At 43.0% G+C, this 144,179-nt stretch overlaps 1 protein-coding gene across 2 annotated transcripts; it reads right to left on the bottom strand.

Annotated features, from left to right (window-relative positions):
• Positions 1–26,724: 26,724 nt before the first annotated feature.
• Positions 26,725–119,053, bottom strand: LOC148481887 (solute carrier organic anion transporter family member 3A1). 2 transcript variants are annotated; one of them, XM_088452855.1, is made up of 9 exons: positions 118,971–119,053; positions 112,905–113,003; positions 111,789–112,052; positions 73,684–73,848; positions 69,065–69,263; positions 57,820–57,958; positions 45,013–45,188; positions 32,106–32,170; positions 26,725–27,188 (listed from the first exon to the last, which is right to left on the bottom strand). In XM_088452855.1, the coding sequence occupies exons 1-9, from the start codon at positions 118,972–118,974 to the stop codon at positions 26,809–26,811; spliced, it is 1,491 nt and encodes a 496-aa protein (XP_088308981.1). In that variant the 5' UTR covers positions 118,975–119,053; the 3' UTR covers positions 26,725–26,808. The 2 variants fall into 2 exon arrangements, with proteins under 2 accessions (XP_088308981.1, XP_088308982.1); XM_088452856.1 differs by lacking the exon at positions 118,971–119,053 and having other exon boundaries at positions 111,789–111,936; positions 112,014–112,052; positions 112,905–112,987.
• Between the last annotated feature and the right edge of the window lie 25,126 nt (positions 119,054–144,179).

Below are 144,179 nucleotides of genomic sequence, written 5' to 3'. Positions count from 1 at the left end.
AGTGTTTGTAATTGACATTTCATTGACAATCCAATGTTATTGTTTCAAACATGTTTAAATTCAGTATGGTACCGCGAAGCGCATGAAAAAAAATGTAGCTTTTGGGAATCAGTCCTTCAGCTCAACAAAATATCTTCCACCCACAATACACTCCCATCACTCCAACAGCTAGGGAAAACATATAATAGTAAACAATAAGACTATTTAACATTGGAAACATTTGGATGTCTACATTAACTTTGAATAAGAAATGGAGCAATATTTGATAATTGGGGGTCTATTTACTAAGCTATGTTAGGGGATAAAGTGAACAGTGATAAAGTACCAGCCAATCAGCTCCTAACTGCCATTTTTCAAACACAGTCTGTGACATGGCAGTTAGGAGTTGATTGGCTGGTACCTTATCACCGTTCACTTTATCGCCTAACACTGCTTAGTAAATAGACCCCTAAGGGGTCTATTTACTAAGCTGTGTTAGGAGACAGAGTGAAAAGTGATAAGGAAGTGATAAGGTGCCAGCCAATCAACTCCTAACTGCCATGTCACAGGCTGTGTTTGAAAAATGGCAGTTAGGAGCTGATTGGCTGCTACCTTATCACTTTCTTATCACTTTTCACTCTGTCTCCTAACACTGCTTAGTAAATAGACCCCTTAATCTTTGCACTTTCAGGTTAGTTAGTTGAGGTCTTGTTATAGGTTTTCCATGGGATCAAGGTCAGTCCTTCAACCTCACTCAGTGACATCTATTTTCTTAAGTTTAAGCAACTCATGTATTAAGTTTAAGCAACAATCCTAAAGCAGGACACACATGTAAAGATTATTATTCCAACCAGCCAACTAGTTGACTGGTTGGAATGAGATCCAGTAATGTATGGGAGGAAACATTAATCGTCCTTTTGTTCCCAAATGCCGGAAAATGAAAACTGTTCTTTAGACAAGTTGGTTAAATCAAACAGATTTGTACGTTTTCCACCAATTGGGAGCAAAAGGATGATAGACAGTCACTCCTATACATAACCAGATTTCTTTCCACACAATGAATTGTCTTGTGGTGCTTTTAATTAGTTCTGAGCTGCCACAGGTATTAATTCTGCATCACTTCAAGAATACTTGTCTATTATTGCATTGCCTCAAGTGTACCCTACTGTACCTACTATTGCATTGTCTAAGTTTTATAGTGAATATATGTGTAGAGACTGTACCTGTTATTAGCCTGCTCTGTGCCTGCATTGGCTAAAGTTGTCTGATGTACATTGCTGTATCTGTCTTACCGAGAATATTCAGAGACTTTATCTATTTATGCAATTTTCACCTCCTGTGTGACATCAATAAAATAAAGTACCTTACTTTTAATTAGGGGTGAGCGGGTTCGGATTTCTGAAATCCGAGCCCCCCCGATCCGAGTCCGATCCGAGTCAGGCTCGACTTTTCCCGCCTGACTCGGATCTGAAATCGAGGCAAAACGTCATCATCCCGCCATCCGAGTCTCGCGGGTTTTGGATCCTATATAAGGTACCCGCGTCGGCGCCATTTTCTCACTCGGCTGTGGACAGTGAAGAGGGAGGGTGGGAGTTAGGGCTGTGTAGTGTAGTGTAGTGTAGTGTAGTGCTGCTGTTGTCCACTACTTCAAAGTCCATAGGGGCTGGCTGTGTTGTGCTGTGCTGCTGTTGTTAATAGGGGCTGTGTCCACTACTTCAAAGTCCATAGGGGCTGGCTGGACTGTGTTGTGCAGTCAGTTCTCCATAGGGGCTGTGTCCACTCCAAAGTCCTGTGTAGTGTCCCAGTCCTAAAGGGGTGCTGTAGTGTTGTCCAGGGGGTGCTCTGTCCATCAGGGGTGCACCCCCCCAAGTGCTAAAAAAATAATATATTTTCTGTGTTTGTGAATTGTGTGCGCAGTAGCCGCACGTGCATCAACAAAGTAGTGGCAAGCGTGCGCCTGTGTCATAAGTAAAGGGCCGGCTGGCTTGACCGTTAAGGGTGCTGTAACCCCCGAAAGTACACTCCAGTCCAAACCAAAAAAAAAATAATTTTCTGTGTTTGTGAATTGTGTGCGCAGTAGCTGCACATGCATCAACAAAGTAGTGCCAAGCGTGCGCCTGTGTCATAAGTAAAGGGCCGGCTGGCTTGACCGTTAAGGGTGCTGTAACCCCCGAAAGTACACTCCAGTCCAAACCAAAAAAAAAATTATTTTCTGTGTTTGTGAATTGTGTGCGCAGTAGCCGCACGTGCATCAACAAAGTAGTGCCAAGCGTGCGCCTGTGTCATAAGTAAAGGGCCGGCTGGCTTGACCGTTAAAGGGTGCTGTAACCCCCAAAGTACACTCCAGTACAAACCAAAAAAAAAAATATTTTCTGTGTTTGTGAATTGTGTGCGCAGTAGCCGCACGTGCATCAACAAAGTAGTGCCAAGCGTGCGCCTGTGTCATAAGTAAAGGGCCGGCTGGCTTGACCGTTAAAGGGTGCTGTAACCACCGAAAGTACACTCCAGTCCAAACCAAAAAAAAAATTATTTTCTGTGTTTGTGAATTGTGTGCGCAGTAGCCGCACGTGCATCAACAAAGTAGTGCCAAGCGTGCGCCTGTGTCATAAGTAAAGGGCCGGCTGGCTTGACCGTTAAAGGGTGCTGTAACCCCCAAAGTACACTCCAGTCCAAACCAAAAAAAAAATTATTTTCTGTGTTTGTGAATTGTGTGCGCAGTAGCCGCACGTGCATCAACAAAGTAGTGCCAAGCGTGCGCCTGTGTCATAAGTAAAGGGCCGGCTGACTTGACCGTTAAAGGGTGCTGTAACCCCCGAAAGTACACTCCAGTCCAAACCAAAAAAAAAATTATTTTCTGTGTTTGTGAATTGTGTGCGCAGTAGCCGCACGTGCATCAACAAAGTAGTGCCAAGCGTGCGCCTGTGTCATAAGTAAAGGGCCGGCTGGCTTGACCGTTAAAGGGTGCTGTAACCCCCAAAGTACACTCCAGTCCAAACCAAAAAAAAAATTTTTTTCGGTGTTTGTGAATTGTGTGCGCAGTAGCCGCACGTGCATCAACAAAGTAGTGCCAAGCGTGCGCCTGTGTCATAAGTAAAGGGCCGGCTGGCTTGACCGTTAAGGGTGCTGTAACCCCCAAAAGTACACTCCAGTCCAAACCAAAAAAAAATTATTTTCTGTGTTTGTGAATTGTGTGCGCAGTAGCCGCACGTGCATCAACAAAGTAGTGCCAAGCGTGCGCCTGTGTCATAAGTAAAGGGCCAGCTGGCTTGACCGTTAAAGGGTGCTGTAACCCCCAAAGTACACTCCAAACCAAAAAAATATATATTTTCTGTGTTTGTGACTTGTGTGCACTGTGGCTGCACGTGCATCAACAAAGGAGCAGCGCCAAGCGTGCGCCTATGTCCCATAAGTAAAGAGCCGGCTGGCTCATTTCTTAAAGGGTGGTGTAACCCACAAAGTGCACTACTCTCCAGCAAAAATAAAAAAATATTTTCTGTGTTTGTGTGCGCTTTAGCCGCACGTATATATCAATATAACATAAATGGAGGACCAAACTTTCTCCGATAAAAATAAAATAGGGAAACATCAAGAACCACTTCCTCCTAGTGCTATTGCTGCTGCTGGGAGTTGTTCATCATCCCAGAGAGGAAGTAGGAACATCACTACTTTTACTAAACAATTGACCCTCCAACAGTCCCTAGCGATGAGGATGAAGTACGACAGCAGTCATCCTGAAGCAAAACGTATAACTGAGGCCTTGACTGCTATGTTGGTGTTAGACGTGCGTCTGGTATCCGCCATTAGTGCAGTGGGATTTAGACAATTGATGGAGGTAGTGTGTCCCCGGTTCCAAATCCCATCTAGATTCCACCTGCATCCTCAAAGCAGCAGCGACAAGCGTGCGTCTGTCTGTTAAAGGGTGGTGACACCCTCAAAGTGTGCTACACAAACAATAAAAATATTGTTCTTTTTTTTTTCGGTCTTTGTGAAATGTGTGGGCTGTAGCCGCACCTGCACCCTTAAAGCAGCAGCGACAAGCGTGCGTCTGTCTGTTAAAGGGTGGTGACACCCTCAAAGTGTGCTACACAACAATAAAAATATTGTTCTTTTTTTTTCTGTCTTTGTGAATTGTGTGGGCTGTAGCCACACTTGCATCCTCAAAGCAGCAGCGACAAGCGTGCGTCTGTCTGTTAAAGGGTGGTGTAACCCTCAAAGTGCTCCAAAAAATAAAAAACTATTTTTTTAATGTGTTTGTGACTTGTGTGCGATGTAGCCGCACGTGCATCAACATAGTAGCAGCGCCAAGCGTGCGCCTGTGTCATAAGTCAAGGGCTGGTTTGGACATCTGGTCCGGACTGAAGGACGTGCCAACAATTTCTGACAAGTCTACTGTCACTGCATATGATACTGTCCTCAAAGCAGCAGCGACAAGCGTGCGTCTGTCTGTTAAGGGTGGTGACACCCTCAAAGTGTGCTACACAAACAATAAAAATATTGTTCTTTTTTTTTCAGTCTTTGTGAAATGTGTGGGCTGTAGCCGCACCTGCATCCTTAAAGCAGCAGCGACAAGCGTGTGTCTGTCTGTTAAAGGGTGGTGACACCCTCAAAGTGTGCTACACAAACAATAAAAATATTGTTCTTTTTTTTCTGTCTTTGTGAATTGTGTGGGCTGTAGCCGCACTTGCATCCTCAAAGCAGCAGCGACAAGCGTGCGTCTGTCTGTTAAAGGGTGGTGTAACTCTCAAAGTGCTCCAAAAAATAAAAAAACTATTTTTTTAATGTGTTTGTGACTTGTGTGCGATGTAGCCGCACTTGCATCCTCAAAGCAGCAGCGACAAGCGTGCGTCTGTCTGTTAAAGGGTGGTGACACCCTCAAAGTGTGCTACACAAACAATAAAAATATTCTTCTTCTTTTTTCTGTCTTTGTGAATTGTGTGGGCTGTAGCCGCACCTGCATCCTTAAAGCAGCAGCGACAAGCATGCGTCTGTCCGTTAAAGGGTGGTGACACCCTCAAAGTGTGCTACACAAACAATTAAAATATTGTTCTTTTTTTTTCGGTCTTTGTGAAATGTGTGGGCTGTAGCCGCACCTGCATCCTTAAAGCAGCAGCGACAAGTGTGCGTCTGTCTGTTAAAGGGTGGTGACACCCTCAAAGTGTGCTACACAAACAATAAAAATATTCTTCTTCTTTTTTCTGTCTTTGTGAATTGTGTGGGCTGTAGCCGCACTTGCATCCTCAAAGCAGCAGCGACAAGCGTGCGTCTGTCTGTTAAAGGGTGGTGTAACCCTCAAAGTACGCTCCACAAACAATAAAAATATTCTTTTTTTTTTTCTGTCTTTGTGAATTGTGTGGGCTGTAGCCGCACTTGCATCCTCAAAGCAGCAGCGATAAGCGTGCATCTGTCTGTTAAAGGATTACATCGGTGACAGCATCCAAGTAGGCATGTCAGACAGTCCGTACCTGTACTGGCAGGAAAAAGAAGCAATTTGGAGGTCCCTGTACAAACTGGCTCTATTTTACCTGAGTTGCCCCCCCTCCAGTGTGTACTCCGAAAGAGTGTTTAGTGCAGCCGGGAACCTTGTCTGCGAAAGGCGTAGGAGGTTGCTTCCACAAAATGTGGAGAAGATGATGTTCATAAAATGAATTATCAACTCTTCCAGGGAGACCAGCCTCCAGAACGTACAGAGGGACCTGTGGTTCCAGCGGGGACGAATTAATACTCTGTGAGGATGAGGATGTACACACTGAAGAGGGTGAGGAATCGGTGGATGAGGAGGATGAGGATGACATCTTGCCTCCGTAGAGCCAGTTTGTGCAGGGACAGATTAATTGCCAGCTTGTTTTGTGGGGGCCCAAACGAACCAATCATTTCAGCCACAGTTGTGTGGCAGACCCTGGCGCTGAAATGATTGGTTTGTTAAAGTGTGCATGTCCTGTTTATACAACATAAGGGTGGGTGGGAGGGCCCAAGGACAATTCCATCTTGCACCTCTTTTTTTTCTTTGCATTATGTACTGTTTGGGGCCTAGTTTTTCAAACTGCCATCCTGTCTGCCACTGCAGTTTCACGCCTAGATGGGTCACGTGTTTGTGCCGCCCACTCGTGTCGCTTAGCATAGTCATCCAGCTACCTCGGTGCAACCTTTTGGACATAAAAACACTATTGTGAGGTGTGAGGTGTTCAGAATAGACTGGAAATGAGTGGAAATTAAGGTTATTGAGGTTAATAATAGCATAGGAGCAGAAAAACCTACAAATTCTGTGATTTTAGCTGTTTTTATGCTTTTTTTCAAAAAAATACAGATCCAAAACACAAAACCCAGAACCCAAAACACGCAAGGGCGGTTTTGGCAAAACCAATCCAGATCCAAAACACGAAGAAAGATCCAGATCCAAAACCAAAACACAAAACACGAAAAGTGGCCGGTGCACACCCCTACTTTTAATACAAGCTTGTTACTCTTCAGGCTATCAGGAATGTTGCCACCTGGTTCGTTTATTACTGTTAGCATTCTGTGTCGGCCTCCTCTCTGAAAATTACTTCACTGGCTCCCGATCCATCACAGAATTCAGTTTAAACTACTCACTTTCACTTATAAAGCCCTCAATTACTCCAGTGTCTCCTACATTTCTGACCTTTCTGTCCAGACTCCCTCCTGCAATCTGCGCTTCTCCACTGACTTCTGCCTCACCTCCTCTCACTCCCATATCCAATATTTCTCCCGTGCTGCCCCTTTGCTCTGAAACTCACTCCCTCGCTTAATTAGACTCTCAGACAACCTTTACACATTTAAACAAGTCCTGAAGACTCACTTCTTCACACGAACCAATCAGTAATTATAAGTCTCTACTCAGTACCCTAGTCTGTACACCTATCCACTCACCAGTTCACCCTCCTGGTTACTCTCCTCCGTATTAGGCTGTAAGCTCTCACATGCAGTGCCTTATTCCCTTGTTCTCTCCTGCCAGTGCTAACCCTGTTACCTAGTGCAAATCTGTTCCCATCTCCATTCTTCCCTCCACTTATGTGATATTGTCTGTCTGACTGCTAGTAGGTACAGGCTCAATTGTTGCTTGCTCCCTACCCCCCCCCCCCTTTCTGTGACCCATTACTACTTGCTTCAGGCCTTAGTGAGTCTCTCTATCTTCCCCTCTACCCAAACCATTGTTTGTTTATTTTTATAATTTTATTATGGCAAACCTTTGGCAATGTAAACAAAATTAGATAAAGACTGGACATTGAACACCTTTTGGCACCCTATGAATAAAAGTTAATAAAAAATAATAATAATAATATTCTATCCATGAATCCATAACATGAAGGCTTTCTCCCACATCTCTTTAGTATCTTCATAATGGTAAATCTTTGCAGTTCAAGTTTTGTTTTTTCAACATTGGCTTTTTCTGTGTAACCTCTCCATAAAGGATTTTATTTTGTGAACTGTTTTGGATATTGCTAACCCATCTTCCATTGCAGCCACTGTCAGTGTTGCTTCAGTTTCATACTTCTTCCATTTCTGTACAATGCACTGCATTGGGCAGCAAGCCGCACTATATCCATATCTATCAGTTGTTTGGAATGTTCTTTAATTATCAGGACAAAGTTTTTTGTTTGGGAAGGGGGGTGGCATATTTACCAATACTCAGCGGCAGGGGTCTGAGCACCCTGTGCAGATCCGGTATGTAGCACCCTGCAATCAAATTCGGGGGCATGGCCTCATCACCATAGGCCACGCTCCCTACGTGACATTATTTGGAGGCGTGCCCACATGGCACACCTCCAAGTAACGTCAGGCTGGGGCTACAGCCCAGCCCTCCATCACTGGCTGGGCTTCCCCCAGGCATCCATTCACACTCCAGGGGTCCGGCACCGCCACACAGCTGTGGTGGTGGGGATCCCCAACCTCCCGATTTGACCACCTGCAGGCCACTTCGGCACATGGGTGGAACAGCTGAAATCGGGATGTTGGGGAGGGGCGTGCCATCTATGGGCCTAGAGCCGGCCCTGGTAACACCCGGTGCAGGGAGGGACGGGTAGGCATGTAGTGTGAGCGGCGAAGCCACTCATCAGCAAAAAAAGATGGCGTGGCCTCATGGGTAAGGGTGTGGCCTCGTGGCCGAACCCTTGTTTTAGTCAATTCGGGGGTACCTAAGATGCGGACTGCCCCCAGGGACCAGTCTGTTTGCAGTGCCATCTCCTTCACTGTGTCAGGAGTCAAGAGCTGCACGTAATGCTACGGTGCAGCACCCGGCTTCTGTCACTGAGAAGTCGGCAGTTTGGTGTCACCCCTCGGCGGGTGACACCCGGGTGCGGCCTGCACCCCCCTTGTGATGCCACTGCCAATTTTCATAATTTTGTCCCATTAGGTGTCAGTTGTTATGCTGCATATTGCGGCAATAAGAAATTATAAAAATGTGGTATTTACCAAATGACTCATGTAGGGACACAAGATCCTATCCCGGAGAAGAATTAGTAGTAAATGATAGATCATTTTATTTCCGGATACGGACCTAGCAACCTAATGCACATACACAGCTGTTGGGATGCACATGTGCCAGTATAGGACAACAGGGAGGGATCTGAGGATTCATTTCCAAAGAAAAATTAGGTACAGTAGCCCAAATGCTACTAGGGGTTAACACCATCTGTAGTTTTGTATTCTGGAGCTTGGTAACATTCACAACAATTCAGCAGCCCCTATAGGGGGTACTTTTATTATAAAAAAAAACAAGGGAACCGCAGCAGATATCTCCAATATCTGCTACAGTACCACCTACATGCATTCTGGGGGTACTAAATATTTGCTGTAAAATGATTTTGATAAATATGCCCCAAATGTGTGAAGAGTTTTTTGTATGTAATCTTGTCTCCATTATTACTGCTACATATTACATCTACCACTAATGAACTGGCACCACAGAACCTACGCCCTTCTTCATCTCATAATTAGAGCAGTTGGTGGCCTTGGCTGAGCAGCAACATCTACTGTACACAGTCCCAGGGGTTGGGTATGAAATACCCATGCCGGGCTGTCAGTGTCGGCATTCCGGCCGCCGGCATCCTGACTACATCCCCAGTCCCAGATGTACCAGTGCTCGCACACTTTACACATATGCTGTTATCACTATGATAGTTCTATTTAATCCCTTCTTACTGCCTGTAGTAGGTTTTATATTCTTCCCTGATACACACATTCATTAAATCAGTCTGTGCTAATTATCTCTCTAAATCAATACTGCATCTTATTTTTAATTATTACTTCTTTCTAGATTGTGCACTCAGTATACAATATGTAACTTTAATTAGACTTGCTTAGTACATAAATTAAATTAGCATTAACTCACACCAAATGTATATAAATATTTCGTATATGGTAGATGTTAATTATATATAATGATGCACAGTGTGACAGTAACTCTTGCTAAACCTTTGATATGTGTTTAAGTTTACTACCTATAAACTATTTGCACAAGGTACTTTATATTTTTCTTGCAGCTAATCTGAAATTTAAAGGATTAGGATACATAATTATGCTGACTCCAGCAATATCTACTTTTACTGTATGTATTGAAATTGCACATGTACAAACGTACATTTCTTGCGCTGGTATACCGAGAAATCAGGAAAAAAAACATCACACAATGGTACAGCAAGCCTTTTAATATTGCATACATTTTTCTACTTTGTCAGCAAAAATATTTTATTTACTCTACACAGGTATGACAAACCTTTTTATCTACTGGGCATAACAAATTATGGAAGGGCATGTCTGGAAATCGGAAGGAAAATTATTTCATCTTATGGTGCATGAAGGGAGCAGTAAAGACATTTTTTTTAGATCAGTACAACAAACAAGACTATGGAAATCAGTGCTAATTCATGCTATGCTGATATTGCAACCAGCGTGCCATTTTGAAGAGAAGGGAGAATCCTGGTGGATGTATTTATTTATTTTAAACAGAACTAATAACTAGCTATGTATATTAGCATCTAGAAAGCAATGACATACTATTTTTTTATGTCTACTAACCCTGGGATGACAATTGTGATACTTACAGTACCATGTGTTTTTATAACAGCTGAATATCATGGTGCTTTTACTACAGTATGTGCGCTATTTGATTTCAGGGGAGAATTCCATTTCTGTGGCTGTGCAGTCAGCACCATGGACAGTTACACAATGACTGCAGATTATCTTCAAACTACTGGCAGCTGCCAGTCAGATAGAATTGACCATTACAGAAGCCATGGAAGTATGATGCCCTGCTGGACTCTGTAGGTCATGGATATAGGAGGTCACAGAAGAGTCATTTGGTAACTCTTGCTCCTAGAGTTCTCCTCTTTAGTGCTTTTATATTTTTTTTGTTTAGATTTTTATTGTTACCGTTAGCTTACCTTTGCTGTCAAATTCTTTTGTGTATATATACACCAAATAGGTCATTTTTATTTTACAGTTGTACTTTCTTGAACTGTTGGCTAATATTGTAGATGTAATCTTAAAGCATGAAAGGATTGGAAGTTGCAACAATGGGATTTGTATATATTTTCCTGAATTTACAGGAGGTTTAACAGCAGGAAGTGAAAGGATCAGAAGTTGCAACAATGCTTTTTTTATATTTTCTGGAGTTACAGTAGGTGGATCAGCAGGAAAAGGATAGATAATCTCCTGTATACTAAATTAAGCACTTTATTCACTGCTGGCACAGAAAAGTGCATGTTTGATTTCTTTACAAACATACCTGTGTGTGGCTAAGGCACATTTTTGTTTTCATATTGTTTCCAGTAATGAATGTTATTACAAATGAAACCTTATTACCGGATTAAAAAGATTCAGATCTTTCCACATAGAGGATTTAGCATCAATACCAGTAAGTTTCGTATTTGTTTTGTTATTGGGTCAGATGAACAATTGGACACATGGCTATTTACAGGATAAAGATGGTCCAAGCATTTACCGCTATCTCCTTCCAGATATAGCTACAGTAATGCTGCTCATTTCCATAATGTTCCACGCTATTATGACAACCTCATTAAACAGCCTCTCCAGCCTTATTAGTTTTATTATTAAACGCACACATGAAGGCTGCACAGTGGGGCCAAGGCCTATTATCTCAATCCAGCAATGCATTGCTATATTATGAAGAAATCATTTTCTATTAAAAATGTTCTCATGGGCAATAAAATGAAACGCAGCTTACTACAACAAAGGTAATTCATGCTTTTTAATTGGTGTATTTGTTTTAAAAGCTGAACCATAGATGAATAGAATAGGCTAATTTGCTGGGCCCACTGTGCACTGGGTAGGGTAAGCCCATCGTAGACATGGGGGGGATTTATTACTTGTCCTGGCAACAGCTGCTGCAGTGGGAACAGCACTAAACTCCAGTGGCATGGAACATGTCATGGTAGTAGTCCTGCCTGTTTCTTAGCAGATGTTCGTGGTGTATTATTCTGATTTGCAATAACATTATTTAAACTCACCTTGACCGAGGGTGATGGATATATTGTATTTATATTTTTTAGTGTAAGAACACCATTAAAATTTTTACTGCGTATCTAATGTAGTAGTCTATATAACCTACTGCTTTGTGAATGTACCTTCTGCTGTTGAGTGTTGACTGGGAGTTGTTTCTGTAATACATCATATTAGATACTTTGTTGCTCATTCAGAATTGGATGTAAGTCAACTTTTAATTTTTCATAAGTCCATATTGCACAAACAAACCAAGGAGATGTATCAAACCACCTAGTAAGAAAAAGTGAATAAGTTTCCCACACCAACCAATCAACTTCTAATTACTATTTATGGAAAGTGCTACATAAATGATAGCAAGAAGCTGATTGGTTGTCATAGGTAACATAGCTTTGATACATCTCCCCCAAAACTGGGTATATGTATGCTTATATATAGCTTTAGGAGAATTATCGACTTGCATCTCTTTACATCTGGCAAGGCAAACACGGGAGGACAAGAAAAGGCTGAGTACATTAAGGGTGAGTTTAGTATTAGTTGAGTGGACACACCCACTGATATATATTTTAGGGGGTATATAAATTGTGCATTCCACAATGCTGGTGAAATGATAAGCAATGCTGATGAGGACTTTTAGCAGCTCTTACTAGCAGCTTCCGATTGGCTGATTATGTATGGAGCCCTCAAGTATTTAAATAATTAGCGTTACATCTATATTATATCAATCTGCAGCTGCCAATTCACATTGCTTAATGCACGTTTCCATTTCTTCTATTGCAGGGAATAACATTTCCATTTGATTTTCAAAGCAGAAAACCCAAAGGAGTAGTTTATAATACATTTATTTAAAATTATATTTTAAATTTAACTTTTGCATTTATTAATAACCATCAATATACTTGGGGAGATGACTAAAGCCTTGGAGAGTGATATGTGGAGATTGATAAAGTACCAACCAGTCTGCTCCTGTCAGTTTACAGGCTGTGTTTGAAAAATGACCGCAAGGAGCTCATTGGTTGGTACTTAATCTCCATCCACTTTATCACTCTCCAAGGTTTAGTACATCTCCCCCACTATTATGTATGGCATATATGAAATGTCATTACAATTTTATATTCTATACAAACAGGGTAATGTGACTTTAGCATTTATGCTATATCGGTGCAAAAGTACAGTAAGCAACACTTCTGCTGAAAGACTGGTGCAAATGTCACTATTATTGTTTATGATCCTTACATATGTTCGGACTTTCAATGAATCCACCTCTAAATGAGCCCATTTACTGTATGTTTGTAATAATTCCCTTAAGCATTAGTTTATTGATATTACATTAAAAACCAGGGATAATATATTTTTTATATTTTAGAATACTGTTTGGAGGTGTTCCCCTCCCCCCAGGAACTATGATTTGCACAATATTTATTAATGTTAGGTAATGATATGTTTTAGAGAATTATTTTGGACCAATGACTGTTTTATACATTAATATAAAGAAATAATTCAAAAACAAAATACAGAAAATTATCAGTCAGGCAAGTGTCAAATAATTTTGGAAAAATACGTGGCTAGTACAAATGTGGAATATTCACAGCTTCACTTTAAAAGGAAGAAAACACTCACTTAGTTTTTTTGATTATAATTAGAGAGTGTTATTCTAAGATTAAATATCTTCACTGATAGCAGTTTAGCCTGACACTTTATAAAAAAAACGATTAGCCTAAATACCAGATGGAGGAATACCATAAATACACCAAGGGTCAGGGGCGTAACTAGGCATATGAGGCCCCATAGCAAAAGTTTGTAAAGGCCCCTATGTACCACCCAATGGTGAAAAATGTATATCACATGTAAATTTGACATGAAAGATGGGGCCCCCCTAAGCTCTGGACCCCATAGCAGCTGCACCACTTGCACCTATGGTAGTTACGCCCATGCCATGGGTCTTATTTATCAAATAATATTTGCTGGCTATACCCGAAAAAACAACATGGCCTCATATGGTAGGAATGGTCAAATTATCAGTGGATGGGGCCAAATCAAGAGAAGGTGGCGTGGAGTCTGCCACACAACCATAAATCATATAGACTAGTGCCTCTCACATTATACTGTTATCCATTAACCCCTCCACATTACAGCAATACTACCCACAACTCCACTCTTTACACTACACCACCCCACACCCCCTACCCCCACAGCAAACCACTATTAAAACCAGCCATTCCCCCACAGAATACATCATTACCACTGCCACCCCTCTCCCCAATATTGTACCATTATCACCCGTTATCCCTCACTCCAAACACTGCATCAATACTAACTCGTCCTTCTGCCCACACATTACACCGCTGCCAACCATCCCCTCTGTATTCCTTGGACCACTACTCACCACAAATCTCTCCCCTCACATTGATCCACACCATCACACATCTCTCCTCTCGCAATGATCAGTTACCATCATACCTATCTTCCTCACACACTACTCCACCCCCACATTGCACCACTACCACCTCCCCATTATACTATAAGTACCCATATCACTGTTCCCACACTTCACACCACAGGCTATCATCTCCAGATAAAATGTTATTATAAAAACTGTATTAATTGGTTCAATGGCATCATGGGAGCTACCATCCTACTGGGAAAATGTGCGAGCCTTAGTAAATAGAATGTGCTCATGAATGATCACTATTCTGTCTAAGCTCAGCAATCTGAAAATTAAAGTGTTAAAAGTCAGCTTCCTAGGAGACATCCAACAGATGCAAATGCAGCTCTTCAGAGTAGGGGTCTCCTTAGGCAGACTATGTTAGCTGTTCCCTTTCTGGCTTATGAAACCCAAATTAATTGACTTTTCGGTTACTCCAGTGTTTCTCAAATCCAATCCATAGGTTGAAACTCACCATGCATGTTTTCAAGGTCTCCTCAAGAATTAGAAATCTAATAATGTGAACCACCTGTGTTCCAACTAGATAATATGGAAGACATGCACTAGGGTTAGGGTTCTGCGAGCACCACAATTGGGAAACATATGTATCACACCTCAGCTGCCCAGGTGCAAGTCAGAACATTTAACATTCATTTAATTGAGAATGTCTTAGGATATTCAAATTAATATTATTTTTTTTGTCCTTCATAAATTAATGCTCTTTTTATGGGTTTATGATTACTTTACCAATAGCTGCAAGGATTTGTCTGCCAATAAATTCACAGGTACAGAGCTACAGATGTGTTCTCTTGCATCCTTGCCGCTCGTGCTGCCAATGTGCGCATGCATCACGCCATGCGATTTGTGGTGGCTGCATGCACCACGGTAAACCATGCCATGCACTGTGCTCGCACCACGCAATCCTATGGGTGCGAATGCAGCGTACCCGTTTGTGGGGGCATGCGTCTCGGATTTGCCGAACAAGCCCCAAAGATGCAAGTGGAGATATCTGTTTGAAGAACCAACTCAAATGTACTGTGGTTGATTTCTGAAAGCTGATACACACAATTCTAACATTATACATGGATTTTTATTTATATGTGAAGACAATACAGCCATACTTAAACAAGAACTCATCCAACCCTCACACAATTCACATCCATAAAAAGAAAAGTTAAAATACATTTTTCAGCAGATATAAAAACACAAATCAGTCCAATTGGATTTCTTATTTATTGCTTTATAACAAAGCATGTTAAGCTTTTCTGTTGTTTCATTCACTTACAGTAGCTTTGTACAGAGGGGGTAACAAATTGACACCATAATTCCTGTAAAGCTTGATGGCACAAAGTGGGATGTTTGGCTCCTCTTGTAACAAAATGACACAACTATATAGGTATAAGTTGAAAGCTGTTACATTTCCCATAGACATTTTATCCATAATAATAATAATTCTAGGTACAGAACTACTGACTTTCCTGTTGCATCTTATCTTTTCATTTCCTTTGAGAAAAAAGAAATTCTCATAAAAATAATCTTACAGATCAGTAGCAGAAGATGAACAGGAATCTATGCTTTTCTGATTAGAAACTCAATATGAATGTATATCGTTTGACGGTCAAGAGATACAGAATGTATTTTCAGACATGAGAAGAAACCAAATGATGGGAGTAAGCTTTCAATTCTCCATAATTGAGAATTGCACAATTATTCCTCACTCTTATGTTTAACTGCTCTGTTTTTAATTAAAATGCATTAGTTTGTGGATGCTATTTTCCAGAGCTCAGCTAATAGAATATTCAAGTGTTATGTCTTACAAATCATTACTTATCAGAAAATAACAAGGCTGTTTGTACCTTCCTTCCTCTTCTGAGTTAGAATTGCTAATAGCCGCAACCTGGGTACAAAGTACAAAAAAAGATTAAGATCTAACTTATTAAAATTTGGCACAAGGCTGTTCGTCTATTAATCACCTGCACATTTAATGTACTGGCATAATGATTTTCTACTTAAGAAGGGGTCGAAGTATGTAACACTAGTGATTTAAAGGAGCAATCCTCTCAAGGGTGTAAATTTACTAAGGGTCGATTTTAATCAATTAAAAATCGTTCAACATTGTTTTTTTGTGTTTCAGGGGCTAAATCACACATTTACTAATATACAATTTTTTAATATTGATTTTTAATTTACCCCAAAGAATCAAAATCTTAAATTGAGATGTCCTTTTAGTTTTTAATAATATACTACATACTGTATCACCGTGGTTAACTGTATGGAGTTGTTCATTTTTCCTTAGCGCACAAGTGGAAAATATGCCCTGAGCAACTAATTAGCTTCTACTTTCCCTGTTTTATAGAATGTACTGAAATAAGTGCTACATAAAAGCTGATGGTTTGCTATGGGCAACTTCTCCTTTCTTTAGAAGGCTTGGTAATCTCCCTCTAAGCTGTGTTTAAGTGTCGTGTGATCACTGTAGAAAATACAGTCCTATGAGGTACTGAGAAGAAAGGGATTTCTCTACCATCATGTGACCGCCAAGAAGCTTCCTGATTGGCTCAGGAGAGATGCTTTGGTGCACTGGCAGCAGCCCTATGAATCTTTCCTAAAGAGTGATTTTCCAAAACTAACATTGAGTTATAAGAAAATATCTGCTTCATGTTAGAGATGCAGAAAACTTGATTTTTCAATAAACAAAAGATACATGGGACTGTACCTTTAAATGGTAAACAGGATAAATTACCTTGAGGAAACGTGACTGACTGGATGAATCATGTAATTTTAATAGCTCAGAGCCTTACCTTTTCAACACAATCACTGCATAAAAGCTACCGGCACTCGTAATATATATTTTCAATTTAGTACAGTATGCAGCTGCAGGAAGAAACCTTTTTGCCTTAGAGCAGAGATGAAGGTCCTTGATTTGTGAATCACAAAATGTTCCCAAATGGTCAAATTTGATCAGATGGAATAGTGCACAGTAGAAAATAAGATGACCCCATCAGCAAATTATATTAACTGATCTGGAACGGGTAAGAGGCATCTTTATATTGCAACCTGGCTACTTGGAACCACATCTGAATTACTGTTTTTTTTTATTGCTCTCCATGTGTGTGGCTATACTGCTCATAGATACACGTGTCTTCATACATGCTTGCTGCATTCACACCAAACAGTCTTTCTCTGCGCGGCAGGTCCTGTGCGACTCTGCTAGCGCCGAGCCTCTTTTTCACCCGAAAATGTCTCTGTTGCAATGTGATGTGATTAGGACGCACCAGGAGACTGAGTCTGAATCTGTATATGAAGTGCTATGATGTAGCTGCCGCAGCTTTTTTCCATTCAAAAGTTCAGCTGTGCTTCATATACAGACTCACTCGCACACAGATATAGAAGTGTCACTTATCAAATTAATCAGCACAGTCTCCTGGTGTGTCCCAGCAGATCGCATTGTGACTAAGATGGGTTTTTGGGGTGAAAAGTTACGTGGGACTTGGCAGCTCACTCGTGCCAGACATCTTGCACCACATGGTGTAACCAGGCTATATATATAAGGACATATCTGTATGGGAATTGTTCATTAGGCTGAACGGGTATATTCAAATGTGTATCCTGAATAATTGACAAAATAGATTAAACTTAATGTTTGTTTTGTCAGGTTATTTCTTTTAAGTTTGTGTATTAGTTACTCAGTGTGCAGCTTAATTATGTTTGTTTTTTATAATGATCTGCACTTGTCTTCACTTCAGACTCTGGCCCTGATTCAGAGCCGGATGCTCTGACAGAGCGAGTGGCCAAAATGATGGTCGCGATGGTCAAAACCATCGCGACCATCGGGCTTGCGACGAGACCCTTGCGGTAGGGCCTCGCTGCCGCAAGCCCTGGAGTGCTTTTGGCTCTATCAGAGCCAAAAGCACTCGCACTGACATCACTAGTGATGTCAGTGGGGCCGGCCCCAGACGGTAGGCGTTCACATGGGAACGCCTCCGTCTGGGCAGCTACGCCCCCGGCACGCCCACCAAAGGGGGCGTGCTGTCAATCACCATCGACAGCACGCCCCCCTTGGTGCAAGACCCTTAATGACGGCTTGGCCGTCGTTATTCGGGTCTCGCACATGCGCACTTGGGCAACATCGACCCGCTTGCGAGCGCTCAGCGCTCGCGAGCGGGTCTGAATCAGGCCCTCTGTTTCACCAAAGGAAAGGTAAAAATCACTAAAGAGTATTACATTTGAATTTAAGAGCAACGTGGTTGGTGCAGTGGTTAGCATTACTGCCTCACAGCACTGAAGTCTTGGGTTTGATCCCTAAGTGTGTGGGGTTTGTATATTCCTCACATGTTTGCTGAGTGTCTGTTTTCCACCCACACTTCAATTTGTCAATTTAATTCTGACAAAAGTGTATACTGTGGATTATGTTTGCACAAATTCCATCAGCGGATGCCCGACACTAGGAGATCCTGACTGGGGTAGGTAAGTATACTAACCCTCCCCTGTCCCCCCCAACCCTCCCTTAGTAGTGCCTAACCCTAACCTCCCCCCTTAGTGCCTAACCCTAACCTCCCCCCCAGGGATGCCTAAACCCAACACCCCCTCCCCGCAACCTATACCTAGCCCTCCCGGGGGTGGTGCCTAAACCTAACCTCTCCCTGGTGGTGTCTAACCCTCCCTCCTAGGGGTGCCTAACCCTATTCTCACCCCCCCCCGAAACCTAACGCTAAACCCTCTAGACTCCCTAATACTAACCCTCCCCCCCGCAGCTAACGCTAAGGGCATCCCGGACTTAACTTCGTTTGGGCTGGCGTCCTCAGCGTTCTGGCATCGGGATTAACAGAGGCATCGGTATTTCGATACCTATGTTACATCCCTTGCCGGGATTCCGCTGTTGGCATTGAGAGGCCGCCGGTCTCATCACTACATTCCATTTGGGAGAGGTTGGGGTTATAGAGAAGTGAAATATTGCTTAGTACATGAATACACATGTGATAGGCACAACTGCAAAATCATAGGTACTCTCTCAGACACATTAAATAAAAGTAAAATATTTCAAGGACTTCAATAAAAACTATTTTCATTTGGTACCCAAAGAGCAAACATTTGCTTAATACATGAATATGCAATACAAGTTTGCAATATTGAATTTTCTGTCTATTCTCAGAAACTAGAAAAAAAGATTTGTAGGAGAGTCTGAGAATTGGATATGTAATACAGTTTCAAATATAAAATATACAACCGTTTTCCAAAATTTTGTGCTATGTATTTTAGTGAATTAAATTTTTTGTCTTATTACCTTTAAATAAATTGTTTTCGTAGGTTTGTTTGTGAATCTTAATGAACTTGAGGGATTTAAATTGCTGTTTGTTCTATTACAAATGTAACCTTAAAAATAGTCCACAAAGTGTTTGGAGGTTGCTCATCAAAATTGATTTATAGGTAGTTTTGTAGGTGTTGAATAATATGATGTGTATAGTTTATATCCCGTTTATCTCACTAGAGACAGTGGTGATCTTAAACATGTGGTTTCCTCTTATCCAATTAATCAAAGTGACACTTTTTCTAAGTTTAAGGCTACACACCACAAAACAGTCAATTAATTTCTTATATGCTCATCTGAGCTACAGTAGTTTATTTTATTTTACCTTGACAAGTGGAAATAACAAGCTGTAAAACATATAGTGAGCCCCCCCCCTCCCCCACACACTTATACAGGTACAACAAAATATGTCAATGGTAACATAGATAAAATAGACTGACTCATATGATTGAACATATATTAAATGTATTTGCTGCTTTGTGGTATGTAACCTTAGGGAGAGAAAGTAATTTCATGAGAGTTTGCTGAAAATTTTATTGATAGCAACCAATTAGAAGCTCTCATTTTTATATACAGTTAAGAATATGTAAGTACATATTTTATTGTTTGCAGAAGGCAACACCATCTATTCCATACAGTTATCTGCAAACAGTTTCAAAAAAACACTCTTTTAAATATCTGTTCCCATTAGGGCATAACATAATCCTACCTTAAGCTAAAAATAACCTTATTAACTAAAACTATTATTATACATGAAGAGGTTATCAAGAAACATTTCTAACAGTTTGAATTAAAAACCTACAACCAAATACTTTGGTTATTCTATGTTCTACTTCCTTCAGGCAATAACTAGTATTTTTCTCTGTCTGGATATTTTATAGGGTAGTTCTGCACGTGAGGAAAGGCATGGGGTGACGGGAAGGATGTTGCTCTGTTGGCCATTCTTAATTTTAAAGATGAAATCTGGAATGGAGAGATTTATGGCAGTGGCGGAGCAGGGTGGCATTGTGCCCTGTGCTGGCCCCACCCCTGAACATGTGACATCATGATGTCATACCAAGATGGTGGGACCACCAGCATCTGGAAGTACAGCACTGGCAGGAGCATCCTCAGGATGCTCCAGGCACTCTGCAAGTAAACTGCAGGGGCTGTGGGGCAGTGGCGGTGTCGCCCCTAGGACCCAGCTCACACACCCTTAGTTAAGGACCTGATGTGGTAGCCACAATTATCCTGCAGGATGGCAAAATTGCTAGGCCACAATGGCCTTACATTTCTGTATGTACCTCCGACATTCCCAAATTATCTTTTAGTCAATGAGCACAAACTACACCACACCATGGTCCTAAATTGAGCAAGACCTTCCCTTAATTACAAACTTTCACTCTTTTTAACTGTGGACATTGGGATTGTACTACCTAACACTGACCATTCAGACCCCTTTGGAACCATCATTTTAAATCAAAAAGTTCTTCACACTATTAAGAAGCTCTTATTGGCTGCAGAAATGTTAACCATCCAACCTGAATTATACCTATTGGTGGTACTGATGTATTTCCCATCCCTTCTCTGTACAGCAGTATCATTTAGTTACCTGTACAAAACAAAATTTACCTTAAAATGTGTTTAATAGTTTAGTTTAAGGTTAATCCATTCAAAAGTCTATATAAAATGGAAAGTCTTGTACTGTATTTGCTAAATGTTCTGCTACTCCGTATCTGGATGAAAGGTTACCAATGGATAGGTCAACAGTCAACATTTCGACAACAGATGGTCAACATGCAATAGGTGGACAGGGTTAAAAGTTCATATGGTTGACACAAAGCTGGACGACCCATGTTTTTTTCAACATTTCTAAGGTTAGGGGTTAGGGCGAGTGTTAGGCACTTGGGGGAGGGTTAGGTGTAGGCACAGGGGGAGGATTAGGTTTATGCACCTGGAATAGGGTTAGGCACTAGGGGGAGGGTTAGATTAAAAGAAATGTATCAACCATTCTCTGTTGACTTTTATCTGTCTATCTTTTATACCACACCCCTGCAACACTATAACTTTCTTTATAAGTTATACCACACAATTACATGCACACATACTTCCCTTTCTAAATCAATGTCAATTCAGCCTCTTTTTACATTGCAGAATGAGCTAGGACAGCATAGTTACAGTATTACTGCATGAAAGATGCAGGGGAGGGATTTACAGTACACAATATTTGTAAATGTTATGAATAAAGTGCACTTCTAAGCAAGTAGTAGGTAGGCTACACAGGGACAAAGCCATTAACCCTGAGTTAGATGCTTTGTGCATTCATATATAGTCCACAACTCACCAGCTGAACCTCATCTCCCAGCAACAGGTTGGTGGCAGATGTTGTTGGCAGAAGTTCAGCATCAGCTGGGGAGCTACACATTGCCTATCCCTGCCTTTTAAAGTGTCCATAATATTGCTTTCCAAAAGAAAAGTAACATAATTGCACATATTACAGATTTTTTTTTTTAAGTTATAATTCCTTTATACACTAGATTAACTATAGTGATCTCTTCGGACTCTGAGCCTCCTCATCTATTATACCAGAATGTATGGAAATTATTATTATAATTTTATTAAAACAATTTTTTTTTTCTAAGGTCTATAGTTTTTTACCACTGAGTTCTGTGAAATTTTGCAATTATATAATATAGTGTGGCATTACTCTTCCAGTTTGCACAAGTATGGAGATTATTCTTGTTTATTCTGCTATGAAACTGTAGTAGTCACATAAAATGTGTCTTTTAGACGTGACAGAAGGCTTCCTATATATAATTATACTGAACTAATTTGAAGCGTCTGCCTTGGGATGGGCGATGCAGACAGCGGTGCCAGTACAGAACGCGTAGGGCAGAGATCTCCAAAGCTATAAACTCAGCTGAGACCTTGTCTCAGATTTTTATGAGGCTGTTACTTCATTTAAGCTGCAACTGTGTCTTCACAGAATGTTTTAAATTTAAGGATATATTCTGTTTCATGACATCTATTTAGCTAATGGTTCAATACTCTAGAAATGAGAAATGTTATTATATTCAAAGGCCAAATTATCAGCAGCTTCTTTAGAAACTCCACAGAAGTATGACATGATGTCTTTTTTTATATACATTGCGTCTAATGGGCCCCATAAATCAGCAATGGATTTTCGCAATTCCCCGATATCCAGATGCCAGAGTCGAGGCATCGGTGAAATCCAATATGTTGGATTTCCCTGATTTGCTGATTTCAATCAAAATATAATCGGGATCAGTAAATCAGGGATTTTTAACATGAAGAATTTCCCAGATTCCCCAACGTACCAGCAATCACTGATGGACGCCAATCGGCACTTCTGACCAGCGGATCGGCGGTTCTGGGAGGATTGGGGAATCGGCCTCCTGATGTATAGATCCCTTAACATGTCTATATAACCAAAGTGTCGATGGCCAGGCCTCTAAAGTGGAAAACACTAGGCATTACAAGGTGGCTGTCCAACTTTCATTGCACTAAAAGTCCAAGCAAGCCCATGGTGACTATGGGGCATATCCAATTCTGTGCGAGATTACCAGAAATCTCACACCCGCAGGGCTTTTCCCGCAGATGCAAAATTTTTGCTATTTAATTGGGTTTTAATTTTATTTTTGTTTGAGAGCTCCAGTTTATTTTGGAGCGCCTCCAAGGCAGGTCTAATTTTTTAGTGTGAGTACTGAAAGTTGTACTTGTACCAATTTGAGACAGGAAAAATGTATTACATGATATATAGTCCATTCCCTAGATTTGGTTCTAATAGATATTTTGAACAAAATATTTTAAACCCAACTTCAATCTACACTATAATAGAATAATTAGTAGCTTTTTTACTAGCATGTTTAAGCACGTTTTGTGAGAGTAAGAATCACCCAGTGTGCTTCTCTTTGATCCTTCTGGCTGGATGCATGTACTCAAGCAAGCAACACCAATTTATGGGATAGATTATGCCAATGGTTCAACAATGGAATGTGTAACAGTCAGTTGGAGCAAAACACACCTATGAGAATCACTCCCTTAGAATCTATGCTTTTTTTCAATTGCATTATTAAATAATGCAAAGTATACAATTTAAAAATAATGACAGAAAGTTCCTGTATTGCTTTTTACACCTATGATTCTCTTATTTAGGAATCTGCAAGAAAATATTTGCTCTTTTGGATGAAGCCATGTGAAATGAATACAAAATAAATAATTATGATGTTTTTATAATATATATAAAAATGTGCAAATAAAATTGTCAAGTTAAACAATAAATAAACAACATAAGCAGTGTTTGTTTGTTTTTTTCTTTTTTTGGGGTGGGGGAGAGTATTTAACAATGACAAAGTATAACTTGTTATACCAGTGAGCCAGATCCCTATATTTTTGGGGTGCTGTCTATAGTCTCTTAAAAATTCCAGGTTTTCAAGATACTAGAGAGACTAAAAACCTGAGTTTAAACTTCAGAGCAGCGTTTTCAACCACTGTGCCATGGCACACTAGTGTGCAGCGAGCGGTTGTCAAGTGTTCCGCGGCGGTCAGCTCAGCGAACTTGTACAGTAGTGTGTTTTTGTCCTGAGGAGGCCAATGTAGTGTGTTTTATTCCTGTGGAATCCAATGTAGTGTGTTTTATTCCTGTGGGGACCAATGTGTGTGTATTTTTTTTACGTGGGAGCCAATATGTTTTTTCATTGGTCACGCATGCCGCATCGCTGGATAGTGTGCCTTGGCAATTCTAAAATCTTGTGTAGCGTGCCTCGAGTTCAGAAAGGTTGAAAATCACTGCTCTAGAGGAACGTTCTGTTCACACAGAAATGTGCCAACCACTTACATCATGAAACGGTTACAATTACATTTGATTTTTTTGTATATAAATAGATAATCTCAGGGTGTATTAATTGTGATTTGAATCAGTCAATTTGCAAAAACAAAAGACAAAACAAAAAAAAACTAGCAAGCACCCAATGAACATCTGAGAACAAAAATATATATCAATTATTGCTGTTTTCACATAAAAATCTCTTTCTGAGTTCATTCATTTAAAATACATAACATTTGCGAATTTGAATATTCTGCTAAAATAACTCTGTCCATGGCTAACCAATCAAATTCTTTCTGAATTTACCAAGTGCGTGGAGGATCACTGGGAAAATTGAAACGCGAACAAAACTTTTTTTTTTTAATCTTTCTCATTATTACTGTATTATATTTTCTGTTTCCTTATGGTGAAAATAAAGGGGACAGCAAAGCTGTTTTTACAGCTTTTTACTGTTTTTCTACTGATAAGACAGTGGCCTGGTTAGTTCCACTGACATATTCTAGTCACCATGGGCAGAGCCCAGGACAATAAGCTATTACGGTTAGAAATATAATTTCTCATACCACCAATGCCATTCTTTCTTGATTCATAATTTTTGTTAGTTATGGAAGTAAAGCTTACAAGATGAGCCATTTCACTTCATTCAGATATGAATTAAAGGTAGTTTTGATAAATGTGTCTCTTTCATCCCCATATCTTTAAAACCATACTGAAATCAAACTGTAGAGGATGGTTACAAAGCTGCAAACATACAGATGAGCAGATGTACATGACGACTAGCTACATACCAAGGAACCCACTGTCTGCTTCTGGAAGTGTCTTGTTGGAAATGCTATGCATGATGAGGATGTGATCGGAATGCAAACTTTAAATGTATTCATACTATTATTTTCTATGCTTTTATTAATTGCAGCCTCATTCGTCTCTAAAGTCATGCGTCTAAGGAATCATTGTGACTTTATTTACTTGTCTACATAGTGATTTGTATCTTGCCTCGAGCTGTCATTTTGTGATCCCCACATTGGCCAACATGTTACTATATACAATCCCATGGAATCTGACACAGTAAATTAAAAATAGGTGCAAAATAATGCATGATGCAGGGGTTTGATACATGGAACCTCTGTGTTTCGGTAGCTACTTACCGTGAATACTGTTTTCTTCTGATAACATAAGGCTGGAGAAATTAGGACATAGACTACTGTATATTAAATGATTGCCAATGCAGTTAACTGAACAAGCCCCAGTTGTAGTTTCTAAATCAGAAGTACGGAGACTGTTCTAGCAAAGAACAAGTGGGAAATATATAAATGAAAAGAGGTGTTTAAACCACATTATCTTGACCGAGTTACATAGTTAAGTAAGATGGCTGCAATCCTTTGTTCTATTTTGTTGCTTTTCCTATTAAGGTATACTTGCCAACTTGTTACACTGCCCACTGCCGGAGAGGACGGCTAGATGGAAGGTACTGTATGTGTGGCCATGAACCGTGTTATTGCGACCCTGCAGGGAGCTGTGTTGCTACAATTATACAATTCACTGTGAAACACATCATCAAACCCTCAGACCACCCACTTTGTAAAAAAGGGGCGGAACTGGGAGGCTGGTTTACTCTCTCCAGAGTCCCCCAAAGTCTCGCAGACATTTTGGGAGACTTGGCAAATATGCACTAAGGAGTGCATATTTGTGCTTAGAAAGCAATGGTGGAAGGAGAAAATAAATATTTCTAAGTACACAGTTTCCCAGTCCCAACACTGTGAATAGATTAGAGATAGCTTATGGCTATAACCCACAGCAACCAATCAGATGTTTGCGTTCATTTTCTAAACTGCACTAGAAAAATTGATGGTTAGAATCTTATTAGTTTTATAAATGTCCCACATCTTTGTCATTAGAGGATCAGTTGTCAGTCAAATGCCATAGAGACGGAAAATACATATGAAAATTAAATATAACCCTAAGTAACTAAATAGGAAAAAGTGCTTTGATGTACAGAACATCAAATAGTTGTGTGTAGGTTCTGTGAGCATCAGCTCAAAAAAATGTACATTCATACAGAATATTAAAGGTAACTCCTAAGTCAGGCTTGAAGCTGTCTCCTTTGTTGGGAAGATTTCCTCTATATTAATTATACTTTAGAAAGTCTCAAATCTTCCAGGATACAGGGAGGTCAATATCACACTCTATTGAAAAGAGAGCCATGAACCGTTACCAAGATTAATAATGGGATACGAGCCTTAATGACAGTACAGGGCTACATTTCAATCAAGGGTCTGGCAAAAAAAAGGAAATTAAAGAAAGGGTAAACTGGATCTGTCCATGTCTTGAAAGCCATTATGTTGATTAGGATTTATTAAAGCCTAGATCTTTCTGCCATTCACAGCGATAGGAGGGCTGATTTTGAAGTGCATTTATAGTGTGCTGTCAGCCATTACCCAGCAAATGGGTTGAGCTTGTATCAATCAAAACATAGCATTGCGTGGTTTCACTAAATTCTGCGCTGGTATCTTGCCAGCTCTGTTTAGCATCTTAGCCACTGTTGTGAGTCTGTAGTGCTCTACAATAAAAACAAGCCGTGCAGCTTGCTGCAGTATCCATTCTGCTGGAAGATCAGATCATGCCTGAGAATGAACAGCTGCATTTCTTTCATTCCTTCCAAAGACCATCCCATAGTTCAGTAAACCAAGTACTGTCCAGGGTCCGACTGAAAGAAACAAAATTATATATATTTTTTTCCCGTTTAAAAAATAAATAATATCTCTTGTGGACAAAAGATAGAGTCAGGCCACCCATCTTTTACTATAAAACGGATTCCATATTTTCACACCATTCATGGTCTTCAAGGTTATAGATGAATTTTGTCCTGTTAGGTTTATTTTGAGAAATAGAATCTCGGCCGAGGTTATCTAAGGTCAATGTTGAGGCAAAATATTCACTTGTACTGAGCCCTCCCTCGTGGTTTTTTATGTATCTTTTATAGTTTTTCCTCAGGCATTGCCATGTTGTGGTGTAAAGGATAAATGCTAAAGACTTCAGAGTTATAGCAATGCTGACATAAAGGTATCTGTAGGCAACATTATCATACAGTGCACAGGCTCCCTGCTCCCCGCAAAAGGTGCTCCAGAACAAACAGGTGGAATCGATCCCAGCTCCAAATATCAACGGTGGAGGGATAAAGCCTGGAAGAAAACAAAAAGTTAATTTACGGTATCTGTTCCTGGCTTTTTTTGTAGAATAATGCAACATTTTCACTGCTTTGCAGGCTCGCACCCGGGATGAAGTTCACGCACCCATCCCGGGAGCAACCCGGCTGAGACCCCTGTCAGACAGACGACCCCAAGCTATCACTAATGCTGGGTCGATGATGCCATTGGCGTTCCGTGATGAGCTGGCGCTTGGAGATGATCTCATCTCTAATAACCGACTCTTCTTATGCAGAGAACGGGACCCGGGTCGGTTACCCGTTCACACTGCTTCACTCGACCAGCTTATTTCAACCCTGCCCTTTCACTCTTATGTGCAAAATCCCGGGTTATTGCTGGCAATGGAAAAGGGGTATAACCAGTAGCGTGTTGCATGTGCAGAACGGGTCCTGCGTGATCGCTAGTAGTCCCCACTTAGCTGCAGCATAATTGACATGCTACAGTGTATGAGGGGCGGTGCTGGGGGCGCTGCTCAGGACCGTCATTCAAAACGAGGGGGGGTGTCACCCCTATTTTGTAGACATGCCAAGCCCAGAGTATTTCCTAAAGACACCTCCTGCTGCATTTGTGTTTTACTTGTTTGGTATTACACAGCCGTTTCCTTGCGGCTGTGCAGTACCGTCCACATCGTAATCTGGCCCATTGCACGGTCGAATCCAATGTATCATCAAGTATAATCATCATATATAAAGATGACGCTTTAAACTAAAGGGGATTGTTCTCATAGCTAATATACTCTCTGAAATAGAAAACATGTTTCCATTTATTTGTAAACAGAACAAATGTTGCCTTTAGCGTTGAAACAATATATATTACTTTGCCAGCTATTCGGCATATAACACCGATAAGCACTGGGAGCTACGTACTGTGTAAGTAAGGTATTTGAGGCTAAGAAAAACTGATTGAATTTCTTTGGTCATGAAGGAACTAAATTCAGTTCATAATCTACTAAACATCGGAGAATCCCCAGAGTACATTTGTGAAGCTGGAAGTAGGTGACCCAGTTGTCATAACTGCCAGATACGGTAGCTAGTCGTGGTGTCCTGCCTGCCAAGTCTCATTATTATTCAGCAAGTCTTTGTGATTTACATTCAGTCTCACTAATTTCTACCTTCAGCATTCATACTGAGATTGCATATTAAATGCGGCACTTTCTCACTATGATGCACCGAACTGAAAAATCTCACACAGTTGTTATTTTGGAAACATGAAACGGTATGTGAAAGTCTCTCTCATTCTTCAATGACTTAAGTAATATCTGGATAAGAACACAGATCTATGGTGTCTCTCTAAGGTTCCCTTATCAAAAGGCTTGATGACTACAACCTGTTGGGTTGGAAAAAAACTTACAGTATACAGTAGATGAAGCTTATCAGAACTGTAGACATCTGAGCTAAAGTTAGGATTGTGGGGGTTTAATTTTCCCTACACACAGCAGAATTAATTGATTTACTTTGTATATATAGATGAATGATTCTATACTTAGTTTAAGCAAAATAATATTTAAAGGATTATTTCCCCTTCTGAGAATGAAATCATCCATGCTGAGATGACAACGATAAGCGGATTGCAGTGGTACTACAGTACATGTACTGCCATAATCCTCCTAGAATAAGGTTCCTCATGCTAATCATGGGGAAGCCATTGCTGGAGGTAGCTGGCCAATGCTTTGAGGCTTCTTAAATAGGGAATAATCCTATCTCAAGTGAAGATACCATTCCTATAATAAACAGACTTCCAAGTTACTCTTAAGGTAATTTAAAAAAAATTGTTCTACAGAAAATGTTATGTTCTCAAAGATCACATTAGATGCACTTTACTCAAATATGGAAAACAATTAATATGGAATTTCTGTAAGAGAGTTAGTGATGTCATACCTCCCTCTTAATGTAAACCCCATCCCTTCTCATATCCGCAAGTTGGGACTGTCCCATCAAAACAGAATCTTAGAACACAGACAAATCGGAGCCAACTTTGCAGAATGCTGGAGAGCTGCGCTTACACGATTCTAGTTTCTAATGGTCACTTTTGCTGACAGTTTAGGTACCTTTACATATAATTATTGCCCAGCAACAAAATGAGTTGACGTGTAACTGTATATTTACATCGCAAGGAGTCATTAGTGTAATTGTAATGGGTAATAACGGAATGAACAATAATTTACTTTCAATCCTGCTGTTGAAAAGTAATATTAAAAGGTTTGAAGCTTGTACAACTATTACGGTTTATCATTATGTTTTCCTATTTGCTCTCGGTAACACATGTAAAATTATTGCTCAATTATTATAATTGCGAACATCACCCACAGTGTAGCAAAGATGACTTCTAAATCATAAATTAAACCTTGTGATCTCGTAATGGCCTCAATGTTATTTTTGTGTTGTTTTTTTATAGCTAAATCTAATCTGCTTTGGGATGCATGGGAAAACACTACTCTATAAATTCAGCTCAGTATTTAACATGCCAGATCTGTTAAGTTACAGTACATTGTACTGAGGAAAAACATATTTCTTGTTGAGAAAAGCAAGCTTGTCGTGTTTGAAACAGCTGAATATTATAATGAGTCCATTTAGTGGCCCTATTTTATTTTATTTCTAAAATTTGCTTTTGCTACCTAAATTATAATAAATGTATGACTTTAAAAAGGACAAAAGTATATGAGGCTGGGCTTTTGTTTTAATTGCCAGATACTTTATTTTTTTTCATTATATATTTTATGATTTTGTGTATTTGCCAATTATTGTATTTTTATGTACATTATATTGGTTATTGTACGATTTCTGTATTATTTTTATTTGCTCCTTTCTGAATAAAAATAAGTAAAAAAAAAAAAGTGTATTTTGCTGCCAGCAGTAACATAGCAAGAGAGGACGATGGTACAACCACTCCATTGCTTTGTTTAATTTGTATTACCATTTAGCGTTGGTGAATCGGAAGATACAGATACTGTAGATATGCCCCAGTGCAGGAAGACGAAGAAGGCACTGAGTGGTTCAAAAGTCCTCACCATACCTCCCAACTGTCCCATTCCTGATTTGTGGATATCGAATGAGACAGAGATTCCATCACTGGTGGAAGTATCTGGGGCTGTTTGGGCTGATGGAGCTGGGCTTATTTTCTCCTGATCACTCATATCTCACTAAACGATGTGTACTGAGCGCAATATCGAGCGCAATGGGACCCGGTGGGGATGCCGGCATAGGCAAGTGCATACACACTTGCCGATGCCGACAGCGACGGAACCGTTGACGATATCGCCCGCTGGACCTACATGCAGGCCCGACGGGCTATGTCGCTGACGATGCGCATGAGCGACATAGCCAGTACACACTGGTCGTTGTGGGCGATATGTGGACGACATATCGACTAGTGTATACCCAGCTTAAACGTTAGCAGGTAAGTTTTTAAAGTCCATGAAATGTGATTAAAATAATTTTTAACATTCAAAGTATGAAAATGCTTACCTTTCTTTAATTTCTTAATCATGGTGGTACAACAGTTAGCTTTGCTGCCTCACAGCAATGTGGTTATGGGTTCAATGCCAACCAGGGCCCTACATAAGTGGAGTTTGTAAGTCCTCACATGTTTGTATGGGTTTCTTCCAAGTGCTCCAATTTTTTCCCATAATCCAAAAGCATGCTGGTAGGTTTATTGGTGTCTGACAAGGAGTAACCCTAGTGTGTATGTGTGTCCATGTGGTAGGGAATATGGACTGTAAGCTTCACTGGGACAAGCGTTGTATAATATATGCCCTATACAGTATAAATATTTATAGATAAAATAAATCTGGAAATGTGCAGGGCATTGCAGTAACAGTAATTTGTCTGTAGGGCAAATTCTTAGAATTATGGGTACACAAGGTACAAGTACAGAAAACTGCGATATTCTCAATAATACAACTGACAGTTTGCGAAAATGCCTGGGAAAGCTGTGTCTCTCCAGGAGATATGATACTACGGCATGCTCTACCAGATAACTGACAGGTGGGACTTGTAGTTTCACAGAATCTAGACAGCCACAGGCTGTCTAGGTCTTGCCTAGAGGGTTACTCATTCTTGAAATTAAGAAAAACATATTTCTTGTTGGGAAAAGAAAGCTTGTTGTATCTGAATCTTATAAGTAGTCTATTTGGTAGCCATTCATTTTTTTTATTTATTTTTAACAGTAATTTTTCCTACGCTAACCACATCATAATAAAACTATGAATATACTAGTGACTAAAATATATTAGGCTTGCCTGCTTCAACATAGAGAGGGCCATGGTACAACCGCTCCATTGATTTAATAGATATACCCTAGTGAATATTCTGTATACTGTATGATAGAGGGAGAGAGAGACTGATTTATGGGTGGACACTAATTGTGTCGCTGTTGTGTCTTCGTACGCAGCAGGTCTGAGCAGACGTGCCATCGTCTTTTGTACAGAGACGCCCACTGCCGGCTTCTCAGATCCGCCGCTTGCTTACAAAGACGCACCATCTTATGAACATCGGCTGCACCATCAGACCTCTAAGCATCCCTATGCTCAGAATGTCCATCGCAACTACTCTGCTGGGCCAGGACAGCTGCGTACAAGGACACAGTCACTGGCTACGATACGCTGCCGAAACGCTCCCGACACATCTGCGTTTTTTAAGCCATCCCGCCATTGCCTCCCATAAAAAAACACTGTCTGTCAATCGCTCTGTATCCTAATCCACACTATGATCGCATATCTCTCATCTGTCCCTATATTGACGGGTCAGTCCCAACTTGCGCAGAGGGAGGAAAGGAGAGAGAGGCAGAGCGAATGAGAGAGGGAGGGAGAGAGAGCAGGAAAGAGTGATTTGTTTCAAAATGCTCTAAGCTTACAATCTGTACTATATGTAAATTACATTCTTTTCTGAGACTTACCAATCAAACGCAGCAGAAGGAACAGAACTCCCAGAGCATATGACTTGAGTTCCGGACTTACAGCCCTGCACAGGGGAAAGAAGAGCAAGGGTGAATTATTATTATCATTAATCAATATACAGTGCCAACTTCTTATACATCGCTTTATAGTGAAGCAAACATTAATGTTAACCTAATAGCATGTTTTTAGACTACTGGCGTAAACCAGAACACCTGCAGGTAACACATGCAAACACCCCAACTCCACACACGAGTATAGTGCAGTGGTAGGAACAGACCCATTAACCACAGAAATGTGTGGACATGAATAAAAGAGTGATGTAATGTAACCTATGAAAAAATGGATAAATCAGAATTAAAAACAGGAGAGTATCTCCGGCGCTGAGAGGGGTGCTTTGTATATCAAAATGTTGTTGTGACACGTTTGCAATGTAAAACTAGCCCCCATAAATGGTAGTCAAGCAATATAGAACTGTTTAAGATAGTGTAAGTACTTAAGATATATTTTGTCAAACCACCTCTTACCCAAACAAGAAATCTGGGCTGCCATTAGCATGTAAGGTATGACCCAACAAAAATTGATAATCAAATAATTTTAGTTATCTTTATTTTTTTAGATTAATGACATCTTACTACAACTCACTATTGTCATCGATAAATGACAACTCAGTGAGCTATCATTCAGGAAGTACCGTCCTTAGAGGATTGGCGTTTTTTTGTTTTAAGAAGATGTGGATGCCTACATGGACAAGAGGATGTGTCCAGGGATTGTAGGTGAGTATGTCAGAGTGTAATAAAGTTATAATTTCATGGTGTGTGTCTCTTGTGAGTGGCCAGTCCAGGATCAACACAGTGTCCTGGGATCGCAAGCCGGCCAGTCTGAATAAGATGAGGCTTACTCAGCTAGCCGGATGTCCAACACCGTCCACCATTGCGACCATCGACCACCAATGGTTGCGATGGTGATCCCAGCCTGCAACCTCTATCGCACTGCTGAGATCGCAAATGCAGCAGAGGGTGTCATACACCTCCTGCTGCATTTGCATAATAACAAGGATCGCAATTGCAAAGCTGCCAGTGGTCATACCTTCCCTCTCTCCGTGCATACTTCTACTCCTCCACAACTACAGCCATTTTGTTCTTGAAACATAGACTCTCCAAAGAAATTCATTATGTGGTTTAGTTGAGGTAGGACTCAAAGTTCCATATGGAACAAAATGACAGGGGGAATTCAGTGATAAACACAAAACTTTAATTTTTGTGGCACATTTTTGAGAAAATAATTTGTCTCTACCATTTATCTTCATATCTATGTGTCTACACTGCTGGCTCTGCCATTAGGCAGCTTTAAGCAGCTGCCTAGGGTGCATGGATCTTGGGGTGACGCCACTTAAGTCTGCATATCTCAAAATTAAGGATTTCCCTGCAGAGGTGCAGTGTCTAGCCATGGCGCCCAAGAGCATGTGTATTCTATGGCATCCCTTTCCCTTGTCCTGAAGTGTGCCAGGAAGCGGGCATGTCCAGCATGTGGGGGGAATTTAAAAGGAAATATAAGTAAACAATAGGGTTTAGTATTAGATTAGGTATTATACTTGTTCGCCCTCTTTCCCCAACACCCTCCCGTGTGTGTAGGGCCATAACTAGGGATGTGCGATCAGTGCCATCACACAGAGGGCAGGGCTCTGGGGGCGGGAGAGTAGCTGCCCCACATTCCTTTCTTCTGGCTAGCAGGGTGCCTGAAACAACACATTGCAGCCAAGATCGCTACTGCAGTGCCACCAGGAGCGCACTTTGGACGCTTCAGGCAGGCTCCCCGCAGTCTGTGCAGCCGCTCTGAGCTGCACTTCCTGTTGTTGGCGGCCCTGCCCCTTGTGCATGATGTCATGACCTCATATATATATATACACACACACACACACACACACTCCATTCTTTTCCAAAATACCTTACTTGCTCTGGTGCCCTCCAAGATGTGAAAGCATTTGTAGATAAATGGTATAAAAATTTGTGGCTCTCTCCGTCACATTCACCACAAGGTTTCAGAGACAACTGTGGTCTGTGATCTACATTTCAGTCCTCTGGGGACTGTTATCAAGAACACGATAAACAGTTCCCAGAGGACTGAAATGTTGATCACAGACCACAGTTGTCTCTGAAACCTTGTGGTGAATGTGACTGTGAGTGGCAGTTGTTTTGACCATAATATATATATATATATATATATATATATTTCCCAATTATGCCGGCACTCTCAAACTGGTCAACATACTCAGCTGCTCGTCCAAATGATAGGAACAACATACAAAGTGAAGAGATGGCACTCGGAGACTGTCATAAACGAAAAAAAAATATTTTCAGGGTGACATATCAGGCAGCATTTTGGGGTGCAACCCCCTTCCTCATGCCCGCACCACCATGTTGTCTGGATAGCTGGCTCTGGCTGAATCCAAGGTTTCACAAACAGACAAATCAGAGTCCGGGTGACTATTCAGTGGTATGGACCAGCCAAGTTGAGGCAAATTTATAGACAGGCTAGGGGGAGGAGTGATGGAGCTGGATGGAGGCGGGGTGGAGCAGAAGGGAGGAGGTACAGACCAGGCTGGTGGCCAGTGAATCCTGGACATCAATGGGGTCATCTCTGCTATGTACTGCCGGGGATTGGGAAACGATCCCATGTGGTCAGTTGTAACCAGAAAAAAAATGTGACCCGAATGGCACCCCTTGCCGGAGCAGGAGCTCAGAGCACGAGTTCCACTCTCTCTGCGCACTCTACTCCCCTGTATCTCCCATGTTGCAGGAGATGGCTGTGCAACTTATAAAATGACGTCTCTACACTTTCACCTGAGGGGCTTGGAAGTGGGTATTGGTGGTGGTAATAGGGGCAGTAGGCTGAAGTTTCACCTAGGGTGCCGAGAAACCTTGCACCGCCGTGTGTGTCTACCTATCTATAAAATATAGTTGAGTAGAGAGCAGATAAACAATACAAAACAGCATAGGAACATTGATTATTATCACACTACTTTAATTAATGGACCCTTCAGCGACACTTTTCTGCCAATCAGGGTGGAGTTGTAACCTCTTCAAAAATCATTACTGGGATTTTAGCAGCGACGGCTTCACATCTAATTACATCTGGAGCTGCATAATAAGTTCTGGAATTTATCAGCACTGCTAACATCAGCTAATGGGGTCACTGGGAAATAAAAAAATAGTCATTATGTTTGGAAACTGTGGATGTTTTGTGTTACTCAGCAACGAAGGGTTGTATCAGTCAGTCATTGATAAAGGCAGAAAAAAATGGAGATCAAGTGATAGCCGTTATTTTAGAACTGAATATATTTATATTGCTAGCATTTGAGACTACTTAGGCTTCAGGCGTTGTATAGTACACAGTCTGATATGTCACTTAATTAAAGCTTGCATGACTACTCTTTGTAGAATTTCCCTGGATTTTAGAGAACTTTCAGACTCCTGAGACAATAGCCGAGCCTCCTGGATACACACACTTCCCCAGAGAAGTGGGTGGTCCACGGGGCTCTATGACACAAACTGCGGTGACATACATTATAATTTCAACATCTTCCCCCTCCCCACACACACATACACAACCTGTACAATGCTGCAAATCGCACCTCCCACCTGGCTTTCCTTATCCGGCATCCCAGATAAAAAGTCAGCAAGTATGGAAAAAAGAAATAAATTATCACAAACACACATGTGTGCGGTAAATGGGACCCAGTCACATGGTTGACAGTCACCGTGCCAACAATCATAATGCCGACACCACAATGTCAACACATCCTTGGAATGTCAACATGTTCAAAATGTTGTCGCCTGAAATGTTGCCATGTGAAATGTTGACATTTCCAGAGTACCGCAAGTTGGGCGCCGCTGGATGGGTTAGTGTTAGGCTGCGGGGGGGGGGGGGTTATGGTCAGTCATTAAGGGGAAGAGTTAGGGGTAGGGATTAGGGTAAAATACTCACCTCAACTTCTGCTCCATCAGTGGTCTGGCCAGAAGTTATGGTCACATACACTCCAGGACCCGGAAACTGCTGCAATCGTCAGGACCAGGTAAGTGACCTCTTGAACAGTATATACCAGTGGTTAACAAACTTTCTTGAATCATGAAGAGTATCACCTTTTTTTTCCTGACACCCTTAGGTCATTATCTTGTTATATAAAACATGTGCGCTGTGGTAACAAATGAGTAACACTAGCATATTATACTGAAAGCCGAGCAGAAGGGACAGTATTTTTAAACTGTAAAATCAAATAATGTTTAAATATTTTTATCTCAGCCCACCCAATGCCTGTAAAATAGTAATGCTCTAAGCATTTACTAAAGAGCTCTATTGTGTGATCTTCTCTCACCTCTGTATCTCTTAAAACTGTACAGTGTTGATAAGTTGATAAGTGCCATATTAATAACAATAATGGCTTGTAGTGAATCCAATGCAAGCCATTGAATTAAATATCAGCATGGGAGAGCTTTGTAGCCCTGACACAGATTTGTCATTGGAAATCTCTTTTGAATCAGTAGTTAATGTAGTTTGAAATATTGTGTGGGCAGGTATACACCATTCTTCATAAGAGGAGATCTGCAGAGCCTTTCATTGTGAACGGGGGAGTGTGTCAGATCTCAACGCCCATGTAATCATCCTTCTTCCCTAGAGACATGGAAGCAAATCAGTCTAGACCTTAGTTAATGATAGCGATGTAGCAGACTTGCATTACATTAGACTGAACTATAAAGGAAGATACATTGTTCTGTGCTACCTTAGAAACCAAAGGAAACATTACTGGTGCTGTGACACAGATTCCAATTAAAACAACATTTAGTGTACTGCTCATAGGCACACATAATTAAATCGCAGTCACAGCGAGATACAGACCCATCTTAAATATAAGAATCATTGGTCTGTTTGTTTGCATGTTTGTCCCTCTGTCCATTATGTATTCGTACAACTCTGCACTGATTGGGATGAAACTAACCTGAGGTGGTCCATTTGGATCCAGGCCAGGTTTTAGGATCCTGGCCAGGTTCGGACCTCCTGTTGGTATACACTGTGTAAAACTTTGACCCGGGGAGCCTGTTCTGAGCCTTACACTGGATGGATTTGGATGAAAACTTCACAGAGTGGTAACATTGGATCCCAGAAGACATACTAGGAGGTTGAGGTCCCAGTCGGATCTCCCGTTGGTGTACGCTGGGCAGAACTTTCACCCGGGGACATTGGGCAGAACTTTGTCCTGGGGAACCTCTACTGGACCTCCTTCCACTGGATGGATTTGGATGAAAACTTCACAGAGGGGTGGCAATTGGTCTGGAATGCCTAATGGAGTGGTTTCGGTTCCCGGTCCTCATGGCGGAGTGCACAGGGCAGAAGTTTGACCCAGGGAGCCTGTTCTGGTCCTCCCACTGGATGGTTTTGGAAAACATCATATAATTTGGACTAAAACTTCACAGAGAACTAACATTGAATCCCAGTAGACATACTAGGGGGTTACAGTCCCGGTCAGACCTCACAGTGGAGTGTGCCAGGCAGAACTTTGACCCAGGGAGCCTGTTCTGGGTCTTCCATTGGATGGACTTGGACGACATAACATAATAAAACTTAATAACTTGAAGATTATAAACCAGGCAATACTGGGTACTTCAGCTAGTACACTATATATATATCCAAATAATTGCAAGGGTAATGCACCATGATCAAATTAGCAGGACATATTAAACACCTCTACTTTAAAGATTTCTAACCATTTCCATTTAACTACATTCTTTCTTGACAGAAAGTATGTATCGCGCCTTATCTTCCTTGAAAAATCCATACAGAGGTCTTAATATTAGCCATGTTTGTAGTACCATGCGCTCTTGAATTATTTTATTGTACAAGAAAAAAAAAATAGTTTCTTTTCATGCAGTTTTAAAGTGTGTGCCCAGCTGTGTTTACTCCTTTGAAGAATATCGCCTGATGCTCAATACACTTCATGTTATGAGTAGTCAGAGGAGGTTCAGTATTATGGGAGATGATGGAATAACAGTGAGGTAAAAAGCTACTTATTCCTGTGGCAGGCATCCCACAGACAGGTTTAGGATGCTGGTAACCAAGATGACTCAATGTATAGTATGCAATCTTGTGATTACTGTGAAGAAATACTTTAAAAGAATTCTGTCGGCTTCTGCAAAACAAATGTCCTTATACATTTCTCCAGCTCCATGACAGAATTGCCACTGCAGAAAACTGACTGGTGCTAAACTGAATACTTTCTGCCAAAATATTTTTAAGGAAATAGATGAAGCTGAAGATAAGCCCTGGTGACATTCCTCACTCTCTCCTATGCACTTATTTATTTTTCAGGTCTCCATGTGCACTGGTCAAGCAGTGCTGGCAAGTATCCTACACGAAATAGTCTGGCATGTTCCAGCTAATTAGATCATGTATTATGTGGATCCTAAGATTTAAGCAGATGATTGTGGTGTGGGCAAATGAGAAATAAGGTGGCAGTTGGAAAAGGGCAGCCCAGAAGTATTCACAGTAAGGGTCCACCACCAGTACAGGTGGAAAGTATAGTGTTATTATAATATGGTAAGTGGTACAAGAGATATTTTTTAAAAGCAATGCATATGGGAAGATGGCAGGAAATTTTAACAGTTCATCAATACAGAGGTTGAAAGTTTAATTTCTGTGAGTAGTTCTGAAAAAACAGCCAGGGACATTCCAGATGTCACAGGAAGAAATGGAGGGTGCAGTTTTCCGGGCTGGGAGCAGAGGCCAAATAAAAATGTAAAATAGTAATTTTGTGGTGGTTAAGGGGAGGTGGGGGGCTTATTGTTGTCCCTGGAAAAGTAGTACTGTTTGAGTTTGGAGGAAACTCTGGTAATTGGCAGTCATTAAGGGTTACCATGGGTTAGTCACCACTTGGAGTGGATAGGAGTTTATGTGACCCATGCCATTTAATTAGCTGGCATTGGTTTTAACTACAGATGTGCGGGTTTGGTTTTATTCGGTTCTTATCGCCGAATTATCGCAAGTTTGGATTAGTTTGGATTTCTCTTATTGGCTAACCAAAACACGTGACAGCCGGATAGCCAATATGATAACGTTTTTGAGATCCGAACATATCGGAGTAAATCCGAGTAAAACCGAACCGCGCATCTCTAGTTTAAACTGTAATCTCTTTGGTGACACTTGGGTAAAGATTTATACCCTTCCTCTTAAGGATATGGTAAACAATAAATTAAAAGATGTGGCCATATGTTCATCAATGCTGTGTGTGTGTTCTTTATTTTAAGAGCATCATTATGGTGTTTCTAATTGAGATCCATAGTTACATAGATCATTTTTATGGGAGAAGTTCCACAAATCTGAATGTGGGTTGTGTGCTAATTGCTAAGTAATCATAGGTATTCACAGAAGCTGGCACTGGGGGTGCTGTAACAGGACCCCCCCCCCTCCCCTGCCAGGTCATGGACTAATCTACCCTCCCCCACCAGCAGAACATAGACTATTCACTTGGGCGACATGGGCAGGCAGTAGTGTGTCTGGAAAGGGGGAAGTGGTGGGGGAAGGGGTAGTCCATGATCCAGTGGGAGGGAGGTCTCGTTGAGGCACCCCCTGTACCGGCTTATGCGCACGCTTGTATAAATAATTAAACACATTTGAGCAAAATGAAATGTACTGAATGACCTCATATTTTTGCAGTTCATAATGATCCTTAATCCCAGCCAAAATAAGTACATTTTTAAACTACTTCCTTTTTTTTGAGACATCTACCTCACTCTGCCTCATTCTACTCTATTCTTGATTGTTGTTATGAATTGACAACTGCACCATCTTAGAAACAATAAACTCAAAGCTACTCTTGGAGTGCTTCAACCAGAGTGACACATTCCCCAGTGGAGCTCTAACCTTTTAAAGAATCCTACAATTGATTACTTTTAGAAGTTGTTGCAGTCCACATATCTAGGGCGTCCACTTCTGTCACTGTCACTGTGTTAGAGGTGTAGGAACTGCACAGTTTATTTTTCACTGTTTCCCACAGGGCAATTAATTCTTTCCAATCTCTTTACAGCAACACACACAGCTGCTCGGCACTCTGCTAGCGCAGTGTTCAATTGTCTCCTCTCTCCAGTTCATTTTAATTAGTTCAATAGGTGACAAGCAGACAAAACCAAAGAATGCCACTGGATGTATTTTAATGCCTTTCTCCAGTCTTTGTGCAAAGAGAAATAATGTGGTAGTCATCTATCTTGTGAGGATTAGGGGTGCTGTGAGGGGCTGTGATGATGGGTGCTGTGAGGGGCTGTGATTATGGGTGCTGTGAGGGGCTGTGATGAGGGGGATGAGAGGGGCTGTGATGAGGGGGATGAGAGGGGCTGTGATGAAGGGGATGAGAGGAGCTGTGATGATGGGTGCTGTGAGGGACTGTGATGAAGGGTGCTGTAAGGGGCTGTGATGATGGGTGCTTTGAGGGGCTGTGATGATGGGTGCTGTGAGGGGCTGTGATGAGGGGGATGAGAGGGGCTGTGATGATGGGTGCTGTGAGGGGCTGTGATGATGGGTGCTGTGAGGGGCTGTGATAAAGGGTGCTGTGAGGGGCTGTGATGAGGGGGATGAGAGGGGCTGTATGAGGCGGATGAGAGGGGCTGTGATGAAGTGGATGAGAGGAGCTGTGATGATGAGTGCTGTGAGGGGCTATGATGAAGGGTGCTGTGAGTGGCTGTGATGAGAGGGATGAGAGGGGCTGTGATGAGGGGTGCTGTGAGGGGCTGTGATGAGGGGGATGAGAGGAGCTGTGATGAAGGGGATGTGAGGTGCTGTGATGAGGGGGATGAGATGAGATGGGATGAGATGAGGAGGTCGATTTCTGAAGTTGATATATGAAAGGCTAGAGGAAGGGCTTACCTCAGCTTCAAACAATTAACTAAGAGGATAACCGGAGAGAAACCTCTCTTTTTACCACTAGCTAACACCATCTCAGGATGGCATTAGATATTCCTGGCAATGATGGCTAGCAAAGAGAGAGATGCATTGCTGGATACTCTCCGAGTTAAGTCATATACAGTGAGTAAAATAAGTATTGAACACATCAACATTTTTCTCAGTAAATATATTTGTAATGGGGCTATTGTAATGAAACTTTCACCAAATGTCAGCAACAACACATGCAAAGAAAGCAAACCATAGATGTCCATAAATTAAGTTATGTGTAATAATGTGAAATGACACAGGGAAAAAGTATTGAACACATGAAGAACAGAGATGTAGTCAGGAAGCCGGAAGTTGAAATGCCGACCGCTGGCTTCTCTACAGTGAAAGCCCGGCATGGGACTAATCATAGGTGTCTAAATACCGATGCCTATCATTAGCCCCACGCTGAAATCTCGACATACCGAACGTGGGTAAGCCGGGCATCGGGAGCTGTTAGGGGGGGGGTTTGGGGAGGGTTAGGTTTAGACTAGGGGAAGGGAGGGTTAGCATCAGGCAACCCCAGGGAAGGTTAGAGTTAGGCACCACCTGGGAGGGTTAGGTTTAGGGTGCGGGGAGGGGGGTTAGGTTTAGGCACTACTGGGGGGAGGTTAGGCTTAGGCACTAGAGGAGAGGTTAGGGTTAGGCACCACAAAGGGAGGGTTAGGGTTAGATGGGGGAGAGGGGTAGGGATGAGGTTAATACTTACCTTGTCGGGATCTCCATCTGCCAACCTTCCGGCATCGGTATTTCATCCGCCGGGCTTAGGTCCAGCGGTATAACATACCGATTCCAAAGAAAGGGAGGTGCAAAAAGGCATGGAAAGCCACTACACCAGCTGAAATCTATCAGTAATTAGAAAACAATCCTGCCCCTTCTCAGTGCAAATTAATATAAGCTGGTTCAGTCCCATTGTATATAGTATCATTAATGTTCTACACTAATATCTATGTTTACATGCATAAAGCATTTAGAATGCTTAAGACAGTGTCAATATCTATGGCAAAATAACAACGCCAGACGTTTAAATTATAATAATATTAATGTGCTTTACAGTTTACTGTATATGGTTAAGAAGAAAACAAATGGAGTCTAAGCAGTGAGTTTTTCCTCCAGTCTGTGATTTTCCCATCTTTAGATAAAAAAGTAAAATTCTTACCACCGAAACAGTGAGTTTTGCTGAAATGGGCATGTAGTACAGTTAAGATAGTGCAGGCAGAGACTATGAGCACATAAACCTACATACTGTCATGGTGACTCCCATTGAGCACTATACTTAACTTAGGGATGTGCAGGCTCGGTTTTACTTGGATTTACTCGGTAACTTAACGGTGATGTGTAAGAGCGATCTGCATTTTCACACATTACAGCTTATTACAGTACACCAAGGGGTAAATTTACTAAAGGTCGATTTTAATAGATTAAAATTGATCAACATCGACATTGTGTTTCAGGGGTTATATCACACAATTACTAAAACTTAAAAGTCTATATAAAAAACATTGCCTGTTAGTAAATGTACTGTTAAATACATTAAATAAATTAGTAAATGCGTAATTTAGCCCCTGAAACACAACATCGATTCAAATCGAGCTTTAGTAAGTTTACCTCCAAAATTGCAGATTTTCCTATAGAACTTTATAAGGTAGTCAGGAGGTGCTGGAGAAAATGATCAAAATGCTAATTGCACCCTCAGAGACAGAGATAGAGAACTGATGGAAAGAGTTTAATTCAAAATAAACAGTGCAACACATTTGTTATCCCATGAGTGGACCACTAGTACCCCTTTTTCACCAAATACCCGAATCTGACCCATGATTTAGAACACGGTTCCAACATGGGTCAGACCCGGGACAGATCACTTTCAGAAAGCCAGCCTCCGACCCGTGTGGTTCTCTACTGCCGGCACTTGGAGATGACATCACCCGTTCACACTGCAGGGTTACATGGGTCATTCCCGTGTTCAACCCTGCTCGCTACCTGGGTTGGGTTGCCGGGCCCTTCGACCCAGGGATCCAACCCAGGTCCCTTTTACGCAACCCAGGTTGACACGGCAATGACCCGGGTCATTTGGCCAGTGTATAAGGGATTTAACATACATCATGTGCGAGTCATCTTATCCAATGCAGTGTAAAGCAGAGCTTATTCTCCAGGCTGTCATGCACAGCATCATTTGTTTCACTTAAACCTGTTTCGTCAGTATTTAAAATGCAGATAAAATGATGTAGGAAACTTTGCATCTTATAGTGCCCATTCAAAAGCAGATTTGTCCACTTGACCTGAGCTATAAGTGGCCTAATATATTGCACTATCGGGCCTAATTCTAAATTGCATGCAATGCCAATGTTCACGGAGTTTAGCCATTTTTGTGCTACTGCGCACAAATCCCTAAACACTTGTATGGCGCATGTGTTACACTGGGTATATACAGAGCCGCAGTTGCAATTGAGAAGCACACTATTAAATGTAGTGGAAATGTAGTGGGCATTCCTGGGTGGTGACTGGAAGGTGGCTAATCAGATGCATGGAGATGGTCTGTCTTGTGGGTTTGTTATGGGAGTGTTTGGGTGGGTCGTTGAGCTGGTTGCGTCCACAGACTCTAAGTCGCTCACATTGGAGACCTTACTCAGACCGAAAATCTGCACCTACCACTGAGCTGATGCAAGTTTCAATGGTGAGATAGATGGTGGCGTCTAAGGACACACCAAGCGGTATCACAGCTTCTGAATGCACTCAAAGTGGGGATCTCAGTCCTTGTACAGTCAGTCGCATACTTGACCACCAGGGAAAGGAGTGATACCAGCATTAGTCGCTGAAGGCAAAAAACGCTAAAGCAGTCGCAGCAGTGTGGGACTCAGAATCAGGACTATCCTGAGGTAGGGATCAACATCTATTAGTCCCAAGATGTTAAATTGAGATGAGAGTCTTTCTGTGCGTACACATGTAGGGAGTTTGAGGCAAGTTACAGCTAAAATGGCCTAAATAAACATTAAACTTGCAGGTTGTATGGGCGACAGTAAGTTGGTTAAATGAGACAATATGCCATTTTACATGATTTGTCTACATACATCTTACTTCCTTGCCGTTAAACAGCCCTTATAGTCACGCCATGCCGTGGCATGACTCGGTAGTGCTGAGCAGGGGCATGTTTATAATGGGTGCAGGGTGTGTGGTGCACGCGGGCCCCTAGGTCCAGAGGGGCCCACACTGCATACCCTGCACCCAAATTTAGTTATACTTACCTTTCCATAAACCCCCGTGTGCTGCTCTGTAACTTGAAAGGTAAGTGACAGTGTTACAGCCGCTGACACTGTAACGCTACTTGTAGCGCATGGAGGTAAGATGTATGTGGACTAGAGATGAGCGGGTTCGGATTTACTCGGTTCTCAAAACGGCATTTTATTGGCTATCGGCTATCACGTGTTTTGGATAGCCAATAGAATAAATCCAAACTAATCCGAACTTGCGGTAATGTGGCGATAAGAACCGAGTAAATCCGAACCCACTCATCTCTAATGTGGACACATCTGTATAATGGGCAATTAACATTTCAATGTCCCAAAACAACCGTTATATAAAATAATGATCTTATAGAAGTTGAAAGTATCTTAATGGAGGAGGGTGCAAAATGCATGTGTGCCATCTTCCACCCGTACTAAGAGGCTACATTGGGGCCGGAAGTGATCCACATTGTAGTTGATTCAGCCAAATTAACCAATGAAACGTTAGCTCAACTCAGGGTCAAATGGCTGAATCAGTCATGTGTGGCTGCATTTAAACTAAGTTTGGGAAGACTACAATAGATTATTTATTACTGGATTCCGTGTTGTACTCTTGATTTAATACAAGCCAGGCTGTTGATGGATCAAAGGAAAAGTTATTTTTACCTTTTAGACCAGAGGTATAGTGGACCCTTCAGTACATTTTACATCTCACCTGATAAGGATGATAACAGACGGAGTCTGGGCCATTGCTCCAATCATGCTGCAAACACACATCACACACAGGAATGTGAGAAAAGCCTCCTGACATCCAGGGCTGGGACATTTTCCAGGAACTACGGTGCTATTCTCCACTGTGACAGATGTGACACATGAGCAGCCAGTCAGATTCTAGATGAAAAACACAGTACAGAGGTAAAGCAAGATATGGTTTTCTTCCAGTGTGGTATTTACGGACATTCGATCAAGAAGAGCTGCCAATTAGTGATAAAGTAGTGCACAGTAATCTTCCAATTATTCCAAGCATTATTTATAGACAGGCCCCACTTTAAACTCTTGTTGGCAATGTATTTAGGGAGTACTTTGGAACTTGTACTACTGTATACAATACAAACAGGGGATTGGTGCTGAGATACTGTAGGAAACATATGCCCATTATCTGGCCATGGATGACAGAAGTTGTAGCTCCAAAATCCTGTTCTACATCTCACAGTGAAAACTAATATGAAGTATGACATCCTTTAATATCTTGATTATTAATAGCTAAAGACATCAGTTTGGCTTGCATCTAGCAGTGTAGGCTGGGGAAGAGTCACTATGCATGTTTCTTATACAAGGCACTCAATCACCTTGCTCTAGTGCTGATTATGTGCGAGGGATTACCAGGTAGCGTGGCCATGCCTTCACTGCTATGATTTTAATTAAGGTAATGGTTTTTAATCCTCTATCTGCCTGTTTTTTTTAAATCCTTCCACAAAATCTTAGCAAACTTTATTCAGCACCTACAAACATTAAATACAGTATTTACACATAACAAGCCAAACACACTTCCAGATACTGACATCACAAGTGTAAATACATAGATACCCCATGTATGTGGATACATTCTGTGATTCTGCTAAGAATCACCCTATGCATGTAGCGTGAACCCCAGCTGGTGGTAAGATTCCACAGGTTATGCCAGTGATAGATTCCCATGCTTTTCATGGTTACCTCTTCTACTAATGATAATACAGTCATTTCGATTCATGCACCGATTTCTATTACAATTCAAGCTAATCACTAAGTGTTTCTATTAAATTCTGCTGCTTCCCCTCTTCTCTTCTCTTGGTCATTCTGAAGATTGTCATCAATATTTGAATGCAAAATGGGTGATAATATGGAGCACTGGGACAATCCTGTCCCTTTTTGGGAAATATCTTAAGCAGTGATCCAAGGTTACATTACTGCATATCAGGCCAAGAGAAGACAGAGACTTGTGCATATGTAGTCCAGTCTCCACGAGGCCATAAGTCAGGCTTTCACTGTTTATGTACTAAGCCATATATAGTTATCTTGTACAAAAACTAATTTGAAACCAATTTGCAGGAACATAAAAAGAATCACAGCTTTATCTAGACTTTAAAATCAGCAGCAGCCATATATAGTTATCTTGTATATAGTTAAATGTACAAAAGCGAAAGACGACTACTTATTGAATTCCTATTGGTCAATGAACAATTGGAAGGTGATTACATTAAGAATCGCTTTTATAAGACAGGGCAGCTATTAGCTTCTATATTGATAACACAAAAGGAAAAAATACATTCATGCAATGAAGGTTTAGCCCACTTATATGAGGGTTACCTCAACTCCTGACATCTTATTCAAATTCTACTCCTATGACGAGACTCAGGGACGTTTCTATAATGGGTGCAGGGTGTGTGGGGCACACAGGCCCCTGGGTCCAGGGGGGGTCCACACCGCACACCCTGCACCCATATTTTTAATACTTACCACTCCGCCACCTGAGTCCCACATCGGCTACAGTATCAGCAAAGTCAAAATTGCCTGGAAAATGTCAGCCGCGGCCATTTTCCCAGCGTTTTGCGCATGCGCAGTAGGGAAAACACTGTGAAAATGACCGCTGTGTCATTTTCCTGGTGACCTGCGCATGCGCTGTAGACTCTGGGCACACTCTAGTGCCCAGAGTCTACTGGTGTGGTGCTGCGCTCAGTGCGCAGCTGACCGCCGGAGAGAGAGGAGGGGGCCCCGGATAGAAAGGAGGGCCCCCTCTGCTCTTACAATGACCATAATGAGGGAATTGGTATGAATTACCACTGGAGCCCTGGCCAGCGGTTCAAATCCCGAATAGCGCGTGGATGACAGAGGAAGAAATCCTGATCGTCCCTAAGTAAGTATTCACTAACCTAATCTACCCCCTAACCCTCCTTTAGGGTGCCTAACCCTAACCTTCCCCCCCTGTGCCTAACCCTAATCCCCCCTCTAAGTGCCTAAACTTAACCCCACCTTCCCCGCTGCCTAAACCTAAGTCCCCGGGGGGGTGTCTAACCTTAACCGCCCCCCGGGGGTGCCTAACCCTAACCCTCCCTCCCCCCTAGCCTAACCCTAACCTCCCGGGGGGGTGCCTAACCTTAAGTCCCCCCCGGGAGCCCTAAACCTAACCCTCTCCCCCCCGCGGCTGTCCACTGCGGCGCCTGACGTCAGTCAAATGACAGGCGTCTAGATTTAGATGCCTGTCATTCGTCCCTAGTCGGGATAACAATGTCTGGAAGCCGGCGGTCGGCATTCTGTCCGCCGGCTTCCAGAACATATACCCTAATGAGACTCTTTGTACTACTAAACCCGATGATCCCACATTAGCACATACTACATGACGCCAATGTACCTAATCATTTAAATGTGACTTTAATAAGTACATTACAGAACTTAAAATATCCGGTGTTATATGCAATTTTCCCAATAACAAATATCCTAGCCCTGAAAGGTCTCTGGGGAACACTATATTATTATCACCCATACAATAGTAATTCCCAAACCCAATAAAAACTTGAAGTTTGTTTCCTAGTATAGACCTATAACATTATTAAATCACAACTTTAAGATCATGAGTGACATTTCTAACATTGGAGATGAATTTAGTACATTTGTGGGAAACGTATTTATATGTGTCGCAACCATTTCTGCTACATTTGTAACTCCTCAGATTATACACATCCAGCAACTTGATCTAAGCTGAAATGAATCACTTGAACATAGTAACTGATGTTTGTCTTTATTTTTATGAAACAAATCTGAGCTTTTTTTTTTAGTTTCTGCTTTTTTAAAAAGTTAAACACAACAAATATATATTGCCTTTTAATTCAAAACTGATAAGTCCCGGCGGTCAATAGATTTCGTTTTGTGCAATAAAAAAAAGCTCTTGCTATATTCATTTATTTCACGTTCGTATAAATAGTAATCCATTGTTATTTTATCCCCGGACTTGAGTCATTTCCTTAATGTGGGGGGGGATTCTTGGTTGTGACTGCATTGCTGATTTTCAGCTTGTTTTCACTTGATTTGAGGTTCAACATTGATGTGGGTATCATTTGGCATTTACTGTGGAGAAAATAACAATAGGATGTACTGCTTAGGTTTGTTGGTTTATTATGTATAAATCCATGTGTTGGTTGTCGTTATTAATGTAGCCTATTTGTACTACATTTTGCCTCCATTATTTAGATAGTGTAGGGGAAATTGGATAGTATTGGTTATGTGATAGACTGGAGTTCTAATCCTGTGTGAACAGAAACTATCAGTTTATGTATCTTATATATTTATAATTTTTGTATGAATGTAATATCATAAAGTTTCCACAAATAAGGTCATAAATTGAGTGTTTATTCGATCCAACTAGAATAGTGGCTCTCATTATAGTGTTTAGATATGGACCCTAGAACCTCATCATCCCTCTAATAAAGTCAGTCCATATTATAAGACTGTGGTACAGATAGTGTAGTGGTAGTTATGAGGACTGTGAAGGAGAGAGCTGAGGGTTCGCGTCCCATTAGGACAAACGGGAGAATGGACAAATAAGGAATTGTTTTTTATATAATTTAGTTTTTTTACATATTTGCTGATGTAATTGCAATATATTCAAGACTCCATTATGTTTATTTATATTTATATATAACAATAATAAATATGAAATGCAATGATTACTATTTTTTAATGGTTAAGTTAAGACTGCATATGCTTTTTAATACCCTATGGAAAGAGCTATTTATGACACTTGATTGGATTCCATCTGAGATAGCAGGTGTTAATCATCTGCAAATCTAGACAAGAATCATTTCCTTATTGAAGCAGGTATAAAAGGGCAGTTAGCCTGACAATGGATTCTCTTTGATAAAGCTTCCAACTGAAGCGAAACGCAACAGTGATAACCTGGTTTCTAACCATAAATGGTATGCTAATTGTCGACCAATTGATACGCTGTACTCTGGAGATGCTATTCTTAGTCAAGACTTGTCAACATGCTGATTAAACTCACCACGGTATTGCAGAGCCGAGATGCCATGGCATCACCAAGCTGGGACTCCACGGTGCCGCTGAACCGGGATACCATGGTAGTGCTGAGCCAGGACAATTGGCCATATAGCATCAGAGGTGAGAGCTGGGGCAAACTTCACCTGCTAAGACTGTGAGTACATGCGATCTGAAAGATACCTCCAGGATAATATATAGTACTTGGAGGCAAGAGACTTTTTTACAGCAGGTGCCTTTAAAGCACATATCACCTTACACCGTGTGTGGCGGAGATTACAGTGTACATTGTTTCAAGTCCTGGAATAAATGAATTTAGCAAGAACTTTTTTTATTGCACAAAACAAAATCTATTGACCTCCGAAACTTATCAGTTTTGAATTAAAAGGCAATAATATTTTCTATGTGTCGACACGGATTTGGATTCATATCAGTATTTCTAAAGAATTGATTATAACAAATATTTTATTGTTTTCTATATATACTTATGTAATTTTTCTAATATATGTGTGACAGTTTATTGATATAAAGTATTTTAATTATGCTAATGGCGTCTAGAGTTATTTTCTGCCATCATAAGAGGTGATAAGCGCAACATTGTTTGTTTTGTTTAGTTTTGTTGCCCTTCTTTGAAAGATTTTAGTGAGTATATACAATACACTTGATGGTTGCTGCTATCTAGTAATGTATTTTTAATATTAGCGCCTAAATACATGGTTTAGTGTATTTTTAAAAAGTTACTAGAGACTTTTCAGAGATACTTGGCTTTAGCTTATCATAATGTTTTAGGGTTGGATAATTCATAAAAACAATTATTATATTTGTAAACAAAACACAAAGATATGTCATTATTAAGATTTTAAGATATATATTTGGACGTTAAAAGAGAACTTTTGTCCAATATTACTAATCTCTGATAGTGCTGTCTCGAAAACTTTTTCTGGGTATCCTCTCTCACTGAATGAGGTCAACAGAGTCTCAGCTTTGTGTTAAGAAAGTTTCAAAAGGTAGGGGATGATCTCGCATAGGATTAAAGAAACTCAAAATAGACAAATATATTAACTTGAAGTATAGGAATAATAGATTATGAATTACTGATCAAAGCAGTCTAAAAACATAACTTTTATTAATACACCCCTAAGAACTTCGCCCCTCACCTTTTTTCTTAGAGGTGTATTAATAAAAGCTATGTTTTAATTGTGTAAAATTATTTCACTATCAATAATTTAAGTGTGGCCCAAGTAGGAATCTGTGTCTTTTTAGTTTCTTTTTTGAGTGTTAAGAAATTTTCATTGAGTAGCACAATTCTTATGAATACATAGAAAGATTGGATAAGACCGCTCAAATAATTTCCTTTTTTTTAGCACCAATCTGTTTTTGGAAGAGTTCAGATTAAATATAATTGTCTTTGACGAATAGTATCCAGGAAAAAGGGGACTATCCACTAGGTGACTTGAAAGACTTAACGTCTAGCTTTCAGACCTTCAGGCCGCCGAGGTGCGGTGCCCGCACTGAACGGCGTTCACTGAACATCATTCAATGCAGGAGCCCGACCTCCTATCTCTGAACATGCCAAACCCGACGATAGTCGTCAGGTTGACGGGCATGTTCAGTAGATATTTGGGGTCGGCAAGGACCCAGCATGCACGTGCATCGCTGGTTCTTGCTGGCTATCCATTACACGACTTTCTGTACGATGCGACCAAAACCTCCGCGAGCACCAGATTTGCTCCTGATATTGTCAATGTGTATACGGCAAACTTCTCATATTAAATTTAATTCCAACTGTTACCACTCTTACATTAACTTCTTTAGTATTTCTCTTTTGTCAGAGACAATTTTATATTACACTGAGAGCTACCAAAAACAGGTTTTACTTACAATTTCCAAAATGAACAGCAGTTTCATTGCCTTAAAAAACCAACATTATTAAAGTAGGTCTTCATAGAAATTGTACAACAAATGATGCTTTCTTAAGATAAGCAGAGGAAAAAGCTACACAGACAAACTTCTAGAGTCAGCCCTATCAGATGTTAGTAGCATTAACAAGAGTTTTTTAACATCCAAAGGTACATCTTAGAGTCTTACTAATGACATATCTCTGTGTTTTATTACCAAATATAATCAAGGCAAAATAAAAATTATTGTTGTAAAATATCTGCAATACTAAAACATGATGAAATTTAAAAACTATTCATCCCTGAAAAGTTTTTAGGGATTAAAAAAAGTAGAGACTTGAAAGTGATTCACCACAAACATAAAGAGCAATCTCAGAGACTATTTTCCAGTAAACCATTTCAACATGGATCAAGTTAGCTGATTTCTATCATTTCAGGTTGTTACAAAAGTAGCATGAGCAGTTGCAGGACTGGTAGCTGGTAACAGCAAATATAATAAATGTGTCTCCAATGTTATCATCATCACTTATGAGCACTGAAGGTATGCCTTAAATGCTTATTTGCTCCTTGTATTATTTATTATTTTATTTACAGTTTCTTATATAGCGTAGCATATTCCGTTGCGCTTTACAATTGTCAACATTGATAGAACAAAACTGGGTAATAACAGACAGATATATAGGTAGGAAGGCCCTGCTCGCAAGCTTACAATCTATAGGGAAATAGGAATTGATACACAAGGATAGGTGCTATATATTGCATCTTGGTCCAGCCACAATGCACAGTTTCTTGGTTGGCTGCATGATCCAGTCACACAGGAATGTCGGCCAAATGTCATGAGGATGTGAGAGAAAGACAATGTGTGAGGTTATGTGTGGACTGTAAAAGGGGATGTAATTAGATATGGTAACTATGAAGGTTGTGAGGGCGGTTCTGGGATCTGATAAGCTTGCCTGAAGAGGTGAGTTTTCAGGGATCGCTTGAAGGATTGGAGACTAGAGGAAAGTCGTATTTTGCGTGGTAAGGCATTCCATAGAGTGGGTGCAGCCCTAGGAAAGTCCTGTAACCGTGAGTGGGAGCAAGTAATGCATGGGGATGAGAGACGCAGATCTTGTGCTGAGCGGAGAGGTCGGGTAAGGTCTTGTAGGATGTAAAGTTAAAAATCAGGCATTTATAGGCACAATAAAAGTGCCATACTTTCTTCACCAATCACAACATGAAACCTATTTTTAACTCAACAGTCTATATTTTCTGGTTAAGAAAAAAAAAACATTGGCATTTAAGGCAAAATCCTCAGTCTGCTTATCATATTAAAAGCTTGATAAACAGCTAAACAGACTATGTTATATATATATTCCACATTGTGGCTGTAACAATACTGAATCTCCCTGTGTTTGAGCTTTTTAGAACATACAGTAGGAGAAGTGGAATTAGAAAAGTCATGACACAGTGTTTCATGCCACTTCTGTGATAAACATTTTACTGGGAATTAATTTATTAAATCTACACACAGAGGATGTGATAAATTACAGTAATTGTGCAAAAGGGAAGCATACTGGATCTTCAATTTGAGATCCCTGTTCCCAGATGGATTAAATAAAAAATTTGAAATGAATACTATGATTTTTTAATTTGCTCTTTTTTAAACTGAACTAATATAGTTCGATTTTTGTTCATGTTCATACCATTTCTCTATAAGTTAATGAGAGCTTAAAGCCTTGTATTTTAAACATAGAAAGTATTAGTAGCTGGATTCTATTAAGATGTATTTATTAATCATTGTCACTATAAAGACCTAAGATTTATAGGCCTCTATGTTTTTTATGTAATCTTTAAATACCGACATAAAATAGAAAAAAAGTATAATGAAAATAAAACACAGATCCAAAGAACAATGATGATGGCAAAATTTTCAATTACACAACATTTGAAAAATATATATAACTAAAACCAGGGTAGATAAACCAAAGCAGAAAAAACAGCAATAATAAAGGGAAAGAGGGAAGGGGGAATGGGGGTAGTCTAAGTATTATTGATCAAATTGAGATAATCAGGCAATTCCCTAGATTATTACCAGCAAAACCAAGTAGATATGAAATCAGAGTACTGATCTAAATCAAAGAGAGTAATCTCCATATACATATACTGATTAATACGGTGATACCAGTCATTCAAAGTAAGAGTTGGTAGACCTCCAGCTTAGCAGAGTTGTTTAGGTGTTTAACTAATGTTTTATTGTGTTTTGCGATGGGCATGGAGTAGTAGTTGAATAACCAAATCGGAAAGTCTGTCAAAATATCTGGACCATAATTTTTTTGAGAGATCTCCAACACCTGCTGCCAAAAGGTGGCTGGCCTGGGACAATTCCACCAAATATCAAAAGGGTATCCGGACAAAGACCACTACGCCAACAACAATTTTGGATACTGGGGAACATTTGATGTAAAACATTGGGACTGCGATACCACTGCATCAGAACTTTATTATGTGTATAAAAAGAAAAAATATTTTTCCATTGGGACTCATCCAAAACAAATGTTTTTTTCTTCTTTTTTCTGTGTCTAACCAGTTCAGGGGGTATTAGCAATCGCTTCCTGTTTTACAGCTGCAGAAGGTCTATTTTATGCATATATTTTAACATTTAAATAGAACATTGAATATTTCACGTGCCAGCAGAGCCATAACACCCCTTCTTTCAGTTTTAGTATCAAGGGATAGAAGTGTCTCCTCATACAGTTTAGGGAAGGAGACCTCAGTCAGGTAAGAACTAAATTGGCTCCTTAGGTGGGCCTGATTGGGTGATGTGGCAGCAGAATAAAATTGACATAGAGAGGAACAATACTGACGTAAAATGGTAGCTATATGCTGTATATATGCAGTAGACTGTACAGTACCAGCAAGCCTGTTGCCAGAAGCTTAGACCTCTATGTTTTAACCCATATTATTAATCCTAGTTTAATAGTCAAGTACCATTTATTACACCTTATGCAGCGTTGAAATCAAGTCGACCACAATTTCACCTGCAAGTGCGCAGAGAAAAATGCGGATACTCATTTTTTATACTCAGTTGAAGGCATCCATGTCAATAGATAGATATAATCGGCGCTCACTCCTTCTTGGGGGAATATAAATAAGCAAGGTGCTGCAGACCCAATATTGGACTACCCAAGTCTAAAACAACCAATAGTAACTACAGATGAGCCATGTGTGTAAACACACATGTATCATGACGGGACTGCGCTCCGTGAATGGTGTGAAATATTGTGTGAAATAACTGAGTCTTTAAATCTCTAATAGACTTATTGTATTTATTTAAATTTATTCAAAATCTCTTAATCCCAGGTGTGATGGATCTGGGTGAGATGACTCAATAAGGGGATAATGTCTAAAAATGAGTAAAAATGAGAGAGGGGGGGGGGGGAGGGATTAACACCAATTGGATTGATCAGTTCTATATGTATAGCTCAGTTATGGCAAAATAGTGGTACAGAGGGAGGGCGTCCCACACCCCACTGTACCTATCAGAAAAAAATGGTCAAATGGAAATAGTCAGTTGGTGATCACTGTCTAAGTCAAACAGACCACCACGTAGTCTGTTAGTGGTCAGAATCCTAGTGAGGCCTCACCTTGTGTGTATATACAATCCTGGTCCCGTTGCGTCCTGCCTAGGTGTCCCCCGCTGCCCATCTAGTACCACCGACGGTAGGGCCGTATTTCGGTAACTGCTGCTCGTGCAGTTACAGGCTTGGTCCCCACAGAGTCCGTATACCAGGTCCCGTGCAGCTCCGCGATCTCGCGAGAGCTCGCGGGCTGTAGGGGAATAACGTGGCTCCGGACTACTGTGCGCTCGACTCGCCGTATGTGAGGAGACTGAGCCAGGTAGAGAGGGGGGGGGAACTGACCTGGGTCACAGTAGATGGTGGTGCTTGGTAGAGTTGATGCAGTAGTACTCCGGTGCTCCTACGCGTGTCGGCTAACAGCCTTCCTTAGGGAGTGACGCAAGCGCCAGTTACCGGAATACGGCCCTACCATCGGTGGTACTAGAAGGGCAGCGGGGGACACCTAGGCAGGACGCAACGGGACCAGGATTGTATATACACACAAGGTGAGGCCTCACTAGGATTCTGACCACTAACAGACTACGTGGTGGTCTGTTTGACTTAGACAGTGATCATCAACTGACTATTTCCATTTGACCATTTTTTTCTGATAGGTACAGTGGGGTGTGGGATGCCCTCCCTCTGTACCACTATTTTGCCATAACTGAGCTATACATATAGAACTGATCAATCCAATTGGTGTTAATCCCTCCTCCCCCCCCTCTCTCATTTTTACTCATTTGAAGGCATCTATGTGACCGCAACGGTAAATGATATCCTGCCCAAGAGTCAGCACTTGTGAAAACCTTGGTGAGGAGATACCACTGAGTCTAATCTGTAATATAGTCGTTGGTCAGAATCTTCTCTCTTGCTGAGAACAAGTCTGGAGCTGACACATTTACTTATAGTGTTTTCAAAGATGATTATAATCAAAGCTGTAGTTTATTCAATGTGACTTGGTGGGAGATCAATTAAACACTCTAAAGAGGAGGTGTTGCCCATAGCAACCAATCAGAACCTAGCGACCGGTTTATAGAATGTACTGAATAAGTGATAGCTAGGATCTGATTGGTTGCTATGAGTAACACCTCCACTTGATCTCTTTGGGTCTTATAAATGTCCCCCTTAGTATGCTTCTAATATAAGGCCGTCCAACTGTTTTATAGATCAAATTAACTGCTACTGTATAAACTGAGGAACCAGCAGAAGTGGATCAGCCAAGATCACTGCTTCAACTAAAAGATGGCCATTTATTTGTGTCCAGTGACAAGTTGGTATTTGAGTCCTATATGGAGAAGGCACTATAAAAATAATAATAATAATAATAATAATTATTATTATTATTATTATTACTATTATTACAACACAGACCATAAACTATAAAACTCACTCATACCAGAATAAATATATTCAAATCTCCCCATTAGCTAACCACTCATGCTACATAATAATAACAACAACAAAAACATTTAGCATTAATTATTTAACTTAGCACAGGTTACTATAGTAGCAATACAAATAGTATATTGTTATATATGCTACTATAGAGGTATACAATCAAGTTCCAGAGGAAAATATTATTGTACAGTAGCTTAGAATTCAGTTACATTCATTCCACACTCAACAAATCAACTACATACATTATACAATTTCAAATATAATTCCACACCAAGCATTGATTGACCAATTTTGACTAAAGTACTCACACAGTACTAAGGGGCATATTTATTAATCAATTCTGCCCTTGACATATGCAGAAATTGCTGCTTCCGCATGTTTAAGGGCAGAACCAAGTACCCCTTAAATATACCAAAGAGGAAATCAGGAGATATCTGAGATATCTTCTGCTTTCCAGCCACTAGTCCCCATACAAGTCGTCCCCATAGTTTTCAATGGGGACGGTATTTAACAAGATCCACTTTGTATAAATGTCTACGTGAGCTAACGCCATCCTATTGCTAGCCCATTGATAGCAATGGGGCAGCCCTGCTGGTGAGGAATCTTGCGATCCCTCTCCAGTGGCCTGCACTAGATGGCGTTGCACATCACGGGCGTTACAACACTGTGCAGCTTGAAAGCCGCACATGAGCAGTAACTGCGAAGGGGCCCGTAGGTAGAAGTAAAGTGTTCGTGGATGCGATCACTTTACTTCTTCTTGATCAGAGCCCATGTCTCGGTGATGTAAATACATACATTCAAGTGAATAAAGAATCCTTATTGCCGCAGTACTGTATGTAGAAAAAGGGAATAATAATAATAATAAATTGCCCTAAGGAAATTTTTTCAGGAGTCACATAAAACCTTGAAGGATGTGGACAGCCTCATAGAACAAGGAACAGCTTCTCAGAAAAATCTACACATATGTAAATGTGGTATTTTATGCTGGAACCCATCATTTACAGCAGCCGTCCTCTCCATTATGAAAGGGTAAACCTGCTCTGATCTGTTAGCCGGCAGGCCCTGCATCCATGTTTGGCAATATTACAATCTGTATATCATATGCTCTAGAATGGAGACAAGAATTTCCAGTATTACACTTCTGGCTATGAAAATTGCTATCAATGTGCTAATTTAGACCTGTGCCACTTTACCATAATATTCAACTCACCATCCAATAATTCTATTAAAGAGGTAATGAGCAGACAGTACAATGCGAGTACATGAGGAATGTGTGTGCGCCGTGGAAGGCAAATACTGTAGTATCTTGTTAATGAATAGAAGATGAGAAAATGATCAATGAATCAGCATGCATTTTATTCCTAGTCTGTAATTGTCTCAAAAAGATGAAGACCTGGGTAGCAGGAAATTGCTTCCTGGGGTTAATGCTGTGTTTAAAATGAGATATCTGTACTGTGGCACTTATCAAATATTATAAGAGTGAACACAATTTGAAGTATGCAGATTAAAGCTGCAGTCTGTGAACTGTGTGAAGATACTCAGAATAAAATGAACCTGTGTGTATAATTTATGGTATATAATAGTTGTTTATGAACTTACCGCCTTTGTGCAGCCAGCAAAGCAGGCAGACATGTAAGTGATTCCATCAGCACCACAAACAGGACTGAACGAGTCATTCTGACACTCACAGCCATTATTGCAGGGAGGGGAGCGATTCAGTGAGGACCCTGAAGCAGACCTGAGTGAAAAGAACAATATAAAAAATGTCACAATGCTCAGTGCAGACAGTGAAAGCTGTAATGGTGACACCTTTGGGAGATGCCAATACCGATATTAATTAGAGACTACAAAGCAGGTCTCTAATGGCCAATTAAATATAGACTTTAATTGGGGACAGTTATTAAAACTAGTCCACAAGAAAACTCTCATGTTGCCCGTAGCAACCATCTTTATGTAAACCAATTTTTTTTTTATGGGAAGAATGTATAACATGGAATTACATAGGTTTCAACTGACCCACCTGCTGCCTTCAGTCATCCAAAGTGCTGGGAGAGCACTGAAGACTACTATTTATTACTTATAGTAACAATAAGGGTTACTCAGGGGTGTATCTATAATGGGTGCAGTGTGCGTGGCACACGGGCCACCAGGGGCCCCGCACCGCACACCCTGCACCCATATTATTGTAAACTTGTCCGTGGCGGGTGTCAGCACTGCTCAGAACACCGGAAAATGGCCGCCGTGGCCATTTTTCCAGTTTTCTGTGCATGCGCAGTAGACTCCGGGCACACTCTAGTGCCCGGAGGCTACTAATGCTCCGGTGGCCAGCTAGCCGCGTCAGTTGGCTGCCGGCCACCAGGAAGAGAGGAGGGGGCCCCGCACGGGCAGTGCACATGGGCCCCCTCCTCTCTTAAGATGCCCCTGGGGTTACTGAACAAAACAGGATAACAAATGTAGGGAATAGACCCCTCAGTGTCATATTAAAAACATAACAGAATGGCAGTCACTGCTCTGCACCACAAAAACCCCAACATTTATTTATTTAGAATGTTCAATCAATGTTAACCTGACATTCCATTGCAGCTCTGTTAAAAAGTAAGGTATTACTTCCCCACTCCATTACAAACAGCTGAAGCTCCTACCACATAGTTTTACAGTGTGATAATAGGATCTCAAACATGTCAATAAGATGAGCTGTATCCTGATGGAAGATCTACAGTGTTTAGATAGACAGTCAAAAGGTCGACACAAGATGGTCAACATGCAATAGGTCGACAGGGTCAATAGCTCGATAGAGTCAAAGGGTCAAATGGTCGACAGTTAAAAGATCGATACCGAAAAGGTTGACACATGGTTTTTCATGATTTGTCTGTTTAGAATGAGGGTTAGGTTGAGGTTTAGGTACTTGGCAAAGGGTTAGTTAGGCTGCAAAATGGGATGGTTAGGGTTAGGCACTAGGGGGGGAAGTAAGGGTTAGGCACCAGAGGAAGGGTTATGGTTAGCACTAAGGGGAGGGTTAGGATTAATGTTAAAAGTAAAAAAAAAAATTGTGTCAACCTTTAATGTGTTGACAATGTGTGTCGACTCTTTGACCCTTTTGACCTTGATCCATGTCAACCATTAACAGTCGACAACTCGACCCTGTTGACCATCTGGTGTTGACCTATTGACTGTCTATCTATACACTCAATATTTTATACCACACCCAAGATGAGCATGCGGTCTTTTCAGCTACTGTGACAACACCGATATTGAGCCTGTATATAAAATACACTGCAGAGAAGTGTAAAAGAGCACACGGTAAACTCATTTAATTAAGTAGAATCACTCCATTTATTCCATGTATATATTTATCTCAGCAGTATGCAGTCACCAGGTTAACATTCACCATGTCGGCATTCATAATCTCGACACCAGAATGATGAATGCTATGGTGTTGATCTAGTTAACATGTTGACTTCTAACATGTCAACATCTGGAAAATGTCGACAGATGACACGTGCACATAGTGAAAATGTTGACAATGTACATATTAGCGTTAGTCACCATGTCAACATTGTGCATGTCAACCTGCTGAATGTTACCTGCTGAAATGTTGACCATTTCGACATTATGTTGTCAACATTATGGGATCAATTCAATCTCAATTAGCCGCCGGGGGAGGAGGGATAAGTTGCCGTTGCAACGGCGTAGAAACGGCAGCTAAACTCACCCCACTCACAGCCTGATACAGTATGTCACCCCAGACTCACAGTCTTATGCAGTCTTATAGGGCTGAGAACAAAAATCAAAGCACTTATTCGCTGTTAACTGAGTTGGCCATATGAATGTTCACATGGTGACTGTCGACATAAAATACCGCAGCCCAGCTCAGCAATAATCAGACATTCATATACATTTTTAATGTCAGATAACTTCTTGTTCTTTAAAGGATACTGGACTTGCCACCTTCACAAAGATGACGCAGCCACTTTGTGGACTGAATAAGTAATCACGAGGAACCAGTGGCATGTCTCAGTGTCTGCCTCCATCCTATGTAGGTAACAAGATGATTATATTGCCGCTTTATTTATGACTTTCAGAAGGACTGTGGTTCCTCTCAATGCTGCCCTTTCCTGGTGAAGCCTTTTTTGTGGAGTTCCAGAAAAACATATTCATAGACAAGAGATGCGCACCCAGTTGTCCGCTGAGTGACAGATCAGTAATACATTATTTTGAGAATACCTTGGTTTGGAGGACCTTTTAATCCATTGGGAAACATCATTTCATTAGTTATTTACTTTTCTGGGGTAAAGTATGCTCATACTTAGATAGTTCCAGAACAATGGCACACTGACACTGTGGCAGGGTCATCTGGACTGGCAGAAGGGGCACATGCCCTCTGAATTGGTCCTGTTTTAAATGTTTTGGACTGGTTCCTTGAGCTGGTGGCTAGAGAGATCAAAGAGCCAGATCGGGGAGGATGACTACAGTTTTTAATGTAGGGGCTGTGCCACCTATAACACATGGGGGCACATGTATGAAGCTCTGGAAAGGGATAAAGTGGAGAGTGATAAATGACCAGCCACTCAGCTCCCAACTGTCATGTTACAGGCTTTGTTTGAAAAATTACAGTTGGGAGCTGATTGTTTGGTCGTTTATCACTCTCCAAATTATCACTTACCAGAGCTTCATACATCTGCCCCATGGCCCCATAAATTTCTCCACACATCAAGGAGCCTGTCCATTCTCTGCAAGGGAGTACCGGCCCCTATCCTCTGCATGGGAGTACCTCCCCCTTTCCTCTGCATGGGGGTACCTCTCCCTTTCCTACCCCTTACCCCCGTGCAGAGGGGGGACCTCCCCGTTTCCTCTGCATGGGGGTACCTCCCCCTTGCCTCTGCATGGAGGTACCTCCCCCTTTTCTTCTGCACAGGGGTACATCCCCCTTTCCTCTGCATTGGGTACCTCCCCCGTTCCTCTGCACACTGCACAGCAGGAATAGTTTATTTGTATGTTTGTGTGCAGGAGGAGCTATACGTTCTAATAAAAAAGTGAGGTGATGAGGAGTACAGAGAGAAAGGTATATTGCCGACTTGCAGTATCCAGGTCCCACAGATCCTATGTAGGAGAAAGTTGTGTCAGTACTGACTGTACTGGCAAATAATGGAGGGAGAATTGTTGGGAGAAGCACTGATGAGGGGGTTAATGAAAACAAATGGAATTAATGATGTGGAGGTTAATTAATAATGGGGACGAGGGAGTTATTGATGTTAAAGGGATTGCTATGATGAGGCTGAAGGAGTTAATGATTATGAGAAGTTAATTCATGGTGAGGAGGTGATGAGTGAGTTAATGGTTGTAAATGGATTCTTATATTGCTGGTTATTGATTGATGATGGGGAGGTTGCTGTAGATGAAGAGATGATGATGATGATGATGATGATGATGATGATGATGATAACGATGACAAGAATAAGGAGGTCATTGACTAAGGATGAGAGGTTTCATTATTATTATTATGTTGGGGGTTAATCATGATAAATATGACAATGATGAGTGGAAGGAAGCCTGATGACGAATGTGTAACTATGAGGAAATAGGGTGGGAGAGTCCTATGGAGAGTGAGAAAGAGAGAGGTTGGAAAAGGATTACAAGAACAATGAGATGAAGCAAAATAAGGAAAGGTGGCAAAAGGAAATATGAAGATGATTGAGGAGGGGTGTGATATAGATTGTAGGATCAATGCACTAGTCTGCGCGGCTCTCCCCAGCTTCATAGGTTCTGCTCCACCACGGCTTAAGGCTGAGCGAGGCTGTTACAGACCACAAGTAGAGCATGAGGAAAGAAGATGTCAACATTCAAATCAGCTTAAGCCCAGGTGAGGTGATAAGTACTATGCTGACTTAAAGCTGCACTACCACCTACATATTACATTCTACCAACCACTTCCCTTCCCTAGCTGGTGCCCCAGGGGTATATATAATATATAATTTAGATTATATAAAATGTTGTGGTTTTTTTAGTTTAATTAAACTAATTTTAATGAATAAAGTTTATCTTTTTCTTTTGGAAACTGCTAATTAAATGGATGCCATTGTAGTTCCCCAGAGCTGCATCACTTTTCTAACTTTCATCAAGTTCTCCGCTGCCTGGCTGTTGTGATGCTTTATTTAATGACTTGAGCCAGGCATCAGGAGGTTCCGCTGAAAGACACATCTGAGCTACAGTACTGGCTATATTCTTCTCAATTACTTTTCCTTTGATTAATCAATCCAACCATTTAAACATTTAAAATGACCTATTTCGAGAATCAAAAGTATTATGTATAGCTTCTGAAATGATAATGCTATCTGTGTATGACATTACCAGAACAGGGTACACACTCTTGATGCTCTCCATTTGGGATTATTGCTAGCAGAAACTACATGATTATTATATAGCATGTTGCAGAAACAAGTCCTTTCACCATGGATAACACCCATTTTCTCCATCAAAAGACTATTTGATAAGACAGCCCCTGCACTGAGGGTCCCAGCACAGCAGCACACTAACATTAGGAGTCTCAGCACAATGACACACTTGGATGTGGGGTTCCATAACAATGACACACTGATCTTTGGGGTCCATAAATAGCAGCACAGTGACATTTGGGATCCCAGAACAATGACACACTGATCTTTGGGGTCCCAAAATAGCAGCACACTGACATTTGGGGTTCCAGAACAATGACACACTGATCTTTGGGGTCCCAAAATAGCAGCACACTGACATTTGGGGTTCCAGAACAATGACACACTGATCTTTGGGGTCCCAAAATAGCAGCACACTGACATTTGGGGTTCCAGAACAATGACACACTGACATTTCGGGTCCCCAATTAGCAGCACACTGGTATTTGGGGTCCCAGAACAACAACACACTGACACTGCGGGTCCCCAAATAGCAGCACACTGGCATTTGGGGTCCCAGAACATCACAACATGAACAACCTTGATCTATTTTGGGGGAATCTTAGTGGAACCAGCTGGATATTTTTTCTCTGTCAAGCTCTTTGTTCTTATGGTGAGTTTATATAAAAGCTAAAAATATTGACATTTGTTTTTAACCCAAAGGATCATTTTTCACGTGTCAGCTGTAATCTTTGAGGCCAGGAGTTCATTACATATGGTCTGTCACTTTACCGGGTTCCATTATAACAAACAATCATTGTAGCAAAAGAAAGTTATTGTACTGTAAACTATTGTAAAATGGCAGGTATGACATTTATTGCTGCTTAAAGAAGGTAAAAGTGCTCTTTAAACAACCGTACCTGGTTTAAACTTTAAACAACAATAAATGCTAGGAATGCTTGAAATACTGTACAGTATGTTGCAGGGTTATCTATGTCAGTGATTATTTCATATATCTATGTATTTTATTAGTTACAGTCCCTCCGGTAACATGGTATTTATAAAGCCTCATGTAAAGCACTGGTAGTGCTTGTATAAAATTCCTAGCTTTATGTACTATCTGGTCATCACAAAGGAAGATGTAAATGAAAAACAAAGAGATGGCAAATTAACCAAAAATGTATTTATATAGGTAATTCTGAATTTAAAGGGGTATTACAGTTTGGAAATATACATAGTATATTATATACATATATACTGTAATGGCTTGCAAAGTTATTCAACCCATTAAAAAGTCAAAAGATTTGTCTGTACTACAACTGACACTGATTGTTCCAGACAGTATTACATTGCGAACCAGTAGGCTCTTAAAATAAATTTTAAAACTCATAATTCATGATTTGTCTGCAGCTTAATGATTTGCAACACAATACTATCTGGTACAATCTGTGTAAGCGTCATTTGTAATACAGACAAATATGATGACTTATTAGGGGGATGAATACTTTTGCAAACCACTGTATATGCTGCAAGGCTTTTCTTTTTTTACATTTAAAAGAGAACAACCTGTATAGGGAATGGGATACACTTTTTTTGTCCCCATCCCTTAATCCCAAACATCTACCCCTATAGACAGGCTGCCAATATAAGTGGTCAGGACTCCATCAAATAACTGTACAGCATTGCACTTACATTCCCCACCACTATGCTTTCAACAAATCTTATTTTAACCCAATAATTCTTTATATTGAAGCCTTACAGTACAGGTGGATTGGGAGCAGCTGGACAGTAGATAAAATTATTAAATATAAATTTAGGAACTTAAATTTTACTATGTGCATGAGCTGAATGTAAATCCTTTTGCGCAGCACTGGAAACAATCAGCAGAGTCGTATGCTTTTCACTCACATGCCAGTTAGTAGATGTAACTGTGCTACAGTATAATGTGGCATTCTCACATGGGCAATGTTCAATGATAACAAATGGTCGCAACTGCAAGCAATGCCAAGTTGGGCAGAAGTGTAAATAGCTTCCAGGCACACCTTTTTCACCAAGGCTAGTACAAGGGTGCCTTGGTAATGATGACAGCTGTAAAAGTCATGAGGGGAGGGGGGGGGATGTAAAGATGTGTAAAACTCTGTGTACGGGCTCTCAAAATCCACTTCTAAATCAAAGCCTTTCAGCTCCCATCCTAACCCACCACTCCATGCTCCTTGTGGTACACTCTGTGTTACATTGTAAGCTCTCACGAGCAGGGCCCTCTTCCCTCATAAGCTTTTTCTTCTCTCACTTATACCTTCATCTCTTCCCCACTGCCAACAACGGCACCAGATCTTTGGGTTTGGCAGCTCCGCTGCTAATTTGAATATTATGACTGCTGCTGCAGCAACGTTTATACACCTCGTCCATGTTCTGCAATGTTTTGTACTGTAAGTCACTTATTTCTTGTTTTGTTAATACTGTTTCTGTTTATGTACTCTGTAAGGTGTTCATACTGTTTCTGTTTATGTACTCTGTAAGGTGTTCATACTGTTTCTGTTTATGTACTCTGTAAGGTGCTGCGGACTCATTGTGGCACCATATAAATAAAGGATAATAACCAGTGATGTGCGGTGAGGTCAATGGCTGGGCAGGCACACATGGAGATGGGTCTGAGTGCTGGGAGCCGGTCTCATCCCCTACTCACTGTAACTCTTCCCTCACTACACTTAGCTTTAGTGTCCATTGACTCTCCTAACTGCATCTCTGTGTCTTCTCCTGCTGCTGCTGACTGAGATCCTCTTCTAAACACTGCTGTGCACTTCCTGTTCACATGACACATCCAAGGTGTTCATCAATGCTCATGGCATGCAGAGGCATCACTGCCCCTTTCGGAGAAGAGAGACAAGTGTGCATGCGTGACCTACAGGTCACGCATGCGCACAAGAGCACCGACGTCCAATGGAAGGAGCTTGGCGAATGCTCCCGAAGTCAAGATCTGAAAATATTGTATTTGATGCTAGTGTATGGGGACAGCGGGCTATTCCGCGAGAGAAAGGTAAACAGGAGATATTTGTGATATCTCCTGCTTTACCTTTTTGATAAATGGCCCAATAACTTAATTTGTACAATTGCAGGTGAAAATGTGATGATGAATAGACCCCTATGTGAGCAATATTCATTAAATGTATATATAATGCTCTTCCCAGTTTTAGCATTTGTACTAGGTCATCATCATGCCAGCTTGTAGTAGCACTAATTTGCTTGAAGAGCTGAGTGTATCCTGTAAAGAAAGGATCCTAGACATGAAACACTAACATTTATGGTAGTTAGAAGGAGAATTACTACTGTACACACTGATACCCCCAGTTACATCACAATATTTATTGTGATTGGCCAGAGGGATAGACTGCAGCACTGCAAACTTGGCATATTAGGGTGACTGAGGGCTCTATTTACTACAATCCGCATATTGAATGCGGATTGTAGTGTGATATTACCGAGTGAATTCGCATTGCAAATTCAGGCAATATCACAGGGATTTATTATAAATCCCTTGCAGGGACAGAGCTTGCGATAAAGCTCTGTCCCTGCGGATCCCATCCGCACTCTAGTTGCGGTATTTTCAGAAAAAATACCGCGACTAAGAGCCCGCGCATGCGCCGACCCACCGTCGCTGCTGCCCCCCCACCGATGCTAAGCCCCGGCCTCCGTGATCACGGACCCCCGCGACCCCCCCTCCCCCCCCCCACGCGACCCCCCCTCCCTTCATTACACTTACCTGCATCCTCCTGGCCTCCGGTGATCTTCTCTGGGCTTCCCGATCAGGTGATCTCCCATACTGCACTGGGGCCCGATCACCTGATGACCGGGCAGCAGTGCACTGTGGGAGACCAGCTGACCGGAGAGGAACCATCACCGGAGGCCCGATCACCGGTCCCTGGATTCAGGTAAGTAAAAAAAAAAATGTTTCATTTTTTTTTTTCTTTTTTTTTACAGCAATCAGCTTGCGGTCTATTTAGACCACACAGCTGATTACTGGTACCGGCTCCCGGCTCTGCTCTCCCCGTTAGAGCAGAGTGGGAGCCCGGTAACCGGGGGAGACCCTGGATAACGCCACCTCCAGGTGGCGTTATTATCACAGGGCTTCCCCCGGTATTTTTTTACAATTTATTTATAGTAACTATGGTCGGATCACATTTCCCATTACAATTATGGGAAATGCGATCTGCTTTACTAAAAATAAGTGATACTAGGGGTTGGAGTAGAATTTTACTAATTCTACTCCAATTGCCCTATAGTAACTACAGGTGAAACTAAAATAATGTGAAAAGGGTGTGAAAACACCCTTTTTCACTTTATTTTAGTAAAAATAATGTTAATAAATAGAGCCCTGAGTCCCCCTGCCTATACAGGTTGAGTCTCCCATTTCCAAAATGCTTGGGACCAGGGGTATTTTGGATATCAGAATATTCCGTATTTTAGATTATTTACATACCATAAGGAAATATCTTGGGAATGGGACCCAAATCTAAACACAGAATGCATTTATGTGTTATATACACCTTATACAGGTCATTTTATACAAAATTTTCAATCATTTTGTGGCTCAAACAAAGGGCCTGATTCAGAGCCGGACGCTATTTGCGCTCGCTCGTTCAGAAAAAGGGGCTAGATATTTAAATAGAGCGCTCGCTCTTTGCGATCTGTTGACGCCTCTATGTCTGAACGAGCGAACGAAACATGCGCTCGCTATTTTTTTTAAAACGCCCCCTGGCCGCTCGCATCCTACGTCATCTCCGCTATTTATTAGATTAATTGAGAACATCGAAAGGCGTATGAACTGCTCGCAGTGCTTGTGGTTGGATTTTCCTGCCGCAATCATGCGAGCAGTTCAAGCTAAAAGACAACCAAGTGACATGGCCGATGACGCTGCTTTGTTAATTATGCACACCCTTAAAACGCCCATTTTGACCGTTTGGCACGCCTGCGTTCGGATCTCCATTTTCAAGCACCTTCCCCTGTTACCACCCACAAACGCCTCATCCTGTCACTCAAATTAGCAGGCACTCGCTATTTTGCGAGCACACAATTTCCGACCGCAATGACTGGTTCACGCATGCGTATTACAACCCATACGCATGCGCAGTTGTGCGAACATCGCTCGGAGCGAACGAGCGGCCGCTTACGAGCGGTTCTGAATCAGGCCCAAAGTTCGTATACATACATGAAACTCATTTATGTTTCATATATGCCTTATACACAAAGCTTGAAGGTCATTTTATACAATATGTTTAATAATTTTGTGCCAGAAATGTTGTGTGCCAGTTTGTGTACATTGAACCATCAACAAGCAAAGGAGTCACTATCTCAGTCATGCTAAAAATATTCTGTATTTCGGAATATTCCGTATTTCGGAATATTTGGATATGGGAGACTCAACCTGTATATAGATATTATTTATTGTGGCAATGTAGAAATCCATTTTAAGCCTGGATGAGGTTATTCTTTACATAGAACTGAATATAGCAATGTATTTATTAAAGGAATCCTTTGAGATAGCCGTCATTTTATTTTGATGATTCTCTTTAATAAGACTTGTCATGGACATCAATATATACAATGACTTCTGCAGGTTAACATAAAATAATAAATACTAAGACATGCATTAAATTATATTTAGTTACATTTATCAATTTGTTTTTACTTGTGCTAAATCACAAAGATGTAAATGAGTTCTAAATGTCAATTTGCAGTCGCTGATTTCGAACAACACACTTGTTAAGGACTTTCGATTGCCCTCTGCAGGCCGTGAGTAGACACTGCACTCCATAAATGAAAACTAGCAGATTCATTAATTACTTTCTCAGTAGTGAAAATGAATACATGTTTTTAATGTCTGTTTAATAATATATCAACAACGACGTAGACTGACACCATAAACTGAGAATAAACAATTTGTATACAAAATCTGCAGACTATTTGGGCAAGTTAATCATTATCTGCTGTCAACTTTCAATGTTTCTGTGATGAAACATGGAAAAGGAACTTTTTATATATTTATCATAAACATCATTTTGGCATCTAATAAAATGGAAAATAAAGAGGATAAATGCAGCTGACTTTTGCTTGTTTCACGGTTTGTTTATCTGAGTCTTCAGCGGAAAAATAAATCTACATAACTTAAGACGACTAAATATGGAGTGTCCAGGCTGCAGGAAGGAAGAGATTTATATAAGCATAGTAATAAGAAGGGAAATAGTGTCATTTTTAACTCTGCTTCTTTACAAAGGACGTCCTAAAACATTGGCTGACTGTATATTACAGCTTGCTCTGCTTCTCCTGATATATAGCAGAATCGCTATAAAATTGTTTAGTGACATCTGCTTTATCCTCACAATTACAGTAGGTAAACCTACAAAACTGCATCACTGAGCAGCCGATATATTTGAAAAGTACTAAACATGCTTTGCGATAATATAAATGGTACTTACATGTTTCCATAGGGAACAGTCACCCCAGCCACAGGACCTGTATCACAGCCGAGGAAGAGGAAGGACACATAACAAGCGGTGGACACCAGGTTTACCATCATGGCCATTCTGATTGCCCCCAGAGCAGACAAGCTTAGTTTCTTAACAAGAAGTCCGCCCAAGAAAATGCCAAGGCATGCACACGGTATTGCCGTCATTCCTAGGAGAAGCCACAGCACAGTTATTATGGGATGGCGGAATCATGCATTGCTTTATGCAAACAAGTGTGGTTTCCAGAAACTCATTATGAAACAGATGGTTTATGACAGAGGTTCCCAAACTCTGCCATTAAAGTCCAGGTTTTAAGGCTATCCATTCTCAAGTCCAGATGATTAAATCAAATTAACTGAGGGGTCTAGTTACTAAGCAGTGTTAGGAGACAGAGTGAAAAGTGATAAGGTGCCATCTCACAGGCTTTGTTTGAAAAATGACAGTTGGGAGCTGATTGGCTGGCACCTTATCACAGACTTGATCAGTTTTCACTCTGTCTCCTAACACTGCTTAGTAAAAAGACCCCTGAGTTACTAATTAAGTCACCTGTGCTCAAGCATGCATATCCTTAAAACGTGGACTGTAAAGGCGGAGTTTGGGAACCTCTGGTTTATGGGTAAAATGGTCCTGAAGGCTGATTTACAAAGGTGCAAAACAGTAATCCTGCAGCGCAGATGCAGTTTTCGGAAGTCATGCAATTGTTGTTTTGCAATTTCACATGTTCACAAATGTTCGAAACATTAAACACAATGGGGCTTTTGTAATGGAAAGTGCAGGTAGAACACACACTGTAACATATAATCGATCTGATTGCTCTAAACTGATCTTAATAAATGCAGACAACCTTTAGGAGCATTTCAATTCTCATCAGCAATTCTCATCAATGTGCTACAAGGTGCATCCAGAACGGTGGTGAAGGCACTCTGTGATGATGCGTCTTTGCACATTTATCCTCTCACCTCACATAGGCGCACAGGAAGATGAGGGAAGAATCCATACCATGCTTAGCAGTAATGTATGCAGCTGGACATCGCTGTAATCTACAGCGGCACATTGCTGAGGACTGAATTGCTCCCTAGAAGTGGCATATTTCAGTTATATGAAGCTAGGAAAAACACACTCTAAATTCATTTATTTGCTGATTTGCACCATTTATTCATTTGCAAAAATAATAAGTAGAGAAATGTTTAAATACTCAGATACTGAAAATTTGTTGTTTGGTTTTTGAACCTAAAACAGGTAATTTACTAAATGCAAAATATTCTGATGTGCAGCACGTTGACTGATAATATTCCGTGATATACAGTGGTTGGGGTAGCAAATTGGCTTAGCAGATATCCTTATGTCCCAGATGGGCCATGTCTTGGGCCTTTGACTATATGGCTTTGGCTTGGCTGTTTTCTCAGATGATGTGTTCGCTGATTCTTCCTCTGCACATTTGGCATTGTCGCCAAAGTTTCATTGTTGCTGTTAGATATCTGCTGATCAGGTATATGGATAGTCCTTTGTTTCGGCCTGATGGCTTTCACCTGGTTTTCCTGTTTCTGGAGAGTCTAGATAGGGGTTTTAGAGGGGTGGCTGTTTTTAGTATAGTGGCAGATTAAGTTAGTTAATCTCGTGTAGCGGGAAAGAACAGTACAGTGACCATCTCATCATTAAGGGCGGGATGCAGCAATGGGAGAAATGTGGTCAAGCGCCGATAGCATTTTTCATATGCACCAAGCCCCGGAATGCAATGCACTCTGGGGCTTGGTTGCAGTGGGTAACGCCTGATGGCGTTACCCAATAGAAGCCTATGGGCTTCTATCGGGAGAGTGCTGTGAGAGGGATCCAATCGGATCCCTCCCAGCCTCCTCCCCTCGCAGCACGTGCATCCTTCTGCGCATGCGCAGTAGGACACCCGAGGGACTTCTGGGTCATAGACCAGGAAGTCTCTCCATCGCAAAGGGCCGCTCTTACAGAGAGAGTGTTCCTTTGTGGTGTCCTTCATGCATACCGACATGCATTTGAAGGGTGGCGGTTGGCATCATGCATCCCACCCAAAATCTTGAGGTGCTCTCCCCGCAAATACGTGGGTTAGCCTCTTCCTACCCTACTCGGGCCAGCGGCACCACCAGTCCAAGTGGGCCTTGTGATTTGTATCATTGGAAGGGGAGTTGGATACCTCAAGTGGAGTTTGATGGTAAGAAGAAGGCCCCCATCTAGGCCTGGTGTGTTGTTGACGAGTTATGGTTAATTGCAGATAAGACAGGTTGTTCTTTCTTTCACAACCATACTATCCCATTTCATTAAATAAAATTAAATAAATAAAATAAATAAAGCTGACACTTTTTCCCGCCAATGGTTGTCTGTGGGCCTGAATCACTATGGAACGCATCTGCGAATTCAATAGCAATTACGCACGCAGTTCAACTGCGATAGTATGCTAATTCATTGTGATCGTAAAGCCATACGCAGCAAGGACGCCCACCTTACCTTACACATCCGTAATGTATAGCAAGTCTGCAAAACCATCAGTACAATCGAGTACACAATCGGCCTCACGCACATTTGCACAAGCCCTGACCTTACTCAGAAATTGCTAACTTCCACGCACGGTATAAGGCTGCGTAGGCCATTGCAGCGGATAATTTATGAACGCCCATGCAATGGCGTTGAAACACAGTGGTACGCCTGCGTTCGCCCAACCACCCCCCACAAACGGCACTTCCTGTAAATCACTCTGTGATGGATCTGCGTAGTCACTGCGACCCCAGTCCAGATCGCAATGGCTAGTTCATGCACGTGCAGTAAGCAACAATCTGCCGATTGTGTGTGTAATCGCAGTTGCCTACAGAAGTGAATCAGGCCCTTTGTCACCATTTTAGATAAGCTATGTTTTCGTTAAATGTCTGGGAACTGTGGCTGACATCAGCAGTTTATGCCTTTGATTCACACTGTTGTGAATCAGAGGCAGATCCCAGCCAGGATCATCAGCACTTATGGAGCAAGATTATGGAGGAGTGAAGGGGGACATTCCCATGGCCCCTCTCCTCTACTTCTCCTCCCATGGTTTCCCTCAATGGCTTCAAGTCTCACCCACCTGCTTTGACTCCCCCTTTCCACTCTGCCCAACCCTTATGTGACATGTTGTAACATTCTGTGAAATGCTAAGTGAGCCACAATAAATTCTGTACGATTATTATATTATACTGGACTCTAAACAGCATTCTACGTCTTAGAGCAGTGGTGAGAAACTTGTGGCGCTTCAATGGCTGTGGAGTAACACATCTCAGCATGTGCTGTCTGCACAGTAGATGTGGTACCCACTTCATTAACATTTACAGGCAGACATTGGCTCTCCAATCCTGTTTTGTTTTCCAGCTTTTTGCATGGAACTTCATTATGCATCCTAGGCATTTGTCTCTTTATCTGATCTGTCTGCTGTGTAGGTAATTTACACAGTGCAAATTATTTACTGCACTGTGCAAGAGCAGCTTTGGAGTTGCCGTGTGCCTTAATTCTCGTAAGGGAGTCTAATTCCTTCCAAGGCACATAAGTTTATGAAGCAATATAGCAATGTCCATAGAGGAGAAGTTAGCACAGGAGAGGAATTGGTTGAACATTACCCTAGTAGAGTATGGTGTAGGCATCTCATTTGCAGTACAGTGCAGAACTGTTATTCAAAGTTAAAGAAATGGCAAATGTTATGGATAGTTCTATTTCCACTCTGCAAACATTGGAGATCAACGTGTTTTAATGGGACCTATTGTGCGTCACAGTTCAGCAGACGAGTTTATTTTCAGGCAAACTCCAAGCCACGCAATGAAACATTTTTAACACACCCCAATTTTCCACATGTAATTAAAGGGGTCCTCCTTTCCCCTCCTCTCTCATGAGTTATTTTGGAAATAGATGACACAAACTTGATCGTTAATTTAAGTTAAAAATAGAAAAGTTAATTTTATTGATAGGGGTGGTCATAAATAGGTTGTTGGTTGGCATCTCATACATATGTATAACATGTTGTACAGTGCCCCTTTCATAAATGTGCACTTCTCCAATCACAAAGACAAGCTTCCAGAATGCTTAGACATCTACTTGAAGTGCGCTGTGTGAGTCACGGCCATTTTACAAAGCACATCAAACGCATTTTGCATATATTGTAGGCTCCTGTATGTGTTAATGTAAAAGTAACTCAATAGATGAATATTATAATGAAAACTCTGTGTGTCACTGGAATATATCTAATTAACACCTAAGCAAATACTTCACAAATGCTCTTGCTAGATTAAGCCGTATGTAGCTAACAAAGGCAAGGTCAAGTAGCTTTCAGGTTCCTGAAATGTGCTTCATTTCACTGTCTTAAAATATGTAACAGTTTCAAGATGAAGGGTCAATCACCTGAATTACTGCAAGCCCCAGCTAATACACTTTTGTTCTAGCAAAGCCATAAACTTCAGCAACATTATGTTATGTCCCTGGGTCATTAAATGTTATGTTTTACAATTATGGAACAATGACAAATTGCCCTTCAGAAACGGAAGGTGTAAGGCTAGCTGTACAGCGCAAATAACAGATATTTCTATTTCTGGTGTTATTCTTCTCACCTAGCAGCTGATTGGCAGATGAGGTTGTCAAGTTAAATTGTTGCTCTAGGTATTTTCCCAGGAATGCTGCAAAGCCAGCGACCACGGCTATCTCCATGCAGGCTGCAAGTACGATGCAGGTGAATACGGGGTTGGATAACAGGTGCTTTGTGACTTTCGGAATGACTGTAAGGGAAAAGAAACATTTAGGTCACACGATCAGAAAGCAGCTGCATTTTTTGTTTTTTTTTAAGGCTATTTTTGTAGATTTAAATCTATATATTGATATATTATAGAAAGAAAAAATAGGGGCTGAACTATTCCTGGTAAAAAAGGACATTTCCATCTACAAAAAGGGCTCACCTTATATATAGTATTTAGTCACAGCAAAAATCTTTTTCTGTAATAGCTGTGGAACCGGATGTTTAAACCAGACTTCCAATTCTATAGATAGGACATGTCCAGTAGAGCTAGGCATATTGTCGACAGTCCAAATGTTGACACCATAATGTTGAATATCAGACTGTCGACACCCAATATATCGACACCTCCAAAATGTTGACAATCAAAATGCCGCATGAAGTGTTGATACAGTTAAATGTCGACCCATGAAATGTCAACAATATAATTTTTTAAGGTTAGGGTTTGGGGTGGGCTTAAAATTGGGTGTCGACATTATGTACTGGCTATTGACATTTTGAACATGTCAACATTTGTCAGTGTTGAAAATGCCGCACACACCAGAGGCACCTCTGCCTCTTATGGGATAGCCATCTGAAATCAGGACAGTCCTACCGAAATCTGGACAGTTAGGCAGCAGGCAAGTTATCACATCTCCTGGTGAAAAATGTTTAGTAACAGCACAATACAAAGCGTATAAGTAAAAATACCAACCTCTTGCCCCTATAGTATCATCCCTTTCAATTGAATGAGGTCCGGTTTTTATCGTAAAATGCCACTCAGTTTAGCCTTATTTGTAGCTAAAATAAGTCATGAGTTTGACAATAAAATTACATTGGGACTGCTTCTATTACATGTGGTCCTTTTTTTTACTATTATACAATGCTCAGTGTGCGTCTAGAACCTATTTCTCTGCTGAAGGCTTTACTTTTAATGAGACCTGTTTGGCTACATTGCTGGCAGACTCACCTCCTGTAATCATTTAGCTGCAATCCTCCCTCCAAAAAAATAAATCCTAAACCTGCCACAACATTAGACCCCCAAGACGACTCCATAGTAAAAACCTGCCCCAAGTCAGTCAATTCAGGGCTGGTGCCCCTCTAGGGAAGGAAGTGAAGGGTACAAAACCAGCATGCCATTACTCATGGAAATGTACGAAGCTCTAGAAAGTGTTAAATTGGAAAGTGAAAAACTACCAACCAATCAGCTCCTAACTGTCATGTTACATGCTGTGTTTGGAAAATGACAGTTAGGTTGGTAGTTTATCACTCTCCAGTTTATCACTTTGGGCTTCCAACTCCAGGTTATTACTATATTTTAATTATATGACGCCAGAAAGACTCTGCAGCACCGTACATAGGGGAAAACGTGTAGTACAAAAAGGTGCACAAGTACAAAATGGTACAGACAAAAACATAAGGTTGTTCAGTGTATGTACATATAATTACATAATAGCAGGGCTCAGATTATATCATTATATGAGGAATACAGTGGTAGCCTGTAGCGGCACAGACACAGTCTCAGGGTATTTTTTGTGAGCTGCGCGGAGGATTTACAGGGACAGTGCTTTCTCGCAAGCTCTGTCCCTGCAAGCGATATTTGATACATCCTTGTGATGTATTCAAATATCGCATTGGGAATTTGGGCAATATTACATCCCATCTGCAAGTGAGATGTATAATGTGATAAATATGCCCCTAGGGGTAGATAACATTTATTGTAACTAGAAAAAAAACTAGAAGTATTTATTCATTAAAAATATACTATATTTAAAGAATGTAGGGGAGATGTATCAAATCTTTTAGAGAGATAAAGTGGAGAAGCTGCCCATAGGAATCAACAACTTCTAACGGTTCAAATCCCAACAGCGGAAGCCCGGCAGAGGTGAAGATCCTGACTGCTAATTAGGTAAGTATCACTAACCTAATTCCCTAACCTAAACCTCCTTTATGGGTGCCTAACCCTAACCTCTCCCCAAGTGCCTAACCCTAACCCCCCTCTAAGTGCCTAAGCCTAAACCTAACCCCCCCTTCCCCGCAGTCAAAAACAAATTTTTCCGGGGGGGTGCATGACCCTAACCTCCCCCCGGGGGTGCCTAACCCTAACCCCCCCTTCTCCTAGCCTAAACCTAACCCTCCCGGGGGGGGTGCCTAACCCTAAATCTTCCCGGGAGCCCTAAAACCTAACCTTCCCCCTCCCTTTATCTCTTTCGAAGGTTTGATACATATCCCCTATGTATGTGGTGAGATCTGGGATGTAAGTGCTAGACATTACAGGGCTGTATGTGGTGAGTTTGAGGATGTATGTACTGTACTAGGCACCGGATTGTGGGTCTGAGGGCCTGATTTAGAGATGTACAGTATGCTAACCTAATGGTTAGCAGGCATCTTCGATGGTAAGTGGTCTGCAATTGCGCAGGACCCATTCTGCGCATGTGCAGAATGGGTCCTGTGATACCACATGGAGTTCCCCCAAGCCTGATTGACAGGCAGAAGCGTTTGGGGGCCGGTGCAGGGGCGGGGACAGTCTGCATTCCCGGGAAATGGGGGTGTGCCGTTCCCGTTTTCTGGGAGTGCTGAAGCTAGAGTCTGCATCCATGGACGCAGACTTCCTGGCCTCACAAGCCGCTAGGACCCGGTCAGGCTGCGGTAAGCTTCAGATACCGCAACCTAACCAAAGGAGTAACCATTGCAACCGATGCAGCAAGGAGGTGTCTGTTTCCAAAAGAGACCCTCCTTTTGCATTTGAGTTGGCTGGAATTGGACAGCTACTTCTGTGCGATGAATGTGCTAGGCATTGGGCTGAAGATTAAAGCTTAATAATAGCTGCACAAGCGAGTCTGAAATCTCAGATACAGATGTGTCCTTACTAAGCTTTGCTAAAATCGTGCAAAAGACCCCACTGTCTCACACCCTGTGGCAAAACATAGAAAAATCATGCCATACAGTATAATACACTGATCAATAACATACAGTACATGACAAATGTACAGTTTGACAACTTGATTTTCCACTTCTAGCCCCATTGTCAGTCTTCTGTATACACAGCAATGTTTATTAGTCTTCACAGTCTTTGCTACTTTTTTCACTAGCATGAAGCAGGGCTGGAATTGGCACCCTATAGCCAGAATCGCAGATGTAGTGCCACCCACGGCATTCTCTGGACGCTCCAAACGGCTGACTGTAGCCAAAACAGCCCCCCCCCCGGGCAGCGCTGTTGTTCCTGTCACTGGCAGCCCCAACCCCATGGCATGACGTCAAGTTACAGCGCTGGTTTGATGCTACTTTTCCCCTACTATTATGCTAGTTTTTGGCTAATATGCTAATGTACTTTTACGCATATATTTGTGTAAATGTTGTGTAATGACATGTGCTCTGTTAAGTATCATACAGTAGTGACGGCAGAGTAAAAAAACGCTCGCAAAACCTTACTGCGAGTTTGGCGCCTATCTATTGCATACTGTATGTATGGTGCTAAGATCAAAGCTGTATCTTTATTTTAAATAGGCTACAGGAACCTTTCTGTAAACATTTGTGAATGGCCATAGTAGCTTGTTTCTATACAGTAACTTGTATTATAGTTTAAATGGTTCTTTAATCTCTTTCTGACTTTGTAGAACCCAGTCTACTGTAAAGAGCCAGCGTTTTTCTAAGGAACAATTATTGGCTTCCACTGTGTGTATCATATTAACCCCTTTCAAACATTAGAGTCTATTTAAGAACATAAATTTGTAAACGATTACTTTGAAATGGGAAATTTGCCTAATGGATCCAATATAACATTTTCTACATCAGTAAACATCTTAATTATTTTAATGATAACACAGCTTGATCTAAAAGTCATCTTAATGTATGCCAGCACTCCTTTGTCTTAATAAGTAGTGACTAATTTTGCACAGAATTAAATGTGATAATCTGTTTAACATTTATTTCAGTGAAGTGACGGTAAGGCCTTCCTAGCATTCATGCTGCATGTTAAAAATGTAAACATAATAGGCTTCTTCAATGCAGTCGCTGCATTTAAATTTGATATTAAGGAAAGGTCTATTACTTGCAATGTCCAATAAGCTGGAGATCAGAAGGGAAAGCAGATGTGCTCAAAATATATGACCGAATAAAGTACTTATCAGATACATAATGCTTATTTATCAGTCTAAGATATTTTTATTGCTGTGGATGATTTTAACGGTCAGCAGTCTAAAGCAAACCAACAAAGCTTGCCCACTTGCCCTTACCCACTTACAAAAAATGTCTTTATAAGTGTTTTTTAATTCTAGTAAAGTGTATAACTCGGTTTGGGCATGAAACCTATGACTTGCACCTGCAGGGGGAAGAGGAATCATCTTTTGCTTGCGGCATGCTCAATTTACTAGCATACACTCCAAATAAATACGAGGTGGTTTATGGCGTATCACGTTTGCAGTGTGTCAGCGTTTTCATAATGACAGCTGGTAACCAGCCTAATACTTTTGCTGCAGTGCCAGCGCAGTCTTACAGCATAGGTTCGCCAGATCCTGAACACTTATCTTGTACTTCGGCAAGAGAGGTAAGAACAGCAAAGCAAAAAAACGGAACATTTCAACATTTGTTTAGTGATGATTCATATAGGCCACATCGCAACCAACCATGCCCAAATATGCAACACAAATAAAAAATACTGGGGTCTATTTACTAAGCAGTGTTAGAAGACAGAGTGAAAAGTGATAAGAAAGTGATAAGGTGCCAGCCAATCAGCTCCCAACTGTCATCTCACAGGCTGTGTTTGAAAAATGACAGTTGGGAGCTGATTGGCTGGCACCTTATCACTTTCTTATCACTTTTCACTCTGTCTCCTAACACTGCTTAGTAAATAGACCCCACAGTACCTATGAAAAAAACCCAATCTTTTTGAGTAAAAGTAGGTCCCTTTTTGAAAGGTAATAGCCCCTTTGGCCAGGTCTGTCGCTAGATTATAGATTTCAGCAGCCTTAATCCACTTATGTCTTTCGTGCATATTGGCTGATTCAGAGATGTAGGTAATGCCGATATTTACGCAGTTGAGCAATTATCGGCTGACTGTGCATGTGTCATGGACGCACTACGCTTACCTTAGTGATGCCGCTCGCAGCGAGCATTTCTTCGTAAAGTGATTCACAGTCAGGGACCGCTTGGGGGCGGTGTTGGGGAGTGGCAGCGAAAATGGAAATGGTTCTTAAACTCAGTAAACAATCTGATTATTCTGCATTAGCTTACCAGGTCCCAAAGTCTGGAACAATCCACCAGAGTTTGTTACATCTGCCACCAACCTAAATTCTTTCATAATTATAAGTTTGTGAATAAATGTAATGCATAATTGACTTTTTCTGTAACCAAAAATAAAATCTTTAGATGATGTACCAGGACCAAACAGAAAAAAAGAGGAATTTCTTAATGGCAAAATATTTTATAAAGTAAATAAATGAAAATATCATTCTATTGATCTGTCTTCTGTATTATTCCTTTATGAACTATGTAAAAAAAAACACAAACAGTGCAGTAGTTGTCATAATAACAACATGGGATATTCATTATTCTAAAAGGATGGACTGGAATAGACATAAGGCTGATAACATAGACTGGGCCATAACTTGGATTGTTGGAGGTGTACCTTTGCCCAGGGTGCATAGCTCAGAGGACATCACTGTTCCTGTCCTACAGCACCTGAATGTGGCTTGCAATGTGCATGGAACGGCACCCTGTAGCCTTGCAGCCCAGAACCCTACAGCCTGTACAGCTGCCCTGAACATCCTAAGGACAATCCGAGCAGTGCTGTACTTTCTGGTGCCAGCGGCCCCACCCCTAAGCATGACATCATGTGGTCAAGGGTGCAAAATTGGCCTGCTCTGGAACTGGACCTATACAAAGTCCAATTTCTTATTTGATAGTTCCATGCACCTATTTGCATAAATACATGTGATGAATGATTAATATACCAGCCACAGTCAGGACTCATTGGTAATTATCGTTTGGAAGGACGATTCAGTTATGGCGTGTTATGGGGCTATGGCCAATTTTATCCCAATGATTCATTTAGGTATGTACCATTATATAGTCTGCATGCTCAAGAATATTTGTGAATCCCATATACAGTAAAGGTTATCGCCAGCATGTATTGGTAACAGGGCTGCTGAGACATAAGGCTGGTCTGGGAGATACAGAGAGGGCATGGCTAATCCAGTAGGTGTTGTCACGCCCCCTCTGAAGATAATCAATGAAAAACACTATGCGCGCCATTGCAAAATGATGGTGCACATTGCGGTGGGAGGAAATTTGTGTTTATTAATAACTGGCATGGGCGCCAACTGGGCCCCTAAGACAAGCCAAGTGCCAGGTAATTAGTATCCGCATCCCCACCTCTTGGCAACCCTGGTTAGCAACAAATATATTTTAAGACTAGGGGACTGATTCTGCAAGGATCGTAATTGCAGAGCTGCACGCAGGCAGCTTTGCAATTGCGATCCTTGCTGATATGGTAAGGCAGCAGGAGGCATCACGCCCCCTGTGCATTACTTACCCGAGCTGCGTTGTTCAACACAGCATCAGACAATCTGCGTACCATCGGCCGGATGTGGTGACCCGTGGGGTCCCGCAGCCGGCTGACGCAGTTTAGAGGAAGAGGCGAGGAAAGCTCCGTCAGCCAACAGAGATCCTGGCATCTTCCCTCCCTCGCAACGGTAGCGACACGCCTCGGTTTCGGGAAACAGAGGGCATTGCCGCCCCCTCCCTGACCACAAACGGCAGCAGACTGTCAATCACTGCCAGTCTGCGAGTCGGTTAGCAGGACCCATTCTGCACACTCAAAGAATGGGTCCTGCGCCTGCGCAAGTTCCCAAACATCGGGAATCTGTGTTCAGCAGTTCACTAGCGTGCACTGCTGGATCAGGCCCTAGGTTAGCAATAGTGCACAATTTTGCACAGCAAGAAATATAAAAAAGACTATAATATCCAAGAAAAGACAATAAGAACTGCATTATGGGCCTATTCATCATTGGGGGCCGTAAGCATTCACCTCACCGCATGGGATACTTAACACTAGAGCTAGTAGCTGCATTACTTATCAGTCTCTGGGGCTGGCTTAGGCGCATGCGTGACCTGAGGTCACGCATGCGCAAAGCCGCCGGGGAGGCAGTGAGGAGGTGATCCCTCTTCGCGTCCCCGGAGCTCCTTCCCATAGGAAGGAGCGGAGCTCCGAGATTAAACGCCATCTGACGATGGCGCTTGTTCTTGCAGGCAAACTCTAAAAGCTTTACGTTTTCGGAATTTGCTGAATATCAGGTGGTCCTATTTGAACCCCTGATGATGAATGGTCCGGTAACTTAAATATGCGGAAACTAGCGTTTCTGCATGGTTACTGGGCCATTTATCATATAAACAATTAGGCCCCTTAGTGTAGAAAATTCTATTTACATTACATTTACATTGCGCCAGAGTTTCATTTTATTCTTACAACAAAAGAGTGCATGTTTGTATATGTGTGACAGACGTATGTCTCTATTAATATGGATTACGAGTATGAAATAGTTTAATTGCAGTAGTGGGCTTCATGCTGAGAATGAGCGAGGAAGTTCCAGAAATATTCAATTCTAATAGCTCTTTATTTAGTTTCTCTTATGATTTGCTCCAGGACTGTGGTGTGACCAGTACAAAGTACAAGTGCATCTTTATTGAATAATATTTCTTTTGTGATCCTTCGGGGTTATTATAATGAGGGCACAAACATCTTTATACTGTGGTCATACAGATATGAGGTAAAAAAAACATTAAAAACATGGCTAGACCCTCATTAGTTCCAGTGATAACCTGCTGGTACCCAATGTCATTAGGTGATCCCCTGCTGACTGCCCTTCAAAATGAACCAGCTTTATTGTATGATGAGCAAGTTCCTGTGAATATTAAACAAGAAATTAGCTGGAGGACAAGGAAGGACATTTTAGAGGACCACAGGAGGGATGTTCATGCTTGTTATGTCGCAAAAGGTAGTCAGATGAACCTTCTTTATTAACCCCTTTATTATTGAAAATGTCACAAATTCGGGAATTAGATATTCAGCTTGTTGATAATGAAATGAACTCCTGTGCTATCTCTATGATGCCATTATTAAGGCATTAAGGACCTTATTCAGAGGCGGTCGCTCGGGAGCGATAGGTCGCACCCAAAGTGATCGAGAATATGCAAAACGAGCGCTCAGTCACAACAATTGTGGAAATACCCACAAACAATGGAAGCACATCTCCTATCTCTATGGTCTAATTCAGAGTCGGTCGCAGGCGGCAACCTACGTCAGCACGATTAACACCTGTTACATTGTTAATTGCCTACAAACATCGGTTGAGACAGAAACCATCGCCAGCACTCGCAATGCTTAAGGTAGACCTTGGGCTACCCTTAGCTCTGCGAGCAGTAGCGTCGTTATTGCAACTAGATGACGTGTGTGATGGCTCTCTCAGTAATATATGCACGCCCTTAAAACGCCCTTTTTAAGGTCAACCATGCCTGCGTGCGCATAACCACCCACAAATGGCACGAAATGTCAATCACAGCTACGACCTCGTAGTGAATAGCGAGCAAGAGGATTGCGGTTGGGAAGACAGGCTTGCGCACGCGCACTGCCATGTACACACATGCGCAGTTGAAAAAAACATTGCTCGCTATGACAAATCGCTCCATGCGACCGCCTCTGAATGAGGTCCTAAGGCCCTGATTCAGAGCCGGACGCTCTGACAGAGCGCTCGCTCTGAATCAGGGCCGGGCTAGTTCTTTTTTAGAACGGCCTACTGGCCGCTCGCATAGCTGTGGGTGACCACCCACAGCTATAGCGAGCGGCCAGGAAGATGGTCGTAATGGTCAAGACCATCGCGACCATCGGGCTTTCGACGAGACCCTTGTGGTAGGGTCTCGTTGCCGCAAGCACCAGAGAGATTTCGGCTAACAGAGCCGAAATCTCTCCCACTGACATCACTCGTGATGTCAGTGGGGCCGCCCCCAAACGGAGGCGTTCACATGGGAACACCTCCGTTTGGGCAGCCACTCCCCCGGCCCGCCAACCAAAGGGGGTGTGCTGTCACTCAACAGTGACAGCACGCCCCTTTGGTACGAGACCCAGAGCGACGGATTGCCCGTCGCTATCCGGGTCTCGCGCATGCGCACGACGGAACCGGCTCCGTCGTGCGCATGCACACTGGCCCACCATCGACCCGGTTGCGAGCGCACAGCACTTGCGACCGGGTCAGAATCAGGCCCTAAGTCCTTTACCGAGATGGCCGCCTGTAATGCTTCTGTGTATGGCGCCATCTTCTTGACTGTGTTTGAGCATCATGGTACTACATGGCTGTGTAGTACTCAGCTCTGGGGACATCACCATTTACCCGCATACTGCTGCATATAAATGACCGGCTGGTCCTCTATATGGTTCCATATTACCTCTGCTACCTGTTTTGATATTGTGAGTATGGCTGTACATCTGCATCTACACTATGTAGACAAAAGTGATTGGACACTGACAGCAAATAGATCAACAATATTTTCTTGCCGTCAGTACTTCGTAGGCCCACCACGTGCAGTGATTACTGCAGACACCCTTCTTGTCAAACTGTCTACAAGTTCCTGGACAGCAGCAGTCGGTATGTTTTGCCATTCCGCCTTAAGTACAGTGACCAACTATGACACTGAAGAAGGTCGAGTCAGCCTAGAACGCACCCATCGCTCCAATTTGTCCCAGTGGTTCTCAATGGGGTTAAGATCTGGAATCTGAGCTGGCCAGTCTATCCGGGTTAGCAAGTTTCCTGTATTCCAGTCCAGCATTGCTCTGGAAACATGACAGGTGGCATTGTCGTCCTGATAAAAAACATTTCTTGTTTCCGTAGAACTGCAAGTGCATGGGCCTCCCTATGACATGGCCATTTGGAACTCGTGTGCAATGGTACGCATGGTATGCATTGTGCTTGCGCGGAGGGTGTCCAATTACTTTTGCCGGGATGCAATCGGGAAACCAGCTGACGTGATCCCGACAGCCTGCTTCACGACTGCTTTATCCCAGCGTGTGTGAAATGACAGGTGTCTAAATCTAGACGCTTGTCATTTTCCCGACGCCGGGAGACAGGCACCCGGCATCCCGATCGAAGGGATGCCGGCCCTGCGAGCGGACAGCTGCGCGCGGGGGGAGGGTTAGGTTTAGCGCACCCAGGGGGACTTAGGGTTAGGCACTTCCCCGGGAGGGTTAGGGTTAGGCTAGTGGGAGGGAGGGTTAGGGTAAGGCACCCGCGGGGGGGACGTAGGGTTAGGCACCCCCCCGGGGGACTTAGGTTTAGGCAGCGGGGAAGGGTGGGGGTTAGGGTTAGGCACTTACAGGGGTGATTAGGGTTAGGCACTTGGGGGGAGGTTAGGGTTAGGCACCCCTAAGGAGGGTTAGGGGGGTTAGGTTAGTATATACTAACCTGAGGACGACTGTCCATCTGTCGGGCTGCCGCTGCCGGGAATCAAGCCATGCGGCCGGTGTATTTCATACCGATTCCCTTTTGCCTATATATAGTAGGGTAACAATAAACCTGCAACCCTGGTTAAGTCCTACTGTGTGGCCCACTTCATATGCTGATTCTGCTGGTGTTTATTAGTCACCTTAGTGTGTGTCACAAATAGTACACATATCAACACAACTAACATTTTATATTTTTCAAGCATGATAAGCCGAATAATATAAAACACCTAATAAGTTACAAAAGAAAGACAATAATTGCCTGAAACTTTTTTTGCTGACTGCAAACAGCGAAAAGTGATTTTCGTACATAATGTTATCACCTTCTCCCCATCACCATGGTATGGGACCCAGAGAGTAGATTTATTATAGCGCTAGACACCCTAACCATGCATCCATCAGCCATTACATTAAAACTACCTGCCTAATATTGTGTAGGTTCCCCTTGTGCCGCCAAAACAGTTCTGACCCGTTGAAGTATGGACTCCACAAAATCTCTGATAGTGTCCTGTGGTATGTGGCATCAAGACATTAGCAACATATTCTTTAATGTCCTGTGAAATGCGAGATGGGGCCTCCATGGCTCGGACTTGCTTTTTCAACACATCCCACAGATGCTCAATTGGATTAAATCTGGGGAATTTGGGGACAAGTCAACACCTTGAACTCTCTGTCATGTTCCTCAAACCGTTCCTGAACATTTTTTGCAGTGTGGCAGGGTGCATTATCCTGCTCAAAGAGGCCACTGTCATCAGGGAAAGCCGATGTCATGGTTTACTTGGTCTGCAATAAAGTTTAAGTAAAAGTAACATTCCCATGAATGCCAGGATCCAAGGTTTCCCAGCAGAACATTATCCTGAGCATCACAGTGCTTCCTGTTTCTGCCAGTTTGCCTTCTTCACATAATGCATCATAGTGCCATCTCTTCCTCAGGTAAATGACGTACATACACCCGGCCGCCCACATAATGTATAAGAAAACATGATTTATCAGGCCAGACCACCTTCTCGCATTGCTCCAATGACCAGTTCTGACACTCAATTGCCCATTGTGGGAGACTTCGGCGATGGAAAGGTGTCAAATAAACACTCTGACTGATCTGCAGCTACGCAGCCCTATACGCAGCAAGCTGCGATGCACTGTGTTCTGTCACCTTTGTATCACAGCCACCATTAGCTTTTTCAGCTCTCCTGTGGGATTGGACCACACAGGCTAGCAGTCACTCCCTACGTGCATAAGTTACCCTTGGGCGCCCATGACCCTGTCGCCGATTCACTGGCTTTACTTCTTGGGCCACTTTTGGTAGGTACTAACAACAGCATGCCGGGTACGTTCCACAAGACCTGCCGTTTTGGAGATGCTGTCACCCAATATATTCCCAATAATAGCTACACACCTAAGTCCATCCAGAGAAGCAATTATTTATGATCCGTATGTTGCACTGAATGTATGACTTCTTGATAATTAAGCTTGTGTCTGCCAAAGGCTACAGCCATTTCTCCGATTTCCTGAATTTTATTTATTATCATTTATTAAGTTATTTAAATAGCGCACACATATTCCGCAGCACTTCACATAGGGGTCAATCCAATTAGGTGTGAATTGCGAGTTGCTGTTTTCTGTTCGAATTTGCATAGTTTTGCAATCCAATTAGCAACTTGCACTGAACAAGTCTGAGTGAATTCGCATTTTTCCATTCGCACTTCATGAGGGTGAGAGATGGAGAGGAAAATATATATTTTAAGGTTAAAAAGTCGGGACACCGTGCTGAACCCCTTGGACACCCCCCTCCCCTAATGATTAATTAGGTATTTGGAAGTTTCCTATTAGCTTAATTAGTCCAAAAATTACATGTCAGTTTTTTGGAGTTAAAAATAAATGGCATCAAATACCCCAAAAATCTACTTTTTCATTCGTACCCCAAATTTACTTACAGTATTTAATTGAAAACTATATATTTTCTCTCCTTTTTTTACAATGTTTCAATGTGCCCTCAAAGTACCCCAAAATCACCTTTTTTTCTACTTTTTTTTTGCATTTTTCGTTTAATTCGTTTGAGATTAAGCGAAAAAAGTTTGCTATTTATCTTTTTTTATTTTTTTTATTTTTTATGACACCATTTCAAAACCTACAGTACTTTCCTAATGCCCGCAAACAGCCTTCTATCAGTCCTGCTACCAAAATTATCAATTTTGGGGGATCCAGGAGAGTCTCCCCACTTTTTCAAGCATAACTCTCAGTCATTTCGAAAAAAACCTCCGCTGCGTGTACCGAGAATAGGCATTTTTAACTGGATTGGAGAATTCTTGGGAGCGCACATTTGTGCGAAGTCTTCGAGTTTCATGAAACAAGCTCGCTACTCGCAATTCGCACCTAATTGGATTGACCCCATAGAATATTTAGTCATTCACATCAGTCCCTGTCCCACTGGAGCTTTCAATCTATTTTCCCTACCACATGATCACACACACACATATACACTATTATTTTTTGTCAGAGACCAATTAACCTATTTGTAAGTTTTTGGATTGTGGGAGAAAACCAGAATACTGGAGTAAACCCATGCAAACACAGGGAGAACATACAAACCACACATAATTGACTCTTACCTCAGAGGTTAAGAGTAGCACTGATGCTACAGTATGTATTGTTTTATTGAACAACTTAAGGTGCAAAGAATAAACGCACATTACATGTGATGTATCCCGCCACTCATCGCATGCATGCTGGCATTAATGACATCGGTATGCATGAAGAAAATCGCTAAGGACAGCTCTCCTGTTAAGAGTTGTCCTTTGCGATAGAGGGACTTATGACCGATAAGTCCCTTTGGCGTACTTCTGCGCATGCGGGGAATGACGCACACGCCGAAGGTACACTGGGAGGGACCCTGTCAGTGAACATTACAAAGAGAATCCCATAGGTTTTAATGCCGGAGACATTACTGAAGGAATGGGAAATTTGTTCCCCTCCGAGCACTATATGGCTGATCTCTGCAGATGAGCCAGTGCAGAGATGAGCTGCAGCAGGGAGAGACTGATCCATACTTGCTGACTTTATGGCTGCGCAGCAGGGGAAATGGCTGCGGCAATGGTGGGCGGTGTTGGGGTGTGCTGGCAAAATTGTGTCATTGTGACCCCACCCCATATTTGCCAACTCTCCCTGATTGTCAGGGAGACTCCCTGATATAGCAGCAATCTCCCTGTCTCCCTGAAGAGTCTAGCAATCTCCCTCATTGCATCTTACAGTCATTATGAAGCTGTTATTAACAAAAAAACAGATATATATACTTTTAAATGGGATGATTAGTATCATTTCCCTGCATTGGTTATAACTTAAGGCACAATGGGGTAGATGTATGATAGCGGCACTTAACGTGTCGCTATAATGCTTCCCGCTTCGCCACTTTACCGAGGCGAAGCAGGAAGCACATTACCGATGAGGTGTAAGAACATCTCATCGGCCGGAGAGGGGGAGCATTAACTCCCCCCTCTGGCGCATCCCGCTAGAGACCACAGCGCTTCAGCGCTTCAGCCTAGTGTTGATGCGATGTGTCTCTGTCCCGGCCGGCTCCACTGAGCATGCGCGGGATCTCGCAAGTATCGTGAGATCCCCGCGTGCAGCCTGGAGCCGGCAGCCGCCGCAGCAGGGACAGCGCTGTCCCTGCTGTGCGGATAGGCTAGCGCCAGGCTGTAGCTGTCGATAACGTCAGTATCAGCAGGCCGAACGGTCAGACGATCTGACCGTTCGTACCTGGCCCAGACTATCGGAGCTACTATCTTGTAGATAGCGCCCCTGTCATTTACCACCCAGACCCCCGATCATACATCGGGGAGAAGCGGTATCAGCGCACAGAACGTTACCGCTTCTGGGCTTCATACATCTCCCCCAATGATCCCTATGGCTACATGCATTTTCTGAAAAGCATCAGTGTGTTTTCATGAACAAGTAGCTCTTAGTAACTGCTTTGGGGCTCATTTACAATGACAGGCGCATACTGTATGTCTCCCCCTTGTAGTGCTTTACTCATCTAATGCTACATCCTGCGTTCTGTCTCTATAAACATAATGGGGTGTAAATGCAAAACGTGTCCAAATCTATAGACAGAGATGACGAATCATTTTTTTGTGCACATGCATGTACCAAACAGTAATAATTGTGCAAAAAAAAAATAATCAATAAACGATTCCCCCTATCTGTATATCAGCCACATAATGTATACACATGGCATGTCAATCTGATTTTTGAAGTACAAGTTATTTTATACTTAAGCATTAAGTGCAAGCACTTTTGTTTCAAATATCTGTTTTTCTATGTGTTATTGCTTTGTATTATTATTATTCTCTGGGGACTGTAGTATTGCAGAGTCCATTGTGCATTCAAACTGCAAAGTTGAAACCCCAGCGGGAGTTAAACATACACTACTTGCAGCACATAAAGAGCACTGAGGCACAGTGAGAAGTGGACTACACAGACAATAATCCCTCATTCTCGCAGTGTAGCCGCCTTCAACACAATAAGAAATGAAAATATAAATAAAACATCAAGGATGCTGGAATCTTCAGGCAAAATGTTTGTCTTCAAGCAGAAGGTTGTGAATGCTGTCAAATTCAAAACAGCATTTCCACTGCTGCTTGCGAAGGGTAGTACAGTAATTGCATGGAAAAATAATTGTCTCTTGTTATCTGCAAGGCTTATCATAGACACATTTTTTCTAATGATGAAAATTAGTAGCAATGATTCCTTTGCAGCTCTCTTGTTCAATATTTTGAAGACTCAAGCCTGGAAATATCAAGGGAAAGCTATTACCCTAGCCATAATAATAATCTGTGAAAATATCTCCATTGTAATTGTGATGCCCCATAAAGGTGCTCCCCTTCTCAGCCAGCCCCTGTGTATGTTTTAAATAAACTTTAATACAGTACATTGGTGCCAGTGGGGGGAACTGCAGCAGGCGTCTGGAGACTGGATCCCGGGCATAAGTTAGCAGGGACTGGTGGCAATTGAACATACGGGCACTCAACAGGAGGGGTTAAAAAGAGGACTCACCGGCCATTGGACATCGGTTGGGAGAGCCTGGAGAGGATCGGAGCTGTGCTGCTGATCAGCCGTCAGACCAGAGGAGCCAACGCGCTGTTAACCACGTCTTGCCGAGGAAAAGGCTGTGGGGGACAGCAGGGAGAGCTCCAGACCAATCGGGCAGCAGTGTTCCTGAGCCGGCCCCGAAGCTGAGAGAGGTGGAGCCAGTGACAGTGGCTGGGCAGAGCAAGTAAAAGGCCAGCCTTCTGCCTAGTGCTTTGAGGAAGGGATGCAGACTGGAGGCGCGGTCTCCATACTGAACAGGGAAGAGACTAAGGCCCTGATTCAGAGCCGCTCGCTATTTGCGGTCGTTCGTTCAAAAACAAGGGGTGGCTACTCAAATGAACCGTTTGCACTTTGCGGTCTGTTCACGCCTCTAAGTCTGAACGAGCGAGCAAAACTTGCGGTTGTAATTTTGACAAAAACGCCCCCTTGCCGCTCGCACCATATGTCATGTCCGCTATTTATTTGATTAATCGAGTACATCGTACAGCGTATGAACTGCTCGCTATTCTTGTGGTTGTTTTTTTCAACCGCTATTTTGCGAGCAGTTCTGAGTAAAAAAAAAACAAGTGACATGGTCAATGACGCTCCAGTTTTAATTATGCACACCCATAAAACGCCCATTTTGACCTTTAAGCACGCCTGCGATCTGATCTCCACTCCCCGTTTTCAAGCACCTTCCCCTGTTACCACCCACATACGCCTCCTCCTGTCACTCAAATTAGCAGGCATTCGCTATTTAGCGAACAAACGATTTTCGGCCGCACAGACTGGTTCGCGCATGCATATTACAATCCGTACGCATGCGCAGATGTGCGAACATCGGTCAGAACGAGCGGCTCTGAATCAGGGCCTAAGGGCTCTATTTATTATCAAAATTTTTACTAAAATAAAGTGAAAAAGGGTGTTTTCACACCCTTTTCACATTATTTTAGTATCACCTACACTTACTAAAGGGCAATTGGAGTAGAATTCGTAAAATTCTACTCCAACCCCTAAGTATCACTTATTTTTAGTAAGCAGATCGCATTTCCCAGAATTGTAATGGGAAATGTGATCTGTCTGGTAGTTACTAAAAATAAATAGTGAAGGTGGCATTATCCCGGGTCTCCCCCAGTTACCAGACTCCTACTCTGCTCTAAAGGGCAGAGCACAGCCGGGAGCCGGTCCCAGTGATCAGCTCTGTGGTCTAAACAGACCGCAAGCCGATCTCTGCTAAAAAAATAAAAAATTTACTTACCTGACTCCATGGACTGGTGGTTGGGGCTCCGGTGATGTTCTCCCTCCGGTCAGTTGGTCTTCCATGCTGCACTACGGCCCGGTCCTCAGGTGATCAGGTCCCAGTGCAGTATGGGATATCAGCTGACCGGAGGCATGGAGGACATCACCGGAGCACCGATGACTGCAGGTAAGTGCTATTAAGGGAGGGGGGGTCGCGGGGGTCCGCAATTGCGGGGACGGGGCTTAACAACAGGGGCGGGGCTTAGCACCAGGGGGTAGCAGTGGCGGCCGGTCGGCGCATGCGCGGGCACTTTGTCACAGTATTTTTTGAGAAAATACCGTGACTAGTGTGCGGAGGGGATTCGCAGGGACAGAGCTTTACGCAAGCTCTGTCCCTGCAAGGGATTTGTAGTAAATCCCTGTGGTATTGCCTGAATTCGCAATGTGAATTCAGTCGGCAATATCACACTACAATCTGCATTACCATTGCCCCAATACATAAGCAATTGACTGTAGCAATCATGCAATTTGCAATCGATTGTGTATAAAAATCTTTCTCTTTTTCAATCGATTATGGAAATTCTGCAATCTGAAATCGATTGAAAAAGGGAAAGATTTTTGTACACAATCGACTGCAAATTGCATGATTGCTGCAATCAATTGCTGATGTATGGGGGCCTTAAGGTGGCCTCAGCAGGAGTGACATCTGAACCCCCCCCTCTCCCCTTCCTTTAATCGGAGTAGACAGGAGAGCTGTGCAGAGGATCGGTTGTTAGTAACTGACGTAGATCAGGAGCTGCCTGGGAGCTGATCGGCAGGAGAGGTACAGGAAACCCCCTCTTTATTGACTACTTGTCCAAAATACTACTACCCTCACAGCCTTCATTAGTGCAGAGAGGGAGAGATCATCTGTGAGGGGTGAATGAGACTATCTAGCACCACTGATATCGACCAGGTTGGCCTGCATGCACAGTCGATGGACGATGGACGATATCGTCCATATGTGCCCGCGCATCGCAGGTCGTTGGACACCGAAAAATGCACGATATGAATGATAATGATATGATCGATATCATTATGGTTCATATCGTCATTTTAATCGTACTGTGTGCACGCACCATTATTGGTTAAATTTAGTTTAATAAGTAACTTCGGTAACTTCGGTAGACTAATGTTTAGTTTAGGATAGTGCAGATATATCAAGTTACATTTCAAGTGTTTTTACTATGATAGACAATAATATTACTAAACCAGTTGAATACTGTATAATGGTGTGAAATTTGCTTACTAATCTTTGTTCAAAGGAATTCTGCAAGTGTGCAGCCTTCCTGTACAATAAAAAGCATTGTATTATTTATTGTGTCACTTTACCTTGTTTGGGATTGGGGACCCTCTGTCTCTCTGCTGTGACTGTAGAAAGCTCAGAAGATAACAGGCACGTCTCAGACAGCACCCACCACACTTAGGGCTCTATTTACTACAATCCGCATATTGAATGCAGATTGTAGTGTGATATTAACAACTGAATTCGCATTGCGAATTCAGGCAAAATCACAGGGATTTACTACAAATCACTTGCAGAGACAGAGCTTGCGAGAAAGCTCTGTCCTTGCGAATCCCATCCGCACACTAGTCACGGTATTTTCGGAAAAAATACCGTGACAAAGTGCCCGTGCATGTGCCAACCGGCCGCCGCTGCTACCCCCCCCTCCCCAGCGCTAAGCTCCGCCACCAGGCGCTAAGCCCCGCCCCCGTGATCGCAGACCCCCCCACTTACACTTACCTGCATGATCCGGGCCTCTGGTGATGTCCTCCATGCCTCTGGTCAGGTGATATCCCATACTGCACTGGGACCCGATCACCTGATGACCGGGCCGCAGTACAGTATGGGAGACCAGCTGTCCGGAGGGGAGTCGTCAGCAGAGCCCCGATCACCAGTCCCTGGAGTCAGGTAAGTAAATTTTTTTTTTTACTATATTTTTTTTTGCAGTGAATCAGTTTGCGCTCTGTTTAGACCACACAGCTGATCACTGGGACCGGCTCCCGCCTCTGCTCTCCCCGTTAGAGCAGAGTAGGAGTCCGGTAACCAGGGGAGACCCTGGATAACACCACTTCCAGGTGGCGTTATTATCTCAGGGTCTCGCCTGGTATTTTTTTCAGAATTTATTTTTAGTAACTGCCAGACAGATCACATTTCCCATTACAATTATGGGAAATGCGATCTGCTTACTAAAAATAAGTGATACTTAGGGGTTGGAGTAGAATTTTACGAATTCTACTCCAAGTGCCCTGTAATAACTATAGGTGATACTAAAATAATGTGAAAAGGGTGTGAAAACACCCTTTTTCACTTTATTTTAGTCAAAATAATGTTAATAAATAGAGCCCTTAGGGCTCTATTTACTACAATCCGCATATTGAATGCAGATTGTAGTGTGATATTACCGACTGAATTTGCATTGCTAATTCAGCCAATATCACAGGGATTTTTCTAAAAATCTCTTACAGGGGCAGAGCTTACGATAAAGCACTGTCCCTGCGAATCCCCTCCTCACACTTATCACGGTATTTTCGCAAAAAATACCGTGACAAGTGCCCACGCATACGCCGACTGACCGCCACTAAGCCCCGCCTCCCGTGACCCCCCCTCCTTTAAATACACTTACCTTCGGTGATCGGGACTCCGATGATGTCCTCCGTGACTCCGGTCAGCTGATCTCCCATCCTGCACCGGGTCCCAGTGCAGGATGGGAAACCAGCTGACCGAAGGGAGGACACCGGAGTCCTGATCACTGTTTTTTTTTTCACTTTTTTTTTTTATCATCAGTGATCAGCTTGTGGTCTGTTTAGACCACACAGCTGATTACTGGGGCTGGCTCCAGGCTCTGCTCTGCCTGATAGAGCGGAGCAGGAGTCCGGTAACCAGGGGAGACCCTGGATAAAGTCACCTCCAAGTCGTTATTATCACAGGGCTTCCCCTGGTATTTGTTCACTATTTATTTTTAGTAACTTGCACACAGGTCACATTTCACATTACAATTATGGGAAATGTGATCTGATTACTAAAAATAAGAGATAATTAGGGCTTGGAGTAGAATTTTATGAACTCTACTCCAATTGCCCTTTCGTAACTAGGTGATACTAAAATAATGTGAAATGAGTGTGAAAACACCCTATTTCACTTTATTTTAGTATAAATAATGTTAATAAATAGAGCCCCTAGAGTCAGAAAAATAGAGTAAGAGGCAGAAAAAAAGTTCACCTAAAAATAACATTACCACTTTCCAAAACACATAGCATGGAGTGCCGCAGTACTTACTATTAAGGAACAGGCATTTATTTGGGGTAGAAGATTTTATAATGTTCCACCCTGTCCATGTTTTATGGATTTCGCAGAAGGATCAGGGCATCCAGCTGTGTCTCCAACTTAATGATGTCCCATTCATATTTACAGGCTGGTAACGTCTCTTGTATGCTTTTATTGCCATAGTTATTGAGCAAGAAATTTTTTTAATGCAATTTCCTGCAATGGTTCTATGTCTGTACCTCCTGTAAAAGGCAAGTGCCAACAGCCTCAAATATTATTGTGCGAGTCCTTTTCAATGTACTTATTTTTCAAGAATACTGATCATAAGAGAAAATTTTAAAGGTTTCCTGTAGCCACTGTACCAGGCTGGTCAATGTAAGCTGACATCTTTGTCTAAGTCATAAAATAAATAATGGTAACCCAGCAAAGCAAATAACACACAAAATGATATACTATTCTTATTAATTTAGTGATCAAAATAATCTAGCATTAATTTACTTTGTAGGAAAGCAATAGCTTAAATCAAACATTTACAGTAATTGTTGATCTGTATGCTAATCGGCCAAACTTGCCTAGTCTCACAGAAGTTGTGGGAGGCTCACAATTTTTCGGGTAGTCCCCTGCACCCCAGAAAAAGTATTATTCTTATGCCGTGTGTTCCTGATGATGGACTCATGAACATTGACATTATCCAGAGCAAGAAAGGCTACTGTAGTTCCTTTGATGTTACTCCCGGAACATAGCATAAATTGCATTTGGAGTAATTTTTGTTGACCTAGCACTCCTGTGTAGAATTATAATGAATTATAATGGTGTTGAATTTTACTCATTTATACATTATCTGCCTGATGAAGCCAAAATTTCCTTTGATCAAGGCAGCAAAGACTCCATTTTATATTTTTTAAATAGCAGGGCCACCCATACCATACCAACAAGTGACTGCCCTGCCACTGATTGACAGACCTGACTCTAATTAACCACTTAACTGAACTGATAATCCCAGAAGGTCTCCTATTTTTTCCAACAAAGAAATTTATTGTTGATAATTTTGATCAAGTTATCCTTTGTTATTTAATTTTTTGGTGTCTCGATTGTTTTTTATGACTTAGATGAATATCTCAACACATGGAGGATGATCTGTAAACATCTGCCGGTGGTCAGAATCCCGGCAGTAGAATCCTGATGGTGGATATTCCGACGCATGCAGGTAAGTATTCTAACCCTTCCCTTAAACCACCCCTCCCGCAGCCTAACCCTATCCATACCCCCACAGCCTAACCCTAACCATCCCTTCCGAAGCCTAACCCTAACCCTCCCGCTAGTGCCCTCATACTCACCGCCGGGATCGCAGCCGTCGGGATTCTGGAGCCGGGATTCTGTCTATCGGCATTGTATGTGCCAGGATGCTGACTACATCCCTTCAATCCACCAGTGATTGGGAAACAAAACTTTGTTTTGGAACAACAAGTTTAAAAGCGTGGTCCAATAATAATAAAAGTGTGTTCAATTATAAGAAAACTGGAGAATGATAACGGTCATCCTACTATGTAACTCTATTTGGGCAAATGTAGAAAGAGAGAGCTTTGTTGGAGCTGTTTAGGAACTAAAAAGTGTAGGAACATATTTTAATGCAGTTTTGTCTATGTTCTAATTATTGGAGGTCTAACTGTGCTTGTGGTCAACATCAATGTGATTCACAAAAGTATATTGAAAAGACAGCGCCTGTTCAGACTCGCTTGGCTGTCTCCCAGTGCAGGACTATGGTTACCAAGATGGCTCCTAATCCAGCTTGAACTTGTATTTTCAGGAATGCTGGCCGGACCTGTCCACTACATGTCCCCAAACAAACAGGCTGCATCTTCGGGTAGCTGTGAGATATCTTGCAGTAGAAGACCGGCGCGTGAGTGGTACAGATCCTGTGCATGCACCGATCTTCTAACATCGGGTTTGCATACTATGTAAATCAGGCCCTCTATACACAGTGATTTTATTCTCATTGTTGTCCAAATCCTATCATTGCTGCAAAAATGTGTTATACAGTAAAATCATAATCATTTAAGACACTTGGTACCATCTCCTCCTTCATACACCCAACCGTTGCGTCTATTGCCCCAATAACACCCCAGACCTATTTTCATTCCCCATGGATTTCATTTCATACAGCATTTAATGCAGTGAAGCTCCGATGCGGTAGGTAGAAAGGTAACGAAGGGCATGTGACACGTTTAATTGAAACGCTTTTAGTAGAGAAAAGAGCACTAGCAGCTGGATAGAAAACTGCCTGGAGTGCAAGCAGAGGCTATTTATCCAATCTGCCTGAAGGTGTAAGTGGAGTATCATGGGGTTCTTTCCAGACTGTTATTTTTAAACAGTCTTTAAATTATGCACTTGAAGTGGCCATTGGAAGCAATGGTTGTGGGTAACAAACTTATGCTGGGCTATAGCTGCATTCACACCAAGCTATATAGAGTTATCATACATGTCCACTGTAAAACTATATGGCACAACTGTCATGTTGTAAACATGATAAAGGTATTTGTATTTATATTAAAATAAGAGAGAGAGAAACAGATTGCTCAAACAATGTACTGAAATGAACTTATTCAGACAACTTAGGTTTTCAGTTGTTGCTTTGTGATTTGGTTTGATTACTCCTGGGCATAGCTTTAATCTTTCAAGAATATGTCCTGAGCTTCACATTACTGTCCTCAATTGGTATAAAGTTTTCCAGTCAATGACCCCAAGTCACCTCTCTGCCTAAGATTCCACAAATTCCCATAGTGACCGGCACAGGTCTAAGAGCTGCGAAGATTATCAGAAAACAGGATATAGACCATCCAATGTAAAAATACGCAGCTGTCATTACCAGGGCCGGATTGAGAGCTACATAGGCCTGGAGCTAAAAATGACCAAGGGCCTATAATCAAACGAGAGGAGGTGTGACCAGTGCTGTGTGGGTGTGGCCAGTGCCATGTGGGTGTGTACACCCCCTATACTCTCAGTCCCAATAGCTCCCTAAGGGCTCTATTTACTACAATCCGCATTGGTAATGCAGATTGTAGTGTGATATTACCGAGTGAATTCGCATTGCAAATTCAGGCAATATCACAGGGATTTACTACAAATCCCTTGCAGGGACAGAGCTTGCGATAAAGCTCTGTCCCTGCTAATCCCCTTCGGAGCCTTATCACGGTATTTTCACAAAAAATACCGTGATTAAGTGTCCGCGCATGCGCCGACCGTTCGCCGCAGCTACCCCCCTCCGGCGCTAAGCCCCGCCCCCCGGTGCTAAGCCCTGCCCCCCGCGATCGCGGACCCCCTTTTTCACATTATTTTAGTAAAAATAATGTTGATAAATAGAGCCCTAAGTGCCCGCGCATGCGCCGACCGATCGCCGCTGCTACCCCCGGTGCTAAGCCCCACCCCTGGAGCTAAGCTCCGCCCTCCAAGATTGCGGACCCACCCGCGACCCCCCCTCCCCCCCCGTAAACCCCCTCTCTCTTACTTACACTTACCTGCATGCTCCAGGCCTCAGGTGATGCTCTCCATTCCTCCGGTCAGGTGATCTCCCATACTGCACTGGGGCCCGATCATCTGATGACCGGGCAGCAGTGCACTGTGAGAGACCAGCTGACCAGAGGGGAGTCATCACCGGAGGCCCGATCACCGGTCCCTGGAGTCAGGTAAGTAAATTTTTTTTTTTACTATTTTTTTTCTTTTTTTTTACAGTAATCAGCTTGCGGTCTGTTTAGACCACACAGCTGATTACAGGGACCGACTCCCGGCTCTGCTCTCCCCGTTAGAGCAGGGCAGGAGGCCGATAACCAGAGGAGACCCTGGATAACGCCACCTCCAGGTGGCGTTATTATCACAGGGCTTTCCCCGGTATTTTTTTCACATTTATTTTTAGTGACTATGGTCAGATCACATTTCCTATTACAGTTATGGGAAATGCGATCTGCTTTACTAAAAATAAGTGATACTTAGGGCTTGGATTAGAATTTTACGAATTCTACTCCAATTGCCCTGTAATAACTACAGGTGATACTAAAATAATGTGAAAAGGGTGTGAAAACACCCTTTTTCACATTATTTTAGTAAAAATAATGTTGATAAATAGAGCCTTAAATATGTAAAAGAAAAAAATGCTTAATTTTGTGAGGTAAATAGAAATACAATTTTACTACTTATGATTTATGGCTGACTGTGTGGAGAGCAGATGGCCAGTTAACATCATGTTGTCTTGACAATGGGCCTATTTTTATGTGCAGGCCTGGAGCTGTAGCTCCATCCGCCCCATTGTTAATCTGGCCCTGGTCATTACACTACTGCTCCTGATTGCGTGTGCTCCAATTGACCAGTGTGACATGAGACTGACACCCCTGACCTGTAGGTGCAAACTTGTGGTAGGCAAGACTAAGAAACTTTCATAATTATTGTATTTAAAGTGATCTTTTAACACACACTGTAAATAACTTGGAGGTCACAACTGCTTTACCAGACTGATGTATCTTAGGATGGGATGTAGTCAGCATCATAGCGGGATGCCGACGGTCTAAACACCGGTTCCGGAATCCCGACAGCAGCTCCAGAATACTGACCTTTGGCATCCCAAAAGTAAGTATCAGGGGTTAGGGTGTGGGGTTAGTGTTAGGCACTAGGGGGAGGGTTAGGGTTAGGCACTAAGATGGGAGGGTTAGGTATAGGGTGCGGGGAGGAGGAGGTTTGGTTCAGGCACTAAGGGGGGAGGTTAGGGTTAGGCACCACAAACGGAGGGTTAGGGTTAGGGTAGCGAGAGAGGGAGGGTTAGCATATCGACCAACAAGTGTCAGTATATTAACCCTGTCAGGATCCTGGGATTGGGATTCTGACTACCAGGATCCTGACTGCCAGCGACTCATACCCAGCTCCTTAGGACACCATGTTCATGATCAGAGGGTGAGCACACCTTTATTGCAGGCCTCTAAGAAATTTGTCCTGTTCCGTCTGGGCTGGGAGTGGTTACAGACTACAATATGATGAGGAAACCAGCAGTACATGGTAATTGTAGCTGCAACTATCCTTTAAGACTTAGGGGTATATTTTCTAAAGGTTGATTTTAATCAATTTAGAACTATTTAAAATCGATTAAAATCAATTAACATTGATGTTGTGTTGTACTAACAGACAATTGATTTGTTTTTTTAAGTATTACTAAATGTGTGATTTAGCTGCAGAAATACAACATCAAAGTTGATCGATTTTGATTGATTTTAAATAGATCAATAGCTGTTTAAAATCGACCTTTAATAAAAACACCCCTTAGACATTTGGAAGAGCTTTTTGCAATTACCGATATTGATCAGCAAGGAAAGTTTCTCCATAAATAAATCCTTGTATAGCCGGGGATGGTTGCTGCTGTTTGGAGAGGAACCTCATACCTGTACTCTTGTTCCCTTACATATATGAGAGGGCGAAGAATGCATTATTTTATATGTATTTATTTATTTATTTATTTATTCTTTGTTTATTTAATTTTTTTTGGTTCAAATTAATATTTATTTTCTACTTAAGTTTTATTTAAGTAAATAAAGGCAGAATCACCAGTATGTACTGTATGTTTTACATCAAGCCTTTGAGATCAGCAACAGAGCTGTGCATATGGAGATGCCATCTAAGATTAACGTAGATCACATGCGGTTACTTCCTAACTGTATTAGATAGGATCAGGCGTGCTGAGAGCCGCGCCGGGCCTGGGTAAAAGGAGCATGGTCTAATCGCGGAAGGCATGGCCATGCCCCCTTAGGATAAAATGTTTTTAAAAAAGAGGGCACTGTGAGCCCCTCAGCCCGGCGCAACACCAAAGGGGGGGCGCGATCAGTGTGATCGCTCCCCTCACAGGCATAGGAGACTGTTGCGGCTGCTGCAGCTGCGAGCAGACTTCCATTGCAGCCCAGCACACAGCAGCGTGTGCTGGGCTGCTGTGAGGTAAGAGGAGGGGGATGCGGTGCCTGACTGGGGGCCCCCGTCGGGACCCTCCAGCAGGAAATTAGTACCCGCTAACCCCCTCTCAGCGCTCCTGAATAGGATGCAATATTACTGTAGATACGTGGTAATCTCTGAACTGTATTAGATGGGATGCAATCTAACTGTAGATGATATGCCGTTACCTCTGAGCCAGAGGCGTCACTAGGGTTGGTGTCACCCGGTGTTATAACTCCTGGTGTCACCTTCCCCCCCACCACTAATATAAAATAAAAAAAATAAAATACATTCAGGGCCAGTCTAAGCCTCATTTTTTTGGTAAGCAAAGATAGACTTTGCGCCCCTTTTTTGTCACACTGGGTGCATGCCTAGTGCTCTGTGAGCTGCTGCCCATGCCCCCAGTCCCTCTATACTGTATATACACACACACATGTAAATCTTACTTTATCATCGGAATTTCTTGAACACTTATCACCAGGCCAGCTCAGTGGTAGTGCTACGCCGGGCCAGCTCAGTGGTAGTGCTACGCTGGGCCAGCTCAGTGGTAGTGCTACGCCGGGCCAGCTCAGTGGTAGTGCTACGCCGGGCCAGCTCAGTGGTAGTGCTACGCCGGGCCAGCTCAGTGGTAGTGCTACGCCGGGCCAGCTCAGTGGTAGTGCTACGCCGGGCCAGCTCAGTGGTAGTGGTACGCCGGGCCAGCTCAGTGGTATTGCTATGCCGGGCCAGCTCAGTGGTAGTGCTACGCCGGGCCAGTTTCTGCAGCAGTGCAAAATCAGTTACATTTATGAAATCATTTTTTTTTAAATAAATGACAGAACGGGTATTACTACTGTACAAGTACTGCCGCAATACCTGCTAAACAGGTAAAGCAGCTATTTTGCCGCAGGTAAATGCGATGCATCATGCAACCCACTCATTGTCTGTAGATGCGTCAGGGACTGAATAGTGGCCGGCGTCTATTCCCCACGCCCTGTACTGGCTGGCGCTCTACTCACCTGCGTAGTCGGCATAAGGGCTGGGCCGGCCCTGTCCTTACGGGACGAGCTGTCTAAACTGCACAACTTCAGTAGTACAGACTTATACAGATCAGGCAGGTTTTGGCACATAAAAAGCAAAAAAACTTGTCAAAAGACAGAATTAGCACATCTTGCTGATGTAACCAGAGGGGAAAACTTTACGATAGTGGTACTACCAGTGGCATGAGTATAATCACTTTATTTAGCCGAGACTACATATTAGGAACATACATAAATTATAAAAGTGTGTTTACAAAATATGGATTTTTGGGGGCTATTTAGTAAGTTTGTTGGGAGCCAATTAACCTACCAGTATATTTTTGGAGTGTGGGAGGAAACCGGAGTACCCGGAGGAAACCCACGCAAGCACAGGGAGAATATACGAACTCCACACAGTTAGTGGGTATCAAACCCATGACCTCAGTGCTGTGACGCAGTAATTCTAACCATTACACCATCTGTGCTGCCCTATACAATACAGAATTGCATCACATCCCCCGGCAAAAAAGCATAGTATATATATATACTCCAACAAGTCCAACACAGTATGCCCATGGGTACTGCTGTATACAGGTGACAAAAAGGCCTGGTTCAGTCCAAGTTCATCCCATATTCACTCACAGTACCTAATCATACCCCTAATCTCACTCACCGGAGCACAAAGGACACATGTATGAAACATCCCCAGCACTGATTACTGCAGATGGACCCTGTGCCAAGTAGGCAGAAGCACATCGCTGTCACCCACCCTGCACAGACATTAGGCAGAGACACACTCAGATAACAGAGTAACAGACTTACCAGGCCAGCCAGCCCAGGAGGGACTAACTTGATTACTGTGATAGAAACGGGGCGGGCACGGCGGGCGGTTGTACCGCCTTAGCCTGCAGCAGGACTATGGCAACAGATCTGTCCCAAACGTGGACCGCAGCTCCCAGTCTCCCCCACTGTGGCGTCCAGCCCAAGCCCTGATTGCGCGCTGCGACTTGATGTCATGAAGTCACGTTGCTCCTTCCAAGCAAAGTGGCCGCCCCTTTCAAGTGCAGTGCAGCTGTGTCACAGTGACACAGTCTGCCCGCGGCCCGCCCCGAGCTCAACTTCCTGCCTTTGTATTGAAATAATAAATTAGCATGGTCGTGGCCATGGCCAGGGCGCCCTCCACTATGTGGTGCCCTAATCAGCTGCGTACCATGCATGATTATAGAACCGGCAAACACAACTTTTTACTTTCAAATGCGTCTTATTTGCACATATTTAGAACAAGCAGCTTCTGCTGATTAAAATGATATGCAGCATGTCTATGTCCTGTGTGTGACTGCAGGTGTATATGCATACGAAACGCTAAGTTACAGTGTTACAGCCGCTGATACTGTACTGTAACAATTTTGCATGCATATACACCCACAGTCGCTCACAGAATATAGGCACGCTGCATATCATTTTAATCAACAGAATCTGCTTGTGCTAACTATTCGCATCGCTGAAGGTAAAAAGTTGCACGAAAAGACGCTCAGCGATACAGAGTAATGCATCGGCATGGCGCGACTAGAAGGGCTGTTTAGCGTGTAAAGAGGCTAGATGTATGAAGACACATCTGTATTCACTCACACACACACAGACACACATACTGTATGTCTCACATACTGTATATGGCAAACAAACTTACCTTGCCGATAGGGACAGGAAGGGTGGCAGCACTATTTAATTAGGCGCCTCCCGCAATTCACCAATCAGTGGGGATGGGGTGGGGCCAAATCATGTGATTCTAATGAAATTTGCCACGAGAGAGGAGGGGCTTAAGAACATGGTGCTGCCCTGCACTCCAGTCTGTCAGAGGACTGGAGGTTTTCCGGGCATAAGTGTGCGGCTGTTGGTGTCACCCCTTTGGAGCGAGATACCCGGTGTGGCCCGCACCCCGCCAGTGACGCCAATACTCTGAGCTGAATTAGATGGAATGTAATCTTATTGTGGAGAATATGCCGTTAACTCTGAGCTGTTTTATGTGGAATGCAATGTTACTGTAGAGTATATGCCGTTACCTCTGAGCTGTATTAGATGGGATGTAATCTTACTGTAGAGAATATGCTGTTAACTCTGAGCTGTTTTAGATGGAATGCAATGTTACTGTAGAGAATATGCCATTAACTCTGAGCTGTTTTAGATGGAATGTAATCTTACTGTAGAGTATATGCCGTTAACTCTGAGCTGAATTAGATGGAATGTAATCTTACTGTAGAGTATATGCCGTTAACTCTGAGCTGTATTAGATGGAATGCAATGTTACTGTAGAGAATATGCCGTTAACTCTGAGCTGTTTTAGATGGAATGTAATCTTACTGTAGAGTATATGCCGTTAACTCTGAGCTGAATTAGATGGAATGTAATCTTACTGTAGAGTATATGCCGTTAACTCTGAGCTGTATTAGATAGAATGCAATGTTACTGTAGAGAATATGCCGTTAACTCTGAGCTGTTTTAGATGGAATGTAATCTTACTGTAGAGTATATGCCGTTAACTCTGAGCTGTATTAGATGGAATGCAATGTTACTGAAGAGTATATGCCATTAACTCTGAGCTGTATTAGATGGGATGTAATCTTACTGTATAATATATGCCGTTACCTCTGAGCAGTATTAGATGGAATGCAATGTTACTGTATATTATATGCTGTTACCTCTAAACTGTATTAGATGGGATGCAATCTTACTGTATATTATATGCCGTTAGCTCTGAGCTGTATTCGATGGGATGCAATCTTACTGTATATTATATGCCGTTAGCTCTGAGCTGTATTCGATGGGATGCAATCTTACTGTATATTATATGACGTTAATCTCTGAGCTGTTATAGATGGGATGCAATCTTACTGTATATTATATGACGTTACCTCTGAGATGTATTAGATGGGATGCAATTTTACTGTATATTATATGCTGTTACCTCTGAGCTGTATTAGATGGAATGTAATCTTACTGTATATTATATGATGTTACCTCTAAGCTGTATTAGATGGGATGCAATCTTACTGTATATTATATGCTGTTACCTCTGAGCTGTATTAGATGGGATGCAATTTTACTGTATATTATATGCCGTTACCTCTGAGCTGTATTAGATGGGATGCAATCTTACTGTATATTATATGTTGTTACCTCTAAGCTGTATTAGATGGGATGCAATTTTACTGAAGATCAGGGCTTGACAAATTTTTCTAAAATTTAGGAGCCAGGATGAAAGTGTAGGAGCCAGACCGCCCCCTTCCCCCCGGGAAGCATTACTGAGCACCTACACCCCTGACAACCAACCCCCATGGCCACAGCACTAACAGGGTGCCCCAGTAGTAATCCCCCCTCTGCAGTGCCCCCAGTAGTAATCCCCCCTCTTCAGTGCCCCCAGTAGTGGTTCTCTTATGTAGTGTCTCTTTAATCAGTGCCCAACCCCTATGCATTGCCCCCAGTAGTAGACCCCACTATGCATTTCCCCTAGTAGTAGCCCCCCCATAGTGTCCCCAGTAGCGGCCACCCTCACGTATGCAGTGCCCCCACAGTAGCGGCCACCCCCACCTATGCAGTGTCCTTACAGTAGCGGCCATCCCCCCTATGCAGTGCCCCTTTAAAAAAACAAAAACGCAACTTACCTGATCCCCACTCCTACCGACGACCGCCGCTGTCCGCTCCTCCTGGCCGCTCTGCACTATGGGAGAGACGTCATGACGTGACGTCTCTCCCAACCTGCTGCGGGGTGAGCCGGAAGGTGGAGCTCATGAGTGAGCTCCAGCAGGCTCACTCCGTGAACGACGCAGCAGCCAATGAGAGTCTGACAGACTCTCATTGGCTGCTATAACATCATACAGCCGCCGCTGACGGTTGTATGTTTGTTACTCTGTAGAGTGGACCACACTCGCGGTCTGCACTACAGGGCCCGGGGGTTGCTGAAAACCTGGTCGCCAGGCAGCCAAATCTGGTCGCCATGGCGACCTCATACCTCCCAACATGACCCTCTCCAGGAGGGACACAATGCTCTGGTCATGGACTTCCCTGGTAATATATGATTGGTGGCGGCTCCAGAGCTGGGGCTGCAGTACAGTCCAAAATTCAAATAGAGGAGTCACACAAACTGCCAGTGAGTCCCAGCCAGTGATGTTTGGCAGCCAGTGGCGTAACTACTGCCCCCGCAGCCCCCGCGGTGGCTTGGAGACGCTGGGTAGCTTGGGGGCGACAGGGGCAGTAGTAGTAACTACGGAGGGTGCAGGGGGTGTGGTCGCACCCCCTGCACCCTCCATCTCCCGGGCACCCGCTGAGTGTGTTACCAGCGGGCGCCCGGCTCCTATTCAAACCCCCGGCGGCAGCCGGAGGACGGAGCTCCCTCCGTCTTCCGGGTCCCGCAGGGCACTATGGGAGTGACGTAATGACGTCACTCCCATAGTGCCGAGGAGCGGACGCCGGGGTATGGACGGCAGCAGCACTGGAGCGGGGATTAAGGTAAGTGTTAGTGTTTTTTTCTTTTGTGTGTGTGTGTTTGTTTGTGTGCGCGCGGAGGGGGGGAGCAACTACAGGCGGCTAACTACAGGCGGCTAACTACAGGTGGCTAACTACAGGGGGCTAACTACAGGTGGCTAACTACAGGGGGCTAACTACAGGCGGCTAACTACAGGAGGCTAACTACAGGGGGCTAACTACAGGCGGCTAACTACTAGAAGGGGCACTACAGGGGGCTAACTACAGGCGGCTAACTACAGGGGGCTAACTACAGGCGGCTAACTACAGGGGGCTAACTACAGGCGGCTAACTACTAGAAGGGGCACTACAGGGGGCTAACTACTAGAAGGGGCACTACAGCGGGGCCGGCATAATGGGCACTACTACAGGGGGCACTGCCTTAATGGGCACTACTACAGGGGGCCCTGCATAATGGGCACTACTACAGGGGGCCCAGCATAATGGGCACTACTACAGGGGGCATTGCATAAGGGGCACTACAAGGGGCATTGCATAATGGGCACTACTACAGGGGACATTTCATAAGGGGCACTACTACAGGGGGCATTGCATAATGGGCACTACTACAGGGGACATTGCATAATGGGCACTACTACAGGGGACATTGCAAAAGGGGCACTACTACAGAGGGGCATTGCATAAGGTGCACTACTACAGGGGGCATTGCATAAGGGGCACTAGTATAGGGGGCATTGCATTTTGGGGCACAACTACAGGGGGCACTGTATAAGGGGCACTAATTTGATACACAGTTTACAGGTTATAAACTATGGGCCTGATTCAGACCCACTCGCAAGCGGCTGTCCGCTTGCAAGTGGTTCGATGGTGTGCACTGCGCATGCGCACGACGGCGCCAGACGCGACGAGCGAAGGACTTTCCTTCGCTCGTAGTGTCTGATCAAAGGGGGCGTGCTGTCGATGTTGATTGACAGCACGCCCCCTTTGGTGGGCGTGCCGGGGGCGTGCCTCCCAGATGGGGGAGTTCCCAAGGGAACACCTACCGTCAGAAGCCGGCCCACTGACATCACTAGTGATATCAGTGGGAGTGATTTTGGCTCTGATAGAGCCAAAATCACTCCGGGCCTTGCGGTTGAGAAACTCAACCGCAGGCTCCGGCTCGCAGTGGCGATGGTCGCGATGGTCAAGACCATCGCGGCCATCAACCTGCACGCTCGTATAGGCTGTGGGTGGTGACCCACGGCTATATGAGCGTCCAGGAGGACGCTCCATAATTATGGAGGACGGCCCTCATTCAGAGCGTGCGCTCTGCTCAGAGCGTCCGGCTCTGAATGAGGGCCTATGTTCCCAATAATCTGGTTCTACACGGACATAAAAACTGTGCAAACTGTCTTGAGCTGAGGTGACGGACTGGCAGGAGCAGAAAGGAGGGTTGGTGAAGTAGATCTGTCAGGGTGGGATGTAATGGGCATTACTGTTTGGCATAATGTGTATTTGGCATTACTGTGTGCACAATGTGCTATTAGGGGCATTACTGTGTGGCATAATGTGAAATAGGGGCACTACAGCATGGCATTCATTTGTTATAAGCGCTTTACTGTATGTCATTATGTGTTATATGTGGCAATGCTGTGTGGCATAATGTGTTGTAAGGGGCACTCCGGTGTGGCATAATGTGTTGTAAGGGGCATTCCGGTGTGGCACACTGTGTTATAAGTGGCATTACTTAGTGTGTCATAATGTGTAAGGCACGTTGCTGTATCATGTAACCACCCACCTTAAACGTAGTCTTTGGGTGTGTTTGATCTTTGGGTGGGGGGTGGGGCGCCTGAAACTTTTTTGGCAGGGGGGAGCAAAATTTATAGTTACGCCACTGTTGCCAGCGTGTGAAATGACAGTTGGTGTGACTCCCCTATTTTACTTTTGGACTGCGCTGCAGCCCCGCCTCTTACCAGGGAAGTCCAGGACCAGAGCATTGTGTCCAACCTGGAGAGGGTCATGTTAGGAGGTATGCGACCTGGCCCCCGGGTTTTGTCGAGCACTGCTGTAGATTATTTGCCATTAGCTCTAAACTGTATTAGATTGGATGCAATCTTAATGTAAATTATATGCCGTTACCTCTGAGCTGTATTAGATGGAATATAATCTTACTGTAGATTATATGCTGTTAACCCTAAAATGTATTAGATGGGATGCAATCTTACTGTAAATTATATGCAGTTATCTCTGAGCTGCATTAGATGGGATGCAATTTTACTGTAAATTATATGCAGTTACCTCTGAGCTGTATTAGATGGGATGCAATGTTACTGTAGATTATAAGATGTTACCTCTGAGCTGCATTAGATGGAATGTAATCTTACTGTAGATTATATGAAGCTACCTCTGAGCTGTATTAGATGGAAAGCAATATTACTGTAGATTATATGCCGTCACCTCTAAACTGTATTAGATTGGATGCAATTTTACTGTAAATTATATGCCGTTACCTCTGAGCTATATTAGATGGGATGCAATGTTACTGTAGATTATATGCTATTACCTCTGAGCTGTATTAGATGGAATGCAATATTACTGTAGATTATATGCCGTCACCTCTAAACTGTATTAGATTGGATGCAATTTTACTGTAAATTATATGACGTTACCTCTGAGCTATATTAGATGGGATGCAATGTTACTGTAGATTATATGCTATTACCTCTGAGCTGTATTAGATGGAATGCAATACCACTGTAGATTATATGCCGTCACCTCTAAACTGTATTAGATTGGATGCAATTTTACTGTAAATTATATGCCGTTACCTCTGAGCTGTATTAGATGGGATGCAATGTTACTGTAAATTATATCCCGTTACCTCTGAGCTGTATTAGATGGGATGCAATCTTACTGTAAATTATATGCCGTTACCTCTGAGCTGTATTAGATGGAATGCAATTTTACTGTAGATTATATGCAATTATCTCTGAGCTGCATTAGATTGGAACCAATGTAATGCAGATTATATGCTGTTACCTCTGAGCTATATTAGATGGGATGTAATCTTACTGTAGATTATATGCCGTTACCTCTGAGCTGTATTAGATGGGATGTAATTTTACTGTAGATTATATGCAGTTATCTCTGAGCTGCATTAGATTGGATGCAATGTTACTGTAGATTATATGCTGTTACCTCTGAGCTGTATTAGATGGGATGCAATCTTACTGTATATTATATGCCATTACCTCTCAGCTGTATTAGATGGGATGCAATGTTACTGTAGATTATATGCTGTTACCTCTGAGCTGCAGTAGATGGAATGTAATCTTACTGTAGATTATATGCTGTTACCGCTGAGCTGCATTAGATGGAATGTAATCTTACTGTAGATTATATGCCGTTACCTCTGAGCTGTATTAGATTGGATGCAATGTTACTGTAGATTATATGATGTTACCTCTTAGCTGTATTAGCTGGGATGCAATCTTACTATATATTATATGCCGTTACCTCTCAGCTGTATTAGATGGGATGCAATGTTACTGTAGATTATATGATGTTACCTCTGCGTTGCATTAGATGGAATGTAATCTTACTGTAAATTATATGACGTTACCTCTGAGCTGTATTAGGTGGAATGCAATATTACTGTAAATTATATGCCGTTACCTCTGAGCTGCATTAGATTGGATGCAATTTTAATGTAAATTATATGCCGTTACCTCTGAGCTGTATTAGATGGGATGCATTCTTACTGTATATTATATGCCATTACCTCTCAGCTGTATTAGATGGGATGCAATGTTACTGTAGATTATATGCTGTTACCTCGGAGCTGTATTTGATGGAATGCAATATTACTGTAGATTATATGCCGTTTCCTCTGAGCTGTATTAGATGGGATGCAATCTTACTGTATATTATATGACATTACCTCTGAGGTGTATTAGATGGGATGCACTCTTACTGTATATTATATTCCGTTACCTATGAGCTGTATTAGATGGGATGCGATGTTACTGTAGATTATATGCTGTTACCTCTGAGTTGTATTACATGGAATGTAATTTTACTGTAGATTAAATACAGTTACCTCTAAACTGTATTAGATGGGATGTAATCTTACTGTAGATTATATGACGTTACCTCTGAGCTGTATTAGATGGGATGCAAATTTACTGTAGATTATATGCTGTTACCTCTGAGCTGTATTAGATGGGATGCAATCTTACTGTAGATTATATGACGTTACCTCTGAGTTGTATTAGATGGAATTCAATATTACTGTAGATTATATGCCATCACCTCTAAACTGTATTAGATTGGATGCAATCTTACTGTAAATTATATGCCATTACCTCTGAGCTGTATTAGATGGGATGTAATCTTATTGTAAATTACATCCCGTTACCTCTGAGCTGTATTAGATGGGATTCAATCTTACTGTATATTATATGCCGTTGCCTCTGATCTGTATTAGATGGGATGCAATCTTACTGTAGATTATATGACGTTAATCTCTGAGCTGTATTAGATGCGATGCAATTTTATTGTATATTATATGACGTTACCTCTGAGCTGTATTAGATGGGATGCAATCTTACTGTATATTATATGACGTTAATCTCTGAGCTGTATTAGATGGGATGCAATCTTACTGTATATTATATGACATTACCTCTGAGGTGCATTAGATGGGATGCAATCTTACTGTATATTATATTCCGTTACCTATGAGCTGTATTAGATGGGATGCGATGTTACTGTAGATTATATGGTGTTACCTCTGAGTTGTATTACATGGAATGTAATTTTACTGTAGGTTAAATACAGTTACCTCTAAACTGTATTAGATGGGATGTAATCTTACTGTAGATTATATGACGTTACCTCTGAGCTGTATTAGATGGGATGCAATCTTACTGTATATTATATGCCGTTACCTCTGAGCTGTATTAGATGGAATGCAATCTTACTGTATATTATATCATGTTAATCTCTGAGCTGTATTAGATGGGATGCAATCTTACTGTATATTATATGCCATTACCTCTCAACTGTATTACATGGGATGCAATGTTCTGTAGATTATATGCTGTTACCTCTGAGCTGTATTAGATGGAATGTACTCTTACTGTAGATTATATGACGTTACCTCTGAGTTGTATTAGATGGAATGCAATATTACTGTAGATTATATGCCATCACCTCTAAACTGTATTAGATTGGATGCAATCTTACTGTAAATTATATGCCATTACCTCTCAACTGTATTACATGGGATGCAATGTTCTGTAGATTATATGCTGTTACCTCTGAGCTGCATTAGATGGAATGTAATCTTACTGTAGATTATATGACGTTACCTCTGAGCTGCATTAGATGGAATGTAATCTTACTGTAGATTATATGACGTTACCTCTGAGTTGTATTAGATGGAATGCAATATTACTGTAGATTATATGCCATCACCTCTAAACTGTATTAGATTGGATGCAATCTTACTGTAAGTTATATGCCGTTGCCTGTGAGCTGTATTAGATGGGATGCAATCTTATTGTATATTATATGACGTTAATCTCTGAGCTGTATTAGATGGGATGCAATCTTACTGAATATTACATGACGTTACCTCTGAGTTGCATTAGATGGGATGCAAATTTACTGTAGATTATATGCAGTTATCTCTGAGCTGTATTAAGCTGGGTACACACTGACTGATACATTGGTCGATCAAATGATCGGCCAATGTATTTGTTGCCCATCGGGCAGTGTGTACCCGCGATATGTTGGTGAACTTCGGCATTCACCGACATATCGCATTGGCTGTGCTGCATAGACATATGTGTCCATCGGCAGGTGTGTATGGGCGGTCAGAAGACCGTCCATGCACACAGAGCGGCAGCAGCGAGAAGGGGGGTGGGACACGCCCCCTGTCCGATGGGACACGCCCCCTGGACGCCAGGACCTGCGGGCATACACAGATGATGGTTGTTCAGTGTGTACGAACAACCATCATCTGCAGATATATCTGCAGATCACTTGATGTGCAGATATATCTGCATAGTGTGTACCCACCATAAAATGGGATGCACTCTTCGTGTATATTATATGCAGTTATCTCTGAGCTATATTAGATGAGATGCAATGTTACGACATTACCTCTGAGCTGTATTAGATGGGATGCAATGTTACTGTAGATTATATGACGTTACCTCTGAGCTGTATTAGATGGGATGCAATGTTACTGTAGATTATATGACGTTACCTCTGAGCTGTATTAATAGGATGCAATCTTACTGTAGATTATATGCTGTTACCTCTGAGCTGTATTAATAGGATGCAATCTTACTGTAGATTATATGACATTACCTCTGAGCTGTATTAAATGGGATGTAATGTTACTGTAGACTATATGCAGTTACCTCTGAGCTGCTGAAAGCAGGACATTCCATCCGCCGGCTCGAAGGAATGCCTCAGGACACCATTGCTTGGTTTCGGTCGCTCATACTCTCGGTCAGGTAGCATGGTCTGCTCGCTCTCCTCAGAGTGATCCACGTGAATAGTAAGAGACTGTGGGAATCCAAACATCAGTAGGGATGAGAAGAAGAGTAAGGCACCACAAAGCAGAAACCCCGCCCACCACGCACCAATCCACCGAGGATCCTCTGGAGTGATTTCCAGTTTACCTAGCACACAAAACAAATGAACATATATGTTTATATAAAATGGTGAAACTGCATTTTCCAGTTTGAAAATTACATTTTCTCCATTTGCACATCATTTTTCCATAAAAAATAAATGCATAAACCAGCAGTTTCTATTTGCAGTTCACAGTCTTTGGGATTGTTGGGTCAAGTGCCAGAGACCTTGTTGAGTTCCGAAGGTGGTGCTAGTACAGGACAGACGCTAACAACTATCTTATCATCATGGGCGTAACTACCATAGGTGCAAGGGGTGCAGCTGCTATGGGTCCCAGAGCTGACAGGGACCCAGTTACATGTGTTAAATACATTTTTCACAATTGGTCGGTACACAAGGTACACAAATTTTTGCTATGGGTCTTGAAAATACCTAGTATAGTTACGCCCCTCCGTGCTTAGCATTCTCATGAAGACAAAAGGCAGATTGTTTTGAGGATGGTATTGTTGGCTTTCTAATGACTTGCTTATATTTAGATAGGCTTAATATTAGCCCAAGTCCTAAATCTAAACTTACCACAAGATTTACCCTACAGTTTATAAGCAGTCAAAGTCCTAATATAAACTCATACCCTGTAAGATCTGACTTTGTCTTACACAAAATAATTGATAGGAGTGTCTTTTTTTTTATAATATTTGTGCTGGTTCCTTGATTAATTTGCTACAATGTTCCCTTAGTCATTTCAAAATGTACATGAGCTCGCACATGCCACTGACAGGTTATGTATAAGGATAGCATTCATTTTGGCAAAATACATCTATTTCCTCCCCTTGGATCTCCTGCTGCAAATGTTGGTAATAATTATCAGTAGCTGGAATACAAAAGAAAAAAACACTTACTGGTGTCGGCAAGTAAAGCATCTACGTAAATTTTGGTACAGAAAGACCCCAAGATGAACCCACAAGCTGGTCCGAATACCAGCATAGTGAACAGGATACCTGCAAATAAACATAAGATTGTTGTTTCAGTAATTAAAACAAATTGTAAGAATAATTGTTTCACAAAGAACAAAACTGCTGTGAGCACATGCTGTGATAGTTCTCGCCAATCTACAGTACTTCTGCGTGTAGGAAAACTACTGAGGTGTTTCAAATTAGGAAAAATACAAGTGATTAGCAGAAATCCCCTAGCGAAAATGCTAATTTGCTGTTCCTGTATAAAAGACAGCTAGATACATATAAGTAAAATAGGGGGGAAAAATTGCAAAATCTGTATGCAGCCATTACGGTAAATGAGCTTATGTCTTGTTCTCCGTTTATCATGCGCAAGCAGCCGGTGTTTTATAATGATCACACAAAAGCTGTTCACCTTACACACATCCAACATAATAATATAGGGCCTGATTCTGGGATGGACACAGTGCTGATATTTTCACAGATTGGTGGATTGTTTGCCATTGCGCATGCGTGTAAGCCGCAGCGACTGAATTGCGATTACGCTCACACAGAGGATTCACTGGCAAAGTGAGTGACAGGTAGTCAGTGTTTGGGGGAGGTAACGGGGAGTGATTAAAGAAGCGCAGGTGTATCAGACTGTTTAAACGCCATTTTCAGGGCATGTATAAATTAGCCACTGTGCCCTTGCTGGTAGCAGAAGAGCCCTCTGGGTGTCTAGAGGGGTTGTTGTTATCAGACAGGCGGCCGCATGGCCGCCGGTCTCAATCCCGACACTGTAATCCCGGCAAGGGATTTAACATAGGCGTCGAAATACCTATGCCTATGATCAGTGGTGTAAATTCATGCCAGGTGCCCGGAGGCAAGATAAATGTTGGTGTCCGCCCACCCCCCAAATTAAAATGTACCACCCCCAGCACCTATGCCAGCCCTAGCTGCCGCTGCCCCAGTATGCAGTTCATCTTATATAGTACCCCCAGTAGTGGTCCCCCTGTGCAGTGTACCCAGTAGAGGTCCCCCTATACAGTGCCCCTTATACGTGCAACCTATGCAGTCCCCGCCTATGTAGTGCCCACCAGTAATGGTTCCCGTATGCAGTGCCCCAGTAGTGCCCTTTATACAGTGCCCCTGTAGTGATCCCCCTATGCAGTGCCCCCATTAGTGCCCTTTATACAGTGCCCTCAGTAGTGGCCCTTCCTATGCAGTGCCCCTAGTAGTGCCCTTTATACAGTGCCCCGTTATGTAATGCCCCAGTAGTTGGTCCCCCCTATGCAGTGCCCTGTTATGTAGTGCCCCCAGTAGTGGGTCCCCCCTATGCAGTGCCCTGTTATGTAGTGCCCCCAGTAGTGGGTCCCCCCTATGCAGTGCCCCTTACAGATATAACACATAACACCAACACACACAGACTACTTACCTGAATCCCGTTCCTGCGTCCGCCACCATCCGCTCCTCTGTCCTCTCGCTCGGCACTATGGGAGAAACGTCATGACATCTCTCCCATCACCACTGCGGGAGCCGGAAGGCAGAGCTCCTGAGTGAGCTCCGCCCCGGCTCCCTCTGTGGATAAAGCAGCTAATGAGAGTCTGACTCTCATTGGCTGCTAAAACTGATCGGCGTGCAGGGGGGGTTTCTGTTTACTCTCGCTAGTGACGTCCGCGACCATAGAGCAAGCCGGCAGCAGCAGGTCATGGAGGATCGGCGCTCCTCCTCCATGCAGCTCATCAGCAGTGCAACAGGTGCGGGTCCTCAGCAGTGCCCAGAACGGCCAGATGACAATAGAGCCGGGTGCCCCCCGGCAAATTACTCCATTGTCTCCGGGAGTTCTGCCACTGCCTATGTTAATCTCGACGCCGGATCGCCGAGAGGACGCCGGACCGATCGTACTCTGCCGGGGGTGAGTATACACTTAGCCGGAGATGGGGGGTGTTAGGTTTAGGGACCCCTGGGGCAGCTTAGGGTTAAGAACTCCCCCGGGGAAGGTTAGGGTTAGGCTAGAGGAAGGGGGGTTAGGTTTAGGCACTGGGGTGAGGTTAGGCACCCCCCCCCGGGAGGGTTAGGTTTAGGGTGCGGGGAGGGGGGGTTAGGTTTAGGCACTAATGGGGGGGAGGTTAGGGTTGGCACCCCTAAGGGAGGGTCAGGGTTGCTGGCGTTGGGATTTGAACCGCCGGGCTGACGTCCGGCGGTCATTCATATTGATTCATGTTAGACTTACTCAGGAGGCTGATGGGCACCTGATCTGCATTCGATGTTTCCGGGTTTGTGCGTGAGTGGCAGACGTGAGATGCTTTTAGTGGATGTCTCTTAGCCCTGGACATAGAGTGAGTCATTACCATATTTTCGCGATTGTGATCCTTGAGAGATCAGTTGCGATTACATTAGCATCAATCCCTTAATCAGGCCCAGATAACACAGAATCAGTTCACCTTACAACATCCAACATAATACTCATACAATAGATACCATTTTAAAACAGTATCCAGGGTTGCTGAGTCGTACATACAGTATATGCAAGACTTTCTTGGCACATCATGAAGAACTACAATCAAATCATATCAAATTTACTACATTTGTTTTAGCAAGTACTCCTCTTTAATAAGTATTAACTTATGAAACTTACAGAATAAGAAGAAATCTAACATCTAGAAAGAGAATCATCTTATAGTGTAATTGGATACTAAAATAAGGCATTTACAGGTACAAAAGTGTGCAAATCAAAGCCAGAGACTGTCTATGTAAATCAGACAATGACGCAAACCATATACACATTTACACACACGGTACAGAAAGGTTGTAAGTATTACAACATGACAATTACATTCCAACACTGGTTCAATTTAATTTTATGAGATCTATGCTGCCACCTACTGTTCTAAAAACAAATAGCCAGTAGGAGAAAATAAGTTATACAGTACAGTATACTGTACTTATTGTACAAAAATTAATGTGAATGTATGTCAACCATACTGTAAATCCTAACTATCCTATTTGATCATACATTTAAGGGGAAACACATTAATAATGGCAACACAAATGTTTAAGTTTGTTACATTATATGTAGATACTATAATTCTTGAAGCTTGTTACATTAAGGGATTGATACGGAGTTGAACACAAGCCCGCAGTATTTACAGTATACCCATCTAGTGCGCATTTACAAATATGCAGAGTTGTGCACATCTATGCAGCCGCACTGTTCCTATACATTTGGCTAGATAAGCTGTCATATTTGCAGTGCACACTTGCACCTACCTAATCCTTGGTGCAAGAGATCTGTCTAAAAATGGACAGATCTCTGCACATACACAACTAAGCACAGCCCGCAGTTCCGACTGCATGACCACACTAAACCTAGTTTATGGAGAAAGCCCTGTTGAAACCCAGTCACTCCTCTTCCGTCACAGCTGGAGATGCAAATGAGTTGCGGCCAACCAGGCACCAACTTGGTTTTGCCTTTTAAATGATTGCCACTTTAAACATATAAGCAGACTCGCCGAATTCTTGCCAAAGCCTGCATTACAAGCACTCAATGTTTTGCTTTCATTAAAAAAAAATACATATATTACTATTTTTATTAATAATAATTTTAATATTTACTGCCGGAAGCGCTGCTGGATCCGAAGGAAGTTCACATACTGTAAGCTGATCACCCGACCCGGTAGACAGCGCTGGAGCCGCCAGACCCGTCGTACCAGGGAAGTCACCACTAGACCACCAGGGATGCTCTGTCAACATTCTAATGTCAGAGCCAGTGTCCAGGGTACTCGTGCATTCTACTCTTGTCAAATTATGATGCCAATAAGACACATATTCAGTACAAGACTGTGTGGCAAGACGCATGGCGTGGCTTAGTTGCAAAGTCCTTGGTCCGCCAAACAGGACTATTTGGTGCAGTCTGGGGACTGATGTATGTGGACATACAAAGGCGCAGAGAGCTGCCACAGGCCTGTGCGCTCAGAGGGGGGATGTGGCCAAATCCCAGTGAGATGTCCATGTCCCCTCAAAAGAAAAGGGAATAAAATGATACCGCCCCATAAGGACGCACAAGTCACACTATTAACATTGTTTTAGTGTATAGCTACTGTACTACACTGTTACAATTGAGTTTATCAATCCTGTACCTACAGATGTGTCCTCATGCTCATTGCTGCAGGCGTGCCACACGGCTCCTCTCGGTGCGCCAGGTCCCGTGCTGCTCTGCTGGAGCCGGGTGTCTTTTTTGTTTTCTTCCCCATTTGGGAGTTGCCGTCAGCCACACAGGGGGTAATTTGTCCCCCTCAGCAACACTGCAAAGGGGCACAATGTCCCCCTTAGCAGCTGACCTTGCCCCTCCAACAAGCCCAGGCAATTAGTAACCACTCTTTCCTCCCTTTTGGAACCCGAGGGGGGGAAAGAGCGGTTACTAATTTCCTGGGCTTGTTGGAGGGGGAAGGTCAGCTGCTAAGGGGGACATTCCACTGTCAGGATTATGCTGACGGGATTCTGACCACTGGCATTATCAGCGCCGGGATCGCGTACCCAATCCAATGTTGTACTTCATATGTAGCACTTCATACAGTATCTCCTGTCAGATTTGGAAATGATACATCATGCACAGATGACGAGATAACTGAGATCTCCTTGCATTTCTCCTGCTCTATATGGGCAGGGCTGACTCCACTAATTTCCCTTATTTCTCCTCGTTAAGTTCTTACTTATAGTCACAAAAAAGCCATTTTAACCAACAGAATATATTGACTCTACATCCAATTTGATATAAATTGATTTGAATGAGCATGAAGCACTGAGATAATCAGACACAAGACTACTCGTTGCAGTTCTGCAATGCTCAGTCACAAGCACTCAGGATAAGATAATACTGTCATCAACATAATAAGGGGAGGAAAATAACAGCAAGTGCTCCACCGACTGAAGCAACCAGCTAATTCCCCATCTTCTTACAACACAGGCTGCTTATTTGGCAACATTACGCTCTGGCGCATTCAGTGACACTTGGAAAGCCGATCGCTTTAGCTCAGGGAACACATGTTGCTTTTTCAAAGTGACCAAAATATGTAGATTTACTATCAAAGAGTGACATTCATGGAACACTTTCAGCATGAGTCACAAGGCACGTTTAATAAGGACGGCACGTATGAAAGAAAAGGGCAGAGTTTTGCCTACCAATTGTCAGGTGAAGTATAAATTGTGTTGTACGCAGTGATGGCTGGCCAGATGTTATATTATACTTATGGAACCAATGCAGAGATGGCCGCAATTGTGCCACCAATTGTAAGTACAATTTCCGTTCACTAAAAAGAGACATAATTGTGGGTATATGTAATGCTACAGCTATCGCAAGATGCAGTACATGCAGGTTGGCACCAAAAGAATATGCCCTAGGTTATGCACATACTCCCATGTTTGTAGCTATTGCTGTAAATCAGGGATGGGGAACCTCAGGCCCGGGGGCCGTATAAGGCCCACGGAATCACTTGGTCGGGCCGTCTGAGCTTTTTTCTGGAAGCTTCATCTGGCTAACAGAGTGCCTAGAAGGGCACCCTGCAGCCAGAATCTATGCAGCAGTGCCACCTGGAGCATCCTTAGGATGCTTCAGACAGTCACACCGCTGCCCTCACAGCTCCCCGAAGCATCCTCAGGATGCTCCAGGCATTGCTGTAATCACTGGTGATTGTGGCCCTGCCCCCATGTAACATCACAAGGAGCGGGCGTGGCCTGCACTGGGCCCGCGAATAATGTTATATATATATAAAAATGGCCCTTGGCAGAAAAAAGATTCCCCACCTCTGCTGTAAATAGTTCTTAAATATCAGAAACAACTCCACGTTTAGCATACAAGAATAATATCAATAAAATGTTATCTTAAATACACACACAAAAGCATAATGTAAGCCCCAGCAATAAAGATATAGCACCAAACATCAGCGGTGCATTTGTAAACAGCCAATCACAAGCATTTTGTTAATGCTGTAACTATTAATGCTGTAACCATCATCATCCACTATTTGCACATACCCATGACCACCCACTAATAGTATGGCTTTCTCAGATGTTTTGTGTCCTGCCAATATCAGCACAACCTCTTCTCTTTCCCTTCCCGCCTCTACAGTTGCATGTTGGCATAACCGGTAATATATGGAAGAATGGCACCAGCGCTCCTGAAATAAGGATACAGATATGAAGAAATATTCAGTCCAATAATCTTATGTTCCAATAAAAGAAAGTCTCAAAATAGATTATGGCCGTTTCACTTAGTTTGAAACGATAATTTTGGAATGAAGCGGTCCTCTTCAACATAGATTCTGTTCCAATAAGGCTTCCACCTTCATAGAACCTCAAAGATAAAAAATTAAACCACTTCTCATAGTTCAGATCAATTGTTTACAATAATTCATGTGAGAAGGAAGTATATATAGTTTTCAGGACTCGATTAGGTCCAGTGGTCGAAGTGGGGCGGTATACGGCGGTATGACATACCGCCACTTCCCAGCCCCACTTCATTTTAGATGTAGAAAAGAATGCAGCAGCGCTGGGATCCAGTATGGGATCCCAGCGCTGGAACAGCGGCGGCAATGTGTTAAGATGTGTCCCGCAGGGGACACATCCCAATCGGGGCAGTGGAGGCGCTGACATGTAGCCGGGACAAAGTACCTGGTCCCGGCTGCACTGTAAGCACCACGTACTGGACGGCTGGCAGCCAATCACGTGGCTCGCAGCCGCCAGCCAATCGCAGGACTCGCGGCCGCAGGCCAATTGCAGGGCTCGCAGCCGCCAGCCAATGAGAAGCTGCCAAATGGCAGCTTCTCATTGGTTCGCAGCGGCGCCAATGAGAAGCTGCCAAATGGCAGCTTCTCATTGGCTCGCAGCGGAGCCAGATAAACTGGAGGGAAGACCCGAGGATCCTGGTGGCTCCACTCCAGCAGCGCAGGTAAGAGGGAATTAGAGAGAGGGGAGGGTGTGAGAGAGGGAATAGAGAGAGGGGCAGACAGAGGCTGGCTAGCTATTGTAGGGGGTGAAAGAGAGAGGGAATCAGTAAGGGCAGGGTATGAGAGAGGGGAGCAGGCAGGGAGAAGTGTGTGTGTGTGTGGGGGTGGGGGTTAGAAGTACAATGGAGTGATATGGAAGCAGGGGCCCATAGGGGGGGGGGATTCAATCTCCATACACCCACCTCTAAATTACCACTTCGAACACTGATTAGGTCAGTATATGAACAGAAGAAAATGGTAAATGGTCCTCAGTCTTTCATATGAGCCCCAAAACAAAATGTATTTTTGTCTCCCTCCGTGTATGGCCTTTATCAAAGGCACAGTAATCAGCAGAAAGGTTAGATGTTATTCCCGGGTACCTCTCTCCTGGATTGCACGTGTCTCTTTAGTCAGTTCCCGTCACCAAACAGTCCCCATGAACACCTGGGATAACTGTTAGAATCACGCAAATCTGCATTTTTCTGGGCAAGATACAATATGACTGAGGGCCTGATTCAGAGATGGACGATAATGGTGTCACTGCTGCATCTTTGTATGCAGTGGCTGTGCGATTATTGAGAGTCCTACCTGTGGTGTCTTAAATCCGCCTCTTGCATACAAAAATACAACCATTAGTCGCACATCGGTTACACCATCAAACTTCTGAATGACCCTATGGCCGTCAGAACTGTGACGCCGGTGCCTTCACAACTGTGTATGAGATTGCAGCCTCAGACGAAGACCCCCAAAACGGTCACAACACATCTGCATTTGAGTAGCCACCACCTTGTTACCTCCCACAAACGCTCCGTTTGTCAATTAATCTGCAGAGCAATCCTTACTGATGTGAGTGCAGGTGTTGATACTGCAGACCTAGGGCCTGCAACTCAGCCAAGACCTAGCCGAAGCGAAAGATCTACGGGGCCAGCACCCTGGCCAGAGCCAGCGCCAGACGGGCCAATCGCCAGACCACACACCACCGGTAGCCAGTTCTTCCTGATGGAGCCAAGCAAGGAGAGCACCATGTCGTGGCCATCATTGTGCCGTCTGCATGCTTCACTGCAGCCAGCTCCTGCTTGCATCTGCTGTCAGTCCCTCCTGTGGCTGCATCAAGAGAAAAGAACAGTGTGACTCACCATCCTGCTACCAACACCCCTACCCAGTCGCTTCTTTGTTCCAGGGACGTTCCAGCGGATCAAGCCGTAGCTCTGTGTATGCACCTGCTTCTCTGGCCTCAGCTGCGGCCTTACATTGCTGACCGGTGCCACTGCAGGCTGATTCCAGTGTTAGCTGAGACACTTCCCATTGGAGCCTGGCCTCCACAACTGCCCTCTGGCATCCCCTCCCCTCTGCCTGAAAACAGCGGGACCAGGCCTACCCTTTTGGCTGAGAACACCTGGCCTACCCCCCAAGATTAGTGGGGAGAACACCAGGACTGTCCTCTGAGCAAGCGGGAGTACACCTGGATCAACCTTAGCAGGAGAATTCTACCGGATATTAGTGGGCACCAAACATTCTCACACCCACCCACCTATATCACTCTAACAAGATCAGTACATTCAGATGTCATTTTATTAACATAGTTTGTGTTATACCGGTTTTCCTCTGGTCTGTTACATGCAAATGTGTTCTTATCATTGTACTGTCTCTCCTTAGTTCTGCATCATTGTCTCCACTTCAACTGTTCTTTTTCCTTTCTTTGTAATTTTCCACCGCATGATGCACTTATGTGAGTTGCTCATCTTGCACACTGTAAATTATGTAGTGAACCTAGATGGCTGCCTCACCTGGCATTTTGATGTCTCCCATTATGTGTCATCGATTCCAGTCATTGCCTATTCTGCCCAGTGTGATCCAATGTAGTGTGCCTGAAATGGCTGCCTCACCTGTATAATTTGTGGGTAAGATGAATAATCCTGCAACTGATGACCCAAAATGGCTGCCACACCTTTGTATTATCTCCATGGTCTCTTCTGCTCTTCATGCAAATTAAAACCTCCTTTGTACAGTACAGATGTGTCCTGCTATATCGTTGCTGCAAACACAGCAAATCGTGCAATGCAGAGCGCAAGCCCTCCATGCATACGCGCTCTATGATCGCACCTGTGCCTCCATAGGATTGCATGGTGCGATCGCAGTACACACCATAGCGTACCGTAGCGTATGCTGCTGCAGGTAATCGCATGGTGCGATGCGTGCGTACGTTTGTAGCGCGATCGGCAAAGATGTAGCTGGACATATCTGTATGTACATTGGGCCTGATTCAGAGCCACTCGTAAGCGGCAGCTCGTTCGCTTCGAGCGATGTTTGCCCAACAGCGCATGCGTACGGATCGTTATACGCATTTGCGAACCAGTCAGTGCGGCCGAAATCCATGTGCTCGCAAAATAGCGAATGCCTGCTAATTTGAGTGACAGGATGAGACGTATGTGGGTGGTAACAGGGGAAGGTGTTTGAAAACGGGGAGTGGAGATCCGATCGCAGGCGTGCTTAAAGGTCAAAACGGGCGTTTTATGGGTGTGCATATTTAAAACAGCAGCGTCATTGACCACGTCACTGGGTTTTTTTTTAGCCAGAACTGCTCGCACAATTGTGGTAGCAAAAACCAACCACAAGAATAGCGAGCAGCTCATACCCTGTTCGATGTACTCGATTAATCTAATAAATAGCGGACATGACGTAGGATGCGAGCGGCCAGGGGGCGTAGTTTCCCAAAAAACGACCGCAAGTTTTGTTCGCTCGTTCAGACCTAGAGGCGTGAACAGACCGCAAACAGCGAACGGTTCATTTGAATAGCCACCCCTATTTTCGGGACGAGCGAGCGCTAATTGCGTCCGGCTCTGAATCAGGCCCATAGTTTCTGTACTGTTTTGAAAATGTAAACCTATGTATCATGTTTTTACAACTTGTTAAGCACCTTGAGTGATATTGGAGAAAGAGAGCTATATAAATAAAATTATTATTATTATTATTATTATTATTAATTAGGGGTGTGCACCGGCCACATTTCGTGTTTTGTGTTTTGGTTTTGGATCTGGATCTTTCTTCGTGTTTTGGATCTGGATTGGTTTTGCCAAAACCACCCTTCCGTGTTTTGGGTTCTGGGTTTTGGATCTGTATCTTTTTGAAAAAAAGCATAAAAACAGCTAAAATCACAGAATTTGTAGGTTTTTCTGCTCCTATGCTATTATTAACCTCAATAACCTTAATTTCCACTCATTTTCAGTCTATTCTGAACACCTCACACCTCACAATAGTGTTTTTATGTCCAAAAGGTTGCACCGAGGTAGCTGGATGACTATGCTAAGCGACACGAGTGGGCGGCACAAACACGTGACCCATCTAGGCGTGAAACTGCAGTGGCAGACAGGATGGCAGTTTGAAAAACTAGGCCCCAAACTGTACATAATGCAAAGAAAAAAAAGAGGTGCAAGATGGAATTGTCCTTGGGCCCTCCCACCCACCCTTATGTTGTATAAACAGGACATGCACACTTTAACAAACCAATCATTTCAGCGCCAGGGTCTGCCACACAACTGTGGCTGAAATTATTGGTTCGTTTGGGCCCCCACAAAACAAGCTGGCAATTAATCTGTCCCTGCACAAACTGGCTCTATGGAGGCAAGATGTCATTCTCATCCTCCTCATCCACCGATTCCTCACCCTCTTCAGTGTGTACATCCTCATCCTCACAGAGTATTAATTCGTCCCTGCTGGAACCACAGGTCCCTCTGTACGTTCTGGAGGCTGGTCTCCCTGGAAGAGTTGATAATTCATTTTATGAACATCATCTTCTCCACATTTTGTGGAAGCAACCTCCTACGCCTTTCGCTGACAAGGTTCCCGGCTGCACTAAACACTCTTTCGGAGTACACACTGGAGGGGGGGCAACTCAGGTAAAATAGAGCCAGTTTGTACAGGGACCTCCAAATTGTTTCTTTTTCCTGCCAGTACAGGTACGGACTGTCTGACATGCCTACTTGGATGCTGTCACCGATGTAATCCTTTAACAGACAGACGCACGCTTGTCGCTGCTGCTTTGAGTATGCAAGTGCGGCTACAGCCCACACAATTCACAAAGACAGAAAAAAAAAAAGAATATTTTTATTGTTTGTGGAGCGCACTTTGAGGGTTACACCACCCTTTAACAGACAGACGCATGCTTGTCGCTGCTGCTTTGAGGATGCAAGTGCGGCTACAGCCCACACAATTCACGAAGACAGAAAAAAGAAGAATATTTTTATTGTTTGTGTAGCACACTTTGAGGGTGTCACCACCCTTTAACAGACAGACGCACGCTTGTCGCTGCTGCTTTAAGGATGCAGGTGCAGCTACAGCCCACACATTTCACAAAGACAGAAAAAAAAAGAACAATATTTTAATTGTTTGTGTAGCACACTTTGAGGGTGTCACCACCCTTTAACAGACAGACGCACGCTTGTCGCTGCTGCTTTAAGGATGCAGGTGCGGCTACAGCCCACACAATTCACAAAGACAGAAAAAAGAAGAATATTTTTATTGTTTGTGTAGCACACTTTGAGGGTGTCACCACCCTTTAACAGACAGACGCACGCTTGTCGCTGCTGCTTTGAGGATGCAAGTGCGGCTACAGCCCACACAATTCACAAAGACAGAAGAAAAAAGAACAATATTTTAATTGTTTATGTAGCACACTTTGAGGGTGTCACCACCCTTTAACAGACAGACGCACGATTGTCGCTGCTGCTTTAAGGATGCAGGTGCGGCTACAGCCCACACATTTCACAAAGACAGAAAAAAAAAGAACAATATTTTAATTGTTTGTGTAGCGCACTTTGAGGGTGTCACCACCCTTTAACAGACAGACGCACGCTTGTCGCTGCTGCTTTGAGGATGCAAGTGCGGCTACATCGCACACAAGTCACAAACACATTAAAAAAATTTTTTTATTTTTTGGAGCACTTTGAGAGTTACAACACCCTTTAACAGACAGACGCACGCTTGTCGCTGCTGCTTTGAGGATGCAAGTGAGGCTACAGCCCACACAATTCACAAAGACAGAAAAAAAAAGAACAATATTTTAATTGTTTGTGTAGCACACTTTGAGGGTGTCACCACCCTTTAACAGACAGACGCACGCTTGTCGCTGCTGCTTTAAGGATGCAGGTGCGGCTACAGCCCACACATTTCACAAAGACAGAAAAAAAAAGAACAATATTTTAATTGTTTGTGTAGCACACTTTGAGGGTGTCACCACCCTTTAACAGAGAGACGCACGCTTGTCGCTGCTGCTTTGAGGATGCAAGTGCGGCTACATCGCACACAAGTCACAAACACATTAAAAAGATTTTTTTCTTTTTTGGAGCACTTTGAGAGTTACAACACCCTTTAACAGACAGACGCACGCTTGTCGCTGCTGCTTTGAGGATGCAAGTGCGGCTACAGGCCACACAATTCACAAAGACAGAAAAAAAGAACAATATTTTAATTGTTTGTGTAGCACACTTTGAGGGTGTCACCACCCTTTAACAGACAGACGCACGCTTGTCGCTGCTGCTTTAAGGATGCAGGTGCGGCTACAGCCCACACATTTCACAAAGACAGAAAAAAAAAGAACAATATTTTAATTGTTTGTGTAGCACACTTTGAGGGTGTCACCACCCTTTAACAGACAGACGCACGCTTGTCGCTGCTGCTTTGAGGATGCAGGTGGAATCTAGACGGGATTTGGAACCGAGGACACACTACCTCCATCAATTGTCTAAATCCCACTGCACTAATGGCGGATACCGGACGCACGTCTAACACCAACATAGCAGTCAAGGCCTCAGTTATACGTTTTGCTTCAGGATGACTGCTGTCGTTCTTCATCCTCATCGCTAGGGACTGCTGGAGGGTCAATTGTTTAGTAAAAGTAGTGATGTTCCTACTTCCTCTCTGGGATGATGAACAACTCCCAGCAGCAGCAACAGCACTAGGAGGAAGTGGTTCTTGATCTTTCCCTATTTTATTTTTATCGGAGAAAGTTTGGTCCTCTATTTATGTTATATTGATATATACGTGCGGCTAAAGCGCACACAAACACAGAAAATATTTTTTATTTTTGCTGGAGAGTAGTGCACTTTGTGGGTTACACCACCCTTTAAGAAATGAGCCAGCCGGCTCTTTACTTATGGGACACAGGCGCACGCTTGGCGCTGCTCCTTTGTTGATGCACGTGCAGCCACAGTGCACACAAGTCACAAACACAGAAAATATATATTTTTTTGTTTTGGAGTGTACTTTGGGGGTTACAGAACCCTTTAACGGTCAAGCCAGCCGGCCCTTTACGTATGACACAGGCGCACGCTTGGCACTACTTTGTTGATGCACGTGCGGCTACTGCGCACACAATTCACAAACTCAGAAAATATATTTTTTTTGGTTTGGACTGGAGTGTACTTTCGGGGGTTACAGCACCCTTAACGGTCAAGCCAGCCGGCCCTTTACTTATGACACAGGCGCACGCTTGCCACTACTTTGTTGATGCACGTGCGGCTACTGCGCACACAATTCACAAACACAGAAAATATTATTTTTTTTGGTTTGGACTGGAGTGTACTTTCGGGGGTTACAGCACCCTAAACGGTCAAGCCAGCCGGCCCTTTACTTATGACACAGGCGCACGCTTGGCACTACTTTGTTGATGCACGTGCGGCTACTGCGCACACAATTCACAAACACAGAAAATATATTTTTTTTTGGTTTGGACTGGAGTGTACTTTCGGGGGTTACAGCACCCTTAACGGTCAAGCCAGCCGGCCCTTTACTTATGACACAGGCGCACGCTTGCCACTACTTTGTTGATGCACGTGCGGCTACTGCGCACACAATTCACAAACACAGAAAATATTTTTTTTTTGGTTTGGACTGGAGTGTACTTTCGGGGGTTACAGCACCCTTAACGGTCAAGCCAGCCGGCCCTTTACTTATGACACAGGCGCACGCTTGCCACTACTTTGTTGATGCACGTGCGGCTACTGCGCACACAATTCACATACACAGAAAATATTTTTTTTTTTGGTTTGGACTGGAGTGTACTTTCGGGGGTTACAGCACCCTTAACGGTCAAGCCAGCCGGCCCTTTACTTATGACACAGGCGCACGCTTGCCACTACTTTGTTGATGCACGTGCGGCTACTGCGCACACAATTCACAAACACAGAAAATATTTTTTTTTTTGGTTTGGACTGGAGTGTACTTTCGGGGGTTACAGCACCCTAAACGGTCAAGCCAGCCGGCCCTTTACTTATGACACAGGCGCACGCTTGGCACTACTTTGTTGATGCACGTGCGGCTACTGCGCACACAATTCACAAACACAGAAAATAATTTTTTTTTTGGTTTGGACTGGAGTGTACTTTCGGGGGTTACAGCACCCTTAACGGTCAAGCCAGCCGGCCCTTTACTTATGACACAGGCGCACGCTTGGCAATACTTTGTTGATGCACGTGCGGCTACTGCGCACACAATTCACAAACACAGAAAATATATTAGTTTTTTAGCACTTGGGGGGAGCACCCCTGATGGACAGAGCACCCCCTGGACAACACTACAGCACCCCTTTAGGACTGGGACACTGCAAAGGACTTTGGAGTGGACACAGCCCCTATGGAGAACTGACTGCACAACACAGTCCAGCCAGCCCCTATGGACTTTGAAGTAGTGGACACAGCCCCTATTAACAACAGCAGCACAGCACAACACAGCCAGCCCCTATGGACTTTGAAGTAGTGGACAACAGCAGCACTACACTACACTACACTACACTACACAGCCCTAACTCCCACCCTCCCTCTTCACTGTCCACAGCCGAGTGAGGAAATGGCGCCGACGCGGGTACCTTATATAGGATCCAAAACCCGCGAGACTCGGAAGGCGGGATGATGACGTTTTGCCTCGATTTCAGATCCGAGTCAGGCGGGAAAAGTCGAGCCTGATTCGGATCGGACTCGGATCGGGGGGGCTCGGGGGGGTTCGGATTTCAGAAATCCGAACCCGCTCACCCCTATTATTAATACATAGGAACACACCAGTGGATGACTCAAACTATGAACAGCCCAGTTACTTAACCAGTGGTGTTAGTTTATTGAAAGATTGCAGGTACAGTCGTACTCACAGTTAAATGCATACTTGCAATTGAGCAGAGCTCGAGCGGAGTGGAGTTCTATACAGTTCACAAGATGGTAAGTGTATGCTGCAAAATAGGTAGCAGTACAGAGATCTGGAACAGCTTTATACTGTATGTCACTCTACACAATAAAGAGAAGATGGCCCCTGCACATACTCAATAGTGATCATGGCAGCCATCTTGGGATACGACATGAAGCCTCATTGGAGAACAGGAAGACTGGAGCCTGCGCAGTAGCGCACTCCTCTTTAACACTTATGCTTCTCATTCTTATAGTAAATTTAAGACATAAATGAGACTGAACTAATTTTAGGTGGAACATGGAAAGTTGTATCCAATTAATACGATAATACTGAAGTGGTGGGAGCTTTGATTTGACATTTAGGGGTTTGTTTACCAAATGGCAGTTCTACAAACCGATCTTGTTGTGAGATTTAAAGATTTTTTTTTTTAAGTGGATAGTCTTTTTAAGTCTTGATCATTAATATGCAATGGGTGTATTGCCTAGAAAACCAAGGAGTACAGTATTTATACAGTACATAGCAGAGGTTATTTTCAGCATAGCAACGCACGGTACATGGGAACAAATATAAGCTACATGCTTATAATATTGATTGCTTAGTGCCTGATAAGGCTCACACCCACAAATTACTCTAGCTGTGCTTTTATATTTTTAGTAACAGCTGGAAAGGACAAAGCACCTACAAAATTAGTCTGCATGAGAAAATGACAGGATCAAGTGCAAGGTTTGTTGGCACCCTAGGCAAACCTCAGCCTACTCTCCCCCACCACACACACATATGAGCAGCTGATAACTATGACAGATGTGATATCAGTTATACCTGGGATAGATATATAATAATAATGCATTGGAAAGTTAGATGCCCTGGTGAGAGGTAGGGTGATGATGGAGGCCATGGTGAGAGGTAGGGTGATGATGGAGGCCCTGGTGAGAGGTAGGGTGATGATGGAGGCCCTGGTGAGAGGTAGGGTGATGATGGAGGACGCAGGCATGAGAGGAGAGGAGAGAGTCATGGTGTGTGAGGGGGGATATAAGGCAGCAGCGGAGCGCAGTGCAGGACACCAGCATTGACAGCAGGACTCTCTAACAGATATACCCACAAACAGCACCCCAAAGTGGTTGCACAACCTCAACAGTGCACTCACGGTGCCAGGCTCCAGATGCCGGGGAGGAAGTGCTTGGCATCACTGGTGCTGTCACACCTACCATATGGCATAGATCGCTGCTATTCGCGGTTCTCCTGCTGGTGCCGACACTGCCTGGGAAGCTGCAGGGATGGAGTAGCCCAGTGACCACATCGGAGTAGAGGTTGGAACTGTGCGGCCACAGGTTCTTAATGTGCAGGTGGTCCCAGTGGAAGTAGCTGACCCCGGAGCAGGACCGAAGTAGCCTGGGGTGGAGCACATAGGGGGACCACCTGACCTATGCACGCCGTCTAGTTCCGATGTCCCCTTCGGACAATTGTAGGAGAGAGGGGCGGGTGCACTTGTTGTCTCAGACTGCGGTACCTAATGAAGGAATGGATCTCAGAGATCTGTTCCTGCCTTCACAGGGCACCATCCGAAATAGACCCTTATGCGACAGGTTCCTAACGTCTGGTCTAGAAGAATGATGTTTCTTTCAGAGACATCCTTCAGTATTCTTCAAGGCAGCCTCAGCAGGCATTCCCCGCAGGTGCTGGTGCCCTTAGGAAGTTGCCTAAAGCTGCCTAATGGAAGCACCGGCCCTGCGTCTATTCCATTCAGGCCGTTTTATATAACTATTTGAAACTAGGATAACTACAAATGAAGTGTTGCCAAATGCTGTTCGTACAGCCTCACATTTGGACTTTTTGTTATCTGCAAGCTGCATCCAATCTGTGCAATAATCAAAGTCCACAGTATTTTTAAAATAGGCTTTTAGCTACAGAGCATGATGTAAGCACCAAACAATATTTCAAACTTTCTATGCCAAGAATCTAGACAGAATTTGTACTTCTTGTATTTTTGGACTGAATCTGTTTTTTTGGAAATATGACTCAAGGGGCTCTATTTACTACAATCCGCATATTGAATGCAGGTTATAGTGTGATATTAACGACTGAATTCGCATTGCGAATTCAGGCAATATCACAGGGATTTACTACAAATCCCTTGCAGGGACAGAGCTTGCGATAAAGCTCTGTCCCTGCGAATCCCCTTCGGAGCCTTATCACGGTATTTTCACAAAAAAATACCGTGACTAAGTGCCCGCGCATTTGCTGCCCGGTCGCCACTGCCCAGCCCCCCGCGATCGCGGACCCCCCCTCCCCACCCCCTGCAACCCCCCTCCCTTCATTACACTTACCTGCATGATCCGGGCCTCCGGTGATGTTCTCCATGCCTCTGGTCAGGTGATCTCCCATACTGCACTGGGACCCGATCACCTGATGACCGGGCAGCTGTGCACTATGGGAGACCAGCTGACCAGAGGGAGAACATCACCGGAGCCCCGATCACCGGTCCCTGGAGTCAGGTAAGTAAATTTTTTACTTTTTTTTTTTTTTTCTGCAGTGATCAGCTTGCAGTCTGTTTAGACCACACAGCTGATTACTGGGACCGACTTCCGGCTCTGCTCTCCCCATTAGAGCAGGGCAGGAGTCCGGTAACCAGGGGAGACCCTGGATAACGCCACCTCCAGGTGGCGTTATTATTACAGGGCTTTCCCTGATATTTTTTTTACAATTTATATTCATTTAATCTGATTACTAAAAATAAGTGATACTTAGGGGTTGGAGTAGAATTTTATGAATTCTACACCAATTGCCCTGTAATAACTATAGGTGATACTAAAATAATGTGAAAAGGGTGTGAAAACACCCTTTTTCACTTTATTTTAGTCAAAATAATGTTAATAAATAGAGCCCAAAGTCTCAATACAACAGTGCTAACCAGTTCAGCTACAATGTGCCTTTGATAAAGTGATAGTATTGTATGAACTTAAACATGTGGGGCTAAATGTAATAGACTGCGAGCTGGCACTGCTATGGGAATACAAGCGAGTATGCCCGTATTTTTAAAGCAGCAAGCATGTGGTTTAGCCTTTAACATGCTTGCTGCTTTTAAAATACGGGCATACTCTTGTGACAAATCATAAATATTGGTCAGTGTATACAGACAAGTGCGCATTCCCATGGGTCGTTTACAATGTCTTCTGGTTGTCCATGCTGGACAGTCAATCAGAAGATATTGTTTACAATGCCATGTTGTTGTACATTACGTAGCTGTGCCACTGCATCGTAGAGTGTGTAAGCATGGTGCAATATGTTGGCCGGTGGATCAACCTGGAACACATTGTTCTGATGTGTATCGAGCCTTAGCCATTAGTTGGCATGAAGCTCTGGGTGGTCAGTGTACAGAGTCACATGGCTTCAAATTTCATTGATTTAAATATTGCAGTACAACAGAAAAAAGGTAAATAGATTTACAAAATTAATGAACGTAAGAATACAAAACTAATAAACAAATGAAAAAAGTTAATTAGTGAAATAAATAAATGTACAAAATCAGGGAGCAGGACTTTTGTCTCGTTTCCAAGACTTTTGGGAGATGACAGTCTTGAAGAGCGCAGCACCAAAGGACTATTTTTAGGGTTGGTGTACTAAGTTAGAGGCAGCAGCGGACTTTGCAAATTCTAAGCCATACTTATCGACAAAACAAAACTACTTTCAGGGAGCAGCCCGGAGAGGAGATGCTGCTGTCAGCTTCGGGGGCGGGGCCGGATTGTAGACGTCATTAGGCCCCTCCCCTTAACAGGAAATGGCCATGATTTGCAGGTCCACGAGGAGGGCAGGGCTAAATGACACAATTCATGTCATTTTAGCCCCGCCCATCCCTACGGACCCACAAATTCCCGTTAAATCTCTCCATCCTGCTCACTTCACTAGTAAGTGGGCAGGATGTGGGAGATCTGTCTACTTTTCAGAGGGTGTAGGGGGGCTACCTGTTAATCAGGACCCTCACACAACTTCTGAGAGAGAAGGCAAGTAAGTTCTAAGCACAACCCTTTGTGGACATGGCTTGTTCCAACATGATGTAGCCACTTCCTGTGCAGCGTAATAGTTGGGAATGATCAAATTCTAAATAATAAAATTGTTATTTATATAGCACTTTTCTCCCAATAGGACTCAAAGCGCTTCACAGTTGCATTTAATAAGTTTAACAGAAAGGGAAAAATTAGTGAAGGGAGATTAGTGAAATGTGTGCGTAAACAGGTGAGTTTTGAGTCTGTTTTTGAAGGATTCTAGAGAGGAGGCCTCTCAAAATCTGCAGGGAAGCAAGTTCCATAAAAATTATTTAGATTTTTTTATCAATAATATTGGGATTACGTCTGTTTGATAAAATGGATTAACACACAGGGGTTCCCAACCACGGTCCTCAAGACACACTAACAGTCCAGGTTTTAAGGATAACCATACTTGAGCACAGCTGACTTAGGCCCTGATTCAGACACACTCGCTCGCAAGTGGGTCGATGGTCTGCACTGCACATGCGCATGACGGAGGGAGCTCCGTCGTGCGCATGCGCGAGACGCGACGAGCGAAGGACTTTCCTTCGCTCGTAGTGTCTGATCAAAGGGGGCGTGCTGTCGATGTTGATTGACAGCACGCCCCCTTTGGTGGGCGTGCCGGGGGCGTGCCTGCCAGACGGAGGCGTTCCCGAGGGAACGCCTACCGTCAGAGGCAAGCCCCAATAACATCACTAGTGATGTCAGTGGGAGTGATTTTGGCTCTGACAGAGCCAAAATCACTCCTGGCCTTGCGGTTGAGAAACTCAACCGCAGGCTTCTGCTCGCAGTGGCGATGGTTGCGATGGTCAAGACCATCGCGACCATCATCCTGCACACTCGTATATGCTGTGGGTGGTGACCCACAGCTATACAAGCGTCCAGGAGGACGCTCCATATTTATGGAGGTGGGCCCTGATTCAGAGCGAGCGCTCTGGTCAGAGCGTCCGGCTCTGAATCAGGGCATTAATTAGTACCTTAGTTATTTTGACTTAACTATCCATGCTTAACCATGGATATCACTAAAATCAGGACTGTTAGTGTGCCTTGAGGACTGAGGTCGGCAATCACTGTTCTAGACAGTATGTCCCAATACTACAAGTCTGGCCTTATATTACATATTCTTTTTAAAAGTGCACAAATATCGCTCAGCATTTGGGGCTCCCAGACAATAACTTTCCTAACAGTACAGTAGTTTATAGCAGTATACACTGTTATATGCTGCCATCTGTATTATACGCAGCACGCATACACACAGTACAGTATTTATAAATATTAGATAGATATCTTTTTCATTATAGCTGTCCTGTCAGTTCTTGGAACAGGTCAGATAAAGTCAAGTCAAATTAATCTTCTGGATGCAGTATCTACAATGCCAGGAATTAAAATAGTTAATTAAAAGCAACCGGGAAATTAAATTTGGACCCTGAATTACATCCAAGTGCCCCACATACATATCCTGTTTAAAATGCAAGCCTCTTTGTGAATCACATTTCTTCAGCATCATTAGAATATCATAAAACTAAGCTCTTTTGATTTAAATTCATCCATATTCATAATTGGAAAAGGCTGTGTCAACAGTGCATTCGCCTGGAGCCTCCTTCATCCAGAGAGGACAGTAATGACAACAAATTTGTCTCAGAGCCACAGGGATAAGACATATGACACAATATTACTTAGATTATCACACACTTGGCAATTAATAGTAGCAGTGCTAGCACAGTGTTTATTAAGATATATTTGACAGAGGAAGGGCCCCAGATAGACTCAAAGCAACATACTGTATACCTGTGTAAATTGAATACATAAGTATTGTAAAGATGACAGCCGTTGTGATGACTCTGGATATTTCATGTTTGGAATCTAGCACGTAGCCAGGAAATACTGAGAACAGCAATACTAACATCACTGACCTGGTTTTTTCCTTTTCTTAAAGCACACCTCCAAATTCTTGACATTTAGGGGTAAATTTACTAAGATTCAAGTTTGGTCGAGATGACAATCTCAGGAGAGTTTAGGCATGATTTTCAACTCGTAAATTTACTAAAGGCAAAGTTGGGTGAATTAGAGAGAGATTTCTCTCTTCTCACTCGTAAAACTCGGGTGAGATAGCAAACTCGAATCTTATCGCCATCGGGCAAACTCGGAAGTACTTTTCACCTAAAAGATACAGCTCGCAAATTTACCAAGAATCAAGATGACAATCTCGGGTGAGATGCCTGCAAACTCTCTGCCAAATTGAAGTTTTAAACACTCACCTCCAGAGCTGCGAGTTTGGCTGAAACATACACAAATCATTGTGATTTGTGTATTTTCCTGCCTGTAAATAGTTTAAATAGGGTATATTTAAAAAAAGGGCTCCCCTGGCTGTGGTATCAGACCCCCGCTAGAAAGGGTCCGGTGCTGGTTTTGATTATAGGGGGACCCATACGCAATTTTTTCCCCCCTATAATTAAAACCCGGACTGGCCCTGCAGCCTGGTGCTGGTATCTAAATTACGGTGGAACCCTACTCATTTTGTTCCCCATAATTAGGTACTAGGACTGGCTGGCAAGTCCGGGGCTGGTTAAGCTTTATGAAAGGTTCCTATGTAATTTTTTTTAATAACATTTAACCCATTTTTTACAGGTCTTAACACACAAGCAGCCAGCACATATCTCACTGATATGTGCAGGCTGCTAGCTTGGAAGAGATTTTCAGAGAGAAAACAGTGCAATCTCGGGTGAGTAATCTTCACTTGCAACTCGTGGGAGATATCACGTTTTGCTTCACCATCGGCCAACTCACTTTCAGCTAAACTCACTTCTTAGTAAATTTGTGAGATGAAAAACAGGAAAATCACCCGAGATTCGGCAATGCAAATCGAGATTAAAAAGACAAAACACGACCATTCTCGAATCTTAGTAAATTTACCCCTAGGCATGTTTTTCATGTTGCAAATTTACTAAAGACAAACTCGGGTGAGTTTAGGAGAGAGTTCTTTAATCTCACTCGTAAAACTCGGGTGAGATCACAAACGCGAATCAACTCACCATCGGGCAAACTCGGCAGCAGGGGTGTTTTAAGAGAGGAGGGGGCCCGTGTGCATCCCCCATGCCGGGCCCCCTTCTCTCTCCCCAGCGGACGGCAGCCGCAGAGTCAGTAGACTCTGGGCACTAGAGAGCGCCCAGAGTTTACTGCGGATGCGCAGAAAGCCGGAAAAATAGCCGCGGCGGCAATTTTCCAGTGTTCTGTGCAGCGCTGACACCCGACACAGGACCACGGACAGCTGAGTTTTATATAATGGGTGCAGGGTGTGTGGTGTGGGGCCCTTCTGGACCCAAGGGCCTGTGTGCACCGCACACCCTGCACCCATTATACATATGCCCCTGTGTGGAAGTACTTTTCATGAAAAAGATGCAGCTTGCAAATTTACAATGATTCAAGATTACAATCTCGGATGAGATTAGAGCAAACTCGCAGAGAAATTGAAGTTTAAAACACTCCACCTCCTGAGCTGCGAGTTAGCCAGAAACATACACAGATCAGTGTGATTTGTGTATGTTTCTGCATGTGTACTTAATGTAAAGTGTTTACATTAAAAAAAATTACGTAGGGTCCCCCCCAAAAAGACATAACCAGCCCTGGACTGGTCAGCCAGTCCTGGTTCCGAAAATTACGGGGAACCAAACTAGTAGGGTTCCCCCGTAAGTTAGGAACCAGCACCTGGCTGCAGGGCCAGTGCTGGTTTTAAATATAGGGGGGGGGAAATTGGTAGGGGTCCCCCTATATTTAAACCAGCACCAGACCCAAACCGACCGAGGTGTAATGCCACAGCCAGGAGACCCTATTAACGGGTCTCCATGGCCAAAGCATTCGCACCCCAAGCCGGTCAGGCCAAGCCGGAGATCTCAGGGGAGGCGAGGACCCCCCAAAAAAGGGGTCCCCCCTCTCTCGAAACCCCAGGCTTGGTCTGAAGTCCTGGGCTGTGGGTAAGGGGGTAAAAATGTGTAAAATAGTTGAAAACTATAGTATTTAACAATGGAACTACAGGTGGCTGCTAGCCAATCAGCGGCTGCTTTACATGTAGCGACCGCTCATTGGCTGGGACCCACTTGTAACCAGCCAATGAGCGGCTGCTACATGTAAAGCAGCCACTGATTGGCTAGCAGCCTGTGGGAACTAACAGATGATCACGGTCATCTGTCATTTCACGTGGTGCAAGTATTATGTCTCAACATATACTTGCACCTGTTCGCATGGATCGCGTAACTCGTTTTCATATTTTCCAAGTAAGTGGATGCTACGGAGAGCGGAGCCGGGATGAAGGTGAGTATGGGATCCTTTTTCTAGGTACACCCGTGGAATCTACATGGGACAAGGGGACAGACCAGCTGGCACAGGTAAGTATTTGTGAGTGGGATAGATGTATGTAATAAAGTTTTACTTTATACGTTGTGTGTACTGTGTTTTTTTTTAACTATTTTACAGTGGGGGTACGGGTGCCGGCCTCCTGCTAACACTTGTATTTCCACAAGTGCCAAAGGGCAGGCATGCTGGCACCTGAACTTCCACTGTAAAATACAATAGTTTTCAACTATTTTACACATTATTACCCCCAGCCAAGGTGTGCGGGGAAGAGTCCCGGGCCTCAGATGAAACCTGGGGTTTTGGGAGGGAGGACCCGTTTTTGGGGGAGTCCCCACCTCCCCTGAGATTCCTGGCTTGGCCTGACCGGCTTGGGGTGCATGCGCTTTGGCCATGGAGACCCAGTATTAGGGTTTCCTGGCTGTGGCATTACACCCAGGTCAGTTTGGGTCCGGTGCTGGTTTTAAATACAGGGGGACCCCTACGCATTTTTCCCCCTATATTTGAAACAAGCACTGGCCCTGCAGCCGGGTGCTGGTTCCTAATTTATGGGGAGACCCTACTCGTTTTTTTCCCCGTAATTTTTGGAACCAGGACTGGCTAACAAGTCCGGGGCTGGTTATGCTGTCGGGGGGGGGGGGAAGGAGCCTACGTAATTTTTTTAAAATATTTAACCCTTTAACAGGTTGACCACACAAGCAACCATCACATATCTCACTGATATGTGCAGGCTGCTTGCTCGGGAGAGTTTTGCATAGAGAAAACACTGCAATCTCGGGGGAGTAACCTCATCTAAAATTGCTACTAAGGGGAGACATCTCGATCTGCTTCACCATCGGAAAACTCACTTTAAGCTAAACTCACTTCTTAGTAAATTTGCGAGTTTAAAAACGGGAAAATCACTCAAGTTTCCGCAATGCAATTCGAGTTTAAAAAAAAAAAAAAACTCTATCAGACTCGACTTAGTATCAGACTAAGCTTAGTAAATTTACCCCTTAGTGTGGGCTACCCAATTTCAATGGGACTGTCCAGCCTCTCACCAGTTCACAGTTTTGTCCTGATTACCAGTAAAATGGAACGTATGCCATTGCTGTGTGTGTTAATTCAAGTGTGTTCTCAGGGTAGGATGGTAAGGTGCTGCATAGCACTCATTGTTACTACGTTTGCGTGAACCCCACCGCGAAGAGCACTGTTTGCCTGATTTGTGGGTGGCATATGTTGGGAGCAGTGGCAGCTCCAGAGGTGGGGCTGCAGCACAGTCCAAGATTCAAATAGGGGAGCTACACCAACTGCCAGTGAGTCCCAGGCGATGATGTTTGGCAGCATTTGAAAAGGCAGTTGGTGTGACTCCACCATTTGAATTTTAGACTGCGTTGCAGCCCCACCTCTGGAGCTGCCACTGGTTGGGAGGTATGCATAAAGCCCCTGATGCTGAGTTTGACGTAAATCTGTCTCAAAAGCAACACATTTGTGTGCATGCCTATTTTTGTTTCCTCCCACTGTGTAGCCTATATTTACACGAAGACACCCTCAAAAAAGTTTTCCTATGTGAGAAATTCCCAGTTCTGTCTCAGTTATCCATAACATAGCTGCTTATGCTTATAGTAACTGATAACTGTAACATGTATGGCTCTGCATGGCTCATACTGTACATACATGTGTATCCATTTCTGAATGAAATGGACAGTTTTATAAATGTTGATTATTCTGACTCACAGGACGAGAAAGGGGTGGGTCTTAACTGGTGGTTTGGTGTGTAGTGTGCATTGAGGTCTGTCTAATATGGAGCAAGGGCAGAAGTTATTTTGGCCTGATTATGCTAGTTGTTGGGTGGTATTTCTTCCAGGGCGTGGGAAGTAATTGGCGCCTTCTCATGCACGCGGTGCTACATATGTTTGCCCCCATTTGCCCCACCTAAAAAGTTGGTAGGTATGCTTACATGGTAAGATGGCTTCCAATATAAAATGTATCTACTGAACAGAATGTACCTAGACTTGATGGTGTCAATAACAGTGATGCAATCTATAGCAAATAATTAGATAACAGCTTAATGCATTCTTGCCAACTCCCCTGAAATGTCTGGGCAAATGCTGAATTTCAAAAAGTTCTCCCAAAGAGTAAGCGTCCTCCCAGAGAAAGAAATTGTTGACTTGGACAGCAGATGACGGGGCTACAATGATTTGAATTTCATAACCACACCACCTCCTGCATTTGCCCCTTGGACCTCAAATCTGGAATCCACTTCATAGGTTTAGATAAGCGTAATATAAATTTTGTTCACTCCAAAGGATTTTTTTATTTTTAACCAATGGATTTCCAAGCAATAAGAGGAACTAACCCTCAAGATGTAGATGAGCAATAAAATGATTAATGCTACAAGTACCAGCATGCTCTGGCAGTTATGGCTGTACTGGCATTTTTAATTCATACCCAGGGCGGTATGCATTTTACATGCAATGCATCCCGCCATTCATAGCATGCATGCTGGTGTTAATAACACTGGTATGCAAGAAGAAAATTGCAAAGGATAGCTCTCCTGATGAAAACTGTTAATTGCGAGAAAGGGTCTACTGAAGTTCCACTACGCTTGTGCAGAGCGCTGTGCGCACCACCAGGGGTGCTGGGAGAAATCTGATTGGATCCCTCTCACAGTACTTTGTGGAAAAAAGCTCATAGGATTCTACTTGGTAATGCCATCTAAATATGTCATTACTCATCGGGTCCAAAATGCGGAAAGCTTGAGCTTGGTGAATATCAGAAATGCAGTCAAATCCCAAAAAATGTCAATTTCAGTGGTTTGACCACATAATTTAATGATAGTGCATGCTGCCCCCAATCTGTATAGACATGCCATGATTTGCTGGTATCAGTAGTGCAGCAAACTAAAAATAAAATTTACTTTTAATTGCTCCATCCTTAGGTGATATCATCAGCTCTAGTGGGGGTCTATTTACTAAGCAGTGTTAAGAGACAGAGTGAAAAGTGATAAGAAAGTGATAAGGTGCCAACCAATCAGCTCCCAACTGTCATCTCACTGATTGGCTGGCACCTTATCACTTTGTTATCACTTTTCACTCTGTCTCCTAACACTGCTTAGTAAATAGACCCCTTTGCTTCCAATAAAATTTGTATGCTTATGATAATCAGATCTACCCCTCGTTTCCCAACCTCTCCCCCACTCTTCTCACTCATGTCTTCTTTCATTTCCTCCTGGATGTCTCAGTAGTATCTTAAACTTTACATGTCTAAGACTGAGCTCATCATATTCCTACCCACCTGCTCTCCTCCTTTTCACTATCCATTGATATCACCATCCCATCTGTCCCATAACTCTGCTTTCTAGTTGTCCTTAACTCCTCCCTCTCCTTCAAATCACACATTTAGGCCCTCTCTGAATCCTTTCACTTCCACCTTCATAATATCTCAAGGATCAGACCATTTCTTACCCTGGAGGCAATGATGACCCTCATTCGCTCATGGGTTAGCTCTTGACAGGACTATTCCAAGTTTCTCTTATCTGGTCTACCCGACTCCGGCCTCTCCACTCCAATCCATCCTCAATGCTGCTACTCAGCCCATCATTCTCTCCTTCCGCTCTGCATCCTTTCCTCTCTGCCAAACACTACACCGACTCCCCTTGCCCTATGAGTCCAATTTAAACTCTTCGCTGTAACCTATAAAGCTGTCACCCAATTCTCTCACGCCTACATCTATGACATCATCTCCCTCCACATTCCCGCTTGCCCACTTTGCTCAGTCACAGATAGTATGGACTGTAACATCCTGTGACAGAGCTCTTATTAGTATAGCTAGGAATATATTGGGACATTAAAATGAATTGCCAAAAATATCATTCTGAAAGATGGTGAATACTTCACTGAAATAAACTTAACTTCATCTAATGATACATCACAGTTATGAAAAGCTGCTGGTGATTGGTGACCCTCTGCTAAACCATACATGGATACTCAATAAATATGTATAGTGTCATAACCTTGCTTCCTAATACATACTATGAAATGTTTAAGTGATATTAGACCTCAATTACAATGCAGCTAATAGGCAGTTAAATGTATTAAATGGCAGCGAATGCCTTTTGTTTCCACTTTAATATACTCTTCACAGCATGTGGTATTTTTTATTTGCTCATAAAAATCCCATAACCTATTTTAACATGCCAATTAAATTCTAGAAGATGTCCATTAAAAATGCACTTTTATAATGTAACATTACAGAGATCCAGAAGAATTATTTGCAGGCTGTAGAAAATATTGTATTGAACTAAAATATACTGTACAAAAGAAAAACGCCTGTAATCAAGTCTAAATATTTGACACCTAATATACTGTATGCCATTGTTATCAAGTTATGCCTGACATGTAGATGAATCCAGAACAAAAATGTAGCTTCATCAACTTTTTCCAAAGAACACACTGTTGGGAATATCATGGGTTAAACCACGAGGTTATGGGATGGATTGTGTGAGGTCGCAAGGGTTAAATTTAGCCAGCTAAGTTTTAATGTGTGGGGTTAAAGTTTGGGTACTTAAGGTTTGGGGGTCACATGGTAAAAGCATCTTTGTGACTTCAACTGAGATGACGCTATATGTGTACTCGCTTTTTTTGTTCTTCCCATTTTCTTTTTCTCACTCTAAGTATATTGGTTGAATACAGTTGGTATATGAACGACGCAGCAAGATGACCCCTCTAATGGACCTTGGTTGTGGCTCCCAAATCTTGAGGCTTGGTGCAATTTTGATCAACTCATTATCTTTTCCTCTTAAGTTTAAACTAACCTTTCCATAAATGTTATATTACTGTCACCCTTGTATCAACCCCATCTGTGTCACCCCTGTCTGTCTGCCCCCTCCCCTTAGAATGTAAGCTCTCACGAGCAGGGCCCTCTTCCCTAATGTGCTTCTCCTTCACTTAATTATACTTTAATATACAACAGTACCCCACCCTTGGTTGCCAACACCATGCTGCTTATCTAAGTGTTATGCAGCAATGTATTAATCATGTATCTGTCCTGCATTGTTTGTACTGTTAATAACTGTTTCTTGTGTGCTCATTTGTTTATGTACATTGTAATGGTGCGTACACACTAGACGATATGCTCCCTGAGCGATATCGTCTAGTGTGTCCCCGGCAGGCTGTGCTCAATGTCGTTCATGACATTGAGCACAGCCGCTTAACGATATCATTAACGATATCGTTCAGCGCCGGGCTCTCTCCCCCATTCCCCAACATGCAGCAACCAGACAACATCGTCAGGTTGGCCTACATGTTAACCCGATGAACGATGATGACGAACGACCCGCGGGAACGCGCGTCGTCATTATCGTTCATCGTTTTTGTGTTAAAAATGGACGATAAAGTGGACGACTGAACGATAACGATATCGTTATCATTCAGTCGTCCACTTTAATCGCCCAGTGTGTACGCACCATAAGGCGCTACGGAATCCTTGTGACACCATATAAATAAGGACAATAATAATAATAATAATATGTTGCTTTACCTGTCATTTGTCCTTTTAACCTGTTTTCTTGTTTTCTTATTCCTTATATTTCCTCCTCTTCTGCTTATCTTATTTCCCCATTCCCCCTTTTCTTTCTATTGTGCCCAGCATGCAGCTTTCCCTCCGTCACAGTGCAGCCCTCGCCCACCTGGATGATTATGCTGTGACCTGGCAGGGGTCTGCACATAGGTCCGGCCCAGCCGTTTATCATGGGGTCTCCGGCTCTCCTAGCTGGAGTGTTGACAAAGTGTTGGCAGAGGTTCATTTAGGTCACATGGCAGGGCCTTTGACTTATCCCCCTATTGCGGATTTGGTGCTTTCCCCAATGGGTGTCGTCTCTAAGAATACACCATGCAAATTCCGACTGATTCAGCATTTACTTATCTTATCCTGCAGGGTTATTGGTTACTGATGTCACCTCGTCTGCCATTTGCTCTGTAGTATACCAGTTATTTGACAAGGCACTACTGATGATTAAAGCTCATGGCAATTCTGAAGGGTAAAAATAGGTCGACTAGGGCCAATCCCACATAAATATCCAAGCAATACTATATATAAATTATACATATACAGAGAGAGGTTTTCAGCACTTCTGAATAAGAGGTGTCTGTGTCAGGATGTAGTCGGCATCCCGGTGTGTAGGATGCCGACAGTCTAAATACTGGCGCCGGAATCCTGACTCCAGTATCCCGACTGCCGTCATCCTGAAGGTAAGTATCGGGGGTTAGGGGAGAGTTAGGTTTAGGGTTAGGTACTAAGGGGGTGAGGGTTAGCTTTAGAGTGCGGGGAGGGGGAAGTTAGGTTTAGGCACTAGGGGGGAGGTTAGGTTTAGGAGCCAGGGAGGGAGGGTTAGCGTGCGGGGAGGTTAAGTATAGGCACTAGGGGGAGGTTAGGTTTAGGGACTGGGGAGGGAGGATTAGGGTAGGGGTTAGGGTTAGTGGTAGCATACTTACCTACAGGTGTCGGGATTCTGACCGGTGGCATCCCGACCGCCAGGAACCCATACCCAACCCATCTGTGTCACCTACAAATAAAGCTATAAACACAGAAATCAGGTTGCGCAAACCAATCTCTATTCAGGAATATACAATTAAAAAGATTTTTATAAACTTGAGGTCAGCAATCCTCACAGCTCACAAGTCCTATTGGTTCATCAGAGGGACCAATACGAATATCGGGAAACGCATTAGAACATGTGAGTTGTGAGGAATGCTGACCTCAATTAAAAATTTTCTTTTTGAGGCCCTTACAACTGGCTACAGCTACCGGCCATCTGGCTAATATATTGCACAAAGACTCTTTCATGCATAGCCTGGTAATGAGCTGCTGATACAATATACACAGGCTGCAAGCTATTCCGGATTCACTGACTACAGCTACTAGCCATTCAGCTGACATAATGCACAGAAATTAGCTTGACATCGACCAGGTGAGGGCCGCTTATACAATATAAGCAGGCTGCAAGTCACTTGGAGGTCAGCATCTGTAAGCTCTGGTCATAACACACAGAGGCCCTGATTCAGAGCCGGACGCTCTGACAGAGCACTCGCTCTGAATCAGAGCCATCCTTCTTGATTTTTAGAGCGGCCGCCTGGTCGCTCGTATAGCTGTGGGTGACCACCCACAGCTATAGCGAGTGGCCAGGAAGATGGTCGCGATGGGCAAGACCATCGCGACCATCGGGCTTGCGACGAGACCCTTGTGGTAGGGTCTCGTTGCCGCAAGCCGTAGAGGGTTTTCGGCTCAAACAGAGCCGAAAGCACTCCCACTGACATCACTTGTGATGTCGGTGGGGCCGGCCCCAGACGGTAGGCAACCCCATGGAAACGCCTCCGTCTGGGCAGCCACGCCCCCGGCACGCCCCCTTTGGGGGCGTGCTGTCACTCAACATCGGCAGCACGCCCCCTTTGTTACGAGACCCGGAGCGACGGTTTGCCCGTCGCTATCCGGGTCTCGCGCATGCGCACTGGGCCACCATCGAACCGCTTGCGAGCGCTCAGCGCTCGTGAGCGGGTCTGAATCAGGCCCAGAGATCCTGCAACTTTAAACCTGCCATGCAGCAGGTGGTGCTGCTGAACGACTTATACAGTGAAACAATTGCTTTCTGGCAGGTGAGATCTGTATAGTTATAAGACTGTAACATATACGCATTTGAAAGGAGCTGCTTAATATCCTTGAACTTGGCTATTTATAAATGC

This window comes from Taudactylus pleione, unplaced genomic scaffold (assembly GCF_031769625.1).
Source record: "Taudactylus pleione unplaced genomic scaffold, aTauple2 ptg000556l, whole genome shotgun sequence".
In the NCBI taxonomy this organism is placed as follows: domain Eukaryota; kingdom Metazoa; phylum Chordata; class Amphibia; order Anura; family Myobatrachidae; genus Taudactylus; species Taudactylus pleione.
The sequence above is the reverse complement of the archived record's forward strand: the minus strand, read 5'-3'. Positions and strand labels throughout refer to the sequence as shown.

Excerpts from the sequence above, each read along its gene's own strand:
- LOC148481887 (XM_088452855.1), bottom strand. Across the intron at positions 57,959-69,064 it reads ACTGTTCCCTATGGAAACAT|GTCTGCTTCAGGGTCCTCAC; the intron begins GTAAGTACCATT and ends CTTTTCACTCAG. Across the intron at positions 32,171-45,012 it reads TCTGTTATCATCCTTATCAG|GGCTGTAAGTCCGGAACTCA; the intron begins GTGAGATGTAAA and ends TCCCCTGTGCAG.